At 36.8% G+C, this 116,841-nt stretch overlaps 4 protein-coding genes across 5 annotated transcripts; 3 read left to right on the top strand and 1 right to left on the bottom strand.

Moving 5' to 3' along the window:
• Nucleotides 1-66,219: 66,219 nt before the first annotated feature.
• LOC133517214 (uroporphyrinogen decarboxylase) lies at nucleotides 66,220-70,848 on the top strand. The gene is made up of 7 exons (XM_061850421.1): nucleotides 66,220-66,383; nucleotides 66,461-66,748; nucleotides 67,525-67,683; nucleotides 67,939-68,082; nucleotides 69,176-69,331; nucleotides 69,701-69,868; nucleotides 70,489-70,848. The coding sequence occupies exons 1-7, from the start codon at nucleotides 66,366-66,368 to the stop codon at nucleotides 70,630-70,632; spliced, it is 1,077 nt and encodes a 358-aa protein (XP_061706405.1). The 5' UTR covers nucleotides 66,220-66,365; the 3' UTR covers nucleotides 70,633-70,848.
• On the bottom strand, nucleotides 70,836-86,644 carry LOC133517213 (COP9 signalosome complex subunit 3). Its single transcript, XM_061850420.1, has 9 exons — nucleotides 86,435-86,644; nucleotides 86,127-86,281; nucleotides 84,469-84,565; nucleotides 83,852-84,069; nucleotides 80,426-80,623; nucleotides 79,362-79,514; nucleotides 77,156-77,287; nucleotides 74,509-74,691; nucleotides 70,836-70,972 (listed from the first exon to the last, which is right to left on the bottom strand). Exons 1-9 carry the CDS (start codon nucleotides 86,490-86,492, stop codon nucleotides 70,898-70,900), a joined length of 1,269 nt encoding a protein of 422 aa, XP_061706404.1. The 5' UTR covers nucleotides 86,493-86,644; the 3' UTR covers nucleotides 70,836-70,897.
• Nucleotides 86,645-95,689: 9,045 nt separating this feature from the next.
• LOC133517227 (RWD domain-containing protein 2B) lies at nucleotides 95,690-97,836 on the top strand. Its single transcript, XM_061850443.1, has one exon. The coding sequence runs from the start codon at nucleotides 96,484-96,486 to the stop codon at nucleotides 97,363-97,365; it is 882 nt and encodes a 293-aa protein (XP_061706427.1). The 5' UTR covers nucleotides 95,690-96,483; the 3' UTR covers nucleotides 97,366-97,836.
• A 4,706-nt stretch (nucleotides 97,837-102,542) lies between these two features.
• Nucleotides 102,543-116,409, top strand: LOC133517229 (FGFR1 oncogene partner 2 homolog). 2 transcript variants are annotated; one of them, XM_061850446.1, is made up of 5 exons: nucleotides 102,543-102,747; nucleotides 102,927-103,061; nucleotides 103,986-104,237; nucleotides 105,390-105,518; nucleotides 110,800-116,409. In XM_061850446.1, exons 2-5 carry the CDS (start codon nucleotides 102,927-102,929, stop codon nucleotides 110,917-110,919), a joined length of 636 nt encoding a protein of 211 aa, XP_061706430.1. In that variant the 5' UTR covers nucleotides 102,543-102,747; the 3' UTR covers nucleotides 110,920-116,409. The 2 variants fall into 2 exon arrangements, with proteins under 2 accessions (XP_061706430.1, XP_061706429.1); XM_061850445.1 differs by having other exon boundaries at nucleotides 102,548-102,853.
• The last annotated feature ends 432 nt before the right edge of the window (nucleotides 116,410-116,841 follow it).

The raw sequence follows: 116,841 nt of genomic DNA, 5'->3' as shown, positions 1-116,841 counted from the left end.
ACCGAGTAGCAATGTACAGAAAACATTACGAGACAACATGACATGACATTAAACAAGTATTTTATAGTAACTGCCCACAAGCGTTGACAGTTAGGTAATTTAACCCTTTTCCAAGCCGCACCAATCTACAAGGTTTTCCCAAAAAATCCAAATATATTCCAATTAATCCAGCTTTGATGATTCATTTGAAGACAAGTAACATTTCATGAAAGCGTAATTTAATTTGAACCTTAAATCGGAATGCTAAAGTTGAAATTCTAATGGCGCGTATGTGGTCGATAAATCGTACTATGCCTGGAAAAGGGTTAAAAAGCTCGTATCTCGCAACTATTGCGAAACTATTTAGCCGAATTATTTTTTATGGTTAATATTTATTTTCATTGTATTTCTAAACAAAAAATATCTCAATCTCAATAGACTTCATAGGTCCTACTTCACTTCATGCTAACCATTGTTTAAATATTCGCCCGAATTGGATTTACACACTGTATAATTTAATACAGGATGTACAATATAGCTATAGCTGTTTTAGTAATTCTTTGGTAATAGTAACATATATTTACAAATTACACTAAACCAGTTAAAGCTCATAGTGCTCATGAATAATACATAAGTACTTAAGTATGTGGTAGCGCATATACAGAAAATGTATACCTAGTGATTCGCTATAGGAATGCGAACGTGGTTCGCGAATCGCATCATGCGAGAGGAAGGAGGATCGCCCTCCCGCGGCGGTAGCCAATCAAAAGACGTCTAGACTGTAAGCTCAGGCAAGCGGCGTAGTGTGCGTTAGTCGCGAATTATATAGAGCGCCAATCCTCTTTATCTTTGTGTTAGCAATGCGTATGACCGAGACCGATGTGGTTATGTTAAAAATATCATAGGTTTTTTGTTATTTCTTTACATAGATTTAAGGCTTGCCATTGGACAACATAAATACCTAACAAGATTTCGTCATACCTACACGGCAAAGTATATAAAAACAAGTATACGTACCCAGATGACGCAATCCCCGCAGTTATATTTTATCTCCTTGGTTTTCTGTGGCCTTAGTACTCCGACGCGCATGCAAAGTTCTTCCTGTGTTTCTGAACGCACTTTAACTAGTTCTAGTTTAGAACAATAGTTGTTGTCAAAACGTCAAGCATTTCAATAGTACGCCGGAAGCATAAAAACAACGAACTAGGGGTGGATTCTATTAAGAATGGTTGTTAAAGTGGGATTACTTCCAACGAGACTTCAATTAGTGGGGGTTGCGATATGTTTAGCAAAGGGATGTGTGCGGAAGGTAACCCTTCCGTGTAAAATATCTTCTTTTGATCGCTTCTAACACGTGTTCGTCTCACCATTGATCCCTAGAGGAGGTCATGACAAGATTCACTGCTTGCTACTGCACTTCATTAAGATGTTGCTTAAAATAGCAAAATGGCTTCCTCATTAACTGTGCGTGCTTAACTGCAAGCTTACTGTTGGATAACTATTCAAGAATAAATTGAGGAGAATACGTAACTGAGCATTTACGAGGAAAATATATGGTTTCACGGATGACGTGGCCGTTGACATGTAGGTAGGATTGGGTATTGAATTAAGTGCCAAACAAGATACGTTTAATACGAATTTAAATTCACGTAGACCTTGGCAATAGCATACAAAATTACAAACCTTCCATAAAAACATCAAGGACTTTTTTACCTTAAGGTGCGGGATAGGGCAAGGCATTCTCCATACAAACCTTGTGCAAGTTTTATTCGTTAGTTTTGGCACTATAGCATTTAATTTTATTTTTTGCTTGTATGTATTGGATATACGCAGAACTTGAAGTTGAAATTTTTCTTAAAAAAAAAATACACCAAGCCTTAGCTAAGAGAAAAATAAGCATATTTACCGAAAATAATAAGTGTAGCGCAAACACAAACGAAGAAAAACGCGCACAAAGTTTGTATGGAAAGAGCTTGCCCTACCCTTCGCCTCAATTGTGCGTTCAACAGTCGTATCTTTCATATCCTATGTGTTCATATAATATTATAAGTAAAACATGCAGTATCAATTTTTGTTCATAAACTTAGTAGGTTAGATAAAGTCAAGGAATATACGTCATGAAAATATAATATTTCACAATAACAGTTTTACACAGTATTTCACAGTTTATACGTACGTATTCTACATATTCAGATACAAAAAAATATCCGTTTCGGCTCAGCAGTATTGGTAAGTACTTAGCTACATCTATTTTTGGCAGGACGCTTAAAGAATTATATCTACAACAACCCCTTTCTAACCTTATGGGTTTTTAAAAAACATGTCACGGGGAGTAGCGAGATTAGCCCTACAAGTAAAACCAGCAAAAACACTGCGCATGGGCGTTTTTCAATTAGCTGTCACTTTGTCAACCCTTCTGCTATTTTTTAACCCTTCGCAGGCGCCAAAGATACGATAAGTTAATCAAGTGGTAAAAATAACTACTTAATTCGATGGCTCTTTGAGTACTTTGTATCAGCTGGCAGGTTCCTAATAAGTAGGTGCCTAGTACTAGTACCTACTTATTAGGAACCAATTGAAATCTTAGAGGCACACTAGAGAGTTAAAAGCACATATGCTTCAGTCAATGTCGAGTTGCTACTTTATAGTAACCAAATACCAATAAATAAATAAACAAATCAATAACGAAGGATAGTTTCTCCGCCGTCACACATGTAGAAATATCATTTATGCATAACGATTGTCAGTTCTTAGCATACATAGGTCGAGTGAAACAAGAATGAACGTACCAAATAATTCATTAAAACACTTGCGGTTTAATCAACTTCACACTGTGAAGGTGTACATTTTATAGGTGATGGGAAAATTGATATTACATCACTGGTCATACGAGTATATAGATTATAGAAGTAAAGACGTATGCTGGAACGTAGTGGTTATAATTCTGTTTGTAAAGTTTGCAAAGTAGTACGCTACCTCAGACGTCTCAGTAGATATTATTATTGTTACCCTGCTTAGCGTAAGAACTATTAATTAGTGAATAGTGTAAGTTTTTCCCAGGCATAATTATGGTTCTAATAATATTAAATAAAATATGATTCCTAAATACAAATAAAACAACGCTTGCCAACAAAGGAAGCAGAAATACAAACCGGATAGCAGTATCGTTCGTACTAAAGTGTACCTAATGTTAGTACCATTTGGGAAAGGTAACCCTTTACCGCAAAGGAAATGTGTAGGTAAGTAGGTCAGAAATACGATTGTGCATTGCACATGTTGTGAAAGCGACGCAAAAAACACCCTTTTATAAATCGCTTTGTTTTCACACACAAAAAGTTTGATTGTTAGCTGCAATTTGTACCCTCAATATCGTATAGACATGCCGTTCCGAACTGGCTCATGCATTCGATCACTCTCTTATAACATATGCCTAATCTCTCTTCAAATCAAATCAAATCAGTCAGTAATTTATTTATCATCTTCCTATACAAACTACAAAATGTCCTTAACATATTAGGTAGTCTTCTAAAATTATATAAAAAACTGGATTCAAATGGACCAATCCTTTACGAGCTTATTGTGTTAAAGAAATAGCATTTTATCATAGTTTTTGCTCGCTCTCGCATACGAATACCTTCAACCCTCAACCCTTCTCGCGGCTAAGAGCGGGATTCTTTGCCTACCATTTTTTGTGTAGCTCTTCTTTTTAAATGGCACATGCAGAGAAGATTTTTTATGCTCCTCTACCTATTTGATAAAACGCAACCTCATCAGTATACCTGAGTGAAGACTGGAGCTATTCTCTTAATAGGCTATCCTAATCGATTAAATGCCTATGCATAGCTATTTTATACGCTTTGAAGAAAATTTGATTTTTTACAATGAATAGGTAATATATATAATAATACCTACGTTACCGTAAAAACCCGCTTTTAGTGAAAACATTTTTTCTCTAGTTAAAACTAGTTTTCCGTGGGGCCTCGGTGAAAACTAGTTTTAATTTTTAAGAAGGAAGTATACGATATACGTGTCCATATAAATAGATAAAATGTTTTTCCATTCACTGTGATTTTTTAGTAGGATTTGTTATTGACAAGATGAAAAACTAGGTTTATAGGTTTTCATTTTTTTTTCAAAATTTGCAATACAAAAATTTAATTAAAATAGATATTTTTTCAAGCGAAATCTATAACCCTATAATATATTATGTTAAAGCGATCGATATCAAAATCAAAGTGATTTGTTAAGATTAAGTTAGTGGAAATCGAAAAGTACTGTTATTTAGTTAGGATCGCAAAGCTATTGTTCCCTCTTAACCGGGTATTTAAAAGCTACTATTCTTAAAGTGCCTTGGTGATTATTTCGCTGAAAACTAGTTTTTACTAGACGATATACGTAAGACATAAAGAGCTTTTTTCTCAGTTAATATTGCAAAACACTAAAAAAAATTACTGAAACGATACGGAAAAATAGTTTTCACCACACAAACTAATAAAGGCCCTCTTGGTTGTTCAAAAACGAATGAGAAAGTTGCATTTTATTCACATGTGGGGCAAAGTAATCATATGCAAATTTTGAGTTATTTCCATATGTTAGCTAGTAGAATTGACTTTTAAATGATGATTTTGAATAATATTTTATTTATTACATTCATTTGGATTTAATTTAATTTGATTTTTTTGTTATTTCATAGTTGTAGTTTCCTCGTGTTGGTGTGGTGAAAAATTTTGTGTTTCACTCGGAGGCAAAGTTTGTTTACCCTCGTGCATTGAAACGTCACAACGCTCAATAATCCACTTTTCGAATCACTCGCTACGCTCGTGGTACCATTTTGGAATCTTTCGCTTGCTCAGGTATGAATATTAGCACGCGGTTAAACAACAACTTTGCTCCCTTGTAAAACAAATAACTATTTAACCAGGGATAACGAGTTTTCATGAAAAACGGGTTTTTACGGACATATAATACATATAATGATCCCTATAAGTACTTAAATATCCATGCACCTACCTACCTTATCTACCTTATTAATGCTGTAGTAATACTTTGTTGTTACTTCCTAATTGGATTGCATCAGCGTTACAGCAGTGGAAAATGGGCGATGTCATTAATAACTTTTTTATATTTCGAGTAGGTAAGTATATTGACAATTTCTGAAATTTTGTTTATTAGCACCTACCTACTTAAACAAAAAAGCACATAAAATAACTCTTTTTATATAACTAAGTAGATTATTAGAAACCCATAAGACTAAAGTAGTTTCAAAAAGTTGCAGATAAGGGAATTTACTGCGTCAACATTTTTTCCCCGGCTAACAGTAAACCCCTCGATATCACCGCCAAAACAAACGGTCGTATAGTGCAAAACGTCAGATACGGCCGAATCGGATTTGGGAGCAAAAAATCGCGCAGGTAAAAAGTCATATACCGGTATAATTATTGTCACAAATTAAAGCAAAAAACAACACAAAAGGTATCAAAATTCTGCAAGCCACACGAGCAGGTAGAAGAAATTTATATAAATCTGTGTTTTTTTTTATGTGGAAAGAATTGTGCAAAAGCGTGGGACGGAACGTGGGATAACTGTACTCTTCGGGACAGCCGGCATCGGTGGAACAATCTGATGCGCGGAAAACTAACGATGAGGAGTTTGAGTACAAGGAAATACGAGTTTATAAGATATTAGTACTGTGAAGGTTATAGTTATATACTCATTTCTTGACAGCCAATGTATTTAATACGTTTCAGCCAGACGTGTTTATATATCGTTACAAAACATGCTGTGTCACTAAATAAACAATGGTATCACAGTCAATACCTACAATGCCAAAGGGAATGTGGTGCAAAAACCATCTCGTAAAAAATATTAAGCTTCTCCCAGAGTTAGTTGCAACGTGATAAGTTTATTTTGAAACGGAGAATCAAAATCGGCTTACGTTTCCTATTTTGAACTTACATTTTTGTGATAATCTAGTGTGATTAACAGGCCAATTCGAGTTTTAGTTACTCGATTCCTCAGGCAAAAACGTCACTTTTGACACTGACAGATCAGTATCATATCGGAAACAGATCGAATGCATAACTAAAACTCGAATTGGCCTATCTGTCCTAACCACACATTTTCAGAGTTATGAGAACGGAACAGCTAATTTTCATATTGATGTCAGCTAATTTTCTATCAAAATGTCTCGGTGAAAACTAGTTTTTACTAGGATTTCGTGGGAATATCTCAGTTTATTGATTATTGACATTGATCTTACTATAGAATCAAACATCCAAAGTAACCCAAGGGCATTTTGGATTTTTGTTAAGAACAAGAGAGGAGGCCATTCAACTCTTCCTGCCAGAATGCACTTCAGTGACGTTACAGCGGAAACAGGAACAGAGATTGCTAACCTATTTGCTAAGCACTTTTCTTCAGTGTATAGCTCACCGAGCTATGGAAGCAACGCGTTTGATGACCCACCTCATAGATCTGATGCGTACATCACTAAAATCTATCTATCTGAAACTGAAATATTACGGGCAATTAAAATACTGGACGGTTCTAAAGGTACTGGTCCAGATGGCTACCTCCTGTGTTTGTGAAACGTTGTGGTTCAGCACTGTATTTGCCTCTTTTTATAATATTTAATAGGTCACTTTCTGACGGATGTTTTCCTGTTGTATGGAACGAGGCTCGAATTGTGCCAATTTTTAAGAAAGGAGATGAAACCGCAGTACAGAACTATCGCCCAATTTCAATTTTATCGTGTTTTTCAAAGCTATTCGAATCTCTTATACAACCAATACTTTCAGGGCTTGTAGTTTTAAAAAAGCAAGTGTAATTTTCTGCCTAAAACACGCTATTTCAGACACAGGTTAAATGACTCATACACACCCACTTTGTCAGTAGAAAAAGAAGCAAACCTCATTTTTTTATAGTAAGTCAACTCTTCATGCCTATTTTTAAATTTGCGCCCTTTTCTACTGATAAAGTGGGTGTGTCTGAGTATAAAAAGGTCACAGTTGGTTGACATCTTTGGCCGAATAGGACCTAATTAAGCCTACTTTTTAATAAGGACTTTTAAACTTTGGACTGCGCCAGGTAACAATAGAATTAAGTAGTATGCAACAATGTTGTTCCGAAAAGACTGCAATATTTTAACGTTTAAATTTTTGGTTGACTCCTAATTTTAAACAAACCGGCGTTGCCATTGAGCCAGCGTTTGTGAGAAAAGAATATTCTATGTGTGAGTGTTTACAGATGCAAATAATGCGAATTTGTGCTTCGGTTATTTTAAAGTTTTTAATATGGTCCCTGAAATAACGCGTCGCGACGCGACAGGGTGCTAGCATTCGCGGGTCGATGAACCCGAACAAAAAATCCCCCGCGCTATCAGCCGCGTTCTCACGCGTTCTCCTGATCTTTGACATGCCTGAAAAAGCCAATTTTTAACACAAGTAATTTCAAACAAATCCAACAAGTTGTGACAAAAAGTATCCGGAAAGTAAAAACCTTTTAAAACGACCGGCCAATTTTAAATTTTCCCTCACGCTATACCAAGGAATGTTGAAAAATGCTATTAGTATCTATTTTCTGAAATCCACTTTACACAAATTGCAGTCGCGGCGTTCGTCATATTTACCTGCCACCACCTTGCATAACATATGAGCGTCTGATTGAGTTAGATTACACAATCCTTTATGCACTTTTTGTGCACATTAGGGGTAGATATTAAAATGTCAGGCATGCATTACGACGACGGGCCCGGAAGTCGCGTTTCACTGCGAATGTTGTTTCCGGTCCGCCCCCGCTGTGAACTCTCATTATTCTTTCAGCAAATATGTTTTGACTAAAGCTATTACCTCTTTCGATCAGCGAGCGGACGCGGCCGTCTCAAATGATCCTGGGCACCGTCATTAATATAATGATTGAATCATTATCAATCATTAAAGGGTGAGGGCATCACCAGATGCTTTAACTATAGGTACGTCTGGTCGAAGTTCTTTGAAAGTAAATTCGGTCTGCTTGTGGTAGGTATTTATATAACGACCGTTTGGTCACCTTCGTGAAAATAGGCAATGTAATCAGCACATAAAGTTGCAATGGACACATATTTGACATTATGCCACGTCATGAAACAATGTATCTCACAAGTAATACATATTATATTAAATAAGATTGTTTAGTACGATTGCCAAGTCCAATTTAAAACATGAAAGATTTTTTGTTATTGATATGGTCACTATTACGTAATAACTTAAGACAGAAGGTCCCTTAAGTAGGAAGGAACTGAATAAATTAACCGACTTGGTATTACATGGATCTCACAACTTTTTACGATGGAAGAACTGAGTTTGCGAGACTTGGTTTTTTTTACAAGTTATGTTTTTGATGGCATATTATTTACGCCGCTTAGATACTCATGCAAATATACCTGTACTTAGTATAGCCTGTCCAATCTCTAAGATCAAGTTGTTCGCCATACATTTACTATGGCGTACTTGATTTTATAAAAGCATAAAAGACAATACTTACGAACTTAGTAATAAGAAAATGTTGATGTATCTTAAAGTTCGAATCAGGCCGTTATGAATCGTTAAAATATAAATAAGTAGGTACGACAATGTTTATTTACAAACACATAAACAGTAAATCTACATACAATTAAGAAATATGGTTCATTTAAATACATAGGTAAATACGCAACAAACTCAAACTTCTTCTGCGTTAATAAACATAGATAAGCGACAGTGTTCATTAACCTTGGCGTATTTATATCAGACGAGTCCTACCTTCATAAAATTTAATAATGATAAAACATCTTGGCAAAGTTAACAATAATATCAGTAACCCTTGTTTCCGACCTTACTGTGAATAGCGCACACCATAACTTATCAGTAGCCATGCCACGACTGCCTTAACAATGTCAAACTGACATATTCGCCAACGTCTGCGTGGCTTTCTATCTATTCATCTCGCTCGCACTAATATGCGAGTGCGAACGAGATGCATTGAAAGTAAGTTACGCACACGCTAGCAAATATGTCAGTGTCAAACTGGTGGTAGGCGTACCTATAGGAATCGTAGCCAAGATGACAATCGCAGTCGTTTATCGATAAATGCCAATCGAAAAGTAAAAATGTAATGATGATGGTAATCCTTCCGGCCGATTTCGACCATGGCGACCACCTCGACTCCTAGGCTCGTGCGCCCGAAGATGTCTGACGTAGCCGATCTTCGAAGTAAATCCCCGTGCACATTGAGGGCACATGAGGACACCAGCCAAGCATGCTGGCGTGTTTGCAGCTCGTCGCATTTAGCGTCGAGGTCAACTTTACGTTACTCCTCGAAATCGCGCACTTTGTCGTGCACCAGCCTGCGCCACTCAGGACGCTGTGCTGCCAACCCCTCCTACTGAGAGGGCTCGATGTTGCATTTGTTCATGTATCGTTTCTGAACATCTTTGTATCGGAGGAGTTGTTCGACAAGTTTCCGCTTACCCTCCTCTAGTTCAGAACAAAAGATGCGCGATTTATATTACAATCTTAATAATACTTTATAAATAATTGTTGATGGAAAATCAGTACTTGAATGAGTCTAGGATGAGGTTTTTCCTAATTAGAGTTATTCTTTCATTTTTGAAAGAAAGAAAATACATTTATTTAACGCCACAACACACTACATTTGGGAAAACAAGACATACAGAGAAAAAAACAGACACAAAAGGACGTCAAAAAATGTATACATACTAAAAACATACCAAAAACATTTTTGCTATACTACATTATTTATTAAAATTAAAAACATACTTATAAAACTTGATATAAGAAAAAACAGTAACCTAAAAAATTAAAAACTACCTACAAAACAAAATAATTGTCAATTTTAATATTAATACTAAATATTAACTGCCGTCGATAGTAACGACGGTAGACAATAATAAATGAAAGTGTAAAAAGTATTTAATGCCGCTGCACCAACCCAAGGAATTGTACAAAATAGTAGCGCAAATTTGTACAAAACAGTAGCGTTATTTTTGCCATCAAATTGTAAATGCGTGAATGTGTTACTTATATTGCAGGGTTGTTTACATTTGAAATTGAAGTAAGTGTTGACGACATTTTGATTTGAAGTCACCCAATGATTTCAGCGAACGGATCGGTGGAGGCAGGTCATTCCAGCATTTCGTAGCAGCGTACCGAAAACTGCCACGAAAGGCCGCTGAATGGTGACGACGGCAGACAAGTTGCAGGTACCAGGATGACCTGACCTCCGAGGATCTGGAGTTATGAGCCCAGGTTAGCTTATTATAAAGGTACGGTAGTACTCAATGACAAACATAAGCGACGCTAAGTGGACCTTTTGACGCATGGACGTTTTCATAATACAGTTTTCGTTTAAATAAGGCGTCACGTGTGAGCGAGGAGGGATATCAAAGCAAAAATGCGCACCAGGCATTTTGGACTCTCTGTATTAATCTAACTGAACCTCACTGTACTGTTGGTACGCGCCAGGAGGAGTAGCCAGTATATTGTCACAGTAATCAAACCGTGAGAGGACCAGAGCATCACATAACCTCATGCTAAGTTCAACACTAAGGAAATATCTTATTTTATAAAGTAATTTTAGCCTGGAAAAGTAATTTCTAACTGTGTTAATTACTTAAATGTTTTTCAAACCTAAATCTCCGTCCATAAGAAGCCCCAATTAAGTTTCTAGCCTCTTCAACACGTACAAGAATAGTGTCGTTTGTATATACACTTCGAAATAGCTCATAGAAAGTTTCTAGGGTTTAGTGCAAGTGCATTTGCTTGTTACTTGTGACCATCCAGCAATACGCTCGAGATCATCGTTTAAGTTGCGTATTCCTGAATCTCCATTACATAAACTGCTCGGAACGTATAGCTGTAAGTCGGCAGCATAAATATGGTAGTTAAAGTATTTGATTGCATGAATTATATCTCTGCTGTATAATATAAATAATATTGGGCCTAAAATGGAACCTTGTGGCACGCCTCTCAATACTGGAAGTATTTCAGACACGGCTGTCTTACCATTATAAGCTTGAAGTTCAACTAGCTGACTCCAACCCAGGACCTTACAAACCATTTCAAGGTGTCAGGTTTGAAACCGTAACATGACGCTTTGACAACAGGAGCGAAAAGTCTATAGTATCGAAAATGTGAGTATAGTACCTTGTCCTCGGTCTTGAGCTGCCAAAATATTGTCAATAACGCCAAGCAGGGCTGTTGCCGTTCCTCTGTTCTTATATTTTATCATATTAACCTGTAGCTATGCTATTTTGCTCATGCTACAAAACCTTTACTTCAATTTAGCTCTTGAAAGATCATATTAAAATCAAAACAACAACCTACTGAAATAATGATCGCAAGTAAAAATCAAAAATTAAAATGTTCAAATAAAGATATGCTGTTAGTTTTGTTCTTCCATTGTGCCCCTGGTTTAATCAGTTAAATGTAACATCTTCGCTTCACGATTAATAACCGTTTTTTGTGAATATGTTCTTATACCAAAAAGTTACACAGCGTACACACTTAAATAATATAGATACCATTTTTTTTGTCATATCGCCCAATACACAATTGTCATCCGCAAATGCTCATCGAACGAGCGAGCGAAGCAAAGCGAAGTTCTTCCATTCGACTTGGAAAACACGGCTGGCTAGGGGCACGTCCCGACATATCGATGTTTTTAAGTTGATCTATCAGAGGATAGTTTGATGGGCAATAACTTGAGTAATTTTGTTCTAATTTAAATTGAATTCGGTAAATGTATTGTTGAGGGCATTCTATTTTAGTCATTAAATTATGAGCAGGCTCGATCAAGGGGTTATGGAGCTACAAGAGCCTAGAATACCAAAAAGCTATTTGTGTGGGTTCTTGCTTTTCTGGTCATATTTTTGTAAGAAAGTATGGTCGAGTTTGCTATTAAATGGAAGTGCTCAGTTTACACATTTATAATATTGTTTTTATATTTAACTTTTATTGAAATTCAATCGCTCTACATACATAGTTCTCAGTTCGGGGCGAACTACTAGTTATGAGATAAATTTTGATTGGGTAAGCTTCATTATGAGCTCAATGGTTTACATATTTTTCCTGTAGTTGTGACGCATTGATATGTAATTACCGGAATATAAATAATATTTTCCAACCCGCATACTAACAAAAACGTAAAACCGTTTTAAGACGATAAAATAATCCATATAACTGTCATCAGTTCCCCGTTCGCATAAAGAATGTGGGAACAAATTATCGCAAACACTTTGATGGCACGCAAAAAACCATTGCACAAAACATCACCTGATCAAAAAAATTACACTCCCACGCTACGAAAGGGTTGCGCGCACCTGACCTATATTGCTTAAGCGAAAAAAATGTTTTCTTTTGCGTTTTTTTAGCAGTGTTCTCAATCTTAACGTAGACCATACATATTGCAATGGTTTTACGGTAGTGTGTCCTATTATTGTGGTGAAGCCGGGATATAGGCAAGACATCTGAAGGAAATTTCATCATCATTATCAGCATCACTCACAATAATTCATGAGGCATGGAGTATTTTTATTTTGTTTACAACGTTATATCTAAGTATGTATCTTTGAAGACTGTGTTTTGTCAATTACGAACCAATTCAACTACTTAATTAAGTTATTTATAACGTACTTGTATTGTTTATCAGTAATAAATTATACAATTGGAAGTACATATTAGAACAAATTAAATTATTTTCAGAAAATATTTTAATTTGTTTTTATTTCATGTAGAAACACTACTTTTCTTAGTATATGACATTTATTTCAGTTTAGTAATAAATTATATTCGCAAACTTATAACAAAACATTAATCTCTATGGCAATCTTTTGTTCCCTGCATATCTATACGATCAAATTACGCAATACAAGTTTTCCTACAAAACAAACACACAAAATACTTGTCCCGCCACACCGCGCTGGATGTGCACCCCACCTTGCGCAAGCGCACAATGCGGCCATTGTGCTTATGCGCAGGTAGCTTAAAGGGTTATCCGCTTATGCAAAAAACGCTATCCGATTAACACTCAACACGAGTTACCTGTTTATATGCTAAATAAGTCCGCAGCAACCTCACCTTCATCCCAAACGCGTGTACTTATACGTAACTATTTATATTTGCATACTTAATTAAGTACCAATACTAAGTTATTACCTCCTGGTTTTTTTACTTTATTATTCAACTTGTTAAGATATACCAGGGACATTTGATAACTACAGACAAATAAATATGAACAAGCGTAATTTCTTTAAACTAGCTTAAATCAGGAAAATTAATTTAAACTTTTTTATAAATTTGTGAAGCCCAACTATAAGTGACTCATGTAGGTAGATGTGCTAATATAATCAAACAAGTGTCATTTTTTTAAATAAATATCTCTACTTACATACGATACGAAATTACAGTAAATGAGGAATGTAACATCGAAAACTAATCGTATTGATTGTCTGTTAGTAGAGCTATTAAACAAAACATAGCGTGTCAAATATTTATGAGCCTTTCGTCAGATGCGAAATTTGTTATAGCTTTAGAGATGGGTAGTGAGTAAATACTTTATACCCAAATTGGTGTGTATAAACTATTTAGCATTCTAGCTGAAAGGGACATATAAATATGAAATGTAGGTGTATTTTGTGAGCCCTTATGGGATTAGGTAGTCAAAATTGTAAGAAATATTTTTTTAAGAGGGACACTCCATAGATGTAACTCATTGTCACGAAAAAAGTTCAGAAACCACCAACGTGTTACACATAATTAAATGAGTCTTTAAAAATAACTTGAATGTTTCTAAAAACTTTTTTGAATAAATTGTATACTTTTGGAAAAACCCTGTTTCTAAAGGCCGAAATAATGTTTATCCATCTTTAACTTTCAAACCAAAGTTAAAAAAAATATGAAAAATATCGGGAGATTGGCCGTAGAGTACTAAAAAAAACTTTTTTTTTATTTTTCTTTAAAAAAACCCTCAATAAAAGGTCGTAAGTGCAGCATAAACACGTACTTTTGCGCGACATGCAGTTATCTAGAACATCGATAGAAATTAATAAGTCCCATATTTTTAAAGTAAATACCGTCTTATTAAAAACAAAATGGTTAACTACGTATTATCACAAATTGCCTCTCATTGATGATTACCCTTTTTTTCAAAAATTAAGTGTCCTATAATAAATATTGTTAAAACTCTTCAATAAAAAACAATTTAATTCAGGGGGATAGTTTTATTTTATTTTAAGTCTAGTTTTATTTATTTTTAGATCTAGGTTTTAAGTTTTGTAGTTTAGTTTTTAGTATATTTACCAAATAAACGTTTTTTTTATTCATGTTAAAAAAAAAAAAAAATTCTTAAATATCACTTTTTAAATATTTTATTAGCAGTCGTTTTTACTCAGTTTCAGTATTTACTCACTCCTACCCATCTCTAGTTATAGCAAGTACAGCAAGTATATGTAGGTAAATACAAGTCATAAAAAATCCATAAACTGCTATTGCAAATATCAGCAACAAATGTTAATAATTAACCTGCAACGAAGATCAATATTTAACAACAGCAATTCTAGCAAGGGGCGGTTGCGAACTGTCGATCGTAAATACCGTGCATTATCGTGTCCGCGAACAAATTCATTAACTATGCTGTATTTCGCGTCGACCAGCTACACGAGGCCTCATTACCCATGCGAAGCTAGTAGGGAGGAAGCTAGGGTTAGAAATAGCTAAGAACGGATGCATTATTGAGTCGAGCGGCGGTTAGCTAGCGAACTGCCCTCATTTCTCGCCGCTATTTATTCATTTTGCAACACATCGCCTGTCAGACTGACCACCCCTGTCGGCTCACGCTTTCTCGTCGATGAATTCGTAATGAGCTGGCTTCGTTAAAGGCCGCGAATTCACGTAGGGCCCTTGTTGTAAACGCGTTAACCGCAACACGGGCACGCGACCGAGCACCTTCAGCGAGCTTTCCCTCAGAAACAACGGAGATACCTATCGCTACCTGACTACCTATGTAGCCAGAATGTAAAACGAACCACTAGATAGCTATACTACTGTTATAAATGTTATAGTTAACCAGTACGAATAAGATGGGTGTGCTTTTAACGTCTTTTGTGTCATACGTCGCCCTCACTTGTATCATAAGTGCGAACTCATAGGAATTAGGTACAGGTCTCATGTAACTATAGGTATAATGTCCAATCAAAATAATTGGTCAAGCTTACACGAAGAGTCTAATGCTGCATGTTTTTATTAAATGCTTACATTACTGAAAAGCTATAAAACAATGTTACATATATTTATTTATACTTTATTGCACATAAAATATTAAGTACAAATGGTGGACTTAATGATTAAGGCATTCTCTACCAGTCAACCACTGGGTTAAAAAGAGACTTTTGTTAGGTGCAGGCTTTGTACTTGACTCGGTATATTGTCCAAAGACATTTTTTTTTGTTTAGTATTATATATCTAATTATCCCACTGCTATCTCCTAATTAACAAGAGCACCTATTCTTATGTACATACAGCCGTTAAAGTGCTGCATAACTTACTGTGCTCCTAGCTCCAGAGATGAGTAAAAAACCGCATTAGACAGATCTGTCTGCGCAAATGCATAAAAAACCCACTGGGCGAGCACCATGTGCAGTCGCAGGTGCCCTCCGTTCCCACACAACCCTTTCAGCGACTCCCGCGCCCCTCTCACCCTCTCTAAACTATATACAAAAACCAACCGCCGACACTTTTAAATTTCAACTCTATCCTCTCAAAGTTAAGTAACATTATCCAATGTAAAACTAATAGACGCTTAGGTACTTTGTTGTGAATCAGACTTCATTAGTCCCGAATCTACCTGTTCCAATTGTATTTATAGACGCTGTCGTGTCATTAGATTTATTGTGGATATAATGCAATCCTCTCAATTTTTTTGCCTTTCATCTCGAAACAACTTACAGAAATACTTTGATGCGTTTATGCTATTTTGATCGGACAAAAAGTTTGATGACATGGCGCGTTAAAGGTAAAGTCATACGATGTAATTGTCCGTTTAAGTGGTATAGGCACATTACGAGTTATCTTAAGTTTTTTCGGAGTCGAAATAGAACTAAATCGTAAAAGGCATTAACATGTGTGCAAAGGTTTCCACTAACGGGTAATGAACCCCGTACCTTCCTCAACATGAAGGCTTTGGGATACTTGGATAATACTGGACTGGTTTCACAATAAAATTATGAAGATTTTGAACATGAGACCTGTACTACCAAAATATTCATGAAATTGTTTTCTACCAGGCATTAAGTATCGTCTATAACCAAAAATTTAGGTATATGCACTAACTTCACTTGTCTGAAATTTCATAGACAAATATTGAAAGCTAAAGTCAAGTGAAAATAATTATATTAAGGATAAATTATATCAAGACATGGCAGTGGATATAAAGTTTTTTTTTTAAGATTACACAAAATGTATTCAAACTCAAACTGAAAATACAAAAAGTTCTCGTTATCTGGATGTTTTGTAGCCAATTAAAAGCAACCGGGTGACCGGCTGTCGAAACTGTCGAAAGGCTACCCGCAATAAATCGCAACCCGATACAAAATGTTTCCGCTCTGATGCAGACATAAGAAAATTTTACCTATTTAACTGCTCTTATTAATGAGATATTATATGGAATGCCAACTAAATTATTATAGCTAAGTATTGATTTAAACTTTCCCGGTTTATACCTACATGTATAATAAATAATAATAAAGTTTAATAAGAAGGGACTTAATTGCTGTCTATACATATACAGGTAGGTACCTACTAACATCAAGAATTAGGAATACTACAGCAGTTAGGATATATACTTTTTGGTTGAAGTGTATTTATTATACTTATAAAAATGATTAGGAATATTAGGAGCCACGTACCTAAAGGTAACTTTTAAATCATTAAAAGTTTATGATATAAGAAACGATAAAACTCCCGCAACTCTCAGAACAATTAGGTACTCTTTCTAATTCCTAATACGTTAAAAAAGTAAACTTTTTTTTTTTTTGCACGCATTATTTCGAAATACCCGCATTTGGTATTTTTTACCAATAAAACGTACGAAACATAACATATATTCCTTTACTCTATCTGCTACTTATGATGCACTTTCTTCGACCATGTGCAAACTTCCACATCTGCATTATATTTTATACATTTTCTAGTTTATTTTAATAATAATGGGAAAACTAAATTCTCATACATTTCTTATTAGACTTATAGAGGAAGCATAAATGTACCAAAACAGCGGCGTTAGTAAATACGTTATGGTTTTAAAAACGTAAACCTTCGTATATTGACTTGCATTATCTACAAGAGTCAAATGTGTGCATTCCCTAACCGTCTTGGTGGTGGTGAATTAATTCGATGCGCGCGCCGGCCTCCTATTGGTCAGCGCGCACAAGCTGCACTCGATTATGCAGTTGCAGATCATGTCCGATATCATGCCTATTTTATACTTAGCTTTTTACATCTGGCTCATTCAGCCATTATTTTGCCTTTCGACCCCATTTTTAGATAACGCTTGTTTAATATTAGAGGGTCATCGAAATTGTAGTTTCGGTTTTAACGAAACCTAATCGTAGATGACAAAATTAAATATTTGAAATGCAGTGAGTGTTTCCGTAACCGATATTTCTCATTGAAGCCTGTTTGCGTGGTAAAAAACGAGGAAGTCCGAGGGTGGCCGGTGGTCTGAGGGCAGAAGGGTTGCGGCTAGCAGCCCTCAGGGCACAGAGAAACAGAGGTAAACAAGCAGATGGTTGCGGCTTCAGTTACATAATCAACACTCGTCGTATTCAAATGGGAATACATCGATTCTCGGCGCAACGACCCTGAATATGTTAAACGTGCAAACGAAACATGAGGATTATTTGTTTGACTTCTTAATCATTTCAATAGATGATAGATATATAAATTTTGTACATCTAGAGACACCCTTGTAGTAAACATGCAATAGGGTCAAGTTCGAGCACTGCATGATATAGCTATCTACACTAACCATTCCAAATCTTATTAGACCAAGTCCATTCATAATCTATAAATATTATCTGATTGGAACTTCACCGATCTAACTCGCATAACGAAAATTGAAACCGAAAGTTTTATAGAAAGCAGTGCCTACATTATTATTGTAAAGTCACTGGAGCACCGGGTAACAACGATTGTTCTGCTGAGGCGGCAACAAGCTCGTCAATGCATTTGAGTCTATGTACCACGCTATTCAAACATAAGCGATCATCAGTAAGTATGTAGTATTCACTGACGTTTGTTTATGAGGCTAGCAACAACCGTCGAATGTTTAAGCAGCGATAGATTTGGAATAGTGCGGCGGGTTGCCGTGGGAATAGCTGTAGTAATGAAGATGAGTATCACGATGCGCTATATACGTAACGGTGCATTAGTGGCTGACTCACAGGGAACTGACCTAGGGGCATGCAGCGGAGTGCATTGACGTCGCCTCCTCACTTATCACTGACATGTCTCCTCGAAGATACGTTAAATGCGTTGAACATGCCCTTTCGGGCAGATGAATAACGCATACGCTTTCGTGTCTGAAAGTTTTGAACCACTCATATGTCTCGTGAGGTCAAAAACACTGAGCGGCAGATAATTCGGTGTAGGTACATTTTATTTATTAAGTAGTTGCATCTTTGCCAGCGAATTGGCAAAGATGCAACTAATTTGGCTCACGAGTTGATCTAGTTATTGGAAGTCTTCAGAGTGAGAAGTTTTTTTTTTGAGCTAAGTATGTCATATATATATACAAATACTTACTTCCCTATTCCCATGCTGCATCAGAATCCTATTTTAAATTTAACGCCAAAAAAAATGCAAAACGTCTTGAAATTAAGTGACCAAAGTCGATTAAAACTTACACGTTACATATCTTATACCTTTAAACGAGCAATTCTTGTATATATATAAATATATATATATATATTTCTGTGATCTCGGAAACGGCTCTAACGATTTCGCTGAAATTTGGTATATGGGGGTTTTTGGGGGTATACAATCTATCTAGATTAGTCTTATGTTTGGGAAAACGCGTGTTTTCGAGTTTTCATGCGTTTTTCTTTCGACGCAGAATATGGTCGCTAATTTCGTGTTGCCGGCCACTGTCCGTCTGGTCCAGCGGGTTAAGACGCGGACTGCTAAACGAGCGTTACGGGTTCGAATCTCGCCCGGTGACTAACTTTTGTTTTTTTTTTATGTGTTCAAGTTTATATATACAATTTTTTTAATTTTTATTGTTTTAGACAAGTTTAAAAAAATGTAGTTAATGTTTGAGATAACAATATATACTCCTCAAAAGAAAATAAGGGCCACTGAGTTTTTTGGCTATAACTTAAAACATACTTATTTTATGTGATACATTTTTTTACAATAAAAAATGGCATTCTTTTTTTACAATTTAAGTGTATTTCTGTAACCATTAATGAATAAAAAAAAAGAAATTAAAGTTTTAATGAAAATTTACTTCTCTAATAAAAAAACTAATAACTTAGAAATCACTGAAAATTAAACAAAATGACTTTAAATCACTAAGTAACATTTACATTCTTGCACCCTTGAGTGCATGCTTTCGATCAATGATTCACATTCTCCTCTGGAATAGCATCCCAAGCCCTTTTAAAGACGTTTATGAGTTGCTGCTGGTTGTTAACCTCTTGCTGACTCTCCCTAACACGTCGTTTTAACTGGTCCCACAAGTGTTCTATCGGATTTAAATCAGGGCTGTTGGCAGGCCATGGTAAGACATCAATGTGAGCTTCATCAAGTACAGCTTTAGTCGCTCGAGCTGTATGAGCACGGCCATTGTCCTACATTTGGATGAAGCCAGGGTCCACTCGCTGTGAAAATGGGATCACTTGGGGTCTAATAACGCTTTCGATGTACCGCTGTGCAGTTACGGTACCTTCATTTAAAATGACCAGCTCCGTTTTCCCGTGTAGGCTTATGCCGGCCCAAACCATAACATTGGGCCCTCCGAAACGGTCAACTTCATGGATGCAAGCTTCAGAAAAGCGTTCGCCACGTCGTCTCCAAACTCTAACACGCTGATGGTCATTAAAAAACTTCACTTTGCACTCGTCTGTAAAAAGAACCATGCCCCACTGGTTAAGGTTCCAGTTCAAGTATCAGCGACAGAAATTTCTACGATTTGTACGTTGAACCCTGGACAGCGGAATTAGAACCACTCGTCGTCTGGATGTTTGGCAGAAAATCATGTCTTAAAAAAGGCTAGGCGCCAGTTCAAAGAAATCTTCCTAAGAAAAATCATTTTTAAAACATGATTTTCTCAGTTATTTAAACTTAACAGATTATACCTTAAAGGTACTAATTCCTGGCGTAATAAAAATAATTGTACCTTAGCGTTTTTTCTTAAAAATGAGATCGATAACTTGAAAAATGATTACGCCTGCGAAATTGTAATAGCAAGCAAAATATAAAATGAGTAAAACTTGGAAACCGCAAATAAAATGGCTTATATTATAATTGAATATGAAGGTACAATAAAGGTACAAAAATTTGGCTCACGGGAAGATAGCGTAATAAACTGTTTTTAGGGTTCCGTAGTCAACAAGGAACCCTTATTAGTTTTTTGATGATAACTTTGTGTACCGTGAGGTACATATTTTTTTTAACGGAGGTACTAAATAGTACAAATTGGGTACAAAAATATGGTATGCTTTTCATTTATTTTTATTGAGGTACTACCCGCCATTCTGACTCTCACGATGTTTGGTGATCTTCATGCAGTCGGTTACGAATCGTTTGGTCACTGACACGAGTACCTGTCGTCAACCGTAGTCGATTTTGTAGTGTACGAGCCGTAACTGAGCGTTCTCGTCGGGCACTTAATCGGATGTAACGGTCCTCTTGAGCAGTAGTAGCACGAATCCTACCTGACCCAGGTCTCCTTGCAACACTACCGGTTCGCTGAAAGCGATTCCAAGCATTTTGGATTGCTTGACGAGAAAATCCTAGCCCCAAAGCCACCGAACGCTGTGAATTACCTTCTGCAACCAGTGTAGCAGCCCTGGCTGCAGTATTCATGTCCATATGTCTTCGATGTCTCTCCATTATTCATTAAAACGAATATTTAATGAATTTCTTTAAGAAAACCTTATTTTTTTGGACAAAAACGTACGAAAAAGAGCAATTATTGAACACCGTAAAACAAAACAAAAGATCATAAAAAAATGAAATCGTTCTATTTTTTTTAATCAGCCAGTATATTTCAACAAAAGTTTAGATTCCAGAGTTCGTGACATGCCTAAATTGAATCTTACTTTTTAAGTTACGCTGATTAAACTTAAATAAAGTAGCAGTCGTCAGTTGGCACTTATTTTCTTTTGAGTGGTATATATTTCTCATAAATATGTCTAACGTTTACCTATACTGATTACGTGAATAAGATTTATGCTTTCGAGTTTTTATTTTATTGAGACTTATTTTGTGCAAAACGAAAAATTTACCGATACAAATTTTAAATACAGTTTCTAGGGTAGTTTTTGTGATGCCATCTCTCGGATAATGCCATAAAAACTAACTACTATGTCTCGCACAATGCGTATTGACCTAAATTGAACCATAGCTCACGAGCTATATAATAAGAGAAATTGACAATAGATGGCGTTACTCTGTGACAAGTGCTGTAAGGCTGAGATTACGAATATTGAAAAAACAAATAAATTAATGTGGATAACATCACAAGTAAGTAGCTAAAGCACTTTTGTCATGGAAATCAGAAAGAATGACGGTACCACAAACACCCAGACCTGAGACAATGTAGAAAAGCGACATCTTGAAAATCTATCAGAAATATCTATGGTATGTTTAGCTGTGATAGTCTTAGGGCACTTCTTCGATCCGAGCGTATTGTGTGACTTTGGTGGCCCAATTTTTTAAATTATATTTTAATATTCGAATAAATAAATAAAAAAGTAAGGAAAGCCTTCATGTGATCATATCAGTTTTTAGTATCACTGAAATCAAACACCTGATCTACACTGAAACCGATTGTAAATAATAATAATTGTCAGTTCACATTTTACTTTTTTAAGTTTATGTTATAAATAGTTATAACCGAGCAAAGCTCGGTCGCCCAGGTACTTTATAATTATATAGCCATCCGTATCCATGTACTAAATAATATTACAATAAATAAATAAATAAAATCATTTATTTCGGATAACAAGACCCATACATTGCTAATTACATAATATAATTATCCCACCAAAAACACTTTCATGTAAAATGTTGGCAAGACGAAACCTAATGGCCCGTACTGTCAAAAAGTTATCAGATATATCTCATATAGAGCAAAGCTTCTAATTTTACACGTTATAACTCTACACCTCAGTCAAAATATGTGGCTAGGTCGTTTCGTTATTACTAAATTTTTCACCTTACAGCAAAGCCACATATGTTTATACCAGGAGAGTTTGTGAAGTTAGGGCTTGTAGAGTTAGAAGCTTAAATTAGCTCTATATATGATCTGATCACTCTTGACAGTACGAACCATATACATACAGTCTCGTCTTTGCAACAATTTAAATGTTTTTGGTGGGATTTCACTTCTTTTAAGTTGCTTATGACATGCATTTTGTTTATCTGGTATAAAATACTATAAATAAACCACACCCAAGGTATGACAGTTTCAAAAACCGACCAAGCGCTTCGCCTTGTGCTTACTTGTCTCGGTGGGAACATTACCTTATTATAGCTTAAACTTGGTTACTAAGTAGTTGCCACAGTGCAACTGATTCATTGTCGAGTCCTTAGTTTATTGTATTATAATACAAAATATCCTAAGTAGCGTTGCGATACGTTTTCTATCTACCAGTAGCTATAGGTAGGTACCATAATTTAAACGACATCACACATCTTTCAAGGTCAACTCTTTCTGCAGGTTACACCTTAAAATTAACATTCGGATTGGATTGGGATTCGGGTTGTAACAGCGTTGGTGCCGCAACGGTTTCATTTTTCTTCCAGAGCAAAAGCTGGCATGGTAATTAAAAAAAACACTAATACCTGTTAGCATAAAACACAGACGGCGGAAACTTTATTATTATCAGTTATCACAGAAAATATCATGCGACGTTAACTTGACCGTAATTCGTATGATCTAACCAAGGCGATGATAAGCCGTATTTCACAATAGCAGAATTATTGGCGCTGTAGGGCCGCGTTATCTTTGCCTTGAGATGCTCCGCGCAAACAACTTCAGTGATCGAGCTCACTGAAACGTATCGAAGACAATCGCGCGCGAAATTACTTCCATTTTATATCTGCCAAGACGAGTAAAGCGAAGCAAGGGCACTACCTACCTTTTCTCGAAATGCTTCGTCATTTTTTTTTAACCCGCTTAACTTGCGTTTGGATTATACCAGATAAACAAAATTCTCGGGATATAACGTTAATAATGGACTGATTAAGCATAAAAAATTTCAATTGCATAGCTCTCTTTAGATTTTATTCGTATCTAAGCGACCAAGCAATATATGTTGACTAAGGGGTAGAGTTTGTGAAGTTAGGGCTTGTAGAGTTAGATGCTTGCCTCTACATGAGATCTGATAACTTTTTGACAGTGCGAGCTTTATGGTCTCGTCTTGGCTACATTTTACATAAAAATGTTTTTGATGAGATAAGTATAGGCAAGAAACCTAAGTGTCCCTTATGTAAAACTGGCATTTTTGACTTTACACGCAGGGACAACATAACGACATAACGAAATTTAGGAACTTCCATGGAACCTACATAAATAACCTAATACCTATATAAGTAGTATTGGAATATAGTATTGGAATATCACAATGGGAACGGGATTTAGATAATACGACGATTTTCATTGAAATTTTGAGCAACAAAAGTAAAAAGCAAACATTAGGTTTGTGACACAAAATATTCACATTTTACGAGAATATTGTGCTTCAGCTAACATTCAGTGCGTATTTGGTATTCGGGAAAAACCACCACACAGTATCTCTAGTTGTCATATTACTTACACATTTAAAATGCAATAAATGCTTTTAATTACATTTCCTACACAGTACCTGTGCGTCACATCGCTTATTCTAAACCCACTATTAATTGTAGACTAGCCAATTTGTTATTTTCTTATTTTAAAGATATACTGTTGGCCATAAAATGAGATGAACCGCACAACGAACGCATGTCGCAAGGCCGGTTGCCTACTTACAAATTGGGAAACATCTAGATGTCGCCCGCTATCAAGTTCAAATCAAGGTATTTTACATGTGTATTGTGGAACGTGACCGAGTGGTGTCGCGAAGGGCTTTTAGCAGCGAGCATACTGCGTGCGCGCCGCTGTTGAGCACCATTCCACCAACGAGTCCATGCCGCTGCCGCAAACAAACATCGTCCGTATGGGCATTGAGATAAGCTCCATAATTGAGCGTAATATTTACACTCGTTAGTAAATAACATGGTTATCTATAGGTATATGTAAGTAGGTCAATGGCGGCGCGTGACGCCGGTTTGGCCCTTCGCGAACTGCGCAGGGCTCGCCTTGAACTAACCGCCTCATCAATGTCGGCAGCTTTCTTTGCTAAACTGATTTGATCTTAATTTTCCAACGCATTGTGATAATTTTAAAAGAATATAACGAATTGGGAAAAAAGTTTGTTGAGCAATATGGAGTGGAGCTGATTTCAATAGCTATCTAAGCGCATGTCTGAGACTTGTACCTATGCAACGTACATTACTGACAAGACAACCGAACTTTCCTCCCAAAGCCGCAGTTTTTGTATAACATATATACATTAATAATGCTGGTAAAAGGTATTGAAGTACGTTTCTCTTCATTGACTGAAAATTAGTGAAAATAATTCGATCTATAATTTCTTATTTACTTAATTTAGAATACAAATTTTATCTACTTACGTACATTGAATACTGCAATACGTGTTTTAATGCCCTGTCAGTTGAAATAAAAATACTAGATAGGAATAATTTTAAATTTAAGTAAAAAATTGGTTGATTGAAAACGTATTTTACAACCTAAATGAGTTTTTTTAAATTAACAGTTTGATAAGTAGAAGTTAGTCGGTAAAGTAAGCTAGTAGTTTTAAGATCGGGTCTCTAGTCTCCATAGTTTCCCATAAAGTTTTTAGTCATAATTTGTTTTTTTTTTCAGAAACTCGTAATTTTTCAGAATTGACATAAAACAAACCTAACCTAGCCTATCCTACCTATCTGTAGGGAATATAATATCTATGGAAATATCTGAAAAGTTAACTGTTTCAGAATTATAACTAATGATAATCTGTCTATCATTACATAATGACTTTCAATAATTCTGTAAAACAAAGGGATTCATTTAAGATCATATATATACCTTTATATTGTATGCTCGAAACGGGCGAATGGTTCGATACCTCCTGTATATGACATCTTATGTACACAATTAACAATAAATAAATACTTTACTTTATTATCTACTGGAGGATACCTAAAGTTATTACGATACTTATCTGTAGATAAAAAATAGTACATAGGCACGTATCTTATAAAATTGCATAGTAGCATCAAGAAATAAACTGTTTTTATCTCTGTCTTACCATCCAAAGTTCCAACATACGAAATCCTACTATCCTCCAAATTCATGAACATAAGAAAAAATGAAATGCTAGAGGAAAAGACCGACGTGATTGGTTTAGTTATACAATACCTGCATTATTCGGTACAAATAATAAGGAAAAGATCGCCTCGGTATATTTTTCGTCTTCCAACCTTGGATAGAAGAGAACCAAAATACTTATTATAAAAAATTACCTACTTACCAACATTGACTTACTCGCAAGTTCCAAAAAACCCCGAATGCTACAGCAGGCTTCCTAAATAAATTACGCGCATTTACTAGAAACCTACTGGAATGTGTGCTTCAGTCAAATAGAGGCAACTTTCGCAATGGCACTCGCATTGTTAAATCGTTCTCGATAGCGTCATCGGCAAATTGCCGAGGTCGGTAGGACCCAGGCTATTCCCAATAGGTACTAACTGAGCGCAATACTTGATCCCAACCAGTAAGGCTCCTCTTGGATCACGCATGTTAGCAACGAACCTCGAGATCATAATTAAAGTGGTCTGCGAGTGTTGAATACGTTTGGCGAGCGATGGAACGGACGGCCCAGGCTGCGTACGCGGCGGTATCTGGGCCAGCTATTTACAGCGAGCCCTCGCAAGGGACGCTGCGACTTTGACACGTATTCCTCCCAACAATATTGGCAAACACATCTAAGATTGAGACAGTTATTGTATGAATAGGTTTTTATTGTTGTTTTTGACAACCAAACTCAGTACCTACTTTTAATAGATATTATAGGCTTCATGTATAGGTACGTAGAATTTTGAAGATATTTAGGTGCTTTATACTTATAAATAATACCTACTGCTTTTTATGACAGAGTTTTTATTACTTCTGAATGTACGAATTATATTCCAATAAATACAAGATCTTTCTTCCAACCTTTTCAAAACTTCAATGTTAAGGAAATAAATGCTTAGGTAGCGAGTGTGTTACACGAAAACGATTTGAATAAGGGCTGCAGTCAATGCTCGTTGTGATTACCCACTTGTGGTTTTATTATGCTAAGGAAATAAAAGATAAAATACTTAATACTCGGAGCGGGAAACATTAAGACAATTTGCATTTTAAGGGCCGGTTCAATGCTGGCAGTTAGTCGTGGGCCAGCAGAAGGTCTCGGCCTCTTAGGCGAGGACCTTTGATTCGCTATTACCATACCACTTCATAGCAATCAACAATTAATGGAAACCAATACGCTTATTATTAAACAATTTTAACAACCTGTGTCGATACTATTTTTTTTATTTCCATAGTGCCTTTATGCATTTGAGTTAGTGATATATTAACCAAGATTAAAGTAATTTCAATAAATTAATGGGGCAAAAAATTAATTATTGGGTCCGTCATTATTATTACTCTTTATATACTTGAACCATAGCTTGTTTGGGCTGATAATGCTCAGCCGAATAAAATCCGGCTCGATAAGTCACTTAGGACCAAATTTTTTGGGCTATTGAAATAAACGTCCGCCTCTCTGGACCGCCTGATTAAATTATATATCTAGTAATCCGATCTCATAATACAGCCAGTATACCTAAAGAACAAGTATGCACGAAGCGGCTCCAAAATCCTATAAAAATAATGACAGATTCGAAGGAGGTTTGTGGAAGGTCTATCATTTGTTTTTTTTTTGTTGACGAATCAAAATCATTTTACTTACACCCAAAAACTACATCACGAACGTCTTGTAACTTGTAACAACCAGAAATTAAGTGGCAATATCCTAAACTTTCAAGTACAGAAGAAACATTTGTTTTCTGCGTGTATATGACCTGCATCCTTAGTTGCTATGATCATCCATGCCGCCCACAGCCCGTTAAACTGTATTAAAACGAAACTATTAGGGCGTAACACACCGTCCGAACGCGGTATATTCGCGCAAGGCTGCATTACGCAAGCGTTACACGTGTCGCGCTCAGCCTCGCCGCGACCTCTTCTAACACTTCCGATTCGCATGCACAACAAACAACTCGAAATATTTTGAAAGGCGAAGGTGACGTCCATACGGAAATAAACCTTTAATGGAACGGTTCACAGTCAAACAACGCAAGGACGACATAATTTGCTCTTAAGTCGATAGCTGAAATAATCCGATGCTTGTTGCTCTAGATTTGCTCTAGACACTTAACTATGGGCCCGATTCGAACTTATAAGATACGTTTAAGATTTCCTAAAGATACGATATGGATTGGATATGTCAGTGTCAAAAGTGACGTTTTTGTTAAAAGAAAAGTTTGTTTAAAAACTATTTAGACTAGACTCTCAACTCAACTATCTACCTTCTACTGCTTTTACCTACTAAACAGCCACCCCCGATGCCGAGTCAAAACTTTTTTATTCCTTGTACCCAGGAGTAGACCCAGGAGTCATTACAATATTATGTTTTTTTAATCGATTCCTAAGATTGTGGAGATTTTGGGTTTGGTTGGTGATGGTGGTGGAGACGTGTTGCCCTAAGCATTTACTGTAGGTTAATCCGAAACCAGGAGGCAGCGCGCAAGAACAAAATGTCCCTGTGACGTAGGTACCTATGTATAAACTTACGGTGAATGTTTAAAATAGGTATTCGGTGTTTTATTGTCCCTTTAATGTGCATTGCTTCAAATTAAAGCATATATGTTTAGACTATTTATTAGTATACTATTTTAAAGTTATTAATTTGAAATTGGTTAAATCTAAGTAGATTAGCATATAATGCATTAGGTCATAAATAGACAAGCTTCTAGGGTTTGAAATGAGTGTAATTGAATACCAAATTGACTTCTTGACTGCGCTACGTGATTGCGAAAATACAAGCTCCACTCCGCTCCGCCTGACCCATATTCATTGCCAGTAGCCGCAAATCCAAGTGTAAACAGATAATAATGAACACGTGCAATCAGCAGTCATAAGCTACGAAAGGTACAGTCCTGAGAGCCGTGCCACAGACCTCAAATGCCTGTAAGTAGTACCTGAACGTTGTACCAAACGGAGTCCATTCCATCTGACTCCTACTTTCCGAAATGTATCCCTTCCGATAACCGACCATCTTGAGCTTCTCGGAATCTCGCTGACTTCGAAACTCAACTTCGGCCCGCACATCGAGTCGAAAGCACAGTTAGCAGCAAAAAAGCTGGGCATCCTCAACAAGGTGAGGCAGTATTTTACACCTAGGCAACTGCTCGACCTTTACCTAGCACAAGTGCGATCGTGTGTGGAATACTGTTCGCATCTGTGGGATGGTTCAGCAAAATACCAGCTTGAGGCGCTCGAGTCAGTTGAGAGGAGAGCCAAGAGAATCATTAATGATGACGATCTGACGAATGCTCGACTCCAAAGTCTGGAGCATCGTCGCAAGGTTGCCAGCCTAACGATCTTTTACAGGATACATTTCGGAGAGTGTGCCGAGGAACTGCACAACCTTATTCCTCCGTCCCCATTTCACCATCGGACTACCAGACAATCGGCACTCTGGCACCGCTTCATGGTAGGTATTCCACAAATACGCACGAAGCGTTTTGCTTCAACATTTCTTATGCGAACTGCCAAGGAGTGGAATGCCCTGCCCGAGTCTGTGTTTCCGCATGAGTACAATCTGGGTCTCTTCAAGGCTAGGGTAAATAGGTATCTCATAGGTAAGCGTGCTAGACCGCATCATCACTTACCATCAGGTGAGATCGTGGTCAAACGCTTGCCTATCGTTATAAAAAAAAAAAAAAAAAACATGGACAATAACATGAATTTCGTTCCTTATGTCGTAGAATCCGTGTAAGCGAACTCATTATTTTTACAGCTACGTTTGGATAATCCTGTCCAACTACATACAATTTCTTTTTCATGATGATCAAACAGAATTACTTGTCAAGTGATTTATTTGATGCCTTTATGTAAACTGTATACATCTACATTATACACGCAAGCTAAGTTTTAAATAGGTAGGTACCTAGTGAGATCAATGTAAGCCCCGATACCTTAAGCATACTAAAAACGTTCAACGGTAAAATGTCACAACTTTTAAGTACGTTTACCCGATGTTTCATTTGCCAAAATTTAAAATTTATAACCATAACATTTTCCAAAGTTTTGATAAAGGTATCTTGTAGAATTAATTCGTGTATTAATTATTGAAGGCACAAGCAAAAAACTGAAAAAAGAGCAAAAATTTATGCACATCTCCTGGGATTGCGAAAACTCGTATTACACGCATTTAGGGCCAAATGAAGGTATTAAAACAATCACTAGCTTGCTGGAAATTAATTCCTCGAAAATATCTAATTTGATTGGCCTAAAACCTGACGTCTTAAATTGTACCTAATTGAAATCTCCAGAGATCGTTACAAAACTAAGCGGACTAGGCAACAACTTAACCCACTAGCACAAAATATATGGATTACTTGGCCGCCAAACCAACAGCTGTTTAGATATGATACCGAGCGACAAGGCCCTGAAATGTGTTTTCTAGAAGATACTACAGTTACAAACTATTGTATTGGTAAATGATTTAAAGAAGTGTGTACTTCTGAGTCTATTTTACCTATAGGTAAACTAGGAACTGTTTGATACTTTAATTTAAATAGGTCATTCGGTAATGTACCCAGAGCTAACAACTTTTCGTCCTGGATTAGTGGTGTGAAAAAGTTCACCTAATATTTACAGAAGCTTAATCATAAATTTTTTCAGTACATAGTAGTGTGAAGTGACATTCGAAAGTTTATTCAATTATTTACCGTATTAAAACTGAAATTCAAATGTCGCTTAGGTTATTATATAGTGTTTTGGGGCAGAACTCTAGTCATGGTTCAACTTCTAAATTTGTTTATTATATACTGAAATGCGGCACGCCATTTTTGCCGCAATTGTCAAAAATCGACGTTGCTGCCCGGATTTGCGGCAGCAATGCTAGTGTAGTCTGATTCCGAACGTTAGATGCCTTTAATGTTTTAGCCACTTCTTGCAAAGCGAAGGACAGCCCTCACGTTACACGTTCTCGTGGACCTTAAGAATGGGCGTTTCCTTAAAAGGTCAAAAAACTTACGATACTTAATTATGATGTGCCCTTGTGCGATGTACCTACTTGTGTAAATGTTCAAATAGAATTCGTGTGATGTTGTGATATGACATAAGTAACATTAACTTCTCAATCATCGTAACAAAATGTTTTGCTCGCTCCTGATTTCCAATTTACCAACATTATCTACGAGGTAAGTAGGTACCTAATTAATATTCTCATAAAGAAATTTAGAAAATACAGTACCTACATACAATACAATAACGTTTAATACGATTACCCGCGTATTATGTCATGTTAAAAACTAGTCCTGCAACTTGTTTGCAAATATTTTTTCACTGTTAGGTAGGTACGCTTTCTCGCTTAGAATTCAGACCTGATTTATGTGTGGTCCTCTCAGAATCTTCAGAAGCAAGTTTTATTAATGGAGTATTAATTTTGGGAGTAACAAGTGTCAGGTTCAACATTATTTTTAAGCGCATTAGTATACCTACTGCCGGTCCTGCATCAAATGGTTTCCTTCAATCCTCGACTGAATCATCGGTCAACCTTATCGGAAAGCTTTCTTTGGCTGCGTTTTCAGATGCTCACGGGATCGCGAATAAGAAAACTTAACCTGTAACTTATCCTATTTATTTTAAACGAATGTAATACCTACCTTACTTTTAAAAATTAATTTAGTATTTTTAAATAGGGTCAAATATAATTGAAAGTTGCATAAACATTTAAGACATCATTGAATTAAATGAGTCAATTTCCTTTAAGCATCGCCCAACGCGTTTATTTTCGTAACTAATCGGTGCGCACAAGAAAACCTTCACAAAACTAATTGAGGAAAATTCATAACAGCTATTTAGCATTCAATTAATTGCAGGTCGACCGCTACGAGCCCTTCACTTAGATAAACCAGATGGTATTACTATTACTACTCAATCGCAGATGAGTCGGCCGCTCAGACGATTCAGTGTTGCTGTGACCTGGAGATTTGTAACGGCTATGCGTTATCAAATAATGCACTTCTGATGGTTCGACAGCGTTAGACTCGCCTGCACTCTGTAGGTAAGCAACAGGAATGCCCAGCCGGCGCAGAAATGGAATAAACAAGTCCAATGTGTTGGTGTGCCCATAGGTATGCAACGCACACAGTCACGCAGGTTTGTTTTGCTGTTGAGATTCGCGCGTGGTCTTGCGCAAGAGCGAGGCCGTTGACTCGCGTGGCCGCCATAGCGAGTCGACGCGCGCGAATCCACCGGCTCCCGATGTGGCGCAACCGTGTGTCGCCGTTACCAGTGACCACCCGTGCCGTCCTAAACCAAAAAGCCGTATATCGTTAATAAAACTCGTACGCCGATACGACTTTTTGGCTTAGCACCGGAGCGTGGCCTTAGCGCGGAATGCGACCGCGATGAGGGATCCTCTAGGCCCTGTGAATAAACAACACAACATTTATCAAATCGCTGTAAAAACTTGATCCCCCATAATCTGTAGTTTCTCGTAGTTAGGTAGGCTACGCGCAGGGCTACTAAAACTTGGCTAAATATGGTAGGAAGGTAGGAACGTTAAAGTTAAAAATACTTTTAATTTTAAGCACGCTTTAGTTTATAAAGACATCAGTTATGACGACATCCAGTAGGTACCTAAGTGTAAGGTAGGTATCCCTATAATATATTTTTTTGTCTCTCGCGCTTATTCCTTCGTCCGATCGACTATCTGGTTCTGGGGTTTTCAGAGGCATACTTTAATCTTTACATGCATGACACACTATCAATCAACAAACCGCAGATTTACAACAATAATACCCACATAATATTTATAGATTTTGTCGTCACTAAGATAATTAGAGCCTAGGAAATAGGTATGTAGATACCCAGGTACCAATCTTCTGATACTTAATATCGCCATCAGATAATCTTCAATTGAGATTGCAAAAGAGTAGGTATTTCAGAAATGGACATAAGTTTGTAAAATTACATCAGCAACATCATGTACCTATACATGTCTTGTCATATTTAGAAAAGATTCCGTTCATAACAACCGACACTATTCCTTAAAAAACTTCATTAGTGCTAAATTTCTCCCGCCGGTTACAGTCGACCCAATTCGCAATTTAATAATTAATGTCGCATCCATTAAGGGCATTTTAGAAGCAATTTACTGAACAGTCCGAATAATTAATGGAAATTGCTTCATTAATAGATCATTTCAGTGCATAATACTTCAAGGTTTTATAGAAATTGTTGAAATTAATTCGACGTTTAGTAGGGACGGGTCGAAACTTATTTTGCTCATGGTACGTTGCGTAACAATTCGCAAACAGATAACGGAGTATAAAGCGCTCCCCTCCGTCCTCTCGCAGAATCCGGTCGGGCTTTCCTCTCGCTCTCGCACATCTGCTATATTTCGCCCGTCCTGCTCCCACGCAATGACATAGATACCTACCAGTTGAGTTGCGAAACAGCGCGGATTATATTAAGGTATGGCAGGTGGATTGTGGCAAACAAGTTTAAATAACTGCTTTCACATGCCTGCGGATATTTAGCCATGTAGATTACTTGTAGCCAATTATGGCCATTTTTAATGGACTGGAGGCGAAACTTTTCTTGACGTTATAACAAATCTGTGCAAAGTACCCATTTCAGCCGGCAGCATTACATTCAAAAATGTATGCAGGATAGTTAGCCACTCTTCCATATTTTAAGCTGAAAGAATTCCGTCCATACAAAGTAGAAACGGACAGCATTTTTATTCCACGACGTTGGCCAGTCCTCATTGTTATCTACATACCTTCTTCTTCTTCTTTTAAAATATGGCTTCCATCAAATCTATGATGATTTTGCCAATGTAAAATTACGTTGTAAGTTTTAAGTGTGCTCGTAGAGCACGTTGTTCGGTAGTTGCTTTTTGTAAAGAGATAGCTGGACTTTACTAAAAGCCACGACGGATTGCCGGGTGTTAATTAAAACATGGTTAAACGCGTTTCAAGATTAGTTTTTCATTAGCTGCACACTTCCACGATAGTTCATTGCATAATAAGCTATCGATATTACACTTTAAACTACATGAATGAGCAAAACACAAAAAAATATTCTCGAGACGTCTTCGCCATCTTGAATCTCAACAACAACCCCCCATCACGTAGTGATTATATGCTCTTTGCCCCCCATCTACATACCTAGGTATATAAACGTTTGCAAGTCCAGAAGTGTCACGAGTGCGTTGCCGTCATTTTACAGATGGTTATAGAACATTCACTGTGTTGACAGGGACGAATAAAAGCTTGCACAGCGCATCTTCGGGACGTCATGATAGTGCCAACGTGAGACCCATTCGTCTCGTGAAAGTAACCTTAACCTGCCGCATTATCACCTTGATGAGTAATTATGTAAATATGATTGCAAATATTAAGAAGTGAAATATCAAATAGCATTCGCCCATGTTAGTGGGTATATGACAAATTTCAATGACCGTAAAACAGGGATCTATTAATAATACGTACAAGTCTGCTTATCAAGAAATATGTAGCGTATGAGCATATCCAATAAACAACAATTGTTTTTATAGGAATCCCATAAATATAGGAAAACAAGGACTTACCGTTTCGAGACTAACAGGCGACCGCTGTACTACTAGGTTAAGTATAGGTTATGCGAATAATTTCACGAATTTATTAATTAAAAAGCGGCCAAGTGCGAGTCGGACTCGCGCATGAAGGGTTCCGTACCATTTATGACGTATTAAAAAAATCTACTTACTAGATCTCTTTCAACATTTTACCACTTTGGACACACATTTTACCACTTTGGAAGTGTCTCTCGCGCAAACTATTCAGTTTAGAAAAAAATGATATTAGAAACCTCAATATCATTTTTGAAGACCTATCCGTAGATACCCCACACGTATGGGTTTGATGAAAAAAAAATGTATATTTATTTTATGACTTATTAAAATAACTACTTACCAGATCTCCTTCAAACCAATTTTCGGTGGAAGTTTGCATGGTAATGTATATCATATATTTTATTTAGATTTTTCATTCTGTTATTTTAGAAGTTACAGGGGGGGAGGACACATTTTTTCACTTTGGAAGTGTCTCTCGCGCAAATTATTCAGTTTAGAAAAAAAAGATATTAGAAACCTAAATATTATTTTTGAAGATCTATCCATAGATACCCCACACGTATGGGTTTGATGAAAAAATATTTTTTGAGTTTCAGTTCTAAGTATGGGGAACCCCCAAAATTTATTGTTTTTTTTCTATTTTTGTGTAAAAATCCTAATGCGGTTCATAGAATACATCTACTTACCAAGTTTGAACAGTATAGCCCTTATAGTTTCGGAAAAAAGTGGCGGTGACATAATCGGACAGACAGACGGACATGACGAATCTATAAGGGTTCCGTTTTTTGCCATTTGGCTACGGAACCCTAAAAATGCGTGGCTATGATACCCACTGTAGGAACGTTGAGGTTTTTCCGGTATGGCGTATCACCAAATAAGGTCAATAGTTTCATTTAGAATAAGTGAAACATACATACGCTACGGAGACTGCTTACCATCAGGCAGGCCGTATGCTTGTTTGCCACCGACGTAGTATAAAAAAAAAAGTGAATAACGAAATAGGGTCGTGAATGACAATTTATTTAACCATCTGTTACTTAGTCGACGACACAATGGTCTAGTCGTCATCGTGGGTATGGAAAGTAGAGGTAAGGAATGCAATCTCCATAGACAGAACTGATGCAAAAGTGTCCAGTTGTCAGCTATAAATAACAGTTCCAAATCTCTCCAGAGTAACGCTAGAGTAGCTAAGAACTTAGGCGTTATTGACGGAGTGAAGTGCGCTGTCTATGATTTGTTTTTTTTTTCAAGTATTCTAGGTATTGTAGCACCACCTATTTAAGGTTTTTTGATGACACTTTTTGGTATATGGAGATTCCATTTCTTACCTCCACTAAGGTTGATTGCAAGTTTAATCAAAATTATTGTGGAGGTTATATTCAAAGTAATGTTTTACGTATAGGCACAGAATAAACCTAATAGTACTACCGTATAGAAAAGAAAACTCCTACAAAACCGAAGTTTGACAGCGAAGTCCCTTTCTAATGTATGGAATTGTCCCTTTTGGCTATTTAGGATTGTCAAAATTCAAGTCATTATCTTATCTGTGGTTTTGCACGCAAAGGGACGTCAAGTTGTGGCAACCCTAATAATAATGCTGAGCCGAACGGGACCGAGACTGCCCGAAAGGATCAGTTTCACCACCGTGGTACGAGCTGCTGCACCACAATACTGCAGCAGTAAAGCTAGTGAAGTCTGAATGTTACCTTTAGCAGCTTTATACGTGGTAACCATGGGGGTGGTGGGAGCGCTGGTGGCCTAGCGGTAAGAGCGTGCGACTTGCAATCCGGAGGTCGCGGGTTAAAACCCCGGCTCGTACCAATGAGTTTTTCGGAACTTATGTACGAAATATTTGATATTTACCAGTGGCTTTTCGGTGAAGGAAAACATCGTGAGGAAACCGGACTAATCCCAATAAGGCCTAGTTAACCCTCTGGGTTGGAAAGTCAGGTGGCAGTCGCTTTCATAAAAACTAGTGCTTACGCCGCACCCGCGTGACGGATATATGTAGTATGCCAAAAATCACAAATAAATCGTAGTATAACCACCTGCAAGGATATTATGGTTTGTTTAGCGGTTCTTGAGTAATAATGATTTCTTGTTCAATTTTTTTGAAAAAAAGAAAATCGTATCTCGACATATTTCATTTCAATTAATCGTCTAAAACTCATAGGTTACCATAACAATGCTGGGCATAACCTATTTCAATCAAAAAATATAAAAATAACATCTTCGGTTTCTATGTCAATGAGAGCCGAATTTGAGCCCACAGTGCCCCGTCTCGAGCATCTAAAACAAAACGCAGTGAGCAACGATGCAAGTTGCGAATAATTGTGAAGAGGCGGAGTCCGCAACATCCAATACGACGGCTTAATGTGCGCATGCGTGCCACGTTGCTGCCCGCTTCACTTGATGTTGTCGCTGAAATTAGACATTAAACCTATTTGCAATAGGACTACCTGCTTACAACGGAAGCGTTAGGTAAGAAGTTAATCTGGTTATATAAAGAACAGAAGAATGAGATACGATAACTATAAGTTTTGGTTTAGATAAGTTCTCATTTAGATATCGTTTTTATGTCGTATAATTGACAGAAGCAGCTCGATTCAGCAACCAATGACACTTTGACGTTAGAAATATCGTAGATAGATCTTATTGGGACCACAGCGGAATAGAAATAAACGTAAATTTTGACATGCCGTTTAGTTATCGATCTTTTCAAGATCTTAGACCTGTCTTAATCATTCTTCGAATCGGGCCGGAAGTCATGGGCTCCATGCATTAGACACAAAACTACGTTATTTCTTCCCGAGCTCGTAGAAACTAAGCATATAATTAATAAATTTAAACTATAGCCTGCTCGTCTTAGCCAATAATCTAAAACAAATATAGATTTAGCTAAGTATCGGAACATGTACTGATGTAAAACTTAAAAAAACCTATATAACGCTGGTCAACAGTGGTTTTGTTGCCTCTGGTATAAGATTGATTTCCGATGTATTTATGCTCACAATTTATGAAACTATCAATGATTTTGGAAGATTTGCTCTACTTTTTTAACTCCATATTTTCATTTTATATTTAAAAAATTGAAATATATGATACGAAATATGCTGAAATCATAAAAACTAGAGCACATTAATAACTTTTGTAAACTGTGCACTTGAAATCATATAAATTCGCACAGATATCTAGGGCAACAAAGAAATAATGTTTTTTTGTAGAGCTGTGTAATTATTGAAAATTGTTAAGTTTTCAGAAGACAAAATTTAGTACAAAAGACATAAACGCGCGTTGAATATGCTCATGAAATAGTTGCCCGTTTATGTCTTTTCTATGGAAGCGAAGAGGCACGTGATTGGTCAAATTATTTATAGTTAGTTAACTACAGCACAGCGTATCGAAATTAATATTATAGTTGAGTTGAGAGCCCATACATGAATAGTACGCAAACGTAACGCGTACCCGTACGCGCAAGTACGCGTGCGGCCGTGCGGTATACGAAATTTATGGTCGACGAGTATAAAAACTAATTTAAGTATTTACATTTTTGGGTAAATAAAATAATGTTTACATTCAGATGGTAACTTCAAATGTAAATGTAAAACTCCAAAGTAAAAATAAATAACATAATGGTTACATTCAGGTGGTAACTCCAGCAGTATTACTGTTGCAACATTACTGCTGCCGGGTGGACGCAGTTGATGTCACTGTCAATTTCCCACAATCATTGTCACTGTCACTATTAAAACGTTCCCCTGCAGCTAAGGTAGCTAAGGTAACTAATGGTGACGTTCGAATAGGTACTGCAGCTGCGATATTATTTGCTGTTCTGACATTACTGCTGTGGCTTTGACATTTATACATATATTTTATTGATTTGTTAAAAAAATTGATAAAATGACTGACGTTCCCAGCCACATTACCTTCTCCTTCTTTTAAAATATGGCCTCCATCAAATCTATCATGATTTTGCCAATGTCGAGTGTCGTCGTAGTTCAGTTTTTTGAGTGTTCTCGTAGAGCTTGCCGTTATTCGGTAGTTACTTTTAGTAAAAAGATAGCTGGATTTTACTAAAAGCCACAATGGATTGATTGCCGAGGGTTGATGAAAACATGGTTAAACGCGTTACAAGATTAGTTTTTCATTAGCTGTACATTTCGACGATAATTCACTGCCCAATAAGCTATCAATATTACACTTCATACAGCATTGATGAGCAAAACACAAAAAAATATTCTCGAGTCGTCCACACGACAACCCAGCCACATGACCTACTACCGCCATTAGTAGGTAGCAGTAATGCAGCTGCAGTGGCCATCCGAACGTCACTTTTAAAAGTTACATTCAAATGTCGACACCAACAAAAATGTTACTAACAGCGAACAATTTTAAAGAAATGAGATTAAAAACTCTGATTACTGAATTTGGCATAGCTATCTAATAACTATTATTTTTCCACGATTGTAGCGTCATCTGCGTTAAGCTTTGCGAGTTTACCTTCATTGGCATGGCCGCAGATGCACGGAATTTTCAATCGGTTTCATTCATGTCATTCCGTACGGATAATTCCGTGCGCGTGCGGCCAAGCTGCAGCAGCAACGTTAATTTGGCAATCACTTATCTAATTCTCGTCATTTCAAATACTTTTTGAAGTACAGTCATGGTTAAAATCATGTTAAAATGCCCCAAACCATTGTAATGTTAGGATTTCTTTTTAGGGTTCCGTAGCCAAATGGCAAAAAACGGAACCCTTATGGATTCGTCATGTCTGTCCGTTTATGTCACAGCCACTTTTTTCCGAAACTATAAGAACTATACTGTTCAAACTTGGTAAATAGATGTATTTTATGAACCGCATTAAGATTTTCACACAATAAAAGAAAAAAAAAATTTGGGGGCTCCCCATACTGAAACTCGTGTGGGGTATATATGGATAGGTCTTCAAAAATGATATTGAGGTTTCGAATATCATTTTTTTTCTAAACTGAATAGTTTGCGCGAGAGACACTTCCAAAGTGGTAAAATGTATGCCCCCCCCCCCCCTGTAACTTCTAAAATAAGAGAATGATAAAACTAAAAAAAATATATGATGTACATTACCATGCAAACTTCCACCGGAAATTGGAAAAAAACGAGATCTAGTAAGTAGTTTTTAGGGTTCCGTAGCCAAATGGCAAAAAACGGAACCCTTATAGATTCGTCATGTCCGTCTGTCTGTCCGATTATGTCACAGCAACTTTTTTCCGAAACTATAAGAGCTATACTGTTCAAACTTGGTAAGTAGATGTATTCTATGAACCGCATTAAGATTTTTACACAAAAATAGAAAACAAAAGATAAATTTTGGGGGTTTCCCATACTTAGCACTGAAACTCAAAAAATCTTTTTTCATCAAACCCATATTTGTGGGGTATCTATGGATAGGTCTTTAAAAATAATATTGAGGTTTCTAATATCATTTTTTTCTAAACTGAATAGTTTGCGCGAGAGACACTTCCAAAGTGGTAAAATGTGTCCCCCCCCCCCCCCCCATAACTTCTAAAATAACAGAATGAAAAATCTAAAAAAAATATATGATATACATTGCTACGCAAACTTCCACCGAAAATTGGTTTGATTGAGATCTTGTAAGTAGTTTTTTTTAATACGTGATAAAATTAAAAAAAATATATATTTCATCAAACCCATACGTGTGGGGTATCTATGGATAGGTCTTCAAAAATGATATTTAGGTTCCTAATATCATTTTTTTTTTTTAACTGAATAGTTTGCGCGAGAGACACTTCCAAAGTGAAAAAATGTGTGTCCCCCTCCCCCCTGTAACTTCTAAAATAACTGAATGATTAGATTAGATTAGATTTTTATCTAAAAAAATATATGATATACATTACCATGCAAACTTCCACCGAAAATTGGTTTGAACGAGATCTACATAGTAAGTAGTTTTTTTAATACGTCATAAATGGTACGGAACCCGAGTCCGACTCGCACTTGGCCGCTTTTTTAATACGTCATAAATGAGTTATTGGAACGAAAATCGTTTTTATTCATATAATTTTCTTTCCTAATTGATTTTGTGTTATAACATTAGTAATAAATTAGTAACTTTATTAAAACAATTTTTTTATTAAAATAGTAATACCTAACTAGTATTGCCGATTTCGTTGAAAACTTTGTCAAAAATGTGACATCACCAAGAGTGTCACACCCTCCCAGGGTTTGCAAAATCTGACCAAGTGTGACAAGGTGGGAGAGGGGTCAAAAAACGTAGAAATTCGTGTGACGTAATTAATAGATGACCCTTTATGCCGCAAAAAGTTTTAAGGGTCCCCAGCAAGATCCTTTCTCCATACAAATATAACGTTACGCTCTCATTTTAAAACTACTTGCTAGATTGCTCTTAAACTTTATACTTACAATAGAATAAGGTATATCTAGTCCTGTAGTTAGTTTATGTAGCTTCAAATACCATAGGTAAAAAATCAGCGTATTTAAGTTTTTCGTACAAAACTTGTTTTTGCTCTATTTCGTTAGTTTTATAAATTGGAATTATATAAACTAATTACAGGACTAGATATACCTCATGTCATTCTATGTGTAATACGTTATATTCATTCTATATGCATTACAATCCAATACGTTGTTTTAAAATGAGAACGAAACTCCGTTTGTATGGGAAGGTGAAATTCGTGCTTGCCGGGGACTCTAAAGTGTAAAAAATCCAAAGTCCTCCGAAGCGCCCGACTTATTCCACTTACGTCAGATACCACTTAGGTCAGATTTTATTTTTTCATATAACAAAATTTGAGAAATTCCGTATAGGTCAGAAAATCAAAACTGCTGATGTAAGTGGAATGTTTTAATCCCAATTTCGTCAGGTCCAGTTAGGACAGAAGTTTTTTATTCCAGTTCCATGTGATTACAGCTAGATCTGATCACATTTGCGTATCCCCCAATTAGCAAGTCAGCCATGAAAGTGGTCTACCACTTTCGGGTGACTATTACTTGATAATCTTGACATATAGTCTTAAGTAGTCGACCACATTTTGTGGCTGACTGTACATAAAGTCGTCAGTTTATAGGTAAAATTTATTATTTATTATTTGCTGCCTTGCAGTGATACCTAATGATAAGGCAGGCCACATACATTATACACGTATTCCACTGCGAAATTTGGTAATATATAGAAGGTCATTGGAATCCAATTAGGTCAGAGATGACCTAAATGGAACAAAAAATTTTCTGTCCTAAGTGGAAGCTGACGTAAGTGGAATAAGTCAAGCGTCACATGCTGGTACAGCTGTACAATTTAGGTGTTAATTTTGTTATTCGTAGTTATTTACGCCGACGTTCGTATTAAAATAAGTAAGGCAAGATTGGCAGTGTTGCCAGCGATGCGTGTTTCTGATTCCCATTTTGTGCGAGTGCGACACGGCAGCGCAGCGATAGCGATTAGATAAGAACAATCGATATTTTCGCGCGATTCGTCCGCTCGCCGCACGAAAGGTCGCGTTGCGAAATAGCCCTATAGTTTTAATATAGTTTCAGGGTTTAAAAACATAATAGCAATTGGTATAATACCAATCTTAGTACACCCCTCTCGCACCAATTCAGAATTTCGGCCTGTGAGCAGTTTACGCCGAAATTTGCATGAAATTGGTATCATATATTTTCAATCGTACGCCTCTCTGACTCCTATCTTATCTGGATCGCTTTATAATGTATGACCTACTTTCCTAGAAGTTAGACCAAGATAACTCTGCAGCGATTTTGATAGCAGACTGTGCAAGTGTTATTTAAACGTCATCATTCCATAGAAGTTAGACGGTTAAAATAACACTTGCACAATATGTGTTATCAAAATTTCAAAATTGCTGCAGAGGTATCTTGGTTTAACTTTACTAATCCAAGGGAAGAAGTGTTTTTTTTTTCAAATTTGTTACGCAATGCTTGTCAAGGAAAATATATCAAAAAATGACTATGGTAAACTGTGTTAGTTTTTAATGTCTGGTAAACATTAACAATATCCCCTAATAAAATGTATTTACGCGTATTTTTAACACTTTGGTATGTAGGTAATAATTTATTTTTCAGCTGATGACGAAAATTTTTTATTGTGATAGCTGAGGAGTGGGACTTTAAAACCGAAGGCCATATTGGTAAGGTGTCTTGATATTCACGTTTGCTAAATCATGAACATCAGGCATGTGGCGTGCATTTGCACATCGCATGCACACGATTAGCCAGAGCCGCATTCGCGCGGTTACTTGTAATTGTAACATATGAAATGTATCAAACGGCATGTAACAGTCAGATGCAGAGAGAGAAATTAAGCAAGTAATATCGTCTTACACTACAAGAAAAAAATCTGAAAACTATAGATTTATAAAAAAAATAGTATATTATTGCAGAGGCCGGGAAAGGGCAATTCGTGGATGAGTCTCGATTTTGTCGGACGAAAAAGAAGACGAATCCACGAATTGCTGTTCCTGCCGAGGAATATATAGTGCTTTTCTCCAAACATGCGAGGAAATCAGGTAAAATAATCATAATTTAAACATCAACCAGCACTCAAATCGAACCTTCACATCAAAAACGTCAAAAACAATTTCCCTCTTTAATTATTTTTAAAAAGTTAAAGGCACAACTATTCTGCCATTCACTACCATTCAATATTCGCTCATTCAATATAATTGTGCAATATAAGCTGTATTTGCAAGCATGAGATCCTTAAAAAAAATATAAATGTTATATAGACTTTGATTTTATTAAGCAATATTCGCACGATCTTACACGACTCGACTCTATCCTATAGCTTGAAATGACGCTGACTGGGTCGTGTAGATGCAGCCTGCGGCTGTATTAATTGACTGTTTGCGTTTGTCTTAGTGGATACATGTTTTTAAAAAGTAAAAAACAATACAGTAATAACTTTCCCGTCCGCCAAAACACGACAATAATGGTTTGATTTTTTTTAATTTGAGTTTAACCATAACGAAAAACTTCCCGCACTATTTTTGCTACAATAAGGTGAACATTTCCGAACATATTGGAGAAAAATAAGTTAAATTTGTGCGGAACCCTCAGTGGGCGTGTCCGACTCTCACTTAATGTCCGGGTTTTTTAAGTACAACAATACATAGTACAACTGACATTGTAGGTTGAGGATTTTTAATATTATATATTATTTCCACTCAGAATCACGAGCCGTTTCGATCCTAAGACGAGAAAAAAGTGTTCCCAAATTTCATACATTTTTTTGTATAAAAGATTGGGGACAGTTATTTCTCTCGTTAAGGATGAAAAGAGCTCGTCATTTTGAGTTGTTGTGTTGTTGTTTACAAACTATAAATAGCACTGCCCATTTTACCTATCATTGTCATTTACGTCTTGTAGAAATCGCCGTGTACGTCAGTCAATCAGTGATTTCTACCGACTTGTTGAGTAAAAAAAAAGTATATATAGTAAGTTGGTAAGTATTAAACTATTAATCTAAGTAAGTATTAACGGGAAGGTATTAACTTTTGTTTAGACTTCCTTTTTTCATAAACTTTAGGTCTTTTCGAGCGGTTTTTTCCCAACAGAAAATACGACTCTGTGCTAAGTAAATTGTAACTAGTATGGCTGATGATTGCAGTCCGGCGCGGCGGCGCCTGACTGGTGACAAATGTCGCCCGTTTTCAACTCGCTTCAAAAAAGGATGTCCCCAAATCAATCATTTTGCCGTACGCCTAATGATGGACTTGTAAAAGTTTTGTTGGCATCTCCCTTGCATTTCATGTAGTTCATTTACATCCTTGCTATTAACAACATAGAAGCAATAAAAGTATAAGTGGGTTTTTGTTTTAATTTTGTGTCTAGGAAAGTATGTAAGTTTAAAAAAAGTATTATTAATACATATTATTCCTATTAATAACAACGACAATATGGGTTTTATCTATAATGAAAAAAAAAAATCGACGGAATAATACCAAGTACTAGGTAAGCATAATGTCTAAATATATCAACATATTAGCGGTTATGTACTTAACCGTGAAACATCAATGTGCAAAGTCCCTGGTGCAATTAGAATTACCGATTACTACCGAGGATAACTTCATCCTGTAAGGTTAGTCTGTGATTAATGACTATCCTCACTTAAGCGATATTTGCGAGGTTTTTTGAGTCTCTAACGAAACCGAGTGATTTATGAACTTCGAACCATTAAGAAGCTTGTCACGGCTTGTTGCCAAAGTGTTGATAGAAATGCGCTTGCTACGACCACATATGTGCTCCATCCAAGTTAGGTATATTTGGTTTATGCATCTTATTAAAATTAAAAAAATATTCTAGCAGTATATGTACTATATGCATGTACCTATATTATATAAAGTACTTGTTACTACATTTCTGTATACCTACATTGTGTTTTTTGTATTAAAAGCGCGATAAAATATTGATCTAAGTGTATACTTTTTAAATAAAAAATACTTTGTTACCATCCGTGTAATGAGAACATTCGTCAAACTCAATAAACAGTTAATTCTAAATATTGTAATGAAACAGACATACGAGACGCATATCTGTATACTTACTTGAAGCAGAGGGTCATCAAACTTAAGAACCCGGACCTACCCGAAAGCAAAACCGATAACGGCTGCACCATACTTGTTACTACTTCAGAGTAACAAACACTCCTTTCAGAAATAGAATGCATCAACCGCGCATCAAGGTGTAAAAACATCGTAAAGTTAAATTAATGCCGAATATTTATTCTAATCTCGATATTAAGAAAAGGTTCATTTTCAGCCACGTGGTATCGATAAAATTTCTAATAACATATAACGACAGTGCAGGGCTTAAAATATTTTTTACAGGTAGCGTAGTGGTACAGGTAGTGTAATGAAAGTAGGTACTTAATGAACGGATAAGCAACTACCCCAATTTATTTGTTTCTAGGGGTTATTCATCTTTTCATGCCACTAACACCCTTTTATTCGAATTTAAGGGAATCATTTCATAGTCATTGCTTATAATAGTGAATAAAATGCATTCCAATATTGATAATATTTCATTACAATTCTTTTGCCCTTGGCTAATTTTCGTCATAAACTAAACGATCTCAAGTTTTATAAGACACACAATTTATCCGATATGCGTAAGATAAATCCCTCTTCTCTGATATGCTTGCTTTTTTCGACGTTTTTTCAGCGTCTGCAAGCAGGTTGGTTGATATGATATAACAACACAGAGCCGAACTCTGGGATCAAACGTTACGTCACTAATTTAGTTCAGTTAACTAAACTTTATTAGCACGAATGATCCTGATAAGTAAATGAATTTTAATGTTTCAGCACAGATGTACCAATAAGTAGTAGGTGTTAGTGTCATTCAAATTAAAATCTTCGATCTTTACCCTGATCTCCATGCAGCGTGCGTTTATGACTATTGTGTACCAACACAAATGTGCGTTTTCTTTCACATTTCCAGCAAAGTGTAAGCTCAACTTAAGTTATTCTTTTGTCGCTAGCATTAATTAAGCGTATTATAATTCGGCTCGATCACGAATCCGCCCCGCGGTTCTGTTGAGTTATTTAATAGTGTTTTTTGTGCGCGAGTTGCCCGCCACCCTCGGCTTCGCGCAAAAAACCCTCACAAATACAGAATGTTGGTGAGGAGCGAGGTGTACGGGGTACGGGGGAGGGCGATCGCTATCACACGCACCTCCAGCACGCACCACTATCCTTCGGCTGCCCACTTAATTGTTACGCGACGCGAACTCTAATAACGAATTGACCCTTTACTTAAGTAGGTACTCACATGAGATAGTACCTACTTAAGTTGCATGTAAAACGCGTTTAAAGATTTATCCGATCCATATAGACATAGACATAGAATTTTTTTATTTAACACCACATTGAAAAATGTTTACAGGCAATGCTGCAAACATTACAAGCCTTAAAATGAAACTTAATCATACCTCATACCTTTACCTTACCAAATACATACCTTTAGCAAATGTTTGACGTATTTTTTAAGATATGGATCTTTAGTTCGAATCGGACCGAATGTTGAATTTTTCAAACATTCCTGTACTGTACTTACTCATATACAGTAGTTTGTAGCAATGTACCCGCAGAAAAAAACATTTTTTTTACGACCAGAGCATAAATATGACTTACCTATATCGGAATAAATTAAAATATAAGAGAGAGAGCATGAGACGACAGGTGGGCAGTAACCTGTTATCATGGTAGATGTCAGCAAAAACTCTCACTAACCCTTTGATCCTTTTGAGGAAGATCCGCTCTTACAAGTACGTACCTACCTTTTATTTTGTGCTTGCATTCTCTAGCAGGTATTGGATGTCCTTGTATCTTTCATTTTTAGGGTTCCGTAGCCAAATGGCAAAAAACGGAACCCTTATAGATTCGTCATGTCCGTCTGTCTGTCCGATTCTGTCACAGCCACTTTTTTCCGAAACTATAAGAGCTGTACTGTTCAAACTTAGTAAGTGGATGTATTCTATGAACCGCATTAAGATTTTCACACAAAAATAGAAAAAAAACAGTAAATTTTGGGGGTTCCCCATACTTAGAACTGAAACTCAAAAAATCTTTTTTCATAAAACCCATACGTGTGGGGTATCTATGGATAGGTCTTCAAAAATGATATTGAGGTTTCTAATATCATTTTTTTTCTAAAATGAATAGTTTGCGCGAGAGACACTTCCAAAGTGGTAAAATGTGTGTCCCCCCCCCCCCCCGTAACTTCTAAAATAATAGAATGAAAAATCTAAAAAAAATATATGATATACATTGCTATGTAAACTTCCACCGAAAATTGGTTTGAACGAGATCTAGTAAGTAGTTTTTTTTTAATACGTCATGAAATTAAAAAAAAAAATTTTTTTTCATCATACCCATACGTGTGGGGTATCTATGGATAGGTCTTCAAAAATTATATTAAGGTTTCTAATATCATTTTTTTCTAAACTGAATAGTTTGCGCGAGAGAACCTTCCAAAGTGAAAAAAAGTGTGTCCCCCCCCCCCTGTAACTTCTAAAATAACAGAATGAAAAATCTAAAAAAAATATATGATATACGTTACCATGCAAACTTCCACCGAAAATTGGTTTGAACGAGATCTAGTGAGTAGTTTTTTTTTAATACGTCATAAAATTTAAAAAAAAAATTTTCATCAAACATATACATGTGGGGTATCTATGGATAGGTCTTCAAAAATGATATTTAGGTTTCTAATATCATTTTTTTCTAAACTGAATAGTTTGCGCGAGAGACACTTCCAAAGTGGTAAAATGTGTGTCCAAAGTGGTAAAATGTTGAACAAGATCTAGTAAGATTTTTTTTTAATACGTCTTAAATTGTACGGAACCCTTCATGCGCGAGTCCGACTCGCACTTGGCCGCTTTTTAATATTAACGATTCCATGTTTTCTGTTTAATATGTGCGAAATATTATACGCACAATATTATTATCGCTGTATTGCTTTGTGTCCCTTTAAAGTTACGTAATTAGCGATTTTATAAATTATTATCGGATTATAATCGCAGGTGGCGTTGTGTCCATATTTCTGCAACAATATTAAGTAGGGGAGTGGACAAACAACACCGGATATTGAAACATTGCCCTGCTTTGCGGAAGCATCGGTCACACGTGTCGGTACGTAAATGTCCTCAACAGTATGTCATATGATTTATCAGTGTATTCTCCAATAATGCAGAATAACTCATTTACCGAAAACACTTTGAAACACATTGCGTTTTGTTAATCTTGAAATTAATGTTCGCGCGCGACTTGCGGCCTTATAAGTATTTGTGAGCATTGTAAAAATAGTTTTCTTAACATTCAGCTTTTCCCCGAATTTGCTGCATAAAAATGCGTATTGGTTGCGTGTGCGTACGGTCGTAGCATGGAGGCGATGGGGGAAGCTCATTAAGGTAAAAAGCCGAGTGCAAACGGCGACTAATGGCGAATTACACGAAGGGGAACGCGAACCCCACCGCGCGACCGGCCGCGACATTGTTTACATATTGCTTTCCTGACTTTCCAAAATTTCATGGGATTTTTATATTTTATTCCCGTCCTAGACTACCTTCAAATATGCATTTGCAAATGTATTGTGGGTGGGTTTATTTTCAATTAATCCCAAGATTTTTAAACATTAGTTGATATTATTGCACTGTCGACGATATGTCAGTGTAAAAAGTAACATTTTTTCAAACGAAAACGTCACTGACATACCTAACCGACCTATATCGTATATTTAGCAAATTTTTGACGTATCTTAAAGTTCGAATCGGACCGTGTGCCTATATATAATCTAGGTACTTAATCCGTGTAGTCCTAGTATAAATAATGTAAGTACAAGATGTCGCGTGAGGGGCGTCTACCCCCTGCTGAAGATTAAAAATTTTAGCCAAATGTAAGGCAACCGCCACAATTATTATTTTTCCATTAATTTAAGGTAAACGTCCCAGTTTGAAATTCCAATGCCCAATAGTTGACAACCTGCTATGACCTCTATTGCCAAAGACGTAAGTTAAAAGACGTCTACCTTATTATACAGCAAGAGTCATTGTATTTTATTTGTAGTCTCATATTAATCAACAACCAAAAAGTTGCATGAAGTCCTTTACAAGTTTTTTTTTTTTTACATTTACCTAGAAAACGACTAACGATAAAGATTATAACCGAACCATGTTGCTAATTGGCAGGATGCGACGATTTGAGTTACCTTCTTAGGTTACAGAATTCCTGGCAACGACTGAAAAATGGGCCGAGTTGCCGAAATTACGACTGATATTTCTATGCTAGTTCTCCTTAATCTGATAGTGTAGGTACATGAAAAATCATTATCTTTCTAGCATTATCCCGGCATTCTGTCACAGCTCACTTATGAACGTTTTATGATTACTTATATTATAAATAAATGGACGTCAGCTATGTCCATTCCATTGAATTCTTATACCTCTTTTAAAAGATAAGATTGTCATAAAATTCGTCGCGCAAATTGGCCAGTCAAAAGTGCCGATTCGTTCCTAATGTTTATTATTTTATAGCAACTCAATTAAGCGAAAATTTTCCAAAAGGAAAAAATAACAGGTCTTAAGCCTCCCTATTGTGCTCTATCTGATGCACGCACACATGTCGTGAAATAACTAATTTTAATAAAATATATATGTAGGTATATACATACCTAATTATGCAAAAACAGTCGTGATCTACTAATTCTGCTATCCTTTTTGAGTCTTAAGATAAACGTGCCCCTTCAGGCAAAAGCCAGCTATCAGCATTTCGGCGCGTCCACGTACCCTCCCCGCCTCGCCCCTTCACCCCTTGTGACGCCTTTGCTGCACCGCGCCGAATTCGCCCTGCGCCTTCACTTCATGCCTGCGACGCTCCCCTCTTTGCGTCGAACCAACCTTGAAAATTGTTTTTACCGTCATCAAGGGTATTCACCCCGAACCCGAATTCCGAGGCCCGCGCCACACTGCCGCTTTCGGCAGGACGAACAACAAATTCTTATAGGAAGCCGACAAGATATTCATGAATCGCGTTGTGTAGTCTGGTGTGCTGTTTACGCGCGCCGGGCGAAGGATATTTGACTTCGTCTAGTTTTTTAGACGAGTCGTGAGTTCGCTTGATGCGGCTCCTGCCTGAGATTTTGTTTGTGAATCTTTTCTAAAGAATTTTCAACGACGCTTTGTGTTTGAGTTCTTTTTTGTTACAAACCTGTATTCTATTTGAATATTAGAAATGAGGCGAAACATTTCTTGCAGTAAATACTAGTAAATAGATAGTTAGGTACCAACCATGTCAATGTACCAACCTAAACACGTAGGGACTAAACATAACATAACCATAGGCGATGTACTTAGTTAATACGATTACACATAGCGAAATAATGAAGTTCAGATTTTGAATTTGAACGTAAGACATACCTATGTACTTTTATAAGTATGTACTTTTTTCTCTTTGCTGTCTTGCAAAATTTAGTAACCTATTTTTATTTAGGTATGCCTACTAGAATCTAATTAGATTTACCATAACTTATTACTAATATCCCTAGTAGGTAGTACCTTGGGACATACTTTATAACATAAGAATAATATTCCTACAAGACTCTAACCTAACCTAACACACTGACTACGCAATTAAACTAGGTACCATACAATCAAGTCGGCCGAGCTGCCATAAAAGGCGGGTACAAATTCCTCCCACAAAGAAAAACTAAAAATTAGGTTAGGGCCTTATTTACCTGCAAGCGCTGCAAGAAAGTAAAATAAAAATAAAAAGCTACATAAGCAAGCGAGCGAAGAAGGGTGCAACGGCAAAAAAGTAAAAACAAACGTGTTGCACTCGCATCATGGCGCGGCGCGGGCGCGCCTACGCGAAGGCGCGACAGCGTACACAATGCAGAATGTCTGCTTATACAACAACGCGTATAATATGGGTTCGTTTTTTAGCACTGGAAAGAACGCATGCCGAAGAAAGCATAGTTTTTACGGGCACTTTATGCGGGATAAAAAATTAAAAACGAAATAATCTAGCACGATTATTACCTACTCATTCAGCAGGTTACATTGGAATTCAGATTGCACCAGCGCTACTGTTGCAGTATTGCCGTGATGCCGTGAAGCATTGCTGCAAGAAATGTCAATTATCCTGGACGTCGACATAGACGTAGGTCGACAGTACTAAGTACGCCTATAATTTAGGATGCTACCAATAAAGTTGCTAAGATGGGGCGATTGCCGGAAACCGATAAACCTATGCGCATTGATTATCACAGAGAGTGCACTTTCTGTATGTACATAATATCTGTATTGCGATCAGCGATGCGGCCGCGCGTCCCGCCCGCCGCTTCGACACCAGTATTTTGATTGTCTCCATTACATATTTTATATTTTTGAAATTGTTTTGTTTATAAATAAAGAAGGAGTTAAAACTTAAAATTACTGTCACCAAGTTTTACCTATCTACTTTGTTCTGGCTGTTTTTGAACTTATGTCATTCATGTCATCATACTCATTGTCAATAGAAGTGACAGCAAAGTGTCATCTACTGGGCATTTAGCATATCAAGCAAGCACTTAGAACGTTTACTTTATAGGTAAGGCGGAAAATCCAAAACCTACGTATTTACCCAATAAAGTAAAATAAAAAAAAAGCGGCCAAGTGCGAGTCGGACTCCCCATTAGGGTTCCGTACCATTTATTATGTACTAAAAAAACTACTTACTAGATCTCGTTCAAACCAATTTTCGGTGGAAGTTTGCATGGTACCTAATGTATATCATATATTTTTTTTAGATTTTTTATTCTGTTATTTTAGAAGTTACAGGGGGGGGGGGGACACACATTATTTCACTTTGGAAATGTATCTCGCGCAAACTATTCAGTTTAGAAAAAAAATATATTAGAAACCTAAATATCATTTTTGAAAACCTATCCATAGATACCACACGTATGGGTTTGATGAAAAAATTTTTTTTTTTCAAATTTTATGACGTATTACAAAAAAACTACTTACTAGATCTCGTTCAAACCAATTTCCGGTGGAAGTTTGCATGGTAATGTATATCATATATTTTTTTTAGATTTTTCATTCTGTTATTTTAGAAGTTACAGGGGTGGGACACATTTTTGTGTGTGTGTCCCCCAACACAAGTGTCTCTCGCGCAAACTATTCAGTTTAGAAAAAAATTATATTACAAACCTAAATATCATTTTTGAAGACCTATTCATAGATACCCCACGCGTATGGGTTTATGAAAAAAGATTTTTTGAGTTTCAGTTTTAAGTATGGGGAACCCCCAAAATGTATTGTTTTTTATGGTTCCGTAGCCAAATGGCAAAAAACGGAACCCTTATAGATTCGTCATGTCCGTCTGTCTGTCCGATTCTGTCACAGCCACTTTTTTCCGAAACTATAAAAGCTATACTGTTCAAACTTGGTAAGTAGATGTATTCTATGAACCGCATTATGATGCTTATACAAAAATAGAAAAAAAACAATAAATTTTGGGGGTTCCCCATACTTAGAACTGAAACTCAAAAAATCTTTTTTCATCAAACCCATACGTGTGGGGTATCTATGGATAGGTCTTTAAAAATGATATTGAGGTTTCTAATATCATTTTTTTCTAAACTGAATAGTTTGCGCGAGAGACACTTCCAAAGTGGTAAAAAGTGTGTCCCCCCTCCCCCCCCCCCCTCCCGTAACTTCTAAAATAACAGAATGAAAAATCTAAAAAAAATATATGATATACATTACCATGCAAACTTCCAACGAAAATTGGTTTGAATCAGATCTAGTTAGTAGTTTTTTTTTAATACGTCATAAATGGTACGGAACCCTTCATGGCCGAGTCCGACTCGCACTTGGCCGCTTTTTTTCTATTTTGTGTAAAAATATTAATGCGGTTCATAGAATACATCTACTTCCCAAGTTTGAACAGTATAGCTCTTATAGTTTCGGAAAAAAGTGGCTGTGACATAAACGGACAGACGGACATGACGAATCTATAAGGGTTCCGTTTTTTGCCATTTGGCTACGGAACCCTAATAATAGAAAAAAACTTGAAATTACTCTCTTTTTCATACAGGTGGAATTTGCACTGGGCAACAATTTGCTAAGGTCTCAGTTTTGCTATTTCATGTATGTCCGCTTGTCCGGCTGTTCTCCTCTACAGGTTTCGCATTACTCAACCGATTCTCGTGAAATTTTGTGAGCAGGTTCGATACTCAAATTTAACGATTTAATTGTCGAACTTAGTGTTCAGATAGGTATATTTCAATATTTTAAAAGTCCAAGGTGTTTTCTCGAGGTCTACAGCACACTGATCCACTGCCACTGTGCATATGTGTACCTGAACTACTTGAATAAAGCTGAGTAAGTATGTGGTTTTATGTCCATGTCACAGCATTTGTGATTTCACTAGATATGAAATTTATCAAAATACAGTCGCTGTTAAGTGCCGCAATTGTCATAATTCACCACATTGCACGTGCGTTCCTCAATAAGTTCTCATTAGTGAAGAATGAAGATGCGGGCCGTCTCCCATTACGTTATCTATTCTATTATGTGCGTACTTATAATGTTATGTTTGGGAATATTTACGTAAATACAGCGAGAAATTCTTCGAGTACAGTCAGCATCAAGGTAGCGGATAAAACAACGTGCCACAAGTATTTGCCATCCCCTAATAGTTTTTTTTTTCTCATAGCGTAATATTTCTCAACAGTTCTCACTTAAAAGTATAATTCACCGGTTGTTGCTGTTTTATAGAGACATTCTACTTTTTATAAAGCTATTAGAGAATGACAGGATATTTTTGACCCCAGACCCATTGAAGTAGTATGTACTATCATCCTTATTCATAAACGTGTACTAAAGTTACGATGCCGCTGATCATCGTTTGTCCCTTTCCATCATACCATTCCGTCGGATATGTAACCGCGATTTGAATAAAATTACTACGAATACGAGAATCAAACAATCTTGTTGTACAAATAACTATTCATTTGTACAACAAGAGAGCAAAGTTTGATATTTGTTCGAGTACTTGTTTTGAGTCCCGTGCAAGCGAAAGATTCTATAATAGATTCACGAGCGTAGCGAGTAAATCTAATTTAGAATCTTGAGCGTAGTAAGGGACTCAAAAGCGCACGAGATGTAAATAACTTTGATCTTGTGTAGTACACAAAAATTTTCACATCAGTCAGCCATCAAAAAATACATTCTGAAAAAATGTAATCCAGACGGACGGATCACTATTTCACTCATGTTTTCTGAAGGTATTCTAACAATTAACTTTAATTACCGCAATAAAACAAAACGAAAGAAATTTCAATAAAATAATACGAAAATAATGAATTAGAACATCAATTGGCAGTTCAATCGACAAATTGTTTTTGTAAAATAAATCTTTGTAAGATACGGTCCGAATTGCGGATAATTTAATGTCAACTATAGTAGAGACCGTTAAAAGTAGTTAAGTAGAATTATTTACTGCGGAATAATTGCGTAAGTTCATTGTTTAGATTGTATAATAAAATACGTAAAATATGGTGTTTTTATTACATTTTAAACTTTTATTTCATTAAATAATTATTACGAATGAAGACTCGTAGGGTGTTTTGGAACGATGCGGTTTGACTTATTTCGGGGGTCTATTATAAACCGTCAATATACCGTTGAATTACGTATGGACTTTTTTGTCTCTTTCTTTTTGCGAATGACGTGAAAGGGACAAAGACAATAGAATCCAAATACAACGAACTTGTATTGCCCCGCACGTTGAAATGACATTCGAATCTAAAGGTCAATTGAATGTTATTTTGTCTCACTCAGTGAGCAAAATGCGACTTTGCTCACTGTTTTTAAGCAGCAAATTACCCTTGTTCGAGCTGCTGACGTGAAAAGAGATTTATGACTATTTTTATAAATTTTTCATCACACTTGCTCGAAAAAGATCTTATTTCATGCACGTGTACTGAAGGACAGGCCTATTATGTTCTCGCGGGAGTTATGGATTGTGAAAAAAAACTATAACTCCCTAGGGAATTTATAATTTAATGTTTTTGTTTATGGTTAAGATTATTTAATTAGATTAATTTAACAGCCCTTTTAAATATTTTCACATAATTTTCAATCGTGGCTGAATGCCGAATAGTTCTGTACCTTCGATGCTTAATCTGTCAAGAAATTACAAAATGGCGGACAAATGTTTAATATGTCACCGTATTTAAGAATTATTTCGCTTAAAATTATTATTTTTTTCTTCGCAAGTGTGATGAAAAACGTTGTGTGTAACTCCGGGGGTAAGAATATTTCAAACTCGGGTCTTTAATTCCTTCCAGCCTGCGGCTGTTGGGATTTACCGCCCTCATGTCCAGAATTTCACTTACCCCCCTCGTTGCACAATGTACTATTAATGTCGTCAGTGTCACATATGTAAAAAAAAACAATACACTTGCAAGGAAATAAATACATTCTATCTAGATTCTTTACAGTGCGTATGTAGGCAGAAAATGAACAGTTGTCATAACAGTTTCGCCTCTGGCTAGCTTAGTGACAGACGTCAAACGCCAAAAATGGCGGACACATTTTGTTATCGATAGCCTGTCTAGTACGTAGTACCTACCTCAGTGCCCAAACCCATAGTCTCATCCATGTCTCATCCGCTACCTACTAATATATATTGATTAGTTAGGTTAGCCTACTGGAGCTGTTTCAGTTTGTGACTGCAAGCTGCTGTAGCTATATATTCTACCCCACCACACATATATAACAGCCGCAAGTGACATTGGAAAATCAGTTTGATTTGAACTCTTTGTTTAACTGTTGTTATGCCTGGTGTTTTGTGAAAAATATCAACACAGAACAAATAGAGTCTGTGCGGAAAGAGAAGAGTCGTGGAATGTATGGTGCCTAATACATTCCACAACTCTTCTCTTTCCGAACAGACTCTGCTTACTACCTACCGTAGAGAAAGAAAACTTCCGACAAACCGAACTTTGAAAGCGATTCAAGGACTAATCATGTTGTCCCTTTCTAATGTATGGCACTATCCCTTTCGGCTATTTAGGGTTGTCAAAATTCAAGTCATTTTCTTATCTGTGGTTGCACGCAAAGGGACAAATTTGCGTGCAACCATTAAAAATTGCTCGTAGCAATGCTGAGCCGAGAATGCCCGAACGCTGCAGTTTCCCCCACTGATAACAATAATATTTGCAGACTGTTAAGATGTACTATTAAATTCATATATACTACATATTTGTGTATTGTGTCGGCGCGGCAGCCGAGTGTAAAATCAGGTGGACCTTAAAGTTCCTGTATAATGATTTGACGGTAGTCACATTCAATCTATCTAGTGGTAGGATATAGGTTCGTTAGATTGTTTCAGAACTTTCAGGTGTCTGAAGCCTATTCAGTAATAAGAACTACGCGTAGCGGAGCGGAGCTCCGTCGACTCAGGGAACAAGACAATGATTTTGATTTGATTTCTTTATATGCCTAGGATTTTCATGATCTGGGGGCTGATTTTTGAATTTCGAGCGCCCGAATTCGTCACTCGAAAATCTCTGGAAAACGGCGAATTGATATTTTAGAAATACGAGCAATAGAAATAGGGAATCTAGTGGTATTGACCATAGAGGAACAATTTGACAGAGGCCGCGCAACTGACGACCAGCTGTGACACTGCAATGGCGGAAGGATTCAATGTGTGCGTGTCACGAATGTATACCTAGGCGGATTGAGCACATTTTTTCTAGTTTGGTACGAACACCTTTCTAGCTCGGGGATAAGGTTCAATTTAGTGGCAAAAAAGTGAGAGCGCCCTCCACTTTAGGTACAACTTCATGGATTAATATCGTATTTTACGAAAGATGATGTGTTAATTGATTAACTTATGTATGAAAATTTATCCGACCTCCTTTTTTCCTTCGATCGGTATAATTTTTGCAACATTCGACAGCGCATGCCAGTGTATTTAATTTTTTTCTTCGAACAATTAATGCACTGACGTTTCAATTCGACTGACGGCAGATTGGTGGATGAGGCCATAGAGATAACTGTCAATGTGAGTGTGTCACGCGTAAATACTAGAAAATTAGTGGATGATGGAATCTTATTTGTGTTTTAACGAAACTACGTCCTTAGTATTCTAGGTCCATGGTATTGACCAGTCGTTTTTTTTTTTTTTCAATTATATTAGTAGAATTTAAATGCCTAGTAGTGGAGATAAATTGAAGGGAATTACACGAAATCGAGCACTCGAAATTCAAAATCGGCCCCTGCGTGATTTTACGATCGGCCGCCGACATATATGTTAAAAAGTCGAATGCTAATGACCTAACTTTTGATCCTAGCGGGACTATGAACCTGACTCAATACTTACAATTTTTTCTTATTTCCAAACGACCGGCTAAGTGATGAGCCCACAAGTACAAACTTTTTAAAGCTCATCCCTCGCTCACCTTTACTTTTGATCAAAACAACTAATAGTCATGACCCGTCAATTAACTCTAGCAACCCCTGCACAGTGCACATTTTGATTGGTGGCCAGCTGCCCGTGGCGGCAAAAAACTGCTTTCTAAAATTACTGCTATCAACCGCCGTAGATATCCAACGTACATCTAGTGATGTGCCATTGCCGGGAACTAGAACTTGTGTCAAACGACCTCAATGCTAAACTTAAATATTTAGGTGTCATGTGCTTCTCTGCCGCATACTGCACGTCTCTTTTGATTTACCAAAATCGCTTTTTTATAAAGCTACATGCTGTAATAGCGATAGCTGCCGTAGCGATGCGACCCAGAATTGAAACTGCACTTAATTGCGTAAAATAAAGTTTTAAAATTACCTCCGACATTTCGAGGACGGCGTTGTCGTAAGACTACCCGCCGCCACTCATCAACAACGCCGCGCTGTCCTCAAAACGTAGAAGGTAATTTTAAAACGTAATTATACGCGATTAAGTTCGTAATTTAATAATGTGTAAAAATCATGAAAGTTTAATCGGTGTTTTGCTAAAAACCCTTCAAATAGGTAATAAAATTATCCAAGGCAGCAAGGAAGTTTCACAAGACTGTGTGAGACTAAACATACGTTATATATAGGACATTCACGTTTTTTAAGTAAAACATTGTTGGATTGGCTGAAGATGCAGCGCAGTTGTCTGCGTCGGTCAGCCAACGCGTGTGGCTCCTGTTGAAGCTTTTTTTCATTATAGAGCGAAACACATCGAGCAATTTTCGATACAAAAACATGAGTGTCCATTTTTACGATACTTATTTAATATAGCACATTAAATCGACATAGTACCTACCCGGGAATATTCCCCTGCACGGGAACGTCGGGAACATTGTTAACGGCACACCACTACAGACGTACTGACACCCGTCTTGCGGAGATCACAATCAAACGCCAGCGGCTTCTGCCGCATAAAATTTACGTTAACCTGACTTATGAACGGCAGACCTTGTTTTAACTGCTTTCTTTGTCGTTAGATTGGCAGGGTTAGCCGAATTAATGTTATCTAAAAGGCAATAATGAATTAAACGAAATGATGTCTTTTTTTCCGTTCTTAAAACGGCATTTTTAGTCTTTTACTGCATGTTAATCGAGTAGGTATTTGCTGCAAAAATTTGATTGGTAGTTTTTTTCAGTGCCACATTGTTGTCGTGATTAGAACGTTCAATAAAGGAGAGCGAGGGACACATCGCCTTTATTTATTAACGCTACGCCCGCGCCCGTAACAGCAATGGTACTGCAGTCACCATCCGAATATAACCTTAAGTATAAACAAATAAACGCAAAACCAAATATAGACTCTAATTATGTAGTTATATTTGACCGGGTTTGATTTTCGATCGTGTACAGTTCATACGAAGATTTATTTTAATCTATAAGAGGAAAAGGCACGTCGTCATTTGACCGCTTCTCCATACAAACGTAGTTCCTATTTTCCTCTCCGGATTTTATAGAAAATATTTTTACGCAATATTCAAATATTCCTCACTGCCCCTTGAATAACTATAACACCCCTAGATATAAATGACGAAACTACAATACGTTAATACGTAGCAAGTCGTACTTATAGACATTATGAGAAAAATCGCATAGTAAAACACTTAGTTAAGTACAAATTATGCATATGCATACCTTCGTAAAGTACTTAACACAATAGAAAATACTTCCTGCACTTACATAAGGTATCTACCTACCGGAGTAGGGGTACCGGTGCATTTACCTAGCATAATATGTTAATACCCATGCCAGCTACCCATAGTCACTAGAAACAATTTCATTTTAGATAAAAGCTGCAAGGTTGACGTGGCGGGCATCGCAGCGAAGCTCGAGATAAGGAACTGTTTACACTGCTTGAGTCAATGTCCTCCTGCGCGTGGACAGGGAAAACCTTGGAGACGTGCCTTAACAAGTCTTCCGTATCTGAGACCTTGTGCAGAGGCTGTTGACCACCGAATGGCCTGTGTGGGCCATTTATACGCAACGCACTTAGCTGAGTAATGAATGGCACGTGAACTATGGAAAATTGATGTTGCTCATCGCTGGACTTGACATTAATGTTTGTCTTTCTGGTGAGCAAGCAAGCCCTGAAAACTCGCAGTTTTATTGATGTTACAATGGGTTGTTGACACTTGTTGAATTTTATAACTACATCTAGTTAAATAGAAAATCAGCAATTTATCACAATAAATTACGAAAAAATATGGGAATAATAAAAAAATACAAGACCTCAGAATTTCGCAATTTAAGTTTTTTTTAAATACCCAAAAAAGGAAAAAAATGTTGTATAACAATATTGTACCGCAATTATATACATAAACGCAATATTTTACTCGTACCTAAAAAAATCCTTTGTTTTCCATACATCGAAACGTCCGATGTATTGCCATTTTGTTAGGAGCGAGTGTAGTGCGGTTGTCAGACTTGTTTTGTTTTAGCGCAACGGGTTCCATATAGACAACTGATCCTCAAAACCAAGCACTACCAACCTTTTCTCAAAGCCTTTCGTCGTTTTTTTGAACCCTCATATCATACTTGAATTTGGATTATCCCAGATAAACAAAATTCTCGGGATATGATGTCAATAATTGACCTATTAAACATAAAAAGTTTCAACACTTTCAACTGCATAGCTCTTATATTTTAGATTTTATTGATATCTGAAAAAGCCCGACTTCGTCACTGAATCACTCTCATTAACTGATGATCATCAAAACTCTTGGGGTACTTCCTGAAGTCCTAGAAAGCTGAAATTTGATATGTAAGCTAGTATTTGTACACAAGCAACAAAAAAAAATCTAATTATTGGAACTTTTACCTCCCAACCCCTTAAACTAGGGGATGAAAATTTGTATGAGGGTTCCTCAAAATTTGATGATGGAGGTCTGAAATATATATATGGACTCCTTTTTATAAATAATAAAATACGTATTTCAGGATTTTTAGTAAATCACCCCCCACCCTTTAAATTAGAGGATGAAAGATTGTTATAAGCAACTTATAAAATAAATAAATAAACCCACCAAATACATTAACATGTAAAATGTTGCCAAGACGAAACCATAAGGCTAGCACTGTCAAAAAATATCAGATCTAATGTAGAGCCAAGCTCTACAAGCCCTTCTAACTTCACAAACTCTACACCTTAGTCAAAATATGTGGCATGGCCGTTTCGCTGCCATCGCATGGGCGTAACGTGAAAAGTGTATTCACTGTTCATTACTTTTCTGTTATAGGCACATACGGTTTGCCTAAATGGGGCAAATGCTACAACAACAACAAGACTAACTCCTACTCCTGGTTACAGCTATTTTAAAGTTTTTAAACTTGTTGTCCGCGGCGCGACTGTCCCAATCCCAACAAGCTCGTTGACAGCTGGATACACCATACAGTTTACAGAACAATAGTTGTTATTTGTTTTACAAGGGGGCAAAGTTGTTGTTTAACCCCTCGTGCAAATATTAATAGACACCAACGCAAGGAAACAATACTAACCGTAAAAAATCCAAAAAAATCGAACCAAATCAATTTGAAATGAATGTTATTAAATATTTATCATTCAAAATCATAATATATACTTACATCAGCATAACTCAAAATTTGCATTTGATTACTTTGCCACACATGTGGATAAAATGCAACTTTCTCACCAGTTTTTGAGGTACCAAGAGAGCCTTTACTAGCTGGTGTGGTAAAATTTTTCTTATTTACTATTAAATATTGGCATAGGTATACATAGATACAGGGTATTTTTCAACCCTTAACGATATTTCTCGAGATGTAACAAAAATGGTGAGGATTCGTTTAAGGGCATATTCGGTATCGTGTTCTAATTAGGAAAAATAAGAAGAAAAAAATATTAAGCGAAAAATTTTGGCCTTTGCATAAAGGGTTGGCTGACTTGGGCGAATAGATTTTTTTTTCTTCTTCACATTATGAAAATCACATTCTGACCCTAAAATCAATTACCTGTTTGGGTGTCATAGATTCATAGATTTCGAAAATAGCTATTCCACAGTAGAGCCGCGACTCTGTCCCATAACTCGCGCGCCCCTAGCTGCCTCGTAAATAAATTGAGCCTGCATTAGTGGCAATTGTTCGCTTGCCGATGCGCTCCTGCACGTTCCAGGGCCGGACGAACCAATAGCAATTACATCAAAGTCGCGATATTCATATTTCTACAATACCTAAATTAAGTATGAAATCATCGTTTGAGTACGAATAGTAGTGACTAGTGAGAGTAGTGAGTCTAGTGACATATTATGTTATCGCGACCAGTATTAAGCTTGAATGGGGAAACCTACTAAAGACTAAATCGAAACTCGAAATTTACTTATCTGCCTCTCTATCGCTCTTGCTAATTGGAGTGATAAAGAAGCATATAAAGAAAGTACGAATTTCTGTTTTCGCAGTGGGCTCTCTCTCTTCTTCTCTCTCTCTCTCTCTCTTATTTTTTTTTTCTCTTGACATGATGACCCTATAGTTATTTTCTACCAGAGTCAAGTTAGATATTCAAAGTCATTGAAAGTTGAGAGGATATTAGGTACTTGGCAAATTTTATGACATCATCGAGATCTCCGATTATTGAAATGATGTGACCAGCATTGTGACCATAAAGGTTACATTCCAATTATGACTGCGGCAGCGTTCATGCATCGTCTTTAATTCAGGAATGCTGCTGCAGTCGCCTTCATCAGAACGAAAACATAACTTTTTTATGCTTCCCGTTTAGTATAATGCAAAGTTTCCTAAAAAACCACCATCAGATTTATTATCGCAAGACTAACATATTGACGGAGCTATTAAAAATCAAATAGGTAAGTGCCAAAATATACCAGTTCGTGCTAGATCCCGATAACTCTGGTCTGGTCCTAGACTCCTAGAGCATATCTCACGAACCTAATCAGTTCACAGGTCATTGAGTCGAGTATTTAAATGGGTATTGCACGTTTAGCGTCATAGCGAATTCGTATCAACACGAAATATTGCTTCACACACTACAAATAAGCAGGTTCATGGGTATTCCGATTGTTAACCAAGTCGCCGAGTCCGGCGGCAAGGCAAGTATAGTTGACCTAGAGATTCCTAGTTGCTATACTCGAGCTAATATTTTCAGAGCTCGAGCGAAAGTTTCACCTGATTACGAGTAATATCTCTACTACGTTACTATAATTATAGTAGGAACCTAGGAACTGGAGAGGGCAATTACTACACACATACTAATACACCTAAGCATTTAACTTCTAACTCGTTCGTTACTCATTCTAACTTTTAAGCGATTGGAACAAAACTACCTAACCCAGATGGAGAGATTACTCTGAATAACGTACTGACTAGTTTTAAACAAGTACATTCATGCTACGCGATTTTAAAAAACGAAAATGTGCTTCGCGATGACGTGACGTAATGGTACTAGTATTAGCAAGTTACTTTGCCGGCCACGTCAACGCGGTCTTCAATTTTTAACATTAATTAATACTAAGGCATCTTTCAGTAGCACTTTTTCCAAGTATTCGAAGAACCCAATTCATGCAAATAAGTTTATGATCGGATGGAACACGAAGGAAGCCATAGTTTTTAGTTAAATTAACACCTCAAAATTCGTCTAACATTCCCCGTCGAGCCCACCGAGCTTGGACATATAACGGATAACGAATTGCACGAAAAAACGAATCTCAACAAAAAATAATTGCAGATACGCGAACCATTAACGTTTTTGTAAAATTAACTTTTTTCGATATAACGGGCCCCGTCTAAATTATTGCGTGTAATCTTTTGTATATTTCTTTTGTTCTTTCGAGAAAAAAACTTTCCCACACTGACCTGCAGAAGGAAGCTTCAGGCAGATTTGACAAGATTTATTACCTTGATTATTTCCGAAAAAGTAATAAATCTATATCTCTCCCTAATATTCCTTATAAGTCATTTGCCGGTTATCTACTTGACACGTAGGTAATGTAACTCTATTCGACTTTTTTCACAGCGGCTTAGCAAAAATACAATGATATGATTAGTATGTTTAAACTTACTTTTTATAAAGCGTCGGGTCTTTAAAGTCGCAGGATCGACCTGGGAAGACTCCAACAACGTGTGTATTTATAATATAATATTATAAAGAATGCACAAGTCATAGAGGCACCTGTGTCTCGCCTCTAACGCGTATAGTATGGTAACTACCTACCTGCAAAAACATATCGTGACATGAATGTGGATGCAACTCCGTTCCATCTTGTCAATAAAAAATATATGTTTATTTATCTACGGTAGAATTATAAAGATATCGCTCGAATTTTGTACCAAGATAATTATACAGGTACTTGAATTAGATTTTTATGCACAAAAATAAACGCCTGAAAGATGTAGGTACCTAATGTGCAATATTATACTCTAAGTACCTTAATATAGTCTAGGTCTCTAATAACGAAGTGAATGTCTCATTTAACCAATTTTAACTCAGTAATAGGGAAGCGTTACATACGATAATTATTGTTTGCGCAGAATAAGGAATAACTCAAAACTAACAGGTTGCTGTGAAAAATAAAACTTCCAACACGAAATCGAGTTGCATCCTCTTTGGGTTCACGCGAATAAACTTTATAGGAAAGTGGGATAAGGGTTTTATATAAAAAACATATTGTGAAAGGTCGCACTGTGTCGCGGCATTTCGACAAAAACTATCGCGGACCCCTCTCATTTATATTTTTTATGCCCGCTAGCCGCGCGAGCAGGTAGACGCGCATCTCGCAATCTTTGTATAATACTCTATCGGCTAGCATATTTTCTTTTCATTATATTAGAAAATTACGTTTGTCATTTAAACAGGAAGATATTTTGTCCGACAAAGTTTGGCGCTGCCATGCCAGTGGGCGATTGAGTTGAATATAAGTACTAGATAATTTGCCCGAAAGGTACGAAGTGTTTACCGATGTTTAGACGCTCTAAGAAAAATTCTATATATTAATATAAATGACAATGACTGGAAATAAATTACAATAATATTTTTAAAGAGAAATTCTCATTTTGTACTAGTAGGTAGGTATATAATTTAAATAGGTATCCATGTAAAATTATAGTAAAATATTAGCATATTAGACATAGACACACATTATGAGAATGAATTGCATAAACAATGTATGCCAGGCATACAAACGACTTGAGTCGAGTAGCGACAAGTCGTCTAAACGAAGCTTCGTTTTCTCTAAAGAAGATTTACATGTGTTAGCCTGGGGTTTAGACCAATCTCCGAGAACTACATATTTTGTAAACAGTCGCAACAGTAGAAACTGATTCCAGTGATTCCCAGTTGTCCGCAGTGGTGGCAGACGATTAGGCTACATGCTTAAACTTTTACTTATGAAATAAGTAGATCAAGTAGTTACCTACTTGATCTACTCTCTTGAACACTTCTCTGTATCAGTACTGATAAGTGAGATCAGCCTCAATAAGAAAATAAGATTGTATTTCTTTTTTGAGAGAAATGCACTATGGTCTAATTGTAAATGGTTTAAATTACTTACATTAAACTGATTTGTACCTGCTATGGATGGTTTTTCTAAATATATGGATAACAACCCCCTTAAAACATATATTTTATGCCTATATTTTGATCTTATATTATGTCATGACATTGAAAACCGGAAGTGCTTGTTAACATAGGGATGAATGAAAGGAACTTCTGAGAAAAATGAAATTTCGTTACATGCATCTCTATCACTCTTGCATAATATTCGATCGATACATAGTGGCAGATAACGATATTGTTTCCCGGTAGGCCCTCTGACTCTGACGTGGTATTATGGCGCTCGAACGCAGTGAGAGCAGTAATAGTTCGAATCAGAATAGATATGTTTTTCACCCGACTTAAACACTTTTCTTTTAATTTCGAATACCTACGACGAAAGTACCTAAAATAAGTAGATAGGTACCTATTTTACAAAACATTATTAATACTTACTGAGGGTACTTTCAATTCACATTTTAAGTAAAATGAGTGTTAATTTTAGAATCAGGAGTATAGGGTTAGACCAAGCTAAGTTGGCGACGATTTTGATAGCCTAGACATGGCCTGGGCTATAACCGCGAAAATCTAAGTTCGTCAATTGCGGGCGTTTTTCTCTGTCGCTCTAATTACGTCTTAGTGAGAGTACAAGGGAAAGATCCCCGCAATTTGCGAATTTCGGTTTTCGCGGTAGGCCCCCTGGACCATAGGCCTATATATATGAGTATTCTATGCTCTGAGGCCTAGACCGTGCAAGTGTCATTTTAAACATCAAACTTTTATGAGATTATGACCTTTAAATAATCCTTGTATCATCTGGGCTATTGGGCTATCAAAATCGCTGCCAACTTAGCTTGGCCTAACTCTACCAGAATATAAAGGATTCAACAAATCCATTCAGAAACGAATTTTCATTGAATATCGTAAGAGTAAAGTAAGTATAGCCCTGGCACGAACAAAAGTATTTTCCGTTTCACCAAATATCAGCAGATCGTTAACAATATTTTAAATGTAAAAAAATGGTTCATATGCAAAAATATCAAACATTGAACATTTTTGGCAATTAGAGACAAAGAATTTTTACATTTAAAATACTTATTGTTAATGAAATCGGCGGGCATTTTTCTGTTACTCGAATTACGTCTTAGTGAGAATAAAAAAGAAAGATCCTCGCAATTTGCGAAATTCGGTTACCGCGGTAGGCCCTAGGGACTGATTTCAAGTGTGGATGTAATTAGTGCTTGAGTGGCAAGTTGTATTTGTCAGACTATAAAAACATACGTTTTAACGGATAGTTTTTTTATTTTATTTTATTAAGGCTAAGCCCCCTTGAAAAATATTTTATTTATGAACGTTTTAATTCGGTACTCAAACCGCATGTTTGAACTGTCACTGTCAGTGTCAGTCGAGTGACAGACACAAGATGACAAGACTATGAATGAAAACTATGACAATTCAAATCGGACATCGGACTAAAGACAGCAAAGAAAACTTCGATAAGTTTTGCCGAGTAATTGGTTTCACTGATAAAACTACTTTATTTTCTACATTTATTTCAAACCGTTAATATGGAGTATACTAATAAGGTAGTGAACGCTTATTGTTGCTTCTTTTACACAAATGATTTCTATTGTTTATTATGTTATTGCTTTCCTGGTTACAGGATTTCCCTAAACTTAAAAATGACAGATTATTAAGAGCTGCATTAGGACAAGAAGTAGATAAAGTTCCTGTGTGGGTGATGCGGCAGGCCGGTAGGTATTTGCCGGAGTTTCAACAAGTCCGCGCGCAGCACGATTTCTTCACTGTCTGTCGAACCCCAGAGCTCGCATGCGAAGTGACTCTACAACCACTGAGAAGATATGAACATCTAGATGCATCCATCATCTTCAGTGACATACTTGTTATACCACAAGCTTTGGGCATGACTGTGGAAATGCACCCAGGATTGGTTGGTATTTTTTAACCACTTTTCAGCCAGTAATTGACTCCTCAAGTCCCAGGGATCTAAATTTGAGACATAAAAAACATACTTAGAAATATGAAATTTGGAACACTTAATTCCTGAGGTCATAGACCTTTAGAGGAATAGCTTTGTGATCCTAATGAAATAATACTTTTTCTATGAAATTTCAGTTTCCATTAACTAAATCTTCACAAATCACTTTGATTTTGATCGCTTCAGCATAATATATTCTAGATTTATTGGTTTTGCTTATTTGAAGAAATATTTTTTTTTGCAAATTTTAAATTAAATTGAAAGTCTATAAACCTAGTTTTTCATTGTGTCAATTACATACTACAAAATAATGGAGAATGGAATATATTTATAAGTGAAAAAACATTCTTTTTATGGACAATTATGTGCTATACTTCCCTCTTAATTGAACAATTAAGAGATTTCAAGGATAAGTGTTCAAATACTACCCCCTATGTATACCACATCCTCTATCCACCACTAACTTAGATGTTCAACTTGACAGTCATCATTATAAGAGCAAAATTTTGCTTATCAGCATTGAGGGACTTGTTGCATAACAATTTATTACAGAAATCTCTTATCAAAATAATTGGAAAGAGGTGCCTGTATTATGATATGAGTTATAAAATGATAGGAATGCAACAATTGTTCTGGTGTTTTTGCATGAATGACAAACTCATTTTCACATTGATAATATTAGTATGTTCTTACAAATCAAATGTTTTTGTCATTTGGTTAATTTTCAGGGCCCAGTTTTTCCTAAGCCTCTTGGTGGACCTTCAGAAATTGATCAATTGCAAGAAGAGGGAGCAGTGTCCAGATTATTGTATGTAGGCAAGGCAATTACTCTGACAAGACACAAAATAGAAGGAAAAGTACCTTTAGTTGGATTTACAGGTGCACCGGTCAGTAACAAACATTGATTTATTCTTGTTTCAGTTGAATAATCACTCAATATGTTTTGATCTGCTTAGGGGATGCTGTATCTAATGAAGCGCACTAGAGTCTAGTGTCATGGCAGTTTAAGTTCACTGCTAACTAAGTGCATTGTGCTAGTGTTTTGGAGATGCATTGTGGTGAAAAATAAACATTAAATTTTGTTGCCAACAGACCTGGACTTTTAAAATTTTATTGAAAAAGTCTTGTTTTTTTAATTCCAGTTTACATTAATGGGATACATGATTGAAGGAGGAGGTAGTAAGACCATGTCTAAAACTAAGGAGTGGTTAGAGAAGTACCCTAAGGATGTTCATAAACTCCTCAGTCTGCTGACGAGGGTCATTATTGATTATTTAATCATGCAGGTACATGGTTTTATGTAACATATACATTTTATTTATTTATTATTTATTAGATCTTGGTTGTTCTTCAGAGAATTTTATAGCTTAGATACATATACAGTGTGTTGGTACACACTGTATATGGTAGTGTAGCCATTAACCATGTATAGTAGGTACTATGAATTTTATCGACAAATCACCCCCCCATACCTTTTTTTTTCTCAACCATTTTAAACATTACTGCGCTTGGTTAACAGGTCCACTATACGTGTACAAACACAAAAACAACAAACAATTTTCTTTTTCTACTGTTTCCCTTCTGAGTAAAAGCCTCCTCCAGCTGTTTCCATCTTGACTTTATCTATTGCTACTCTTTGCCATTATTTGCCTGCAGTAGCAATAATTTCATCCTACCACCTGGCCAGTGGATGTCCTCTCTTTCTAGGTCCTTTCCATTTGGTCAACTTTCCTGTCCACCTCCCGTCATTGAGCCTTGCCACATGACCAGCCCATCTCCATTTGATGACCTGTCTGGCCTAATGGGTAGTGACCCTGCCTATGAAGCAGATGGTCCTGGGTTCAAACCCTGGTAAGGGCATTTATTCGTGTGATGAGCATGGATATTTGTTTCTGAGTCGTGGGTGTTTTCTATGTGTTTAAGTATTTATAAATATTTATATATTATATATACCGTTGTCTAAGTACCCTCAACACAAGCCTTATTGAGCTTACTGTGGGACTCAGTCAATTTGTGTAATAATGTCCTATAATATTTAGCATCCATTAATTAAATTTGTAATTAATTTTATGTAATTGACCAATAATTGCCTATTAAACTTACCACTTGAGACCTAGAACATATTTGCCAGAGAGTATACATGATTCCAGCCCTTACCTGTTGACATTTTCATCTCTTTTAAGAGATAAAACTAATCGCCTGACACTTCACACGAATTCATAAAAAATGCCAATTAAGTCCCAGTGTAACCAGTGTTCTATTAATACACGGAATAATTTTATCTAACTAAAAAATTGACTAGTCATCCACTTGCCAAGCTACGAGAAGAAGACTAATAATTTATGAATCCACTTGACAACCACGTTTGTTAACTTGCAGGTTGAAAGTGGAGCTCAATTGCTACAAGTGTTCGAGTCCAGCGCCGACCATCTTACACGGGAACAATTTCTTGAATTTTCTGCGCCATACTTGAAAGACATTAGAAGCGGAGTGCTTCAAAAAATCAAGGATAGGAATTTGGAAAATGTTCCAATGGTAAACTTAGACTTTTAACACTTAACACATTCACTGGCAACGTTTTCCCGCTTTGCAGAGGAAACAACTACGAACATTACAGAGAAAAGAAAGAGAATCTACCGAGTGGATTCCCGGCACTCAATGTGTTAAGTACCTTAGATTATTATTATTGTTTTACTAATATGTCAGTAAATATCTTCATATTCAGTATTCATTTATTTCTTGCTTCCCTGGTACATTTTTAGGTAGTAGTTACACATTTCTTACGGTATCACATGGACCCTGAATAGGGTATAGCAAATACAAAACAATTTAAATAACTTACAAAGTTATTTAACATAATATTAGTAGGTAGTACAATAGCTCAAAATAACTTTTTATTTCCAGACGGTATTTGCAAAGGGAGGAGGACATTCTTTAGATGTACAAGCTAAACTAGGGTATGAAACTCTCGGATTAGACTGGACTGTAGACCCTATAGAAGCTAGGAAAATTGTTGGAGACAACATCACGTTGCAAGGCAACCTTGACCCTCAAGATTTATATAAAACTCCGGTACGTGCTCATTCGTTTGTTTAAAAACATAATGCAGATGGCACGCAATTTACTGTTTTTATATTGTAAGCTTAACCATAGAGACATAAGTAATCTCAGCACCACTTGCACCATCCCACTAACCCGGGGTTAACCGGTTAAACCAGTGGTGGGCAAAGTACGGCCCGCGGGCCAGCTCCGGCCCGCGCAAGGGTTTCATCCGGCCCGCCGCCGGTTCTTAGAAATAATTAGTATATGGCTCACGACAACGATCATAACGACGGTTTCAAATCAAAATATATTTATTCTGCAGTTCTGGCCCTCCGTGAAAAAAGTTTGACCACCACTGGGTTAAACCATTAACCCAGTGTGAAATTGTACTGGTAACTGAGGTAACTCAGGTTTAACTGGTTAACCCCGGGTCGAATTAGTGGGATGGTGCAAGTGTCCCTTAGAGTACTTCTTACAACACCCTTACTTAATTATTAATATAAGTTGCATGGGACGTATGGTAAGAAATATTGTCCAAGGTGTGGTCAAAGGGTTAACATTTCTCTTAAAGAACAAACACCAAATATAGTGTTTCTAAAACGTTATTATTGATTACATCAAATCTACCTAACCCCAGTTTTACTTTGCAGGAGGAAATCAGACAAATGACAATAGATATGGTGCGAAAATTCGGCAAGCACAGATACATTGCCAATTTAGGCCATGGGATAACCCCGCAGACTCCACTGGAGAGTATGACCGCATTTACCGAAGCTGTCCATGAAGCAGTTTGAATAAGTAATACACCATATATTGTTGGATTATTTTAAGATGTCCGAATCTTGAAAGCTATTTCCTATCATGCGGACATCTTAAAAAATTCTAACTATATATAGGGTGGTGGACAAAGAATGTCTCACTCATCATAATTAAGTTAGCCGGTTTTCGTTGTTATATTACTTTTATTGTTAAATTACTTTTGGTAATAAATGGGATATTGTTTCTGAAAAGTATGTTTTATTAAAGAAAAACTTGTATTTACAGTCCTAGATACTATAATTACATAGAATAAGTTGTTTTTGTGTTTGTTCCGGGCATCTCTTCATCATGGCTTCCAACCGACTTTTTCACATACTGAAAAAAAAAAGACAAAATAATTAGTTTCACATACCTACATACTTAGTGTTGGTAGGAACTAGTCTTTGAATCTAAATTTGAAAAACTGGACTCGTTTTTACGAGAACCGGCGCTTAAAAACATTCTGAGTCTTTCAACTCCCGAGGCGAGCCCTTTATTGAGTCTTTTTTAAGAGCAACTCAAAAGGACTCTAGCCTTTAGATAATAAAGAATCCGTCAACAATTTTATAGATTTACTTAAATAATAGTAAATAAAGGAAGATGCCCAGATTCATATGGACTTTGGCCTAAAAACCAATAATGACAAGCCATATGTCATTTGAAAGGTTTTTTTCATATTCTAAAACTTTTTGTATGGCGGGAAATCTTAAATCGCTGTGTGAAATAAGTTATGGCAAAATAAAAACATCCCCTCAATAAGAATTTTTTTACTGATATATATATATGGTTTATGTTAGTCTTAGCACTCCACTCTTTCAGCCTCCGCCTCACGTGGACACATTTCTGACGAATCGACTAGCGAACCAGACGTTACTCTTCTGGAATCCGGTAGGAGATTTGTTCTCGGACCGGATGATGGGAGACGACGTCAAGGGACCAAAGTAGATTCAGCGGAAAGTTATCCTGCGTGGGTAGGCTCGGAGGAAGAGGGCCATGAAAACGATACATTTATCCCTTCCCCCTTTATACCCCTAATCTTCCTAATAAACTTTACCTAGACCAACCCTCCCAATCCCCCTTCCCGTCTTGATCCTCTTATCCATATCCCCTCTTTCCTGGAGGAGACAACCTCGACCCCAAAAACCCTAATCCAAAGTGTGACTCACCGTGCCGATGGATGCATGGCTGAGAGGGAGCTCAGTCGCGAACGATAGGCCTCGGGTGCCGGGCGAAACCCGTTCTATATAGCCTTGTCTACGCAAGCGAGGCTCTGCGTGGAATGAACCTTTTATATCCCTAGCTACTCGTGGGAACTTAATGGCAACAATAACTAATAAAAATCTAAATAAAAAAACAAACAAATCATAAACAAACGAACTCCTTAGATGAGACGGCACATGCTGAAGCACTAAGGAGGGCGAAACAGATAGGGAGTGGCATGGCCGTGGAGGAGCCATCGAAGCTGGAACGGCCACTAAAAGCCGGGGTACCTACCGGAACCCCAGCCCAGGTGGCTGAACCGGAGACGAAGGAGCCTTCGACAGCTGGGCCCTCTAAAGACAAACCGATGACAGCTGAGAGTGGGACACCATGTTGAACCCTCGAAGCAGGTCATAAATCCCGGCTGGGAGATCAGGTGCAAACCAAGAGGGATGCCTGCCCAGACAAAATCAAAATCATCAACAGTAAGAAAACCTTCATATTCTAAAGCGATATAGGAACTTAGTATCAAAAAGCGGCCAAGAGCGAGTCGGACTCGCCCATGAAGGGTTCCGTACCATTTATCACGTATTAAAAAAAACTACTTACTAGATCTCGTTCAAACCAATTTTCGGTGTATAAATTACATTTAATGGGAAACATACAGCACATAATAAAACAAAATGGTAAAAACTAATCTAAATTAAAATATATCTAAATAAGGCCCCCGCGGCATTGTGCCAAAGATGCTGGCAGCATTCCCTCGCTGAATGGCAATACTAATGCGCTGCGAGAGAAAGCTGCCAGCTCTCTGGTCACCGGTAGAGTCTATGAGCCTTTTACTCATTTCCTTAAAAAGTATCTTGGCGCTTGGACCCCACGGCCCTAGTGTCTCGACTCCAAACGCCACAAAGTGGTATTGGGGGCCGAGACTTCGATATTTGAAAATCTTTTTGGTTTCAGCCGCCTCGGCAGCTGCCCCAGCCTTGGCCGAAGTTCTTGGTAGATGGGACGGTGCCAGTGTATCGACGCATGTGGCGTCCCAGACTAGCACTCGACCCATCTTCCATGGGACCAGGGTCATACCGTCCGGTCTCTTGCCATCGTCCCTCGAAACGCATTAACGGTGGAAGTTTGCATGATAATGTGTATCATATATTTTTTTTAGATTTTTCATTCTGTTATTTTAGAAGTTACAGGGGGGGGGGGGACACATTGTTCCACTTTGGAAGTGTCTCTCGCGCAAACTATTCAGTTTAGAAAAAAATGATATTAGAAACCTCAATATCATTTTTGAAGATCTATCCATAGATACCCCACACGCATGGGTTTGATGAAAAAGATTTTTTAAGTTTCAGTTCTAAGTATGGGGAACCCCCAAAATGTATTGTTTTTTTTTTCTATTTTTGTGTAAAAATCTTTATGCGGTTCATAGAATACATCTACTTACCAAGTTCAAACAGTATAGCTCTTATAGTTTCGGAAAAAAGTGGCTGTGAAATAATCGGACAGACAGACGGACATAACGAATCTATAAGGGTTCCGTTTTTTGCCATTTGGCTACGGAACCCTAATAAGGTACATAGTAACGTTTCAAATCATTAAACATTTTTATGCAGCTATAACTTTTTTCACACAAAGATTTGGGATTACCTGCCATAGTAAAAGTTTTAGAACTTTGAATAAGCTATCCAGTGACATATCGCTCGTCCTTATTGGTCAATAGGCCAATCTGACCACCCTCCTTTGGTATTTAAATCATACGATTTGTGTATTGTGCCAAAGATACATTGATTGAGTAAGATACGTACAATCGAAGACAATTTCGAGCTGCGAATTTGACAGGTAATCGAGAAACGCCATCCCATACATACATTTTGCGGTAACTCTGTTTGTCAAAAGTTGACGTTTGACAATTCAGTGGCCTCAAAACATATGGGGCAGTAGAGCGCCATCTGTTTTAGATGTCAAAATAAGGGGCACATTCTTTTCTTAGACTTTACCTCTCTATTATAATTAATTCTTTTTGATATTACTTAAAGCATTTCGAAATATGCAAAAAAGTTTAGTATTCTCTGAAAAGGACTCTGGTCTCTAACAAGTTAAAAAGAACTCGAGTTTAGACTTAATTAAAAGAGTCTGCAAAACTGAGTCGAGTTTTAAAGCAGAGGACTCAAAGGACTCGAGTCTTAACCAACGCTATGAACCGTATAAAGTACCTAAACTATGATGGGACTCAAAACATTATATTATTATATCAATAGTAGAAGAGGCATAAAATCCAAGTAAGAAAAATCGTGATTTGAGTTTGACAGTTGTCGCACATACGTCGGCGGCCAAAAGTCTTAGAACTTATCCCTAAGAGGAATCTCTACCATTTGGACAACCAGTGGCCAGGCCAACAATATATAATATTAATTTATATTATATTTTTATTATCGTTTATGACCGTGCTAAACATGACCTTGGACAAATGTTTTTTTTATTAATTTTGATTTTTAAACGTTATTTCAAAAAAGTTCCCATTCCGCCCCAGGTAAAAAATAAAGGTAGGTATTACTCTTAATTTCTGGGGCACAATACTCGTATATAACAGTTTATTGGAAATATTTAAGAACGGGAAGTAGAATGGATTGCCATATTCCAAAAAATTCATTCATGTTGCTAATTACCTGAGGATTGACTTGAATCTGCTCATCCATTTCCTGTATATACTGGTGCAGCTTGGTGCAAGCGGCCATCTGCTGCTCCAGCACACACAGCGTCTCGGGCGAGGCGTACTTCTCCGGGCTGTCCAGGAATACCACCATGCCGTCTTTCTGGTTAATCATGGCGTATATTTCGCCCTCTTCAATCTGCAAATAGTAATTAAGTAAAGTAAAAGTATTTAAAGTTTTAAATAGAAGTTAATCTGCAGTTTCTTTTATAATAATAATTAATAATAATAATATAAGCCTTTTATTCAGACAATTTAAGTTTAAATTGTACATTTCTTATTGAATATTTAGTTTGACATAAAATTTACTATTTCAGACAACATCGGTTTGGTCTGTATGCCATTTGGCAAAGGCCTCTTCCATCCCTTTCCATTTTTTCCTATCTCTCGCCAGTCTGGTCCAGTGTCTCCCTGCGAATTTTACGATCTCGTCTTCCCATCTCATTTTTGGTGGTCCATGTTTTCTTTTTCTATCTTTTAGAAACCACCATATAACTCTCTTACTCCATTTCTCTTTGCCCCTGATCATATGTCCTGTCCACCTCCATTTGAGTGTTTTAACTTTAATTGTTACGTCTTCCACACGTGTTTTGGATCGAATAAACCTGTTTCTTATTCTATCTTTCAGTTTAACTCCAATCATGCTCCTTTCCATGGACCTTTGACATACTTGCAGTTTGTTTAAGTTGCTCTTAGTTAGAGTCCAAGTTTGGCTGCCGTAGGTTAAAACTGGTAAAATGCATGTATTGAACAACTTCCTCTTTGTAGCTACACTAATTTCTTTGTTCTTCATAACTTCCCTCATTGACCAGTACCGTTTCCATGCGTTAGTTGTTCTTCTAGCAATCTCTTTTTCCATCTGGTTGTCCATGGATATTGTTTGTCCTAAGTATATGTATTCATCCACATACTCAATGGTTTCCTGGTTTACTACTATAGGTGTCTTTTTGGAGTTCGTCATTGTTTTAGTTTTTTCTGCATTCATTCGCAGCCCCATTACCTCACTTTCGCTGGCTAGTTCCTTAAGCATAATTTGCAGGTCTTTGGCTGTTTTTGCTATTAACACTAGATCGTCTGCAAAGCGTAAATGTGTAAGAGTGGTACCATTTATTTTAAGTCCGTAATTGGGGTTTCTATGCCAGTTAAGATTCCGAAAAATTCCCTCAAGCACTGCAGAAAATATTTTTGGAGAAAGAGGATCCCCTTGTCGTACTCCTTTGTTTATTTTGATCTCTTCTCCCTTGCTTTCTAACTGTATTCTAGCAGTGCTCGCTTCGTATATGTTCCTTATTACTCTTATGTAGTTCGAAATTACACCTTGCTCTTTCAGAGCTTCCCAAATTTTATTATGTTTGAGCGAGTCAAAGGCTTTGCTGTAGTCAACATATGCTATGTATAGTGGAATTTGGTATTCCTTGCATTTTTCTGTTAGTTGCCGTACAGTGAATATATGGTCTAGCACCGAGAAGTCGCGCCTGAACCCAGCCTGTTCCTCTGGTTGATTTTCGTCAAGTATGTTTGTTAGTCTGTTTAGTATTGTCTTTGCAAATATTTTATAAACATTTGACATCAGACTAATAGCAGTTTCTTTTAGTAGCTGTCAATTACGCCCTAAAGTACCTACTAGGGTGTCCCTTATTTAACGATTTTCAGAAATTAATAACGCATGAATGAATTTCAGGTCATTCCTGTAACAAGAACCTGTGCCGACTTACAACTAAAATTCCCATACAAATTACTATGGAGAAATTTGGTCAGACAGTAATTTGATAATTTTTTATTGGTTTTCTGTTCGCATCGAGATTTTTTTGTGAAATAATTATATACGGCAGTAGAAAAAGAAAAAAATAAATTGGTACGTTTGATTGCGCAGCGACCTTCTTTTTAGCCCCCTTTCTGACCACCTTAGTCCATTGCTGGTCCAAGGAAGCGGGTGCAGGAGGTAGTGTTTGGGACTCTTTCGGGGCCGATGTTCCAGCAGGCTTCGAGCTCCCCTTCTTTGCCTTCTCCTTATTTGGTAGCTTCCCACCTTTGGGACCCTCTTGTGCTGGAGGAGGATTTGTAGGGGTTGCCTTCGCCTTGCCAGGTGCTACTGCTAGCGTCTTGTTTTTATTCTTGTTAGCACTGGTGGGCACTAACACGGGTGCCTCGTTTTCTCTCGCCTTCTTTTTATCGGCCGCCAGTTGGGGCCGTAAGTTTTTGGCGGCGAATAACCTCCCTTCCACTTCTAGCGCATCAAAGCGGGCATTCATCATTGCAACTATGGTTGCCCTCTCTAGTGATGGCTCCGCTATCTCCTCAGGAGGTACAGTCGGCTGCGTCTGCATCGGAGAGGGTACTCTCTCTGACTCACGCTGCCGTAGATCCACCTTAAGTTGGGCTAACTCCGCCCGCAGCTCGGCTATCTCCGTTTGCTGTCGCTCGTTACACCTTTGAAGGCGTTTCACCTCATCTGAGGACAGCAAGCGCGCCGCCAGAACCTCTATTGCATCTACAATGGAGTCTCCTGCTTCCTTGAGCTTCCTTTTTTCCCTTTATCTTCATATTTTCATAGACTGCTATTATATTGGCCACAGGAGTATAAAGGAATGAACTCTGTTTACCATATTGAGAATGTAGGTCTCGGCCTGCGCCGGGCCGGCGAGCTGCACCCTGGCCGCCACATCGCTTAGGGAAAGCGTCAGGAATGTTTTTGTTAGCCTTTGAATGTTCTTCTTGTACATAGAGTTTAAAACCTGTAATAAGACGAATGAACAGTTAGTGTTAGTTTTTATGAGGGTGATTTGCAAATAAATATGGTAACTAAGTTAAGGCCTTAATTCATCCACGTTTAATTGATTCCAATTTCCATTGTGTTAAGAATATTATACAAACTACCCATATAAATATAATACCTATGGGTATTGTATTTAATTTTACAGACATCTAAGTTTAAATCTCACGCTAACACGGTACTTTTTTAGGTAGGGTCCGTCTGTCCGTCCGTCCGTCCGTCCGTCCGTCCGTCTGTCACCAGGCTGTATCTCATGAATCGTGATAGCTAGACAGTTGAAATTTCTACAGATTATGTATTTAATTCTGTTGCCGCTATAACAACAAATACTAAAAACAGAATAAAATAAATATTTATTTCCAATCTCGAGGTTCTCATCCAATCACCGGAGTTACGCAACGTCGGGCGAGGTCAGTACTTGGATGGGTGACCGTTTTTAGGGTTCCGTAGTCAACTAGGAACCCTTATAGTTTCGCCATGTCCGTCTGTCTGTCTGTCTGTCCGAGGCTTTGCTCCGTGGTCGTTAGTGCTAGAAAGCTGAAATTTGGCATGGATATATAAATCAATAAAGCCGACAAAGTCGTACAATAAAATCTAAAAATTTTATTTTTTTTAGGGTACCTCCCCTACACGTAAAGTGGGGGTGAATTTTTTTTTTTCGCTTCAACCCTAGAGTGTGGGGTATCGTTGGAAAGGTCTTTCAAAACTAATAGGGGTTTTCAAGAAATATTTTTTGATAGTGAATATATTCGGAGATAATAGCTCCGAAAGGAAAAAAAAATGTGTCCCCCCCCCCCTCTAACTTTTGAACCATAGGTCCAAAAAATATAAAAAAAATCGTGGAAGTAGAGCTTAAGAAAGACATTAAATGAAAACTATAGCGGACATGATCAGTTTAGCTGTTTTTTAGCTATCGCAAAAAGTTTTCCCTTCATAGTAAAAAGACTTACTTTAATTAGGTACTGATTATACAAATTTGCCTATTTGTTTAACTCGGGTGAAAGGTACCGTTTCATCCCTTGGTTAACAATTTACTATACTTTAAGCTCCAGTTTAGCTTATTGTGACGGAAAAGTAACTACGGAACCCTACACTGAGCGTGGCCCGACATGCTCTTGGCCGGTTATTATAGATAATGGTACGGAACCCTTCCTGTGCGAGTCCAACTCGCACTTGGCCGGTTTTATAGAATAAACGTTTGAAAGCTTGAAGATTACTTTGTAGAAATTTGTAGGCACATATTATAAAAAGTTTTAAAACTGTACATACAGATTTGGTCACCTATACAATTATAATTACTAATCTAAAATCGAAAAAAGAAATTTTCGCGTCTAAAAATTTGTTTTATACTGTTCCCAAATCGGAACACGATACCGAATACACCCTTAAACAGATATCCCCACTATTTTTTGTTACACCTTGTATAGTTTTCAGATTTAACTCTGTACTTGTAGTGTAAGACGATAACACTTGCCAAATATCTATCATACTTCTAGGTCAACAGAAAGTACCCTTTACATTTTGATGCCCTTGAGAGTATCGAAATATGGATAGGTACGTTTCTTGCGGTCTAGACGGCTGTCTCTTTTTGTTACGTCAACTTAGAAGTTTGATTGTTTCACAGTTTCAAGGGACTGTAGACCTGAGTATATCAAGTATATGGTTTTATTTTAACTCGATACCTCCACGCGTTCTCGAGATAAAGGGTCTTGACAGGCAGATGGATAACAACATTTTGTTGATTGTTATCCTACCTATAAGGGTTCTGTTTTTTCCTTTTGAGGTCTCTTGTTCTTCTCAATTCGTACACTCTTTTCAGAGTGGTCGTGGCTGCTTTGGACAACGCTCACGGCTGGTCTTAATTACTAAAGACGGGTGAGACATAGGCGAGTCATTGCGACCTCACGTGCATTTGCCTCGGACGAATTGCCGCGGCAATTCCTCGCAAGCGCAGCTGGTTCTGTGTGGACCGCCTATTTATAACGTCAGGGAAGAATCCCGCGCGGGCACAACTAATAGTCCTCATAAACACATACTTGATTAACTATTCCCATGTTCTTGTCCCTGACGAAGGTCTCGCGGTGTTTGATGGCCGCATGCTGCGATGTTGCCAGCTCGTGGTAAGCTACGGACAGTGGCTTCAGAAACCTTCCTACCACTTGCGATGTGTATTTCGGCATTGGAAGAATCTGCAATGACGGGATAAGCCAAGTAATAAATTTAAGAACTCAAACGTATATAGTAATTTTTATAACACAAGGAAGAAGTACTGTAAAAAAGTCAATAAATAAAATGTACTCATGTCTGAATTAGGTTAAAGTTATTAGATCTTTATTAACATAATATATTTAAACAGAGGTATCACTATAACTAGCTTAAAGTTTAATTTCGCTTGGTCCTCACCAAATTTAAAAATAATTTATATTACAGTACCTATGGTAATTTATATTACTTGACCCCACTAGTGCGATATTTAGCACATTACGTAACTATGTCGATAATATAAAGGGTTATATATTATGTACTGTAAAATGTTGTACGATATATTATGTGTGAATACCGTGAATAGGCAATTCGCAACTCTAGTCGATTTTAATAGCTCGCTGCGGTCGTGTTTTAATTTATCGCCATTCGTTGCTTATTTCCTATTTTTGCGTAGGCAGGTACAGGCACCTAGCCCTCACATTTCACATACAATGTATGCCCCTCTGCGGCGTCTGCCCCCCCCCCCTCCCCAGGCCTCCGCCGACTTGTATCATAATGTACTATAGCCTAACATAATTTCACATGTTTATAACGCCTACTTATTGCTAGTAAACATTTTTAAGTGATATAATAAACTAGCACGCCAAAATGTATAATAATGACATTTATTTCATAAATATAGCAGCATATCATGTTTAGCTGTGGCAACATTTATTCAATTGTGACTTGAAAGTGGCCTCTGAATACGAGTGCACCCGAACCGAACTACCCTTTTTGTAAACTGTAGTAATTAGAAAAGGACGAGTACTGCTGAGCCTGCTGCGGCGTATTTGTGCTAAACCTATTGATTATACACTACATGCATACTGTCAAAATTTGATTCATAAAAACTCACCTTTCCATGTAAGATAAGTGAAACTAAAATGTACTTTTTGTAGGCTTCAAGCATGATGTGAGAGACAACCATTGCGGGTACAGTCACTACAACTTCGAAAAAGTAGAGGGCTCGCTCATAGTTCTTCATTGCCAAGTAAATCATTCCTCCATAGTAATAGTATAGGAGGAAATGTTTCGAGTCATTGTTGCCGCCCAGCTGAAAAATATCAAATAGATACGTATAAAAATTACTAGAATGCAATGTTTTAAGGGGATTTCTACCTAGTTATCAATTTTCACAAAACATCTCACAGTATTTTTTGAATAACATTGTTAAAGTCAATGAAAATCAAGATAACACACAAATACATCAGTGTCATATTATACGGTGTTGCTCATAATGCGAGCTGCAAAAGTGCATGGCCACTTTAGAATGAATTCCATTCCAGAATTCAATTCCAAGCAAATAGGAGAGCATAATCTTCTTCTTTTCATCCTATTAATCTCTGTTGGGGTGTAGATAAGGCTTGAATCATATTATTTCAATGACTTTGGCCCTGGCAGTTAGGGCTAACTCTCCCAATACACCCATCTCTTCCTCCAAGAAACGGCGACAATTACATTCAAGGCGGCCCTTCTTCGTTAGCTGGGCCTCTACAGGTACCAGGTCAGGGGCATTTTGGATAAAAGCTGTCATGCAGGTTGTTTCTATGTAAATTATTTTTTTTTTGTATGAGAGAAGCGTATTTCTTCTAGTATTGTGTTATCACCAGTGATCGGAATAGGTAGTGCCATTTCACGGGAACTCGGTGCGTAAGCTTAGTATGGACATAGCTTTTAACCCCGGGATTTCATATGAAACATTTTAAGTTTATGTTTAGTTCAGAAATGTTGTGTGATTTTTTTTTTTGGTTACTATAGAATATGGCATCGACAAAATATGAAGTAGATACACTAACTTTGACATCCATGCAAACAAAGAAAATAAGCACGTCTTATCAGTTATCTTTTTGCATTTGCATGTTGTTTTTCTAAGTGCATTCTTAAATTATCTTTACTTAAATTATCTGGTTCGACCTTGAGATAACTTTCTATTGTTTACCTCTATGAAGAGCTCGGGGCAGGGTGGGACAGTAGCAACAGATGCCAATATTTGTCATGCTATCTCTTTTTAGTTGAAAGATAATGTTTTAAACAAGGCAAGTATTTTAAGATTACTTATGTTCTTCTGTTCGTTAAGTTCGCACGTATTACTCATGGTTGGTTCAATTCGACTTTGGCTTGTTTACCGGACTTTGTGATCGATCATCTTATTGTGACGACGTTGGCTATCCCTAATTGGACTCTGATTTACTTGTGATTGGACTAAGTGGAACTTCTTATCTAGCTAAACATGCCTCGGCGAGCTAATGAAGAAACTATTCTGAGTTGGATTGAATCCTATCCCGACTTAGAGTTTGATTCAACAAGACATTTAATACATTGTACTAAATGTGACGTTAATATTGGATGCAGAAAGAGTACAGTGAAGCGACACATCGAAGGACCTGTACACAAAGGATTACATCACCAACCAAATGAAAGTTTTTACTTTGATCTGATCGAGTTCCTCATACTTTGCAATATCCCATGGGTTCAAATCGAAAATCCAGCATTCACAACCTTCTTCCAGAAGTATTTTTGCTGCACTTGTACAAATCAGCCTCTACGTACTCTACCCAGTGAATCGACAATAAGAAAAGTATACCTGGACAAGTTTTATCAAGCCAGAATAGCAGCTATACGCAGTGAAGTGGCAAATAAAAAAATTTGGATTTCGTTAGATGAAACGACAGACTTTCTAGGCAGATACGTGGTCCATTTCTTGGTGAAACCTTTGGATGCAACCGTTTCTCATAAAACTTATTTAATGGCGTGTAAAGTGCTCACGGTAGTGAATGGGGAGACTATTGCTAAGTTTGTTACAGACTGCTTAGAAAAAATGTGGGGAGAAGGCTATGAAAATCAACTCGATAATGTGCTTCTCTTATGTACTGACAGCGTTGCGTATATGTTGAAGGCGGGGCGAATTTTAAAAAGTGTGTTACCGAATATGAAACACGTTACATGCTTAGCTCATGCTCTGCCTCGTGTGGCAGAGCAAATAAGATGTCAATATCCGGACGTAGACGCCCTGATAGCTAACTTGAAAAAAGCATTTTTAAAGTCTCCTAGTAGAGTGCAACTGTTAACGGAAATGTATCCAAATTTGCCTTTACCTCCTAAGCCAGTAATTACAAGGTGGGGTACTTGGCTCGCTGCAGTATCTTACTACGTGAAGTATTTCACTGAAATAAATACAGTTTTGTCAAGATTAAGAACATCAGATGCTGTTTCAATTAAAAAGGCTAAAAAAGTGCTTGAAAAACCCAACATAAAAAAAGAATTAGATTATATCCACGAAAATTTTAATATAATAGAGGTGGCCTTAACTCGTTTACAGGAACGAAATATGTCAATGGTCGATGCCTTAATCGATTTTGATCAAGTTAGGATGGTAATCAATTGGTCTAATAGTTTACCCATAGAAAACAAATTTGAAGGGGTTATGGCTCGAAACCCGGATTTAGATACTATAAGAGAATACGCAGGAGATATTTCAAAAGAAACCGCATCTGAACATATTTCCTTTTACAAATTTGCCCCGCTGACATCAGTGGAGGTTGAAAGATCGTTTTCCACATATAAATGGATATTAGACGTCAAGAGAAATAGACTGCCAGTTGAGAACATTGAAAAAATAATCGTTTGCTATTACAATTTTAAAGAAAGCAAGGAATAAACGATGTAAAATAAAATCTGTAAAGTTTGACTGGAAGAGATCACTTATAGGTGATAAGACGCTTATTTTTTACCTCTATTTTTGTGTATAATTTCTTGTATTGTATAATTTTAATTTGTATAGTAAAAAATAACGAATGTTTTAATAACGTTGATTTAATACATATGTGTACTAATGTTGATGTTTGACGATTTATTTTATGATTGTAATTTGTAACTGTTAAAAGTTATGTTGAATAAATAATTGACGTATTTATAATGACAATTTTTTATTATTTTGCATCTTCTTAATTTAGGTCAATAATATTCACTGTGAAAAAATACGAGTCCCGAAATCCCAAGGCTTATCCATGTTATGTTTAATGTTTAAGGTCATTCACCCGAAATGGCACTACCTATTCCGATCACTGGTTATCACTCTTTTACTTGATTATGGAGCCTACAGATATGGGCTTGTGCACAAATCACGAGAGGTTTTTTCGGCTACTTTTTTTACCTCCCCCCCCCCCCCCCCCCCTCCCCCAACGTGATTAGTCGTGATTTTTTCGTGACCCCCCTTGCTTTGTGCCGTATCGAACCTCGCTTGCTTTGTGCACAAGCCCTATAGGAAAGATGCGTTCGTTACCTCAGAACTAATTCCAGTAACATCGGTATCTAGGAACTCAATCGCCGGCTTCATGCACTTGGACAGCAAACATAGCTGGCATAAGTCGGCGTGTATGGAAGTCAGCTGGGAGTCAAACAGCTGTATTTTCCTTATGGCCTTCTTTAGAATTTCTATACCTCTAATCGGTTGCTTGAGATCAACAAGATGGTCTGTCAGTAAGTGGCAAAGGTCAGCGTCTGAAAATTAAACCATAAATGAATGTTATTTGGAAAAAATATAGGCTGAACTTGTGTTAACAGTTGGTAATTCATTAATATGTGTGTTAAACACAAATACCAGGCGTAAATCACTCCGCGATTTCGACGCGCCGCATGGCCTACACCAGATCTGGTGCTGACCTCACAAAAATGCTGACCACACGTTGTTTATGATCCCTGATGAGTTTTGTGGTTACTGAACAATGGACTAAGTATATAAAATATATTTAGCATCTTAGCAAAGAGCTCAGTCCAATCGGCAACGTTTAGACACCTTCGGTTTACCTTAGCAGGGGGCTTGTTATATAATGAATGAACCTTCTTTACGTAGCTTCAGAATACGAAGCTCTATCCCTAGAGACATAAACCTATACTTACACAGATCAGGTGCAAATCGGACTTGCTCGCCATTGCAGTTATTGATAAAGTCATGGATTTGTTGAAAGATCACAGATCTGTCAACATCATTATTTCCCTGAAACAATAAAATTAGTGATTACATAGCTCATAGATCAGGAAACTTAACAAAAAGAGCCTTTCTAAAAGGAGATAAAAGTCAGGCAAAGCGACAAACAAGGCTCACTGTGCCAGCTCCAGTAGTGGGTGTCATAAAAAAAATTCAAAAACTTAAAATAGCAATAAGTAAACAAGAAAATATTCCCATCATATTCCCATATGAAATTATCATGATCAAGAAATTATTTATTTATTTCTTTAAATTTGAAAATATATCTGATAGTCACACAATTGTAGCACCATCTGCATCAAGTACCTAATGGGTAACTAAGTCCTGTTACCAGAGTTTCCATGGAATAAAAGGAAATAGGTAGCTCATGTACAGTTGTGTGCAATATAATAGCAGTACACTCTGCGACGAAGATCGTCTTATAGAAAAGTTTATTTTTTTCTGGATGACTTGGGTTTAAAGCTTTGATTGGAAATAATGGAAAAGATTCTAAATTACAAATTATAGTACACAATTGTATTTTTTTCGTAGGGTTTTACGTTTTTATAGGAATTTCCGCAACTTAGTAAACACGTAACAGCCGATTTTCATGATATTTTTTTTTTTACTTCCAATATTATTTAAGTAAAGGTTGCAGTTAATTTTGAAACAATATCAAGTAATGCAGAATAATTATATAAAAAGATACAATATTATTGATCAGTTATAGTTTTCCCTTAATTTACATTTTCTTATGTACTACTATTATATTGCACACAACTGTATATTATGTAACTATATAGTTGTAAAGCTTATTGATAAGTGATAAGCTTACAATACAACCTAATAAACATTCTTGATTTTGCAGAATTCCTGATAGAACTGGAAAAAAAAGCGTAAAAAGCATATCAAAAGAATGCTCCCTGTTCATGTCATTTTTAAATGCTATTTAGTTCTTAATAATATAATATAACTGTGCAGTTTCAGCCTTGCACAATTAGATACCTTGATTATTAATCTTTAATTTAATATATAGTTTACATGGCTTTCTTTGATTAAATACATAGTTTTCCAAGTCTGCCTCCTGCACATTTGTCTAAATCTTTACATTTTCGTGCGAAACTGAAAAATATGTAATGTTTGGAGGGGAATATCTTCAGTATTAACTAGTAAAAAAAATTGTGGACACAATATTTGAGGTACTATAGAGGCCTCATTAAAACAAGCAATTGAACCTTCTGGCAAAGTTGCAAGATTGCATTGGACACACTTTTGTGAAGTATAATTTTCATAAATTGACCGCATGTTTACATCTTCAGGCAATCTGGAGCTTACCAAGGATTCCCATAAATTCTCCATCTGAATTTTATATTATTATATCATGTTTTGATCATTACAAAATAAGCTATGAAACTGTGCTTATACTTTTTGATTTAAGCTTTATTTTATATTTAACCAGTTGAAAACCTAGTAACAGAACTTAATGACAGACTATGTATTGCATGTTATTATAATCATTGTAATTTTGTTTATACAATGATGTACTGTTTATATTATAAAATTTACAATAAAGTTTTAAAATAATGTTTACCTGGGGTAGTGAAAACTTGGCAACAAGGACAGCTAAAACACCAAGCGAATGTTGCTGAATATCTAGAGTCTCCAAAACAGTAGTAAGATGGGCACTGTTCCTCTGAAGAACTTCGTCTGACTTTCCAATTATGTCACACAGTTCCCGAAAGTTCCCTGAATAAATAACACAATGTCATATTTATAATTTAAACAAAAATAGTAAGACACTCATCTGTAGGCTTTAAAGGTCCATAGTGGTTGCGAAAAGATGGCAAGTCTGGACCGTAATTATGGTCAACAAACAGTAAAAGTGTTAATTCAACTAACCAGATCCAGACATGGCCCTTACATTGTTCACAAATTGTTCCAGTGGCGATGCCATCATCGATTATTCGTATGACTCAATTGCTCTCAGAACGTTATACAAATCACGTATTGAACTGATCTATGAAATTAAACTATTTTATTTATATAAATAAAATGCGAAGCAATCAATTCCGCAAATCCGCATTCAGATATTTGACAATTTGACCGGACCGGAGGCATGCTGACGCAACTAGGAACAAAAAAAGTTTTGTATGGAGTTTGTTTCGCAAATCATTGCCAACGAAGAAAAAGAAAACGTCAGTGCTATTTATTCTGTCAAGTTTACATTAAGTCAACTTTCAGCCTAATTGTTTTGTTTGTTCTGAAGGCTTCAATGTTTTGTTCGGGTATTTCCTGTAATTTCTTTATTATTTAGTAAAAAAATCGAAAATAGTCAACCGTGATCAGAGTAAAGAGCGAGTTTGTTACAATGCCAGCGAGAAAACGGTTTACTAAGTGTAAAATAAGTGGCAAGCAAGCCACTCGAGAAAATCACGAAAAAAGGGATTTTATGGCGAAATTTCCCTTGGATGAAGACCGGTAAGTATTGCTTTAGATACTTTTGAACTTATTTTGGGTCAGCAGGCATAAACACATCGAAAATTAGATATTTTATATTCCTTTTCGTTGTGAACTAGGGATGTACTATAACTATCGATAACTGTAGTTTTATTTGTATATCAGTGTAAATAATTAAATTAAATATGTGAAATTTCTTGAGAACTCGGCTTCATAGGCAGGGTCACTGCCAACTAGGCCAGACCGGTTCTCATGATTAACAGACATATAAATACATAAAAAGTTAGAGGATTGTTAATAACTGGATGCCAAAAAACATGATTTATAGATGCATATTAGCGCTAAATAATCAGTTGATCATCTGTTTAGCAAACCCTTGGAATATAAACTGTAGATACAGTCATGTTTCTCCAAGGCTGTATGTTTTCACGTTTTCAGATGCAGGCAGTGGGTCAAAATTGTTGGGAACGAAGACCTGACGATACATCTTCCCATAGAAAAGTTACATTTATTGAAACATGTATGTGCAGATAATTTTGAAAATAAAGCTTTTAATAAATAAAAAACGCGACTTTAAAACGGTATTAAAATAATTCGGGTCCACGTTAAGCCCGACCATTAGTCCACTCAAAGAACTATCCACTATACATATAACATACAACTTAAATGTGGACCTGATGCTAACCTGATTTCGAGTACAAAATTTGTAGACAGGAGCCTATGTTTCAACCCTCCCTATTTTATCGATATTGATAAGAATCGCAAGCGTGTAGCGTACTACACTATTTAAATCGGTTATGTTGGTAATATGGTTCCTTAACAGTTCTTTGTCGTAGATTTTGGTAATGATTTGCGAAACAAACTGATTCCACTTGCTAGTATGGAAGTCCCATCTCTTAAAACGTAGTGATTATATGCTCTTTGACCGGAGGTACCAACAGTGTTGCCAGGTGAGCGGAAGAGAATTATTGTAATATACCTTGTTTACATTCAGCTGAAGTGAGCAGGGAAATGGGCAGGACGAGTACACACTCGTCCTCAAGCTCGTGCTTACACAAGCACGATACTTCTCATGCCACTGCCATTGCCACTCGCGCTGCCCGGCGCTTCCCAAAATGGCAGTTTTTTGCGCGGCAGTCAAAGGACCGGTAGCGCGAGCGGCAGTGCGTGTTCACATTCTGCTTCTGCTCTGTCTCTCAACTCTCTCATTACTCACCGAGCGCCTGGAGGAGAAAGACGTGTTTTGTTCGTTTTTTTTTTTAAGATTAACAAAACAATACCCGGTATAATATACAAAACACTTTAATACATAAAGCCAGACCAGAAATATAGGATCATTGTCAACAGGGCGCTGTTTTTCTCATGTGATATAGGGTGACAGTTCAATTTAGTATGAAATATTTAGTTCCAATGTAATTCCGCAATATGGCGTGTGATCATATATTACTGATCAGGCTTCAAAATTAATTATTAAAGAAAAAATATTAGGTACTTACAAAGATCTATTACGATGAATAGATATCATCCACTATCGTCTACGATGAACTTTCTTTTTTTGTATTCGATATCTTTTTAAATATCGAACCTAATTGCGTATCGCAAAAAGACACAGCGCGAAAGTTGAAAGCGAAGTGAGTGGTAGGGCAGTATGTAAACACACACTCCTCTCGATCCTACTGCAGCAGTATTTAGGGAATTATTGCCGGCAGCGGCAGGGGCTGAATGTAAATGAGATATTAATGTCAAAATTATCGACATTATCGTACGCGTATCAAAAAGGGATTACCCGCAAAAAATTCTTGCAAAAGTGCAATTACATCCACAATTTAACAGGCCTGATATCAGACCCGATTTCGGTCCCGAGCAAGAGTATTTTTCCGTTTCACCAAATATCAGCACATCGCTTACAATATTTGAAATAAAAATGGTTCATATGCAAATATATCGAACATTAATCATTTTTGGCCATTAGAGACAATGTATTTTTTACATTTCAAATATTGTTAACGATGTGCTGATATTCCGTGAAACGGAAAACGATTATCAGCTCCGAAATCGGGTCTGATTTCGAGCCCGATATCGGGAAGTGTGGAAATAATTAGTGCTAAAATTTTCAATATTATGCGCAAAAATCAGTTTTATATTTGTGCATTTTTGACTTACACCAAGGAACCGAACACCCAAAAGGTGTAAAGCCCTCTCCAGACTATGCGCGTGAATCGCGGCGCGACTTCGCGGAGCGAACATACCGCGACGTTGACGTAGACTCCACACTCGCACAACTTCACGGCGATTTCGCACTTCGCAGTTTGGTTCGCGGCAAGATGGCGCCGAAGCTGATCGGATTAAGTTTGCGGCAAGGCACTGATTCAAACTGGGAACTATCAAATTGATTTTTGGTTTATCAAGTTCGCACCCAATATAAACAAATAACCGCCATAAAAGGACAGATTAACCGACTCGTGAGTGAATCGCGGCGCGAAGCGATTGCGAATGTGTAGTCTTGCAAGTTCGCGCTTGGCGTCTCCTTTGACGCGGGCCAAATACCGACAAAAAACGGGGAATAAGACGCGAAGGCGTGAAAAATCTGCGCACACTCGCATTCGCGGCTTTGCGCCTCGATTCGCGCACGAGTGTGGAGGGCCCTTTAAGATTAGCCTATTAATTTGCTATTAATACTGGGGGAAATTGTCACTTTGTAGGTGGCATCGTCCAAGTGCTGAAATTCTCGTACTTTTGTTTTGCGTACGATAATTATCGTACGCCTGGCAACTGGGTACTAACGTCAAGTCAAAATTGTATGCCAATGGTCCGTTCTCACGGACACGGACCTCAAAAATAATCCGGACAGTGTACATTGGCCAAAAAGAATGTGGACACACCACATGAGAAGTCAAAGTGGGCCGTTGCATCTCTTTCTAATTAAAGTGACCATGAATTAGATGTATGAGGAATTAAGATGAAATGGAATATATAGTATGGCCAGGATCTTTTCTCATTCGTGGATAGTTTTTTTATGATACAGGAGGCAAACGAGCAGACGGATTACCTGATGGTAAGCGATTACCGCCGCCAGATTAACCGGAATTCTAGTTTCAACTCCATCTGCTTGTAATATTAGTTGTAAATTGTTTTGGCATTACATTTTTGGTCAGTCGCGATACTTGTGACATCTGGTGTCAAGTAGCAGTGTGGCGATCACTGCATACAGAATAATAATCATGATTAACGCATGATCCTCCCCGCCGGAGTCGGTTAACTAGTTTCAGCGCGTGAGCGGATGGTTGGGAATAACATAGACCACGTTACCGGTTTGACTATACAGCGGCCGGCGCTCACGCCGCTCCGGCAGTGCGATCTCATCCGTGACGGCGAATGCATGTCTCTCCGCTTATCGATCCGCTACATACGCGAGTGCAGTGCTTACGCCTAATTTTGTATTATTTCGCTTTCTTTCCTTCTGACTGTAACCTGTGCTTTCTATACTCTTATGCCTGTGCTTCTTCACGCTTGTAACTGTGCTTAAACTTTTCAATTATACATAGTGTGTCTACAACGGACTTGTTATTCAACCGTCCGGTAGGCACCCTATAGCGGAACTGATGAATCCACTACTTGACGTTAGATTTCGACTACGAAATAACTCGCGGTTTGGTAAGGAAACTGATGTATGGAGTTACCACTCTTTCTTTACTTATATTTCTCTATGGTATTACGGAGCTAGTTAGAGTCGAGCTTACCGCGAACATCGAAGTTCGCAAATTGCGAGCATCTTTCTCTGCCACTCTTAAGATCATTATAGGAGTAAAAGAGAAAGATGACGGAACCGTTAGGATAAACTAATAATTTTATTAATTATATTTCTTATCAATAATATATTTTGGTTGTCATAGAAAACAGGTGGCTTTGAGGTTCCATGACCTCAGATATTACCAAAATGACAATCCGTCAGGTATTAGCATTTTTGCATGCAACTGAACCAAATGAAAATTATTCCGCTTAAGAAAGAGTCGACGAGAGTAACTTTGATATAATAGCAGGCTACTTGGATTTGTGATTTCGGTCAATGTACGGTATAATATTGGCTAGGCCCCCCGAGCAGAACTAAAATTAGGTAGTAAATTTGTCGTTCAGAATGCTAATACAGTTCCCTACCAAACTTCTTTTACCCTTTTGACTAGTTGTATTTGGGAATTTTCAATCACTCCGCCATATGGTACCTTTTCTACAAAACTTTCTGACGTCGTTACTAGGCTTTTAACTTACTTAAAATAAAAACAGGTAAACAAGATTAAGTATTAAGGTTTGAAATCACATGGATACCACACAGTTAAAAAAAAGAGTATATACATCTCCGAAACTAGAAACCCTCATAAGATACATTTTCGCATGAGATGTCACAAATGTTATACGAGTATTATTAGAACCTATTGGCGTCTTTTGTATACCTATTTAAATTTCCTTTACAAATAAATATAATTATCGAGACTTGATAACTGAGTGCACATTCCACATTCATCGCCATCAAAGTGACCAAATATATCGTAACACAGCTTTGTTACCATGCCAGGATGTTTCGATATTAATGGCCAGTTTGGCCTTCACTATCTATTTGATGCTGACTGTACAGTCACGTCTGAAAATATCGATACGAAAAACCGGGCAAGTGCGAGTCTGACTCGCGCACGAAGGGTTCCGTACCATTATTTATAAAAACGGCAAAAAAATATGTTTGTTGTATGGGAGCCCTGAAATATTTATTTTATTCCGTTTTTAGTATGTGTTGTTATAGCAGCAACAGAAATACATGATCTGTGAAAATTTCAACTATCTAGCTATCACGGTTCATGATATACAGCCTGGTGACAGACGGACGGACGGACGGACAGCGAAGTCTCAGTAATAGGGTCCCGTTTGACCCTTTGGGTACGGAACGCTAAAAAAGTGCCAAAAATATGTATACACTATCTTAATATATGGGCAATTAAGTCGTGTATACATATTTTTGGCACTTTTTTGGTATCAATATTTTCAGACGTGACTGAACAGCGGGCCCTTCCATACTTCCCAGGAAGTAAATCGGACATTGTAGTTTAAATTTAAGTGCCAATTACATCCAAACTTCATCAGGCCTGAAATGAGACCCGATTTCGGGCCCAAAAAATAATATTTTTCCGTTTCACCAAATATAAGTACATCGTTTACAATATTTGCAATGTAAAAACAAATGGTTCATATGCAAAAATATCAAACATTGAACATTTTTGGCAATTGGAGACCAAGTACCTATTTTTTAAATTTCAAATATTGTTAACATTGTGCTGATATTCCGTGAAACGAAAATGATTATCAGGCTCGAAATCAGTCCCGATTTCGGAAAATCGAAACCGAAATCGGGAAGTGTGGATGTAATTGGCACTTTACACTCTTAATTTACTTAACAAAATATGTGTCGTTTAGAAAATTTCGCTCAAAATATAATTATTAGGCACCTGTAAAATAACACGACACTATTTTGATTTCACTACATTACGTTTTCAATAGTTTATTTCCAGCTTCATTTATATTTCCTAATTTACGGTGTTACGATGCCGGACATGTGTTTGAAAATAAATAAATGGCGGCCACTGTCTAACTCAAAAATGGTCACGTATTTTTATTTGGAATCTGCCTCTTTCGCACTCATGGTATGTTCATATACGTGATGGCTTCAGTTTCGCACACTTTCACTATCTTTAAGCGTAAACGTCATCGACTCATCGTAGATCTGTGATTGCAACTAAAGGTTTCAAATTTACCGCCTTTTTCTACTGACGGTGTGTCCATATATATATAATCGATTTCGTATATATAAATCGTTTGGGAAACCGTTTCAGCATTAAAATATAATGTATAAACATAAGTCTAGAATGGTTGAGGACTTTGGATTTCAATTTTGGCAATTATTTATTCTGTATTAGCTCTCATTCCACCAATTGCATCATGCCGAAATAAAGATATACCTATTAGGGAAACTTACTTTTAAGTACGTAATAAGAAGTGTGAGAAGCGGTGGTGGCCGAGTGGATATGACGTTCGACTTTCAATCCGGAGGTCGCGGGTTCAAATCCTGGCTCGTACCAATGAGTTTTTCGGAACTTATATACGAAATGTCATATGATATTTACCACTAGCTTTTCGGTGAAGGAAAACATCGTGAGGAAACCTGCATACATCTGCGAAGAAATTCAAAGGTGTATGTGAAGTCCCCAATCCGCATTGGGCTAGCGTGGGGACTATAGCCCGAGCCCTCTCGCGCATGAGAGGAGGCCTGTGCCCAGCAGTGGGACGTATATAGGCTGAATTATTATTATATAATAAGAATTATGTAAAACTGATTCACATCGTGTCGACATCTTAGTCACCCTAATGAGTTTGACAATTATCGTCTTGTATTTTTATCGTAAAATCGATTGATTGTGGCTTACCTGTAAAAAGATATACCACAATCAGCAAAACTTTCACTTCTACAACTAGTCACACAACATTTTTACCCATTTTTTAAAATATTTTACAATTAAATGCTGAGCGCCGCCATTCACGTGTTTTAAAATATCTCCAAAATATGTCATTAAGTTAGGGGTTGCCCCGGATACCAATTAATAGGGTTGTTTCCAATTCTTTGAAACGCTTGTATTACGTTCTATATTAACTAAAAGTTGCTTCAACTTTTATACTAAAAACGGTTTTAAATATGTTAAATTAACAAAATATATTTTGACAGATGCTTTCGCGAGGGAATGCAAAAACCGGAGGTTTTTCAAAACCGGTTTTTTCTTCGGTTTTATCACAAAAAAAACCGAAACCGGTTAAAACCGGTTTCGGTTTATAGAATCAACAATTCTTAAATTCATCGCCATGGAATAAAGAAAAGATTGCTTCACGTGTAAAAACGAATGCTAGTATAGTACGAGGGTTGCTACTTATATATCCGGAAACAAAAAAACAAACGTACACGGCTGAAAATGGTTTTATTGTTTTTCAAAGTATTCCCCTTGATGATCTATGCACTTTTGCATTCGTGTGAACCAATTTTTGAAGCACTTCTTTCACTCCGCCTGAGGTACCTCCATAACGTGTTGTTTGAATGCGTCGACAGCATCTTCAGCGGTCGAAAATCGTTGACCGCGTAATTTATTTTTTATATTGGGAAATAAATAAAAATCATTGGGTGCCAAGTCAGGGCTGTACGGCGGATGACCCGTTAATTCCACATTTTGACCTTCCAAAAATAGAGTCGTTTCGCGTGACGTATGACAGCTGGCATTGTCATGATGAAGAATGATTCTTCGTCGCTGGTTAGTTTTAAGAATTTGTTCAAATACTTCCGGTAAGCAAATGGTCGTGTACCAATCTGAATTAACCGTTTTACGGTTTTCTAGTAGCACTGTACCTACATGGCCATTAATACCGAAGAAGCAGGCCACCATTTGTTTCAATATACTTTTTGCACGAGTAACTTTCGTAGGGTTCGGCTCATTTTGAAACACCCATACTGTTGATTGTTGCTTCGTTTCGGGATCGCATGCAGATCCAGGATTCGTCACCTGTATAGATGTTATAAACGGCCTTTGAGTCACCACGGTTATATTTTTTTAACATTTTATTGCACCATTCAACGCGAGCATCTTTTTACTCCTTAGTAAAGTTGTGCGGTATCGAACAATTTTTTTTTACAGCTAAATGATCATGTAATATGCTATTAATGCTAGTCATAGAAATACCCAGAGTCGACTCTATCTCGCGGTACGTAACATGTCGGTCGTCCATTATAAGTTTTCGCACAGCCTGAATATTTTGTGGTACAACGACCGATTTCGGGCGACCTGCCTTAACTTCGTCCGTAAGCATACTACGTCCACGATTGAACTCACTAAACCAGTGATACACAGTAGTTTTACATGGAGCTTCATCCCCAAAATTGAAGTTAGTTGATCTATGCACTGTTGTTGCGTTAAACCACGCCGAAAATCATAATAAATCATAGCACGAATATTTTCACGAGTGAGTTCCATTCTTGCAGCGAGATGACATTTAAAACCCGTCAAAAACAAAACACTAGCGTTAATAAGAAAGAAAAAATATACCGGCCAGTACTTAAACAAGTTCAAATTTTACCATGGAGGTCAAATATACTATTTAAGAAGATTGTAATCCCGGTTTCCGGATATATAAATAGCAGCCCTCGTATATACACGATTTTATCACGAAATTAAAGACAATATCTGACTATTTTATTGTATTGTATGGGAATTGTCAAATGACTTAATGTTATTTGTAACTAGGAATAGGAACAAACCAATTATATAAAATTATTTTTTTGGTTTGTTGATCAAACTAACACAACACCACATTATTTGATTTGATGTCGATTCACCGGTTTAGGACCGATTTACACCCTTATAATGAATAAAACATGCAACTTAGTTAAATAAAAAAAAAACCGAATAAAACCGAAACCGGTTTTTTCAAATTCTAAAAACCCGGTTTTGGGTTTCCGTCAAAAAACCGGTTTTAACCGGTTTTTTCGGTTTCGGTTAAAACCGGTTTGCATTCCCTTCGCGCCCAAAACGCTCTTTGAAAATTGTGTGACGTCACAGTTTACGGTTTGACACATAACTACAAACACACGTCGTAGAAGATACGAACTGTCAACTGACATTTGTCATTTGTTGTTTATCGCCTAACTGTCAACAGTGTCAATCCGTGAGTTGTGACGTCATCAGAATCTTCAATGACGTGTGCGAAAAGATATTTTAAATTCAATATTTACAAAAATATGGTCATTACAGGTCCCCTAAAAGTAGTTTAACATGTTCTTATAATCCAAAAGAATTTATTCGGATACAATTCTGCCCTAAGATTTGTAGATGGAAACAACCCCATTCAAAGTTTCTACAATGTCTACCATATTCAAATAAATATTTTGTTTGTCGAGCACATTGTTCATTTAATCAGTTAATAATATTGACATCATAATTACTTAAATCATATGAGAATCGCACTCTGAATATAGCACCATGTTATGTTTATAAAATTGGCAACATGTGCGAGTGAGACACTGCACCCCACCTTTGCTATCTCAAGTGGACCGTTTGCTCTAGTCTGGTAAGTCTAGCTCAGTGATAAGGTTTAATTTAGTATGACAAAAGTCAGAGCGTACTCCACGTTATATCTCCAATTCTCCATGGATACATGAGATACGTCACACATACACGTGTATGATGTGTACACTACACACTACATTACATGTTTACACTACACTTTATTTCATTTTGCACTTGCTTTGCTTTGCTATGAAGCTAAACAGACAATAATAAACGTACGTCACAGTAACGATTAATGTACTTTTAACAATAATTACTATCATACCAAATGTTCTCTTGCCACGTACCTAAGCGTAACATAAGTTACAATAAAAGAATCGGCGAAGTCAAATAGTTTGTTGAGCTATGGCAGCTTCTGAAGATTCATTTAAAGAAAAGCTCACAAACTCTCTAACACAGCAATTAAGTGAATATGAACTACTGAAATCCATGTATCCAAACAACGATGATATAATTTTAACTGATACTAATATACTTGTTAACATAGCTAATTTTGTGGAGAATGAATCTGAAACAGAATATACTCCAGGTCATTTGGATTTTATTTTAAACCTTAATGTAGATGGTTCAAAATTAGAAGTCAGTGTTAATTTACCCAGCTTCTATCCCAGTGAAGAACCAGACCTCTATGTAAGGTGTAATCAATTGAATCGCTACCAGGAGACTAGCCTGAATGCAGAATTGTCCAACTTTCTTAAGGAAAATTTTGTTGGAGAAGTTTGCATATATTCTGCAGTGTCATGGTTGCAAGACAACTTAATAAAATTTACTGAACAACTCATCAACAAAGTCAGTGAAGATATTGTTCCAGAATCAAAATGTACAGATGATGATAAATTTGTCAGATTGTGGATTTATTCCCACCATATATACAACAAAAGGAAAAGAGATGAAATGGAATCAATAGCAAAAGATTTAAACTTGACAGGGTTTTGCCTGCCTGGGAAGCCTGGTATTATTTGTGTTGAAGGCGCAGGCACTGACTGTAAGGAGTGGTGGTCAATTATTAAAAGTATGTCATGGAAAAAAATTGTTATAAAAATGACTGAAACTTTTGAATATAGTGAAAAAGAAAAAGAACAAAAATTTCACAAGTTTCAAGAAATCCATTTTCCAAATTCATCAGTTCGCTCTAAGCATGCGGATATGAGTGGACTTTCTAAGTATATGGATGAGCATGGACTGACAGAAATATTTAAAAGTATGTTTGGGATAAGTGAAATTTAAGAAGTGAAATAATAAAACCCAATGTGACTAACCAAGTCATACATCATACATCAGATTCGAGGTGGCAATTGTTTTTGACAGTTAGGGAGTTAATATTGACAAATTTTACTATTAATAACTTTCCCTAATACTAGTGATCACCTCCAGCTTTGTTTGTGGCTGTATATTATTTTGGGGCTGATGTTAAGGTTTAAACAAAGCATATTTTTTATATGTTCGCTAGCTAGCTTAGAATAAAATGATGAGTGAATATTCAAAAATGCCTTAAACTAAAGATATTCACTGCCAATATTTTCACCACTACACTTACCCGATCCCAGCATTTTCTCGCTTTGTAGAGGTAAGTGACAACAAACAGAGAACCCGCCAAGCGGGTTCCCCGCACTCAATGTGTTAAAACAAAGCAGAAGAGAATTCAGTTCTTATTTTGTTTCATGATAATACTTTTAATAAAATTATAAGCATAGATAATTGAGTTTATTAATTATCAATGCTTACATACATAGGATCCACTTACAACTTTACTATAGCACAGGTAAAATAAGATTAAATATGAACATCAATATTTTGCAATAATGGCACTAGAAATTAGGATCTGCAGAGTCTTATCAAAATTTAGGGGCCCCAACCCCTTTTCGGGGGTATGTGCAGGGGGTTCATTTAAAAATATGCACATTTTACAAATCAGGTGTTTGAGGTGTAATTTTCGTGCATTTTTGGGCTGAACCGAATAAGTAAGACCATAGGTACTAATACGTATAGATGAAAGATGGACTAATCATCTATTGAACGATTGTAATTTCTTTTGTGCAATAAAGATTAAATAAATAAATAAACGTTTTCCAATTGTTTTTAGGGTTCCGTACCCAAAGGATAAAACGGGACCCTATTACTGACTCCGCTCTCCGTCCGTCCGTCTGTCACCAGGCTGTATCTCATGAACCGTGATAGTTAGCCTGTTGAAATTTCTCCAGATTATGTATTTCTGTTGCCGCTATAACGTGAGAGTCGGAATGGCTAGGCGCCAGTTCAAAGAAATCTTCCTAAGAAAAAATATTTTTAAGATGTGATTTTCTGAGTTATTTGAACTTAACATATTAAACATTAAAGGTACTAATTCCTGGCGTAATAAAAATAATTGTACCTTAGCATTTTTTCTTAAAAATGAGATCGATAACTTGAAAAATTATAACGCCTGCGAAATTGTAATAGCAAGCAAAATATAAAATGAGTAAAACTAACCACAAATAAAATGGCTCATATTATAATTTAATATGAAGGTACAAAAATTTGGCTGTTATAGAATTTATCAATAACCACGTGACCATAGCGTAGTACACCCGGTATTCTATCGGATGGCGGGTGTACTGTTTTTAGGGTTCCGTAGCCAAATGGCAAAAAACGGAACCCTTATAGATTCGTCATGTCCGTCTGTCTGTCCGATTATGTTTTGATGATAACTTTATGTACCGTGAGGTACAATTTTTTTTAACTGAGGTACTAAATAGTACAAATTAGGTACAAAAATATGGTATGCTTTTCATTTATTTTTATTTAGGTACACCCGCCATTCTGACTCACGCTATAACAACAAATACTAAAAACAATAATAGTTATTTGTTTTCCAAGGGGGCAAAGTTCTTGTTTAACCGCTCGTTTGATACCCGAGCAAGCGAAAGATTCCAAAATTGAACAACGAGCGAAGCGAGTGGTTCGAGAAGTGGAATATTGAGCGTTGCGAGGGTTTCAAGGCACCAGGGTTAAATAAACTTTGCCTAAATAAACAAAATTTTTCACCACACCAACGCGAGAAATCTACTAACTATGAAATAACAAAAAAGCGGCCAAGTGCCAGTCGGACTCTCTCATGAAGGGTTCCGTACCATTTATGACGTATTAAAAAAACTACTTACTAGATCTCGTTCAAACCAATTTTCGGTGGATGTTTGCATGGTATTATATTTTTTTTACATTTTTCATTCTGTTATTTTAGAAGTTACAGGGGGGGGGGGGGGGGGGGGGGACCACACACACATTTTTTCACTTTGGAAGTGTCTCTCGCGCAAACTATTCGAGAAAAATTATATTAGAAACCTAAATATCATTTTTGAAGACCTATCCATAGATACCCCACACGTATGGGTTTTATGAAAAAAAATTTTTAAAAAAATTTTATGACATTAAAAAAAATACTTACTAGATCTCGTTGAAACCGATTTTCGGTGGAAGTTTGCATGGCAATGTATATACAGCTCAGATTGTAGAAGATTATTTTGAGGAGATTGGTATCAACACTATGAACTGGCCCTCGAGAAGCCCGGATCTAAATCCGATTGAGCACGTATGGGACGAGCTCGGGAGGCGTGTAAGAAATCGAAACCCCGCCCCAGCTACACTTAGAGACCTGAACCAGGCGTTAGTGGAAGAATGGGCTAATATCCCGCAAGAACGCATAAGAAACTTAATAAACAGTATGCCTAATCGTTTAGAAGCTGTAAGAAGAGCCCGAGGAGGCAATACGAAATATTAATGTTTTTTTTTGTTTTGTGTGTGATGTGAGGTTGACTGTTGGTTTTTTACCTATAATTAATTGATATCGTGTTTATTATGTAATTTAAATAAACAAGTGAATATCATTTCTAACTTTTGATGTTGTTTTAATAACTATGAGTTTATCTATAATATACAATTTAATTCATGATCCTAGCTTTATTTATTTATTTAAACTTTATTACACAATATAACAAATAAAGTACAAATGGCGAACTTAATGCCTAAAGGCATTCTCTACCAGTCAACCATAAGGCTAAACAGATACAGTACTTTATTATTTTAGGAGATTTTCTAGTTTTTCGTACTGACCTGTATTATTTGCCCACGAGTGTATTTAAAAAAAAAAATTTTTTCACCAAAAACTATACTTACATGTCTCTCAAAATATAGCGTGTAGTGGTCGCTGCCGAAACTGTAAGGCAGGGCATTCCAAGAAAGAAGAGAAGATAAAGAAGGAGAGCAAATGGAAATGTCATAATTCTTGAAGAGGGGCGAGGAATATATGCAGAGATTACTTTATAGTCTAAAATTTTACAAGCTACAATATAAAACGAAAGGTGAGAAGGAGAATTTATTGCAGAATAGTCAATATTCTTTCTAATCAAAAGGGCACAGCCATCGTTATTGGCTTGTCTTAGGCAGAAATAGTTAGGGCAATTGAAAATAGAATCAGGTTTTAGCCAGGTTTCAGAAATAGCTAAACAGATAGGGTTGTATTTCTGAATAACATATAGGAGATCAGCCTTATTGCGACTGATGCTCCTGATGTTCCATTGAATAAAGTTGAGAGCCATGTTCATAAGGCCCAAGGAGAGGGCCACTAGAAAAGAAGGGAGATAGACTCATTAGATTGTTGGCAACGTTGGGCGGTAGATCGACAGCATTTTTCTGAAGAGTTGATACGAGGGATGAGATGACCGAATTAATCATGGGCAAGAGATGAAGGAGAGAAATCATCTGAGTGTGCGCTGGAGGGACTGAAGGAGGACTAGGGGACGGGTTGCCGGGTTCCTAAACATTACGCCGTTGGCAGGTTGGGGGGCATTGTAATCTGAGATTAGGGCCTTGTGGGCTTTCTGGTCATACCCGTGGGGGTTAGAAGGGGCACAGACTGTCTGTGCTGCTTCATTATAAGGCTTGCGGGCCTTGGGTACCTTTTTTTCGGCCTCCTGGTATGAAATGCTTTCGTCGCCCATAATCCTCTGGATATGTTGCTACCTTGTGTATTCCGTGCAGGCTTTGTCTGTGGCCTTTTGTTCACCAGAGTTAAGTAGGAGTAGCAGAACATTCGTTACCTTCGTGTGGTTGAACGCATTTAAAACAGCGTGGACGGGAACGGCATTGGGCCCGTAAGTGACGAATTGGCAGCATTTGTAGCACTGGACAGTTGGGTAATAATATGGGACCACCTCTAACGCGCAATTAAAAAGGAATACCTTGTCAGGAAGGATTTAGCCGTCGAACGTCAAAACCACCGTCTCTGACGGGGCCCGTTGGGTAGTGTTGTCTGCTTGGTCAAAAAAACCTAGGAATTAGTGTGACGTAACTAATGGATAAATTAAATAATGGTGGCTAAAAATCTAAAACATCGTTATCTAAAATATGACATTATTTGTATAGGACAATCCATCGGTTAACGTTCACAAAAAAAAATTGTACCGGAAATTTTATTCTTCACTGCTCTTTGTTGTTGATTAGCTCTCTATTGTGGTTGGTGCAACTAGGCTTAAATCTACAGTTTACCCAATGTTGCAACAGATGGCGCCACCGGCGAGATAGAACGCGCTATCGTTTGTTCAACGTAAATAGATTCGTCATGTCCGTCTGTCTGTCCGTTTATGTCACAGCCACTTTTTTCCGAAACTATAAGAACTATACCGTTCAAACTTGGTAAGTAGATGTATTCTATGAACCGCATTAAGATTTTTACACAATAATAGGAAAAAAAACAATACATTTTGGGGGTTCCCCATACTTAGAACTGAAACTCAAAAAAATTTTCTTCATCAAACCCATACGTGTGGGGTGTCTATGGATAGGTCTTCAAAAATGATATTGAGGTTTCTAATATATTTTTTTCTAAACTGAATAGTTTGCGCGAGAGACACTTCCAAAGTGGTCAAATGTGTGTGAAAAGTGAGAATAATAAAACTAAAAAAAAATATATGATGTACATTACCATGCAAACTTCCACCGAAAATTGGTTTGAACGAGATCTAGTAAGTAGTTTTTTTTAATACGTCATAAATGGCAGAAACCTTTCATGGGCGAGTCCGACTCGCACTTGGCCGCTTTTTCTCAAAAAAGCAAACCAAATAATTCCGCGCACGTGCACCACTCAAACGCCCGAAGCAGAATCGCGAAGAAGGATTGTGTTGTGGGTACTCAGTTAACGAAATATTTAATATACAAATACTGAAATACATAGAAAACATCCATGACCGAGGAATAAATATCTATGCTATGCACACAAATAATGTCCTTACTGGGATTCGAACCCAGGACCATCGGGTTCATAGGTCACAACTTGGTTCAACCATACCATCCATTCCATGTATTAATGGATTGCATTATAGTTTCTGAACAGTCGCCCGTCAAGGTCGTGTCGAATAATCTTGCCAAATTAAATATTTCCAATAATTTTCTTCAAGCCATCTACTCTCTCTTTTTCACTAAGGAGACATCGCTACAACGTTCATGTACCTTTCATTTGCTTTCGTTTCAATGGTATTCTCTGAATTTGGAAGTAATCGCTGTGCCAGTGTTCACTTGGTCCATGAAAGGCATGAAAGCTAATGGCCGCCAAATTCTATCCACGAAACAGCTGATGTGCGTTGTTGTTTCTCAATTTTAAATTGGTATTTTCACGGGATTAACTGTGGAAAAGCACTTAGATGATACGTTATTCGTGTAATTGTTTAGTGTGGAATTCAGGGTTCGTGCAGTTTGGTTAATAATCGGATTTATTAGTGTATTGCGAGCGCATTTTATATTGCTGGTTTTTTCAGATGTCACTGACCATACAACAAATAATTTTGGATGCAAAGAGACTCGCTGGCCGTCTTAAAGAACGCGAAACCGAATCGGATGCTTTGCTGACCGAAACTCAATCTGCATATCGCCAAATCCATACCATGAAACAGGTAATTTATGCTTAATAAGAGCTGGAGTGTAGGGCTATGCTAACATGCTTAATAACTATTGTTCCATACGGTATTCTTTTCACGTAGTTAAAATCGATGAATTAGACTGATATATTCCGTTTTACTTCTACGAAATCCTATCACATGTTGGTATCCCATTGCAAGTTGTAAAACAAACTATTATGCTGGTTTAACATGTAACCTTATATAGTTGTTGGGTTGTTATGTTTATGATGGTGTTTAGATTTCTAGAGGGAGGCAGGTAGAGGTTACCAATATTATAATTTTTGTTTGTAAATTTTTTCCTAAAACATAGACTTACTTATTCAAATATTTAGTATTGAACAAATATTAGGATTATTTATATGCTACATCAAATTCTTACTTATGTGTAAAAGCCCTCTTTGCTTAAAAAAACCCTAAAAAATTTGCCCTCATAAGCATGATAGTGGTATCTTCCAAAGAAATAAATTTGATAATTGTATTTTAGTTCAAGAATTAAGGTATAATATTATTGCCTTAACAGGGTAGAGCTGGACAGGCTGGACATTTGGACTGGTCCGTAAAATACTTTACAACTTACAATTTGTGTCAAATTTCACTTACCGTCAGGTGATCCGTCTGCTTGTTTGCCTCCTGTATCATAAAAAAAATTGTAGTTGTAACAAACATACTCAAATATGAAACAGCCCACTTGTTGTGGAGTGCTGGTAGCCTAGCGAGTAGCAATATATTATTTTGTACAGCTCTCAAGCCAGAAGTTGAGGGTTCAAACCCAATTTGTACCCAGATCTTAAAGGAAGCTCTCAGGTAAAGGAAAATTCTAGTAAATGCTAATTTCCCCCTTATGAGTTTTCAGGGAGTGACATTTTTGACACAAAAATGTATGGCAGGCAACTAATTTCTCAAATGTTTTGTTTGTAGTACAAAGAAGAGGTTGATACACTGAATGAGGCTTCACGTGAACGCCCCCGTGGAGCACTTATAGCCAGCATAGAAAGGGAATCTCGCTTAATGAGGGATGTTCAACGGGAAAATGGGGAGCTCAGGGCTGCACTTGAAGATCACAGACGGGCTTTGGAGCTCATCATGTCTAAATACAGACAGCACACTGAAAAGAGAGTGTGGGAGTCCAGAATAGATTTTACGGCAGCAGTCAATGAAAAACAACAAGAGGTGAGGGCTAAGAGTGTTATTAGGTTATTTTGCTAACCAAATTAAGAAAGGGTCAGTTATGTTATAATTGGTTACTTAACAGTTTTTTTGTAAATAATGTCAATCGATCTTGATTTTCCTAAGCATCAAATGTCTATATAACACTTATGGCATATAAGCAACACAAAGGTCAGAAATGAGAGTTAAAGTCTGACGCTCGCACTCAACAATTGAAACACCTCTAACAAAATGATATTGTAATGTGATGTCACATTATAATAGTTTGTTCTAAATGTATGGAAGATCAAGAAAATTGCTATTTTGATCCTAAAATATTGCGTTTATCTATAAAGTTGGCAAGATAAAAAAAAAATTAAGAGATTTGAGCCTTGTATATTTTTATAATCTCGCCTTTTTAAATTCCACTTTTATTATAATGAATGGCTCATTTTCTATCCATGTAGCTAAATTTCGTTATAGTTATATATTCAACATGTGTCAAGTACCCAATTATGTAGGAATAAGGTTCTTCTGCTGTGCCCTATCCGTTTATGAGATAGTTGGCAGCGGTTGTTTAACATGTGGCTGCCTTTATGGTCGCCTTCTACTCTTTTTCTATCTGGGATAGCTAGGGCCTTCCTTACAGCATTGTTTTCGTCCCTTTATCCATGAAGGGAGCAAGTTTAAAAGAGCCTCGGATCTATTTGTTCCGCATTTTGTCCAATCTTGTTAATCCAGCTGCCCACTGTAACATTTTCATTTCATTCTTCATTTTAGCCAGGCTGCATTTATTCTATGGGTAGTGTCGGCATCAATGATTGCATCAGAGCTTCTTTAGCATCTATCTTAAATTGATGCACCTTCACTAATGGCTGTCCATCAATAGATATGGCTATATCAGATATGTAGATATAGATTAGGCTTTCAATTTTAAAATGTGGATCATATCTCTGGCAAACATATTTTATTTATAATTATGCAGTATTTGTTGTTTTTAATGATTAGTGGATTATTTCCTTTTATGATGTTGATAAAATCTTAGCCAAAAATTGGTGCTAACTCTGCAGTCATAAGAATTGTTGGGAGGAGAAGTCATGCATTTTGAATAGCCAATGCCTGTGTAATATAAATATATCTATAGATGTAACTTTACACAATTACTTATTTTCGCAGCTCATTCGTAAACAAGCAGAGAGAATCAATGAAATGACTAGTATCATGTACAAAGCTGTGAATATGGAGGAGAATGGGGAGATAAGGAGGGAGGAAGAGGTGTACCACAGGCTCATCACTGAAAATAAGGTAAATTCTTTCACAACAACAGATGTTTCTCAGTTGGGTCTGTTTGGCTATACAGGATGCTTGGAAGAAACTTAAGGCTTTTAATGGTATATTCTCCTGTGTATTCCTGATCTGAGGACCTGCTGCCAACCTTGAATACTCAAAATTCGTTATCAGCCAGATAACTCTTTTGCATTGAGAGACAGATAAAGATTTTTCGATATTTCGATGTTGGCGGCAGTGTGGGTAGCTTTAGAAACTAAACGACATATTATAACTTCAGAGTTTGTTAAAATAACATTTTTTCTTCATTTATCTCATACAGCGAAATCTGAGAGGGATCACTGAGATCAATGAAGTTTTCTAGTTTGAAACTTTTCTCAAGACTGTAAAACTTATCCTATTTCAACTTTTAACTCTTATTTTTATATCTAGACACGCGAAGCCAAGTTCAAAAGACGAGAACTGGCGACGTAGCTGCCCTGTGTTATATTAGACGAACCATTTGGACCCACTTGTGACCGTGTGACGTAACTCAAAATGTATTAAACTTAAACATATGAATTTTGTCACAAATATTTTATCCTGAGCTATATTTTTTATTTATATTTATGTCGACGTCTTTTTTTTTCAAACTCCATTAACTTCGGAGTATAGTATGAATTATCTGAAATGATTTTTTGGCGTCAAACACTAAACTGTAAAACAAAACGCATTGTTTCTTTTGTGCACCGCGGTCGCTACCTAATTACTCATTAGTGATAAGGATCAAGCCCGATTAAAAGGCAATTCTACAAATATGGCACAAATTTATGTAACAGATTTATGTTACCTCCGAATATAAGCATCCGAATATAACAGCTTAGGGTTTGAGGCCAAAAAATGTAAATCATAATATAGTTTAAAAAAAAAAACAGTGTATAGTAAAGGTAATAAGTCCGTAAATTTAAGGTTGCATTCCTGAGCTTATAGTCCGTTTTTTAGATTAGAAAGAAGGTAAGTGACACTTATTTTTAACGAAAAAGAATTCATGGCAAATATGGAACTTTTGCTTTCATAAGTAACAGTTACTGATTTTTTAAAAGCGTTTTTCAATTACAGGACATGTCTAAAAAACGAACTATAAATAAAGTAACTTTCTTAAAGAATCCGGTATTCTAATTAACTCCATTTTGGAGATAACGATTAATTTATATCTGATGAGGCCCCTACGAGTGCGTACACTTGTCTTAGGGCCTGTTTACATATTGATTAGTGTTTAGTATGAGTTTATATACATTCGCTACTAAACGCAAATACTATCTCGGACGATCCACATTCGAAACGTGATTGATATTTCATAGTTTTCAAGTGATTGGTGGAAATACATGTTACAACAACGCTATACTTTCCGATACTTTGGTTACGACTTAGTGGAACTATCCATTAAGTACTTCTACTTTTTAGGGTTCCGTAGCCAAATGGCAAAAAACGGAACCCTTATAGATTCGTCATGTCCGTCTGTCTGTCCGATTCTGTCACAGCCACTTTTTTCCGAAACTATATGAGCTGTACTGTTCAAACTTAGTAAGTGGATGTATTCTATGAACCGCATTAAGATTTTCACACAAAAATAGAAAAAAAAACAATAAATTTTGGGGGTTCCCCATACTTAGAACTGAAACTCAAAAAATCTTTTTTCATCAAACCCATACGTGTGGGGTATTATTATTTATTTATTCATGAAATATAATAATTGTATTTGAATATAACTACTTACTAAAATTCCTTAAATCTAAGTTCTAAATCTAATAATTATATAATCTAACATGCAGAACAATATCAGACGTATTTATCTAAATTAATTACCAATTAACTATAATTACGTAGGCATAACTAAAGAAGGTCACAAACTCCTCTGTAGAATAAAAGCACTCTTTCAACATCAATCTTTTCAATTTGTTTTTAAAGATAGTGATGGCTAGTGATGTTCCTCCACTCACTGGGAAGCTTGTTGTAGAGCTGTACACTTTGAAATTCTGCACAATGAGTGACTATTTTAAGTTTAGGCTGCAGTTTACAGTGTAGGTATTTCCTTCGTGTCCTTACGCGTGTCTCCCTCTCCTCATTGGTCTCGTACTCATTGAGGCTTTTGACCAGGTCAGTGAGAAGCAGGAGGATGTAAAGACACGGGACAGTCAGTATTTTTAAGTTTTTGAAGTAATCCTTGCAGGACTCAGTTTGTGGAATGCGCACGATAGTCCTCAAGGCACGCTTTTGAATAACAAAGGCCTTATTCATGTTATACTCATAGCTATTCCCCCAGCACTTGACGCTATAACGAAGTTTTGATTCCACTAGTGCATGCTATACCATCTTGAGGTATCTTTGCTCCACAATATTTCGTAAACTTCGCAAGATATAACAAGCCGAGCTGATAGAGTTTACTATGCTTACGAGTTCATTTTTCCATGTCAGTAAATCGTCTATGTGAGTACCGAGAAACTTTACACTGCTTACGTTTTCTATTTTATCGCCACAGAACGAAGATCCAAATGATCCCTTTGCCTGGCTGTAGACCTCAAGAGCATGGCGTAAGTTTTACTCGGGTTCACCTTCAGGTTGTTACAGCTGAACCACCCGTCAACTAATTCCAGAGCTCGATTAGCCTTTGTGTTCAGATCCTCGAGTGAAACTACCGCTTACAATTGCGTTTGTATCATCTGCAAAAACTATTAGGTTAATATCCGAAATTTCTTTACTGATGAAATGTATCAGGTCGTTCGTGTAAAGCACAAAAAAGACTGGGCCTAGAATAGAACCTTGTGGTACTCCTCGCATTAGTTTGACAGATTTGGATTTGATAACATTCTCACAGTTTCCTTCTACATCTGTAATTTCCACAAACTGGGTTCTATTGTGAAAATAGGATTTTATAAGCTTTAAGGCCTGGCCTCTAATACCGTAGAAATCCAGTTTCGCCATGCGAATGTTATGATCGACCATGTCAAAGGCTGAGCTTAAATCCAAAAATATTGCAGCCACTTTAAGCTTTTGGTTAAGTTTCTGTACGATTACATTTATTAAGGTATCAATTGCTTGAGTAGTGCCTTTAGATTTTTGGTATGCGTATTGCGTATCGCTTAGGATTGCATTCGAGTATAGGTGAGACATCAGCCTGTTCAAAATATTTTTTTCAAGAATCTTGGACAAGGTTGGCATCACCGATATTGGACGATAATTTGTTGGATCCGTTTTTTGCCCCTTTTTGTGAATTGGAATTATTCTGGCAATTTTAAACTGGTCAGGAAATACCCCTTGGGAAAGGCATTTATTATATAAATATGCTAGTGGCCCCGCGAGAACATCCAGATTTTCTTTTATTATGGATAAAGGAATGTCATCGTGACCCACAGATTTCATAGATTTCATTTTTTTTACGATTTTAATTATTTCTTGGGCATTTGTGTCATTGAAAGTTATGTCGTTATTTTGCCTCCGACTATTATGCTCTAATATATTTATAGCTAAGTTAGTATCTATGGATAGGTCTTCAAAAATGATATTGAGGTTTCTAATATCATTTTTTTCTAAAATGAATAGTTTGCGCGAGAGACACTTCCAAAGTGGTAAAATGTGTCCCCCCCCCCCCCCCCGTAACTTCTAAAATAACAGAATGTATGATATTCATTGCCATGTAAACTTCCACCGAAAATTAGTTTGAACGAGATCTAGTAAGTAGTTTTTTTTAATACGTCATGAAATTAAAAAAAAATTTTTTTTTTGATCGTACCCATACATGTGGGGTATCTATGGATAGGTCTTCAAAAATGATATTAAGGTTTCTAATATATTTTTTTTCTAAACTGAATAGTTTGCGCGAGAGAACCTTCCAAAGTGAAAAAAAGTGTCCCCCCCCCCCTGTAACTTCTAAAATAATAGTATGAAAAATCTAAAAAAAATATATGATACACATTACGATGCAAACTTCCACCGAAAATTGGTTTAAACGAGATCTAGTGAGTAGTTTTTTTTTTAATACGTCATAAAATTAAAAAAAAATTTTTTTTTCGTCAAACCCATACGTGTGGGGTATCTATGGATAGGTCTTCAAAAATGATATTTAGGTTCCTAATATAATTTTTTTCTAAATTGAATAGTTTGCGCGAGAGACACTTCCAAAGTGAAAAAATGTGTGTCCAAAGTGGTAAAATGTTGAACGAGATCTAGTAAGTAGTTTTTTTTAATACGTCATAAAGGAACCCTTCATGGGCGAGTCCGACTCGCACTTCGCCGCTTTTTAATTTCCTTTACTTTTCAGGTTCGAATTCATACCTATTTATATTATATATTTATTTATTTTTATTTATGATATATTTATATATGTATGCATTATTTTATGGTTATATTTCTATTTATGTATATTTGTATCAATGTGTATTCAAAACTTGCATTTCATTAATTTCAGTGGTTGTACACTTTTGTTTGTGTTTGTTCTACTCATTTCCTTAAAGGTTAACTGGAAGAGATCCCATACAGGGCTAAGTTTCGCCTTTGTTGTATTTAATTTACTCTGTAACTGTTTTTCTTGTTTTTATTTATATGTATAATAAAATATATACATACATACATATTAGTTACATACAATACGCTATTAAATACTAAAATACTTTTACCGAAAAAAACTATGCCATTCAGTTTCCTTAATAACCCGAACCAGCCATAACCCGAAGATAACGGAAAAAAACATCGTGTATACACCGTGTTTTTATTGAATTCCGTTAACTTCAGGATATCGGTAAGTACGTTTAAGGAAAGTAAATAGTATAGTTAATTTCCAAAAAAAAAAATTTTTTTTGCTATTTTTTTAATGTTTTTTATTTTTATAAAAAGTAATTAAATGTTGCATATAGCGTTGTTGTAACACGTGCATTACATTTAACTCAACCAAACAATAGAAAACTGTGTCATATCAATGTCATTTCGAACATCAATCGTCCGAGATACTACTTTACGTTTAGGGGCAAATGGATGAACTCATACTGAACACTAATCAATATGTAAACAGGCCCTAAGGCAAGAGTACACGCTCGTAAGGGCCTTATAAGATAAAAATTAATTATTGATTATCTCCGAAATGGAGTTAATTAGAACACCGGTGTCTTTTAGTTTAAGCTCAGGGGTGGACCCTTGAAATTAACGGAAAAAAAAACACGGTGTATTCCCACTTGAATTGTGGATACTATAGTATCCACAATACAAGTGGGACTAGGTCGATTCGTGTAAGATTATTCCATAATAGTCGTTATTTCTTGAATTGCAGGGCTTGCGGGAGATGCTGGACCTGTCGCGGCGGTACGGGTCGGACCGCGCGGTGGCGCCGCCCACCGAGGACAAGGACGTGCAGACGGACGGGCCGCCGCCGCCGCCGCCGCACGCGTGACGCGCCGCGCCGCCCGCCCGCCAGCCCCGCCAGCCCCACCTGCCCCGCGCCGCGCCCTGAGCGTACCTTCTACCCTACTTTACTACGGACAATCGAGCCGCCGGAGACGTATGTACTTGAAGTATACTTTGTGTCTGTCGCTCCGACGGCGGCCCTAGTTGGCGCCGCTGTGCCGTACGATTTGTAGCGACTAAAATATTTAAAGTGAATGCGAAGCAGGTCGATTACTAAACAAAAACTAATTTCAATCGAGTAAACCTTACGTAATCGTTAACCATTTAACGATGTCACTCATTGGGGTTTTAGACATTACTAGAAGATTACGCATGATAGAAAATCGTATCTAATCGACCTAGGCACATCTCACCTGAGCATATGTCAGTTTAGAAGCGCAAAATATATATATGATTTGTCTTGAAGATTCTCTGCCGGGTGAAATGTTAATCACCAGTCAAATGTCCATAGTGAAATCGTCTCTGACAGTGTCGGTGGAATCATAATAAAATTAATAAACAAAAATTCTTCGATTGTATACGTCAGTCTCGGTTGTCTGTGATTTTACAAACACATACATACACAGGTTTTTGAAAATAGGTCTTTTGACAGGTACACTATTTCACATTTTGCAAAAGAAAAGGAGTGTGACATAAATACAGCGAACTACATTATAACTAACAAAAAGATTATGTTCTCCTTCGGTTGTATTGATGTTGAATATGACTAGAAGTAAATTTGTATTGTAAAATTTCAAGTTATCGCTCATGTTATATATATGTATTGAGAAACAAAGTTTCTTATTATTGTAAATTATAGTATTATAAATCTTTGAAATCACACTTATGGATGGCAAGTATCATGATTTATTATTTATATTAGGCGGGGCCTCATAGAGGAGCAAAAATTAAATAGGTGACACATTAGACTACTTACAAGTAATGGATCTTCATATTAAGTTTTAGGTACGTTAATAGGGAACAAAATCACATTGCAGCACCTATTTAAATCAGGCTTGTGTCTTTTTAGAAAATAATAAAACGTAAAGTTATTTTGTTCAAAGCGATCATTATTTGGATACTACTCTATTCACGTATAGTACCTATAGGTTTCGCACCGGATATATGAGATATTTTAAGGCTACCGGTAATTGCATGCGATTTACGTTACATTGCAGCTTTTGTTCGATCGATTGAACTTGTTGCCCCTATTTAGTCGGCAATTGTCTAAAATCGCATGCAATTTGTTGCAACGTGAGCGGATATCATTAGAAATTTTATCACCACATATACTTTAGGCTTCGGTCACACTGACGCGGATCCGAGGTGTGGGCGAGACAGCGCTACGCACATTATATAGCGATGTCCCGTTGGCACAGCAGCGGCGCGGTGCACGGATCCGCGTTAGTGTGACCGAATCATTATAGTCTGAAATTTCGATCTCTCTATTTCTCTAAAAAAACAGTTCGTGCTGCTGAAGCTCCCCTATATATTTAATGTTGAGTTAAAATGTAACGGGTTCTTGTGCAGTTATTCCTCATGAGAATATTCAAAATGTTAATTACGTATACTTACAATACTCGATAGAAATTGTGTTAATAAAACTTTATTAATTCATAGGAAATTAGTTTAATTTAGATTATTTGGATATAAAGCAGAAGACGCTTTCCATATAGATTTTCGTACAATGACCCGCCTGTTGCTATCTATTGCACGCGCATATATAATTATATTGCTGTCAAGCTCGCACAGTGACATTGATAACCGACATCATGAGCGGGACAGCAATATTACTATACGCGGACACAGCAAATACCTTTTACTATATAACAAGACTGTGCCCTTATGCGAAAAAACGGGCTGAGTGAGAGATGACTTACACAAGAGAGTCTATAGGTTACACTAACCCTGGCATGTTGTTAGAAAAGGACACACCCCGTTCGACTATCCTCTCACTCGTCCCGTTTGCTTGTAGCGAAGCAATATGAACCTTAACAGTAGCTCAATACAGTTCCAATATGGTTTGTCAAAAATCTTCAGTGAACGGTCTTGTTATAGTAAAAGGTCTTTGGGAGATAGCAACAGGCGGGTCAATGTACGAAAATTTATATTGAAAGCGTCTCTTCTTTAGCGTTAATTAAAATAGAAAATACATAATATAGAAGGTCCTCTTTGTAATAATAATACCATAGGTCAGTACTTTCTGGGACCCACTAACCTTAACAGATAAATACGTATGCTATGCGTACGTTGATTTCAATATAGACATCAAATTATAGCATAATCAAACAATTTCTTTTCATAAACTAGTCAAAAATGTACCCCTAATTGTCAGGTCATCAAGAGGTGCCTGCCGCTGCAGCGGCACCTTACTCTACTCGTACCTATGTTTATCTGTTGTTGTTATTCCATAGTTAAACCTAAATTTTAACTGAGGTAGTTACTCGACAGTGGAAGTGTCGAAAAAACTTTTAGAATGTACTTTAATGGTGAAAATTCGACATTCAGACTGTAACTGAAGTTGTTACAGTTTCAATATCAAAATTGATGAATCCTCATTGAGATTATAAAATTATCCCATGCAGAATGATAATCATGATTAATATTCCTAATACTTAAGATGTAATGGTGATGTTTGAGTAAAGTGTTTATGGCTAAATAATTAATTACCTAAAATATGAAATATTTTTTCATGCGGCTTAGTAATGTCAGCTTTTGATGTTAGAGGCATATAAGTAGAATAACGAAAGTAGGGAGTCTTCATAGGACGTAGTGAGGTTTCTGATCCATGTGTCTGCGGTTTCTATCCGCATTTACAGTTGTTTTTTTGAGGTGTCCGAAATTCGGATTGGTTTTCTATATAAATACATTACCGGAACCGGGAATTACCGGTTCTCGCCATACAAAGTCAGTACTGGAAACATTCCCTAGTCCGAATGTTACTTCTTCCTACATTCGGACATCTTAAAATATATATATATATATAATATATATATACGATAGCTTTCATCATTATACCCAGTGGCATAGACAAATAAACACATGGTAATGAATGCCGTCCTTATTTTTAACATCATGTTGGCGTTAGTACCTTTCAGATAGTTACTTTTTCGAATGGCATTTGCTACGAATCTTATAATAGGTACATACTTACCTTTAGTGCGTTAGTTATGGAGTTGGCCAAGCCAAAATATAATATTATTTAGACCCTAAAAGTACGCTCGAATAAACAAATCGACGTGGGTAAATAATATTCCCTTCATTAGACGTAATTGATGTGAATGATATTGATGATGCATTAAATAACTGTTTAATTTCATTTAGAATAATATGATAATTATATTTGAAATTAAAGACCTTTCGTACTGTTTAATATAGATTAGGAACTAAATTCAAGTGTCTCAGTTTAACAACTTACCTACTGAGTGCACTATTTCTAGGAACTGCTCCAGACATAGCATAACTGACCAATAGATAATTTAAATTCTATAGCTTTTGAAACGTGTATTATTTAAGGAACCTGAAATTATTTGATTGATGCGGAGAAATAGCACAAACTTAAGTAATAATTGTACCTACAATAGAAAGAGTCGCTTTAAAAAAATTCCACGATATAACGTATCAATAACGGCGGCAATGTAGGTATTGTGGCTATTCCCATAATTGAAATTAATTAAGTACATTCAGCTGCAGAGAGAGGTGACCCAAACCCCCCCCCCCCTGTGACTGACTACCTTATATGTAAAAATCACAGAGATAAGTATTTTACCACCGGCAAATCATTGATTGTATAACAAACGTAAAGTTAAAGAGTTAAGTGTTCGTTAAAGCAGGGGTTCCCAACCTTTTACCCATGAATATGGGGGTAATTCTGGAGCCGCTTGCTGCGCCCCCCTTGGAACCACTACGCCACCCAAGTAAGGCGCGCTCCACTGGTTGGGAAACACTGCTTTAGGGCTTCTTCAATCAATAGTTAAAACTGCTATCGGTTTACCATCGTGGTATAAAAAAAAACTTCTCTGTCAACTGTTAAACTCACTGGAATGTAGTTTGTAGACATCGGCAGTATTAATTATGAGCACAAATAAGATCTTATTAATGCGTCGGCCACTTATGCCACTTTTACATAGTGACGGCCAAAGTGGCCAAACATAAATCGTAACATACTTACCTTCATAAAAATTATAGATGCCGATATTTTTAATCACTTTGGCCGCCACTATCTATTTGAGGCTGATTGACAAATATACTCTTAAATCTACTAAAAGTATAAAAAAACGTTGTCCACTTCACCTGATTGAAATTGTGAACTCTCAAGAATGTGTATTATTATTTTTATTTAGTTATTTATTTAATATTGCAGTAGCATTTAAAATTTTACTTGTTTAGACATCATTTAAAACATTTGATGGCCTCCGGGGCGTATGAAGTATAGTAAGGCCTTGCAGTCCACTAACCGCCCAATCTATACTCGGCGGACGTAAGAATCAATATTTTTGTCGCTTAACTTCAAACTCAAATAAATCCCTACCCTATTACCTTTTCTTAATACCAAAATCGCAAAATGACAGATGGATTTATTTGAATTTGAAGTTAAGCGAGTCATTTGGCAGTTATGAATTGACTATCAGTTAAAGACAAATATATTGCTTCTTACGTTGCGCCGACTATAAGGCCGAGTCCGCTGCCCAAGGCCATGGGCCCTTTTGGGCCTAGGTTAATATGCCCCTATTATGTATCAAAATGAGAGGTAAGTATATTTAAATCATTAGTTACTCATATAAAACATACTTGTAATTCGCAAGTATAAAATGTACGACATTACCTCATTTGCTTATGCGTGGGCAGTTAAATACATACATAAACAAATAAACTAGATTAAATTTTAGATTGTTAATTGTACTGTAACCTTAAATAATGCATATTCGGTTGGGACATTTTGTTAGACGTAATTATTTGAATTTGACGAGTTAAGAATATTGTGTTGTACTCTATAAAGACGTTTATCCTGTTGAAATTCACGTGCCCTTTACTGAATCAAAAATTGTGTTATAAATTCATCCCATTACTTATGAAAAATAATATTTATTAGATGTGACGTGTCGGTGCCTTAACTTAAGTATCCACATTGCTATGCAGCTAGTATGGTGCGTTGGTACTTAAATTGGGGCACTGGTTAACTGACATCAGAGTCGTCAGATAACTGTGTGGGGTGGTACTTGGCCAAGATATCTAACTCGCTTATTGACGAGTGGAATTGTGCTCACACGTCACAGTTTTTAAGTAATGGGGTAAAAATATTCTATGAATACCTATAGACATGGGGTTCTTTATAAGTGGTAACAAATGAGATTGGTAACTTGTACCTATGTGTAGATATTTTTACTGAAAGCAATGATAGAGTATAAATGTACTAGTTTTTTCTGCTGTAGGACAACACATATAGAGCAAAAATGATAATAAATGTATCTGATAATATTAAAAATAATTAAAATGGCTATGACTTTTATTGAGCTGTTCTCCTAGTTCTATCTCTTCAGCCAGGTTCTCATACTGAGCAGGGGGCCTACCGCGAAAACCGAAAATCGCAAATTGCGGGGATCTCTCTCTTTTACTCTCACTAAGACGTAAATGGAGTGACAGAAAAATGCCCGAAATTGACGAACTTCGATTTTCGCGATTATAGCCCAGGCGTATTGGCTACGTGCGAAGTGCATGGTGGGGGTAAGTAAAGCGATCCCAGCGCATAAGGTGGTAAAAATTAGAACTAATTGCGGTAGCTCGAAATTAATCTTTAATTTACGATTACTCCTGAAATATTCATTTAAATTGTATGGTGTGAGGAACCATTTCAATCTGTATGAAATTCTTAATATAATAACTAACGTATTTAATTTGATAATAAAAACAATAATTTATTTCATGGAAA

The sequence above is a fragment of the Cydia pomonella genome, chromosome 4 (assembly GCF_033807575.1).
Source record: "Cydia pomonella isolate Wapato2018A chromosome 4, ilCydPomo1, whole genome shotgun sequence".
NCBI classification, from domain to species: domain Eukaryota; kingdom Metazoa; phylum Arthropoda; class Insecta; order Lepidoptera; family Tortricidae; genus Cydia; species Cydia pomonella.
The sequence above is the reverse complement of the archived record's forward strand: the minus strand, read 5'-3'. Positions and strand labels throughout refer to the sequence as shown.

Coding starts and splice junctions, on each gene's coding strand:
- LOC133517213 (XM_061850420.1), bottom strand. CDS start 86,492: ATGATGGCATCGCCACTGGAACAATTTGTGAACAATGTAAGGGCCATG. Junction 84,566..86,126: donor CCAAGTTTTCACTACCCCAG/GTAAACATTATT, acceptor TTATTGTTTCAG/GGAAATAATGATGTTGACAG. Junction 79,515..80,425: donor CACTTATCTTACATGGAAAG/GTGAGTTTTTAT, acceptor CCGTCATTGCAG/ATTCTTCCAATGCCGAAATA.
- LOC133517214 (XM_061850421.1), top strand. Junction 66,749..67,524: donor TGGAAATGCACCCAGGATTG/GTTGGTATTTTT, acceptor GTTAATTTTCAG/GGCCCAGTTTTTCCTAAGCC. Junction 68,083..69,175: donor TTGATTATTTAATCATGCAG/GTACATGGTTTT, acceptor GTTAACTTGCAG/GTTGAAAGTGGAGCTCAATT.
- LOC133517227 (XM_061850443.1), top strand. CDS start 96,484: ATGGCAGCTTCTGAAGATTCATTTAAAGAAAAGCTCACAAACTCTCTA.
- LOC133517229 (XM_061850446.1), top strand. CDS start 102,927: ATGTCACTGACCATACAACAAATAATTTTGGATGCAAAGAGACTCGCT. Junction 103,062..103,985: donor AAATCCATACCATGAAACAG/GTAATTTATGCT, acceptor TTTTGTTTGTAG/TACAAAGAAGAGGTTGATAC. Junction 104,238..105,389: donor TCAATGAAAAACAACAAGAG/GTGAGGGCTAAG, acceptor TTATTTTCGCAG/CTCATTCGTAAACAAGCAGA.